The sequence below is a fragment of the Laccaria bicolor genome, genomic scaffold (genome assembly GCF_000143565.1).
Source record: "Laccaria bicolor S238N-H82 LACBIscaffold_7 genomic scaffold, whole genome shotgun sequence".
NCBI classification, from domain to species: Eukaryota; Fungi; Basidiomycota; class Agaricomycetes; order Agaricales; family Hydnangiaceae; genus Laccaria; species Laccaria bicolor.
The window spans coordinates 1-111,796 of record NW_001889878.1 but is presented as its reverse complement, the minus strand read 5'-3'; the positions used below and the strand labels follow the sequence as shown (position 1 = coordinate 111,796).

Genomic DNA, 111,796 nt, shown 5'->3' with positions numbered 1-111,796 from the left:
CCCCCCCCTGTAACATAGAATGTAGTAAAATTAATTTATGTAGTTATTAAATATACTTCAATTTTCTTCTTTTTTGAAATCTAAGTGTCTTCAAGCTTAAGGTCTGGCAGTCCAGTCCAGTCCAGTTTTGTGTTGGGAAAGTCCAGTGGAGTCCAGTTTGTCCAGTCCAGTCCAGTCCAGTCCAGTTTTGTGTTGGGAGTCCAGTAGAGTCCAGTTTTGTGAATATTGTTATAATGGTCCAGTATGTAGTGGAGTCCAGTGGAGTCCAGTGGAGTCCATGTAGATTATGTGGGAGATGGTAAAGTATTGCACACTGTGTGCCGTGGCATGTTTGTTGGTACCTTCGCCTAAAGGAAGTTGGGGACAGCAAAATTGCTATCTGTATGCAATGTATCGCTGAACTCTGTCAAGGCAACACTTGAAATTACAGCAGACAAAGCTTTTCTAAATGCTGTTAAAGTGGGGTACGCAGATGGTGCTTGGTGTAAAACCTTACCATCAGCAGCATCCAGCATATCAGGTTTCGTTCTGCGCGATAATCTCTGGTATATCGGCGACAGACTGATCATTCCCCGAGCAGGAAATCTTTGAGAAACATTGTTTGCACTTGCTCATGAGGTTTTAGGGCATTTTGGTTTTCACAAAACCTACAGCTCACTGAGGAATGTGTACTACTGGCCCAATATGTGTCACAACCTCGAACAAGGTTACATGGCATCATGCCCTGAATGCCAGTGCAACAAATCATCAACAGCTAAACTGTATGGTCCACTGCACCCTCTCCCTATACCAGACCAACGGTGTGACTCTGTGATGATTAGTGTTTGAAAGTCCGGTCTGGTTCAGTCTTTTGATGCCCAGGGGCTTTAACTGTAACCGTAACCGGTCTACCCTTTTCCCAGAAGTCAAAAAGACCAGACTGGACCACAAAAGACTGTGGTCTTTTTGCAGTCTGCACCAGTTTTAACTGGTCTATGACCGGTCTTTAGGCTAATATTTTAAAATTATGAATCAGTAAATTTATTAACATGTCTACTGGCTTTAAAACGAGCCCAAGAACATTAAATTCAGTTAGGAATTGGTGTTTCTATAAAATAAATCTGGTACATCTACTATTTCCAAGAATATTTTACAATTTAATTCATATCTCTCTCGATTCTTTACCAAATTTTATGTTCTTGGGTGCGTTTTAAAGGGTATTTAAGGGGATACAAAAGACCGGTCCAAACCGGTCAAGACCGGTTCACGTTAACCGGTTTTTTTGCGGTCTTAACATCTCAAAAATAAAAGACCATAACTGCAGGTCTGGTCTTTTGCGGTCTTGGTCCGGTCTGGTTACGGTTTTTTTCCAGTCACGAGACTGGACTTCTAAACACTAGTGGTGATTGATTTTATTCACCCATTACCAGAAGACAATGGGAAAAACTGTATCGTCACATTCACTGATCACCTAGGGAGTGACATTCAGCTCATTCCCACTTGAACGGACATTACCACAGAAGCTTTGGCCTACATCTTCTTCGATAAGTGGTACTGCAAAAATGGCCTACCCACTGACATTGTTTCCGACAGGGACAAATTGTTCACATCTAGGTTTTGGAAAGCGCTACACAAGCTGACCAGCGTGAAGCTGAAACTGACAGCACAAGTGAAAGGACGAACAAGATGATCAATCAGGCATTGTGGTACCACGTCGAGCAAAACCAATTGGGATGGGCTCATGCTCTACCTAGAGTTAGATTCGACATGATGAATACAATTAACAAGTCAACAGGTTTCACACCTTTCCAACTCTGTTTCGGTCGAAGTCTGTGGGTTATTCCACTGTTGGTACCCACTAAATCATCAGCAACAGTTGCCGATATCGACATGTGGCATTGTCATTCGTCAACTGGAAACCGACATTTTCAAGGCACAGGATAACCTCCTGAAAGCTAAGATTTCACAATCAGTTCAAGCAAATAAACATCGTGTGCTGAAATTTCCATTCACCATAGGTTCTTGGGTCCGTCTCTCCACTCTCCACTGACTTCTTGAGTAGAAAGCCAAGCCAAGTCTTTTTTTCTTTTCTTGTCTGGCCTTGTTGTATAGCTGCATTAGAAAAAATATCCTCACTAATTCCAATATGATGAAAGAATGAAAATATTGCCAGGATAAGAATTGCATTCTCAGCTGCTCTAGCTCTGTCAAAATCAGAAGACTGAGCCCTCTGTTCTATTTCCTTGTACAATAATTCCCAAGTTCCATAGACAGTTCAATTATATTTAGATGCTCCTTTGAATTCTGGATGGGATAACAATGTTTTTCTCTGTTCAGAATATATTCCTAGATAGTCATTGATACTGATGGCCCCTGAACGAATAATGGCGCCAGCTTGATCAATAGCAAGAGGTACACAGAAAAGTTCTTTTACAATCTCAGAAGCTTTCTCATGGAGATCATCAGTCTGGGCTATATCCAAGCAGCTGGCCTTCAACAGTAGCAAGATAGCATCACTTTCTTCCATTTCCTTAACTTCTAGACAATTGGCTGGTGAAGTCAGACATTGCATGGCAGAGTTGCAACTAGTTATAAAGATATTTCCACCTAGTCCAGGTGGAAAATAATGTTCCAGCTCCTCTGGAGTCAATATATCAGCATTGTCAAAGACCATCAGATAATTATCTCTAAGAGCACCAATCCACAAGAGAGCAGATTCAAGAGAGCCATCCAGTGCAGAAGACTGAGCTCCAGGAAGGTTGCAAATCCCCTTTAGCCCCTGAGTGATGGTTGACATAGAGGATGCATCAATCCAGGAAACATGGAAAAAGCTGGAGAAGTCAAATTTCATTCAGTGCAAATTCAGTGACCAGGCTCAACAATTGTTAGGTCTCACTGATCAGACATTTCTTCAATGAACCGTAAGCAGATTTGAGTCTTTCCAATACCCCCCATCCCATGCAGGAGAAAATACTTTCTTGTCCAAAGTCTGTCACTGGGACTGGTGAAATGTTCCTTGAGTTTGGCAATAATGTCAGTGCAGCCTGTGAATCGAGTGCTCAAGTTCAGTTTAAGAGGAATTACTGCATCAGACGTTGTTGCATTGATAAGGTTGTAGTTTATCTGCAGAAGACCCATGGCAGTGAGTATGAAATGCATAGAAAGGCACCACAAGGCTTTAACACACACAGTATTAGCTGAAGTGTCGTATGTCTCCCCCCGTCTCACATGTGATGTGCTGGCAATCACTGGCACTCCAACTTAGGGCAATGTGCCATTGCCCTAAGTTGGCTTGAGAACGTGCTACTGCGCATTCTCGAGCACCTAACCTACCCTGGTCCCTAACTACTTAACCACCTAACCTGACTTAGGGCAATGGCACATTGCCCTAAGTCGGCTCAAGAGTGCGCTACCGCGCGTTCTCGAGCATGTAACCTACCCTAACTACCTAACCACCTAACCATCCAATAACCATCTAACCACATAACCATCTAACCTGACTGAGAACGTGCTACCGCGCGGGGAGAAAAATATCCCCAACCCTAACCACTAACCTAACCACCTAACCTAACCAAGAACGCACTACCGCGCAGGGAGAAAAATATCCCCATCCCTAACAGCTAACCTAACCTCCTAACCTAATGAACGCGCTACTGTGCAGAGAGAAAAATATTCTGTAAAGTAATTGTTTCATATGTAGAAAAAAAAATGGAGGAAGTAGAATCGAACGGCGAACACTTTGGTAAGCATGAGGAAACCTGCATAAAGAACCACTACACCAAACTGGCATATATTTATATCATTCCTCATGCACTATATCCTCCCCCAAATGATCAACTTTCCTTATAAGGAAAGTGAGACGGGGGGAGAGCTGTGACAGTTTATTAGCTGTGTTGAAGGTACTGCCGCTCACTGCAACGTTCTGAGCACCTTGAAAAATGGTCGGTCCACTCATGTTGAAGCACAAGAGATGGTAGAAATGTGGAAGGAGGAAGAAAGAGATAAATGGGTGACAGCAGGAGACAAGCAGGAGACCCCTCACGCAGCAAGGCTGTGAATGATTGACACTTTGGCATATTTCCCAACTTGCCAAGTACATTTTGCCGGAAATCCGTTCCCTCGGCTGGCACTTCGACAACCACACTGTCCACCAGCAGGAGTGTCCCTACACATGCAAATTCGAGCTCAAACCATCCTGCCAGTATGTCTCATTTCTTTCACAATCAAATTGCCCTCATGACCACCTTACGGCGTGCAGTTGCTTTCATCAATTCCTCCACCAACCCCCAGAACCTGGCTGCCCATTCCGAAATCTCCTTGCCTAGCTTCTGGCGAGACTTCAACTTCCAAATGGACCAGCTACTTTGCAGCTGTTTGAACCACAAATAACCCCAAAGCTCAACCAACCGCCATCAGAACAGAGAAATACTCACAAGGAAAGTTCAACCCTTGAGTTGCGGATCTCGCACCAATGATGGATCCTGCCAGGTTTGTTTTGTCTTACCTTCTCCATACACTGCATCTAATGAAGCTATGCACCTAGACTGGCCACCCAACCTGTCAACTTGTACATCAGGCCTTCCTGGATGCTACGTCACACAGGCTGCAATGGTCTGTTCTCCCCTCCCAAAATATCACACATTCATTCAACTTATGCTTTTTAACAGGGCTGGGGTGTTCGCACCATCACCCTTGTTGACTCCTGCCTCCTGTGTCTCATTCTGCAGCCCTGTCTGACAAACTTTCTCTGAATTGGAGGATTGCGTAGACGAAGGCGAACTCAACCGAATGCGCAGCTGCTACAATGACGAAGATATACCCTGGAATCATACATCTTTTCCACTCACCAATAAGGTCATATATTCAGAACCTCAATGTCTCAAAACCACCTCACAGCACACAACCACCTTCATCTACCCCTCTGCCTATTGCCCCAAATTCCGGCCGGCCACTCCTCAACCTCCTTGCATACCCTTGCTCCATATCAAGTCTTTCTCCACGTTCTCTGCTGGCATGATTTGGAACTCCCAATTTCCGAATAGAAGAGCTGTTTCAAGCATCGTAAACAATCAACCAAGCTTCACTGTCGGATGGGTTAAGAATCTTCGAGAAAAAATCGGCCCCCGGGTTGCGGATCTTAAACCTTTGATGGATCCCATCATGTATGTTCTCAGTCCTTTTTCTATCTTTGTGTGAGACATCTACTGAATGCGCCCACTTCAGATTGGTAGGTCAGTTGTTGACCGGAACCTCAAGCTCCCAACCTTGACCTCAAGAAGGTCTCTGCCACACAAAGTGCCTTCTCCTCAGTGCTGGCATGCTAATGCTACATCGTCCCAGTCTCAATGGTCTGTTTTTCTCCTCACCTTCTCACATTACTAACCTCCTTTTACAGGGCTGGGGCATCCACCCCATAATGATGAACCCCTCTTTGAATTGGAAGATTAATTGGATGGAGGGGAACATAAAGCTGAATGGGCATCTACCAACAAAGATATGTATACCTCGGAATTGTGCATCATTTCTCTATCTTCTTCAATTATTATCTTACAGCTCAAATAGTTATTACATATAGAACGAAACACAAGACACTCTCCACAGTCAAGGGGAGGTTGATGGTTGTCTACATACAGTCCTTGAGGTTACAAAGGGGGAGGTCAGTCCATCATCCTTCTTACTCCTTTACCTGAACCAACCACATGAACACCGGGTAGTCTTGCACTACACATGGTGCCTGTGTATCTTCTATGCCTAAAGATGCACAGCCTGCCCATTTTGGGGCAACAACACCATAGCTCCCTCCAATGTATGTACCCATTCCAACTCAACTCCCACTCAAGCTAATATAGCTTCAATTCCTGACAGGCTGAACCATTGATGATATGTGTACCATCACCTAAACAGGCTTCACACCCATCTCAGCCACCATTGGGGTTGAGCAGCTCGCTTCCATCTTCAAGCATCCTCAAGTACGTACACTTTCCCCTCCTCTTTCCTTCACTCCTTCCATTCCATAACCCTAACATATGTTATCTTTCACCTGTAGAATCCATGCACCTGCCCCACCTCCACATTCCCAATCCCACGCTGAACTCAGCGCGAGCATTCTCGGTCTCGTACCACACCAACTCTGTGGCTTCCTTGCCCAGTTTCGCAATTCACTGCCTACCGGGCCTGCGAATGATAAATGCACCGGGTGCAGTGAAATTGCACTTCTGACTTCTCACCCTTTTCATCTCGACACGCATGACCCCCCCCTCGCCCAGTAGCTGATCCAAGCATACGGTAAAGAGGCCCTGACATCCTCCTCGGGGCATTGAAAGACCAGAAACACTTGAAACACCGTCGGGGCTGGATAAGCTGTTTGAGGAGGGCAAGGCAATGCAGAGGCTTCGTTAGAAAGAGGAGGGAGGGTAAGGATGATTTTTGATATGAACAAGACAGTTGACGAGACACGTGTGGATGCAAAGAGCCTGAATGGAAAGTAACAGCAGTTTGTTGTATTTCCATAACAGCAGAATCAAAATATTCGTGAACTGCTAAGACGTGGGGTTTTACTGTCAACTGCAGGTCTGCAACTGACCAAATGCGCTCAGCCATTGCGCACCAAACTGTCAATCATTCACAGCCTTCCAGTGTTGGTGCCTCCTGGCATCACCTTGTTATTCTCTTTCTTCTTCCTTCCACACTCACACCATTCTCGCCCTTCAACATGAGTGGAACAACCCTTTTCGAGGGTGCTAAGAATGTAGGAGTGACTCGCGGCACAGTCACAGCAGCTAAAACTGTGTGTTGGGGGCACCATTTTTGGTATTTGAAGCTGAATCATCTGGAGATAAACTACAACATTATGATGTCCGATGCAGTGATCCATCTCAAGCCGAACTCAAGCACTTGATCCACCAGAAAGTCTGTGGTTCGGCAAGTACAGCAATATTGTATGGTGGTTTGTACGTTGGGTACTTCCGCCACACAGGAGAGCATGAATTCCTACCATTCATCCCAACGCGATCACGGGTCCTGTCCCAGCTCACCACTCGTTGCTGTTTCCCCCTGCAACCCAACCCTGGACCACAACGAGAACAAGTGCAAAGAATGTGGTCACCCTGTGCACATTCCTTTTGCTGGTCCTTGCAGCAAATTCTCTGGACACTTTTATCTTCTGGTATATGCTCTATACGATGCAGAAGTGTTGCGTTCTAACGGATATTAGTGTGTTCGCAGGGATCAACACCATAGTAATAACAAATGGTGGCATTTCTTTGACAGGCTGCCCACCGACTACCCTCTCAACGATTTTCTTTGCCAACTCATCAAGAGGACACCTTCAACATTCCCACCTTGCCACCACCCACTTCCCCCAATCTTGCACCATTGATTTTAGCTTGATTTTAGCCCTAGTGTACTACATAAATGATCAAGGGGGCCCCGGGATGTCGACCCGTGACCCAAGGTAGGTGGGGGGGGGGACCTCTGGCAGGCCTTAAAAAAATTTAGTATATAAGCCTCAAAAATCTATATTTGGGGCCCTGTAGCAACGCTAGATGCATCAGCGGCACCTCCAATGCAGCCAAACAATTAATAACTTACAATGGAAGTCAGTGTGTAGGGGAAATGAAAAATCTGTTGTCCCTCCCACTTTTCTTGCTCAGCTCGGACTTGCATGGCAAAAATAAATGTGAAAAAGCTGGATTTGTACACCTGAAAAGGGAGCAGTGATTCATTTTAAGGTTCATGTGTTCACGGCCCACCAGCCAGAAATTTCTTCAAAGGAGTGGTGGGAAAAACATACCCTTTTTGGACGAAAACATACCTTATTTAGAAGGAGCGATGGGGGGACGTCACGGACAGCTTACAAAAAAAAAAATCTGTGTTGTTTCTGAAATCCCTGGGCCCCCTTGTAAATGATGGGGGATGTGACAGGGCCCTATATGCTTGGAAATAATTAGTTATTCCTCCGAATTTAAGATCTCTTAGATTCGTTGGAGATGGCCTGAGTGACGCGAGGGAAAGGGTATGAACGCGAAAGCACCCTTGCAACACCCTCGTGGATCGATGAATGTCCTACAAACTTCCGAAGCCCTTGTCAAACATGGCCAAACAACCGCCTCAAGGAGCAAACCCACCTTTACCCAAACTAATCACACCAAGACTAGATAGTTATCTACTCTCACCTCAAACGAGGGACAATCGGGCAGTGAAGCAAAGTGTTGGACAGATTCCCTGACAAATTTATCACTTTTGCACCTTGTATGTAATTAGGTCAGATAAATGCGACAATTTTTATTTTGACAGTATATTTGCCAATTGTTCAAGGGGGTTGACACAATAAAAACAATTAATATGCTTATTGTTTAAATTTGTCCACAACTCTGTTCCCTAGGCGAAGCTTTTGTTAAAAATTAAAGTTTTGCCTCATGCCGAAGAGACAAACTGAATTGTTCCTGAAATCCATTCCATTGACAAATTTTAATTCTTAACAGCCTTTTGTCCTCTGGATGTACCTTACAACACATTTTTAAAATAGTAACAACAATTTTTTTACATTTGGACGTCGCCTTCGCACAATAGGCAAACACACTATCAAAATAAAAAAATTCCCATAGGTCTGTTTTAATTACATAACAGGTGCAAAAATGATTAATTTGTCCTAGAATCTGTCAAAAACTTCGCTTAACTGCCCGATCATCCTTTGTTTAAGGTGTCTGCCCTAGGTTTCGATACCTTCCTCATCATGCGGCATAGCACCTGCATATCTTTTACAGCTAAAGGTGCACAGCCAGCCCGTTTAGGACGGTAACAATGCCATAGCTCCCTCCAACGTAGTTACCGATGACATGTGTACCGTTACCTCACCAGGCTTCGCATCCATCGCAGCTGCCATGGCCGTTGAGCAGCTCACGTCCGTCTTGCAGCATCCTCAAGGGTGCGCACACTTTCTACTCCTCTTTCCTTGCCTCCTTCATTTCCATAACCCTAGTTTTCATCTCTAGAGTCATATCTCCCATTCTATGCCGAACAAAATGGGGTTTTGTACCACACCTACTTTGCGGTTTCCTCGCCCAGTTCCGCCATTCACCGCTTACGGGGCCTGGGTGTGATAGATATACTGGGCGCACCAAAATTGTACGCCGTTCTTGTATACCTTTGCACCCCAACGCACATCCTTGCGATTCAAGCTTAAGACATGCTTCTGAAGCCATCCAACAATCAGAAATATTTCGAAACGCTGGTGGGGCTGGATAACCTGTTTGAGGAGGGTGAGGCCATGCTGGAGAATGTTGATTGGGAAGGGGGGAGAGGGCAAGGATGATTTTTGATATGGACAAGAAAGTTGCGGGACTCGTGTGGATGCAAGGAGCCTAACAGGAAAGTAACAGCATTTTGTTGTATTTCCATGACATCAGAAGCAACTACAATACGCGCCAAATTGTCAATCATTCACAGCTTTCCAGCGTTGGCACCTCCTGGCGTCACCTCTTTATTCTCTTTCTTCCCCCTTCCACATTCATACCATTCTCGCCCTTCAACATGAGCGGACCAACCCTTTTGGAGCATGCTCAGAACGTAGGAGTGAGCGGCACAATCACAGCAGCTAACATCGTGCGTGAAAAGCCTGGGGGTGCCTTTCCTCAGATGTATTTTTGAGCTGACTGCCGTGAATCGCCTGCAGATAATTCACAATCATGGCAACATCACAATTTCCGATGCATTGATCCCTCTCAAGCTGAACTCAAGCACTCGATTCAGCAGAAAGTCTGTGGTACGGCTATCCCGTACGTCGGTTTCCACGTCGGGTAATTCTCTGTAATTCTGCCACAGCAGAGCGTAAATTCTTACGCTCTTATGCATTCAGCCCAACCCAATCACAGGTCCTGTCCCGGCTCGCGCTTCCCAACGGCAACTCTGGACCACAACGGGAACAAGTGTGAAGAATGTGGTCTTCCTGTGGAGCTTTGTCTTGCCGGGCCTCGCAGCAAAATCTCTGGACAGCTTTATTTTTTGGTATGTGCTCTGCACAATGCAGAAGTGTTTCGTTCTAATGGATATTAGTGTGTTCGCAAGGATCAACACCATAGCGGTGACAAATGGTGGCAAATCTTTCAAGTACCCTCTCAATAAGTCAGGTTATTCCTCTGAATTCAAGATCCCTTAAATAAATTTGTGCACATAAGTATCGGCTTTTTATTACCAGGCGACGAACCCCTTTTGCCCTTTGTGTGGCACCAAACTCAGCCTTTTTTTCCGATTTTTCTTGGATTTTCCTGTGAATTGGATAGATGTCCAGCGTAAATTATTCACTGCTCTCGAACTGTACTATCATCTATGAACTCAATCTTTTAGCAAAATGTGAAAAAGGATATGGGTATGCCAACTTGAAGATCTCAGTATCATACCAACTCATAAATTGCATTGTAGATATGTACGTAAAAGAAAGGCAGGCACTTGTAGGGTGTGTCGCAAATCAATGACGGGGCAAAGCGAGAAGAAGCAGAGAAGGAAGGAGTGTTATACTACACGGATCGGTTGGTCAGTTAGTGCAAGGAGGGGAGGGATAGTCGGTTATCCGTTTTATTATCAACGCCCCTGGACGTCCTAAACCCTTCCCTCACGTGACAGGAACTTTGCACGAACACCAAGACCACTACGATGACCGTGTCACCCTTCACCAGCACACATGTCCCTACTCGCACAGCTTCGCGCTCAAAGCACCCCGTCTCCCTTCTTCCTCGTTCGCAAGGATGCGAGTACAACATCAATCGCATATACTAGAATCCAACGGAACGCTCTTCATGTTATACAACCCCAGTACACCTCATTTCTTCTCACGGTGAACTTCCTAACTCACTACCACCAACAGAACACCGTCGCTCTCATCGACCCCTCTGCCGACCCTCAGAACCCAAGCGGGCCAATCCGCAACCACCTCGCATCCTTCCATGCACTTTACCCTGCCAAGACCTCTATCCACGTTCTCGCTAGCGTGACTCCGAACCAACCTGCGAATGGACGAGCCGCTTTGGAGTGTCCAAGGTTGATCCATCGCCGTCGGATGGGAGAAATGCTTACAGGAGGAGCTTGGTCGCGTTGCGAATCTAGCGCATATGGTGGATCCTACCAGGCATGAATTTGTTTAGCTTAGTCTCTTTATACACTGAATCTGACGAATGTGCCAATCGCAGTTTGGCCGCCCAAGCTGTAGAAACTTCAAGCTCATGCGAAGGAGATTCCGAAGATTTCAGCGACGACATACCTCCTCCTTGGCGGGCGTGCTTGGATGCTACATCGTCGACTCCGCCACGCCGCATTCTTCAACTCCCTCCGACAACCCCTCTTTGAGTTTGAGCACTGCCTAGCATATAGCAAACCCAAAGCCGAAGACGCAGCTGCTGGATTGAAAAAGATATACCCCCACAATTGTACGTTGTTTCCTCGCCTTCTCTCAACATCCCGTCATAAAAACACGATGATCTATTCAGAACCTTAGTTTGGCAACTCTTTCGCATCAACTTTCCCACTTACGACCACGGCACAGCACATCATCGACCTCTCCACCAATCCCCCAATCAATCCCGGCTGGCCTCTCCCCAACCTTCACGCATGCCCTTGTTTCCTGCATTCCAATCCAGGCCGTCGTCCACGTTCTGCTGGTGCGATTTCGAACTTTCAATTGCCGAATGGAAGAACCGCTTTGGAGTCGTTCAAGTTAAAGATGACATCGTAGAAGGTCGACCAAGCGCCGTCGGGATGGGATCAGAACCTACGATGAAAGCTCGATTGCTGTGTTGCGGATTTTGCGCCTTTGATAGATCTTGCCCCGTACGTTCTCACTCCTTTTTCTTTCTTCAGAATGCATCTAATGGATGCACCCATCTCAGGTTGGCCGTTGACCTCAACCTCAACCTCATGCGTTGGAGAGTCTACACCCAACCTCGGCCTTAAGAGGGTCTCCACCATACAAAGTGCCTTCTAGCATGCTGAGATGCTGAACCTTGATGGTCCGTCTTTCACCTCAAAATTTGTTACTACTTACCTTTTTTTACAGGGCTTTCCACTCCACCACGACAACCCCTCTTTAAATCTGAAGATTTTTTGGATGGAGGGACACATGGAGCTGAACGCACAACTGCGAATGTGTGCGTCATTTCTTCCTTCTTCCATGATCATTCTATATTGTTGTTACGTATAGAACGCAACACAAGACACACTCAGACCGACAACAAGCCATGCTATTATCCCACCCACCGCCGCATGTCTCACAAGCGCCAAAGCCGCCGCAGACGCTGAACGACTCTGTGACGACGACAACGCCGTGTTTCTGCTCATGGATTCGAGAGAGAGTTGATGGATGCCCACAGTCCTCAGAGCTGCAAAGGGAAAGGTTAGTTCATCGCCCTTCCTACTTCATTCCATAGACTAAGCAGACCAACTCAAGATCGTCCAGAACTCTGCACTAGGTTGAACACTTTTTTCGTTATGCTGCACGGCGTCCGTATATCTTCCATGCCTGAAGATTAGCCAATCTATGATCTTATCCCCGCAACGACATCGTAGCTCCCTCCAACGTACGTCCCCATTCCGACTCATATATTCTACTACACAGCTAATACGCCCTAAATCCCTGACGGATCGAACACTCCACCAGATGTACCCGACCAAGCCTCGCACCTACTGCAGCAATCACGGCTGTCGAGCTGCTCGCGTCCGTCTTGCAGCACCTCCAATGGTACGTGCACCTGCCCTTTCCCACTGCCTTCACATCTTTCTTATATTACATGATCTGATCAACATAATCCCCATCTAGAATCCACGCACCTGCCCGACCTCTAAATCAAGAATGTGCCCAACTCGCAATCTTATGCCGAGCACGACGGGAGCGTTCTCGGTCTCGCATCGAATCAAGTCAGCCGCTTCCTTGCCCAGTTCCGCAGTCCACCTCTTGCAGGGGCTGCGAATGATAAGTGCACCAGGTGTGAGACGGTACTTCTTTCTTCTCCCATCTCGGCATACGTAGTAACTCACGCCTCTCTCTTGATGTGATCCAATAACAGAGAGAGGACTTCGACATGCTCCTCAAGGCTTTCTGACTGGAAGTACTCGGAAACGTCGACGGGGTTGGATGAGTTGATTGAGGAATGTGAGGCCGTGCTGGTGAGGGTTGATTGGGAAGAGGGGGCAAGGGCGATGACGTGCAGGAGAAAGTGCTTAACGAGACGTGTGGATGTAATGATGAAAGGAATGTATGCATGCTCATTTTCTTGTTTCTAGGAAAGCGGAATATGCGTGAACCAGGGTAAGGCAACCGGTTACGTCATTTGCGATATGCTCTGCACAGGTGACCAGACACGCTCGGCAAGTCGCGCCAAACTGTCAATCATACACAGCCTCCATACGTTGGGGGTCTCCTGTCGTCACCTTCTTATCTCTTTCCCATTGCTACCATCTCTCGTGCTTCAACATGAGACGACCAACCATATTTCAGAGCGCACGCAATGTTGTTGTGAGCGGCGGCACCTTCAATGCAGCTAACACCGTATGTGAAAGCCTCGTGATACCTTTTTTACGCATTTACATAATACTGCCGTGGGCCTTATACAGATATATTACAACGTTGTACCTGCAACGACGTCTGACGCAGTGATCCCTCTGAAGCCGAACTCAAGCACTCGATTCACAGGCCGCGCTGACATTATCGCCAAACTCAGGGAACATTTTACCACTCCCACTGACGGACTCTGGAAAAGAAAGTATTTTCTCCTGCATGGGATGGGGGGTATCGGAAAGACTCAAATCTGCCTACGGTTCATTGAAGAAATGTCTGATCAGTAAGTGCCCCAACATATTTTGACCCTCATTGTTGAATGAATCCAGCTTTTCTCATGTTTTTTGGATTGATGCATCGTCAACTTCAACCACCACTCAGGGGCTAAAGGGGATTTGCAACCTTCCTGAAGCTCAGTCTTCTGCACTGGATGGCTCACTTGAATCTGCTCTCTTGTGGATTGGTGCTCTTAGAGATAATTATCTGATGGTCTTTGACAATGCTGATATATTGACTCCAGAGGAGCTGGAGCAGTATTTTCCATCTGGGCTAGGTGGAAATATTTTCATAACTAGTCGCAATTCTGCCATGCAATGTCTGACTTCACCAGCCAATTGTCTTGAGGTTAAAGAAATGGCAGAAAGTGATGCTATCTTGCTACTTTTGAAGGCCAGCTGCTTGGATACACCCCAGACTGATGATCTCAATGAGAAAGCTTCTGAGATTGTAAAAGAACTCTTCTGTGTCCCTCTGGCTATTGACCAGGCTGGTGCCATGATTCATTCAGGGGCCATCAACATTACAGATTATCTGGGGATATATTCTCAACAACGCAGGACATTGTTATCTCATCCAGAATTCAAAGGGGCATCTAAATATAATCGAAGTGTCTATGGATCATGGGAATTGCTCTACAAGGAAATACAACAGAGAACTCAGTCTGATAATCTCCATACAGCTAGAGCAGCTAAAAATGCAATTCTTATCCTGGCAACATTTTCATTCTTCCATCATGATGGTATCAGTGAAGATATTTTCTTGAATGCAGCTATACAAAAAGACCATAATAAAAGATGGCTTGGCTTTCTACTCCAAAAGTTTACCTTACCACTTGCAAGTTCAAAACTGGATGACAGACTGCTCCCTCTCACTAGTGCTGGTGCCTGGAATAAATTTATATTTAAGGAAGGGATTCAATTACTACTCTCTTTTTGTTTCATCAGATTAGGTTCACAGAATGGCGAGTATGCTGTGCACCCACTAATCCATGCATGGTATAGGGACAGAATGACTTCAAAAGAAAGGGAAGAATTCTGTTCAATGGCATATGTCATGTTGGCTTGCTCTCTACATAAGAACTTTGACCAACAACCATATTCATTCAGAAGAGGATTGGTGACACATGTTAAGGCAAATATTCAGCATTCTAGAATATGAAAGGAAGAGGTGGTGAACAATTACTTTGATGATGCTTGTGAAAAGTTTGTCTGGATTTTAAAAGAACAAGGCTATCTTAAAGAAGCGGAAATTCTAGCAATCAAGGTTGTGGATGTCAGGAGAAAGACACTTGGAAAAAATCGACCAAGGACCATGAGGGCTGTAGAGCACCTCTCCACAATATATAGAGATCTGGGAAAGTATGCAGAGGCTGCAAAACTGCAGAAACAATGTTTGGATACAAGAATCAGACTGCTTGGAGAGGATCACCCACACACAATTATAGCAATGGCTGGTTTAGGTCATACATATGAGAGCATGGGAAGATATACAGATGCAGAGGAGCTGAGACCAAAGTCTTGGATGCAAGCATAAAAATTCTTGGAAAAGATCACCCCCATACAACTATTGCAATGGGAAACCTTGCTGTAACATACAGGGATCTGGGAAAGTATATGGAGGCAGAAAAGCTGCAGAAACAATGTCTGGATACAAGAATCAGACTGCTTGGAGAGGAACACCCACACACAATTACAGCAATGGCTGGTTTAGGTCATACATATGAGAATATGGGAAGATATAAAGAGGCAGAGGAGCTGGAGACCAAAGTCTTGAATGCACGCATAAAAATTCTTGGAAAAGATCACCCCCATACAACTACTGCAATGGGAAACCTTGCTGTAACATACAGGGATCTTGGAAAGTATATGGAGGCAGAAAAGCTGCTGAAACAGTGTCTGGATGCAAGAATCACAGTACTTGGAGAGGAACACCCACAAACACTCTTAACAATGGAAGACCTGGCCCTTTCATATAAACATCTAAAAAGATATGAAGAAGCAGAGCAGCGGGAGATCCAGGTTTTGAATGTAAGGGCTAAAATATTTGGAGAGACACACAAGTTTACAATTCAAGCCATGAAGCATCTTGCAGTGACATATAGGTATCTGGGAAAGGATGCAGATGCAGAAGTGCTAGAGATGTGGGTTCAAGCAGTTGAGACAGGTATGTAAGATTTGCATTCTCTTTACCCCACATTTTTATTTAACTGCACAGAGGTAGTTTGATTTCTTTCAATTTCGTGCCCATATTTGATACTCCAATAACTACTGATTTGAAGTACAAAGTCTCGAACATTTGGTACATCTTTTTGATATCCTTACATGCAGACTACAGTTTTTTTTCTCTGATTTTTCTGTGAATGAGGTAGAACTTTTGTACCATGTAAATCAGTCAATGTTGACTAGCTCTTGAATTTCCCATATGCACCATGCACTCAATTTTCTAGCAAAATGTCAAACTGTAAGTCTCCACCAAACTACCAAGATCTCAGAATGAGTAACAGTTTCATACCAACTCATAAATTGCATTGTAGATATGTACGTAAAGGAAGGACAGGCACTTGTAGTGTGAGTATGTATGTAGGTAAATAGATAGTATACGATAATATAGCAGTGTAGGTGTCGCGTGTCGGAGGTATAGAGGTGGTGAGGTGGTATCGCAAATCAATGACGGGGCAAAGCGAGAGAAGCAGAGAAGGAAGGAGTGTTATACTACACGGATCGGTTGGTCAGTTAGTGCAAGGGGGGGAGGGGGGATAGTCGGTTATGTGCAAAAAGGGAAGGAACAAATCGAGACGGGGCAATGCGGCGGGGCAGGTGGAAATCGGACAAGTGCAGCGCGAATGAGATCTGCACAAGAAAAGGAGAGAGAACAGCAAGAGGGCAAGCACGACGACCAGAGGAACTCCCAACATCAAAAGGGGAGCCCTTTTGTCCAGCTGGTCGGTCATCATGAGTCATCTCTCCCCGGCCTTTCTCAGCTCCTTGTCCAGGGTAGTAGCGCCTCGGCTTCGTGGCTTGACCGGATCACCCCCTCCAAATACATCATCACCATTCCCTCCCTTAGCCTTCGCCTTCCCCTTTGCTGCGGTTCTCCTCTTGTGCGCCTCCGGAAACAGGAGCTTTGGCGGGCAACTTGGGTCAGGGGAAAAGGCCGGGTGCTCGACGGGGAGCTTAGACCCTCGAGGGGGCGAGATGGGTCGGTTCGTAATCGGGTTGTACAACGGGTTGTGGAACTCCCTACGCATACCTCGACTACACACGTATCATTATTGTCAGCCGTCAATCCGTAAAAAGATAGTAAAAAACTGACAAAACGTAAGCGACAGTCGGTTTCTCTTGATACGGCGTTTTTGGGCTCTGGTTTGGGCTCTCTTCGCTGTCCGACTCCGGGACGGCATCAAGCGGTGAGGCGAGGAACGGGTTCTGCGGAGAGTCTCGGAGCACGCTCGTCGTTCGCCTCTGCGACTTTCGTTTCGGAGTGACAGGGGGCGAAGCGGTCGACGGAGCACGGGCGAATCGTGGGGAGGTCCTAAGTGGCGTAGTAGGTGGGTTGTTGGTAGGTGACACCACCATGGGCTTGCGATGCGACGGGGGTGGTGAAACGGGCTGCAGCTGCTGGGCTTGAGCTTGACGACGGCGATAGATCAACGGCGCCTGCGTAGACGGATCAACCGCCTTCGAGTTGGACGATCCAAACGCCCTCTTGCTCCTCGTCGTCAACCCACCCGTACCCAACCAAAACGCATCCTCCCCCTCCTGGGTGGCTTCCCCCGTTCGTCGTTTCTTGTGAACCGAAACAGCCAACTCCTCCTCGTCACTCAACAGTACTACCTGGTCATCGCTGTCGCTATCGCACGACCCCCTCGATCTGCCCCTCCCGCGCTTGCTGTGGGTGCGAGGGGGCGTGGGGAGTGACGCTGTCGATGCGGAACGTTTCAGGACACGTCGAATGGGTGGCAACGTTGCGTCGGGTGGCATTTCTGGGTGTTCGTTGTGGTTAGAAAATTGTTTTTTTGGGTTGTGGTGGTTGTAGAAAGAAGGGTGGCGCGATAAAAAGAGGGCAAAAATGTGAACGTCCAAGCAACACGAGGAACAATGGGGGCGGGTTATAATAGCTGCAAATAACCACACACACAGCCACTCACTCCATGTCCACCAACTGCAAAGTTCGCTGAGTGAGTTCTTTACCCCATGCTCGTGGTTGTAGCTAACACGCGCGACTAGTAGATGCGGCAAACATGGGAATAAAGGCCGTGCCATCCAATGACAGTTCTTTATGGGACTAGCAGTTTGCCGGTTTTTTTTTTCTTTTCGAAAAGACAGTTATGTGTTATGGACGTCATATCCACGGAAAAAAGCATCTCGTCAATTTCTCCAACGACTCTGTGGCCGCTGGACGAAAGTTAGGTTATTTATCCTTCTGACGCATTTGAGCACGCGACGGATTTTAGTATTTTCAACAATACCTGACATGCGGGCCCATTCTTCGCAATCGCATACCCAGACTTGAAGTCCATTGGCAATGCCCACATTCCACCTACTCTGTAAGCACCTCGTCGTAAAATCGAACATCTTGTGCAAGCTGCACTCCACTACCTCAAAATCTCCTCCCAGTATTGGGATCATCTTGCCGTGTCAGCGAGCTACTTCAACAGCACCGTTCACCCCTCACTCTGCAATCATTCTCAAGAATTGCGAAACCTTCGTGGATGAGGTTCTGAAATCCCTCGAGGACGTGTCTGTTACGTCCGTTCTTTCAAGCCATTCACGTAATACGATTACACACTGAAGCATTTTACAGATGCTTGTCCCCCCTTCCTGTCGATATAACTAGCTGGCGCCAGCCTTAAGATCAAACTCTTTCCGCCAGTCCTTTGTCGGAGTCAGGACACAGGCTATTGATCTACAAACACCTCCCTTTAGAGAAAGAAACATCAAAACGTTCAGCAAATGACACACGATACAAAATCCTTGACAACACATCCAAGGCGACGGGCACCAGTCGCCCGGCGAAAGGCATGCCTTCCCAGGGGGTTTGAGTGCTGCACTGCGGCCAGCGTCATTGGCACTGGGCGAGGCACCTGCCTTGGCAAGGAGGGCTCGATCGGCCCAGACGAAGGCGGCAGAAACTGAGGACTCTGTGAGGGATGGCGCGGCGAATGCCAGACTGGCCACTACAAGGAAAAAAACAAGTGAAGAGGTGAGCTTGTGCATCTTATGCCTTTGTGTTGCTGCAGCAGTTGATAATAGAGAGGGACAGTGATGACCTTTATACGCCAAGGAAGGACTCTTGAAACCCCTAGTGAATTCGAGAAGCACGGAGGGAGCGTAATTGAGCGTGGGGTGGCTCGAGCATTGCCCAGATAGATGTGTGGTTGATTCACTTTTGACGTCCGTTTCAAGTCCGTTCCCGTTATAGCGCCTTCACCTCGTTATGATTATTGACTTTTTAACTCATAGGAGAGGGTCTCTCGCTATCACGGCTCATATGGGCATATACTCGTCACTTCGTCCTTCCAATATCCCGGATCTGTTGGGTCCCTCAACAAATCTGGTACCGGATGCATAACGCTCCCTCCCGTCACAGTCCCTCAAATCAAATCGTAATATCGCATCTGCGTCCTATCGGTCACTCGCAAGCCAACCCATTCCAATAAGGTGGTTCATTCCGAATTACGGTCATAGGCGGCAATGCATCCGCGCTTCATTCAACTTCATTCTTCCTTGTGGCCCTCTTTCGGTTATCCACGCATTATGACTACACATCAAAGTTCAACAGATTCTTCTCTCTGCTTACTCGCGTGTCAACCCCTTCTTTTGGCGCTTTCAACCGCAATAATGGCCATCGAGCTACAAGCCCCTCCATTAAGATAAAGAAACATCAAAACATTCAGCAAATTACACACGCAACAAACTCCTTGACAACAAACCCAACCCGGCTGGCAAAAGCATTCGTTGGGAGGGAATTTTGGTTCTAAACTGTAGCCAGCGTCATTGGCACTGGGCGAGGCACCTGCCTTGGCAAGGAGGGCTCGATCGGCCCAGACGAAGGCGGCAGAAACTGAGGACTCTGTGAGGGGTGGCGCAGCGAATGCCAGACTGGCCACTGCGAGGAAAAGACCGAGTACTAGTGAAGAGGTGAACTTGTGCATCTTGTGCCTTTGTGTTGTTGACCCACTGTCGACGGCAGAGGGAGAGCAGTTGATAAGAGAGAGGGACGGTGATGAACTTTATACGCCAAGGAAGGAAGGACTCTTGGAACCCCTAGTGAATTCGAGAAGCACGGAGGGAATGTAAATGAGTCTGGGAAGGCTTGGGCATTGCCCAGATGGATGTGTGGTTGGTTCACTTTGGACGTCCGTTTGAAGTCCGTTCCCGTTATAGTGCCTTCACCTCGTTGATGATTTACTGATTCCCTAACTCACAGGAGATGTCTCCCTCTATCACGGCTCATATGGGCATGTACTGGTCACCTCGTCCCTCGTAATATCCGTCTCTTCGATCCCTGGGTGCATAACGCTCCCTTTCTCCCCCTCCGTCAAAGTCACTCTCAAATCGTAATATCGCATCTGGACAACGCTGCACCCTATTCTTCACCCCGGTCATTCGCAAGCTAATCCATTCCAATCAAGTGGTTCATTCCGAATTACGGTCATAGGCGGCACGCTTCACTCAAATTCATTCTTCCTTGTGGCCCTTTTTCGGTTATCCACGCATCACGATTAGTACACATCAAAGCATTCAACAGATTCTTCTTTCTGCTCACTCGCGTTTCAACTCATTCTGTCAGCGCTTTCAGCCGCATAAATGGCCATTCTACAGCCCTTTTCGAGAACATGTATCCCTTTTCCATCCGTCCTTTCAAGCCATACCATTGCACACTGAAACATTTTACAGATGCTTATCCCCCCTTCCTCTTTGTATAGCTAGCTGGCGCCAGCCTTAAGATCAAACTCGTTCTGCCAGTCCTTTGTCGGAGTCTGGACACAGAGTACCGACCTACAAACACCTCCATTAAGAGAAAGAAACATCAAAACATTCAGCAAATGACACACATAACAAACTCCTTGACAACAAATCCAACCCGGCTGGCACGAGTTCAAGTCCGACGAAAAGCATTTCTTCGGAGGGAATTTGGGTGGTGAACTGTGGCCAGCGTCATTGGCACCGGGTGAGGCACCTGCCTTGATAAGGGCTCCATTGGCCCGGACGAGGGCGGCAGGAACTGAGGACTCTGCGGGGGATGGTGCGGCGAATGCCAGACTGGCCACTGCGAGGAAAAGACCGAGTGAGGAAGTGAACTTGTGCATCTTGTGCCTTTGTGTTGTTGACCCACTATCGACGGCAGAGGTAGAGCAGTTGATAATAGAGAGGGACGGTGATGACCTTTGAACGCCAAGGAAGGACTCTTGGAGCCCCTCGTGAATTCAAGAAGCACGGAGGGAATGTAATTGAGTTTGGGGAGGCTTGGGCATTGCCCAGATGTGTGGTTGATTCACTTTCGACGTCTGTTTGTAGTCCGTTCCCGTTATAGTGCCTTCACCTCGTTGATGATTTACTGATTCCCTAACTCACAGGATATGTCTCCCGCTATCACGGCCCATATGGGCATGTAGTCGTCACCTCATCTCTTCAATACCGGGATTGCCTGGGTCCCTCAACAGATCTGGTATCGGGTGCATAATGTTCCCTTCCTCCCCCTCCCGTCAAAGTTCCTCTCAAATCGTAATATGGCATTTGCGCTTTATCCTACGCCCCGATCACTCGCAAGCCAGCCCATTCCAATCAAGTGGTTCATAGCGAATCACGGTCAGAGGTGGCGACGCATCCGCGCTTCGTTCCAGCTCATCCCTCCTTGTGGCCCTTTTTTCGGTTATCCAGGTATTACGATTATACATCAAAGCATTCGACAGATTCTTCTCTCTGCTTACTCGCGTGTCAACCCCTTCTGTTACCGCTTTCAACCGCATAAATGGCCATTCTACAAATGCCCTTACTTAGCGGAAGGAAACAACAAAGCCCTCATTCATGGTCAAGAAAAATGACGCACCAGACACTCCGGTCCGTCACAACAAACATGACCCCAAGGAAAGCATGCATTTGGAGAGTGGGGTTCGAACTTCTCGGCATTAATCAGGGCTTCCTTGAAGAAATTGGCCGCAGCGGGGACGATGGCACTGGAAGCTGAGGATGATGGCGCTGCGATTGCGAGTCTGACCATTGTAAGGACGAGGGCGAGTGAAGAGGTCAACTTGTACATTTTACGGTTGATCTTGTCGACCAAGTATCGACAAATCAAGAAGAGCAGGTTGGCAGTTGGTGGTAGGTAGGCGAAGTTCTGAAATGATAAATCGCACCTCCTTTTTATTGACGCCGCCTTTTACAGCCTATGATTATCCTTTCGTTGCTCACGTCGGCCAGTTTCCATCAACCCCTTTATGCCAATGCTTTCAAAGAGCCCATTCCGTTCCAAACGCTTTGACTTGAAGGAAGAAACGTCAAAGCGTCCTGGCAGCCATACGAACTCCATCACAACAAAAATGATTCAGACCGCACGATAGGCTGTCTAGCGGAAGCATGCCTTTGAAGGCTTGGATTCGACTGCTGAATGGTAACCCACATCATTAGCATTGGGCGAGGCAGCCGCATTAATAGGGGCTTCATTGGCCAGGACGGCTCTGCATGGGGCTGGCGCGGCAACTGCCAGACTGACCGCCGCGAGGAAAAGACCGAGTGAAGAATTCAAGGAGAGCAGTTGATGGCTAGAGAGCAACGGCAATGATTTTTGTACCCCAAGGAGCTACTTTTGGAGTCCCTGGGGAGTTCGAGAAGCACGGAGGGAAAGTAATTGGGCGCGGGGAGGCCTCAGCATTGCCCAGATGTACGGCTGATTCACTTTTGACGTCGGTTTCGACTTAAGTCCGTTCCCGTTCTAGCATCTTCATCTCTCTCCTCCTAGTTTACTGACTTTCTGATCCACAGAAAAAAGTCTCCTACGCCAAGACGGTACGACGATTATGGCTACATGTACTCGAGGCTGGCATCCGTTGCCAAATTCGTGTATCTCGGACCCACCTGCGCCAGGTCAAAATCCAAACTTGGGCACCCAATAGCTCGGCCTTTCTCCACTTCCAAAAATCCAGACCCGTACCGCACAAATCGAACCCATCTGCGAACTCCCTTCAGCCAAGGAAGAACAACGGCAAAGTATTCTATAAATATGACACACCGTACAAACTCCTTCACAACAAATATGTCCGGGCCACACAATCTGTTTTCAACGCACGCCTCCGAAGAGTCGGGTTCAATTGTACCGTCGTTGACATTGGTCGAGACGGCCACCCCGATAAGGGCTACAAGTTTATTGGGAATGTCGGTTTCGGAGACTCGGACGACGGGCTAGAAATTGTGCCAGGCTCCACTGATGCAATGGACAGCGTTGCGACAGCTGCAAGGAACTTGAAGAGAGCGAGCGAAGAGGTTAGCTTGCGCATTCTATGTATCAGTGACAAAGAGAGACCCCAGTTGATGACAGCCTAAGTACATGACACCAACGGCGATGGCTTGTATATGTATCGGACTTGGAGAAGCGCCGATATCCCCCAAAGAATCATCTACTTGGACGTAATTGAATGTGGGGTGTGGAGATGCCGAAATGCGTACCGTACGTTCCCGCCATTATAGTGCCTTCATCTCTTTTTGGTTCACTGATTTCTCTCATTCAATCACAGATGAAGGTCTCTTCTATGCCGCCCCCAGATAAGACTGCATCAACGCCATGTCTTTATCTTTTTGATTGTCCAAAGGAAATCTTTCAGGTGTCCAACACGGACTCAAATCTACCCTCGATTTCTGAGCTACACACACATTCCAATCGACTCGCCTACTATTTGACAGCACGGTCAGAGCCTGCGGTTTACTCACACCACTGAACCCTTGCTCGTTACACTGGCCGTCGCTTCCGGGATGATGGAGACGCTGTTTTAGAGGGTTCTCTTCGAGGCCAATTTCCTCCAAGTCCCAGCTGCAACTTCATCGTATGCTGAAGTCATGGTGCCAAAGTTCAACTCCTTTTCCAGAAACGACACTTTCGTCCAGCGGTCTCTCGAACGCTTCTTCTTGATTCGACATTTATAAACTCGCCAACCCATGGCCAGGCTCGGAATCTCGTAAGACTCCTTTTTTTTGTCGTACTCAGGTGTGCTCAGCATGCGCCTATCGCTACGCGCCGCCAATCCAGATCCGTTCGACACCATTCGCATATATCTCATTCCCCTTCTATCCATGACTGACCGTTTCCTGAGGAGTCAGGACGAACCCATACTACGTCTCTGTTAAGGATTTTATCGGATATCCTGCCCAGCCGCACGCCTTAGCGTGCCAGGAAGCGCAGTCATAATGTGTATTTTTTTAAATGTCTGCCAGCTTGATTCTTCGGTAATGTAATACCCTGACGCCTACTGAATTCATCTTGCTTGACGAACGTTTGAAATATATGATCATGGAAGAAGATGACCCGGCGTAAGTGACATGTCTTATGTGAAAACTCCTTTCGCATAATCTATGGCGCTTATATCAAATATAATACCGCCATTTACTTAGACTGCGGAGACATTGCACCTTAGGCCTTGACCACCATGACCACCACCACCAACCTTCCTGCCCACCCGCCCAAAGTACACGAGCAGGCAAAGATAATCTCAAAACAACCACTACGAGCCGCCGAGATGGAGGCTGTCAAACAAGATGGTGAAGGGGCGCAAAGATTACGTGGGGGGTGTATCCCTTGTCCCGTTCGTATTCTCCTTTCCAAGTTGAATTACCATTTTTTGATGCTGGTTGTGTATAGTGCTGCTGCCTTCCACTGTGCTGTATTTAAGAGTTCGTTTCAGTAATGTAATACGTGAAATTTATGACGGTGGAAGAAGATCATGATAACCCCTTTACGGTGAAAACTCGCCTCGTGGAGTCAGTTATGACGCCGAAGTGATACCACACAGCCACGCACATTGCACCATGACCATGACCACCAGCACTACCAGCCTTCCTGCATACCCGCCCAAAGTGCATGAGCAGGCAAAGATCATTTCAAAGCAACCATTGCGAGCTGCAGAGATGGAGGTTTCAACGCCGCGCGTCAAACAAGATGGTGGTGAAGGGGCGTTAAGATTGCGTGGGGGGTGTATCCCTTGTCCTGTTCGTATTCTCCTTTCAGATTCAGTACCATTTCTCAATGCTGGTTGATGTATAGGATGGAGGATGCTGCTACATTATACCGATTCCATGCTGCTGTTAAGATTGTATTGTTTGTACATACACGTGTTCTCTCTTCCTTCATCCATGAAATGGACAAGTTTGCTACTCTCGAACCTGTGAAACTCTACGGTCCTGTTAGTAGTCATAATAACAAGCCACTCTCACTACCACCTCCCCTCGTCGGCCGTCTCCCATCAGACTTGCATCTTGTCATATTGGGGTACCTCCCCATCCCAGACTTTCCAAACTACTCCCGATGCTCGCACTCCACCGCCGCCCTCGCTCAATCCGAGGTCATATGGCAAGAACGCTACAACGCCCTAGGCATCGAAACATACGCACTCCACACAGTCCTTGACCACCTGGAACGACAACTCTCCGAACGAAACGCCCAATCCCGCGCAGCTGCGCCCCCTACCATCGTCGTAGCAGACAATGACGACTTTGGCGATTTCGCAAAAGCGGATCTATTGGCACCTGGCCATCCGCCAGAGGAAATGGGGGACTTTATAGGCGCCTTTCCCTCCTCCTCATACAAACCCCCACCAAAAGAGACGCCTAGGACAAGATACATCCGCGCACACAACCTCCTCAAACCCGTCCTCCAAATCCTCTCCTCATCCCCGCCCCACCTCCTCCTCTCCTCCCTAACATCCCTCCTCATCCCCTCACCCCCTCTTTCGCTCCAAGCGAAACTCCTTCGCCTCCTCTCCTCCTTCCTCTCTCCCACAATCCAACCCGTCCGCTCCTCCGCCCTCTTACAAGTCCCACTAAGAAACGCCATCGACCGATTCGACGCGTCCCTCCTAACAGCCTTTGACAGCGCCGACTCTTCCAACGACGAAAAGTCAATGAAAGAAGCAGCCTACGCATCCTGGTCCCTCTCCTCCTCCTCCTCCAACTGGGAAATGGGTAAAATGTGGGCCGAAAAGCGAGAAATATTCTACGCCCACTCACTCCCCTCCTCATCCTCTCAAAACTTCCTCCCCGACAACACACTAGATTTCGAAGCAATGGACGAATTCATGTCACTCATCTTAGATTCTATCGCCGAACATGGTTCTCGCGCTGTTAGAGTGTTTCCACCCTCTTCAGGTGTCCTCATCGCGTTCGCGGAAAAGTTAGCGGGGGAGGTGGTCAGTGAATACGTCACTTCCCTCCTTACACGCGCACGGAACCTCGGGACGGGGGTGTATCTTAGGTGTGTGGCTGCTGCGTTTAAAGAGTCGTGGAAGATGGTCGACGCTATTATGCTTGCCGCCGAGGAAAACAAGCCAGATTCGGAAGTGGTTGTGGTGACGAGGACTAGAGCGGAGGATGTGGTGTATCAGATGTTTGAAGAGAATATGGACGAGTATTTGGATGAGGAGGTTGAGGCGCTCAAGAGTGCTTTCGACGGGGCTTGTAAAGAGTGGAATCGAGGTGTACGTTCCTTTCTTCTCTCCACCTTACACTACTTCATGCTATATAGATATCATCACCCACACCCACACCTACCACCCCCTCATCCACGCCATTCACATCCTCACAAAATCCAGCCCTAATAAAACGCAACGTCCTTGCATCATTCACCAACCTCCTCCTCCTACCCGTAACTATCGTGCCGCGCGCCGTAGGCGGCGTGGGTCAGGGCATCGCGATGTTGAATCCTCAGCGGTGGGGATCAGGCGGCGCCGCACCGGCTGGAAACGTCACGAATGGAGGTGGAGGGGGGTACAGTAAAACATTGTTCAACGTCGACGAGGCTGAGGAAGAAGAAGAAGAACACGTGCATGATGCTCCCAACCCCTTATCCCCCTCAATAACATCACCCACGCCCCTCGTCTCCGCCTCGCAGCCCAGCCCAACACTAACAAGCACAGCGAACCTAGACCTCCTCCTCTCCCTCGACCTAGCCCTAAACCTCATCCACCTATCCCGCTCCTCCCTCAAACGCGTCGAGTCTTTTTCGGGGTATCCAGGGCATTACGGGGGGCGTGTGAGGGATACGATCGAGGAGGTTTTCATTGCGCTTTTGGGGGTGTTGGGGGAGGGTCATGTTGTTAGGGGGTTTGATGAGTACGTTCCTTTCCTCTTCGTTTTGTGTATTTGGGAATTTTGAGTTGACCAAGGGCGGTAAATAAAGCGCGACGCAACGCATGAAATCGTACAAACCATCTGAACACTCTGAAACGGCAAACGTAGCGCCACTCGTGCAGTTTTTTGAGCTTGTGCATATTGGGGATACGATTCAGTCGATGGTGCAGGTTTATTTTGAGAAGGAGTTGGTAAGCCTCTCTTCCTTCCCTTCCTTCTCCATCCCTTCGTCCATTCTCCGTCCCTCCCTTCTCCTTCCTCCCTCTCTCCCTCTGGCTTCCTCCCTCTTTGAAGCTTACTCACCACCTACTTCGCAGGCACCCCACATCGACAAAACGGACTTCCTGAACGCCGTCGTACGCGAAAAGAAGCGCTTCGAGAATTCTTTGGACGATTCGGTGGCGGCTGGGTTGAATGCTGGTACGGAGGTGTTGATGAATCAGGTTGGTTGGTTGGTTGGATTGGCTTTACTTTTTTCTTCACTCCCTTTTGCTCTCTTTTCTCTATCGCTTTTCTTCCTGCGTTCATCTCCTCCCCTAGTCCTCTTCTTCATCTTCCGTCCTTCTTCCCTTCTGTCTTCCGTTTCTTCCCCTGTTCCTTCTTTACCTGTCCCCATTTCGGTTTTCGATCCGCATCCCTTTCTCTTCCGTCTTCCTTCTTCCTCGTCCTGCTCTCTTCCTGTTCATCACCTCCTTCTTCCCTCCTCTCCTTCCTTTCTTCTCTATTATCCTGCTTATTCTTTCCGCCCCCTTACCTAGCCTTTCTTTTGCTACCTTCCTTTTCCTCCGTCCCTTCGTTCCTTCTTTACTTGCTTCTTGGTCCCTCTTTCGTTCTTTCCTCGCTTATCATTCCTACTCCGTTTCCTTCTTCCCTCCACCCCTTTTTATACTTCCTCCTCGTCCTCCTTTCTACATTCTCCTTCCTCCCTTCTCACTTTCTCTTTCTTCTTCTTCCCTCCTCTCTCCTCCCTTTTTCTATCCTCCTTCCTCCCCTCCCGCCTTTCCCCCCTGCTCCTCCTTTTCCGCCCCCTTGCCCTGTCCCCCTTTTCTCCTTCCCCTCTACCTTCCTTCTGTCGCCTTCCCTCCTTCCCTGCTTCCTCCCCCCCATCCTCCTTACTCTTCCCGCCCTCTTCCTCTCCCCCCCCTTCCTTTGTTCCGTCTCCTCCTCCCTCTGTTCTTCCTTCTTCCTTAGCACCCATTCCTTAACCCTTTCCCCCTCCTTCGCACCTTCCTTTCCTCTCTCCTCTTTGACAAGTATCACGGCTGACTCTCGCATACAGGTCGACCACGTTATAGTCACACTAACTAAACCACGGGAATACTACCCCCCTGAAGATGGGATGCTGGAGCTCGGTCCCACTCGCGGGTGTCAAGAAGCCATAAAGTGTCTCGAAACGCACTGTAAGCTGCTCAAAGGGAGCACAAGTAAAGAGGTCTTGGAGGTTTTCTACCAGGAAGTTGGAATACGGCTTATCGCGTTTGTTTTTCTTCTTTCCATTACGGTGCTTTCAACATTGTTAAGATCGGGTGGATATTTAGGATCTTGCAAAAGCACATCAAGAGACAAATTATATCCCTCAACGGGGGATTCCAAGTCATAGCCGACCTGAACGCCTACAACGCCTTTATCTCTTCGCTCAAGGTCCGTCCCATCTCTTCTGACCTATCCCTGCAAATTCTAACCCAACGATGTAGGTCCCAGCAATCACAGCCGACTTCTCGCACCTCAAAATGCTAGGCCACGTCTTCGTAGTAGAAGACGCCAAAGACCTAGCCCAGATCGTGAGGGACGTTACTCGATACGGAGGGGCATATCGCCCAGAGGTCAGCTTCATCCCTCCTTTCCTTCTGCATATCCAGTTGATATGGGATATATATAGGACGTGTACGAATTCATTCAGAGACGCTCGGATTGGAAGAAGATTGAAAAAATCGTAGACAAGACGATGTACAATCTTAGTTTCAAAGAGGACTGCATTATTGCGTGATCTAAGTTGTCTTTGTCTTTGTCTTTCAAGATTTTGAAAGAGCGACGCTGGGCCTGTTTCGTTTCTGTCGCTGAAGCCCTCCGTGCAGGATTTGTTTGATGATACGTCCCATCCTTACGCGGCAATTCATCGTGCTGACGTTCTCAATCGTGGCAGCTTTGGTGGTTATGTTGGAATGCTTTCCTGTATTGGCGTTTGTGAAAGTTGAGGAATTGACCTTTTTGTGTGGAAGACCCGAACAATTAGTCAACTTACGTTTAGGATACTCCAGATCAACGTTTTCGGGGCTCTGAGGGACCGATAAAGCGTCTCTCGGGAGTTCGTTGCTGACGATTAAGCAGGCAATGATTGATGCTCGGTTCTTTGGTGGCACACAGCATAATGATGCAACATTCTCAGAATACAACGTGCGTTTTTCGCGGGCTCTTCATTTGGTAAACAGAATCACGATTGTCACTCTCAGACGAAGACGTACAAATCAGTATCGACACAAGAAACAGTTCTACAAATCAACAGAATATGTCCAAGTCTATAGCCATAGAAACGAATCAAAACTAAAGGGGGGTTATGCTGTCGTGCGTGCATGGATGTGGGCTTTCCTTTCCGCGCATTCACTGATTTTCTACGATGAGCGGGCTTCCCGACGGTCGAGGTTGTCACCTTACCTTGAGATTGCGAACCTGTCAAAGACCATCAACAATTTCCATACCAGGTTTGATATCCTTCAGCGGGTGGGCGATCAATTCGTTGAAATCAATTAAAAGTGATGAAATTTACCTTGGCCTCACGCACCCAGACGGCGCCCCCAAGACCTGTTCCATCAGCATACTCGGTGTCGGGATCGACTTCCTTGAGAGGCTTTTACGCAACATGTCAGTAATTCGTCCATCCTCTTTCGTTACGCAAACAAACTGACCTTGATTCCTCGAGCCCAGACGGCGCTAGCATACTTATCACCGAGTTTGACGTCTTTAACGGGCTTCAATGCAAATCTCAGTAATTCGACCATCCTCTTTCGATGCACAAAGAAACTGACCTGGAGTCCGCGTAACAAGATGCCTTTATCAACTTTGATAGGCTTCAACGCAATGCGCATGCATGAATATCTTCTTCAGTTTTTTTCCAGATGCACAAATAAACTCACCGTCAGAAGTTCGCGGGCGAAGACGGCGCGTTCAACTTTCAAGTCTGTATCGACTTTGACGTCTTTTCCAAGCTTGCACGCAACATATGAATATTTTGTTCAGTCTCTTTCAGATGAACGAACAAATTCACCTTGAGCGCGCGGGCCGAAACGGGGCCTTCAACTTTGAAGTCTGTATCAATTTTCCCAAACTTCAACGCAAAAAATGAATATCTTGTTCGGTTTTTTTTAGATATACCAACAAACTCACCTTGAGCGCGCGGGCCGAAACGGGGCCTTCAACTTTGAAGTCTGTATCAATTTTGACGTCCTTCCCAAACTTCAACGCAAGAGATGAATATTTTGTTCAGTTTTTGTCAGATTTACCAACAAACACACCTGGAGTCCTCAGACCAAGACGGCGCCGTCTTTAAGGTCTACGCCGAGCTCTTTCCCAAGTTTGACCTGACACGGTGGTGAGAATCTTTTTGTTGTCAAAAAATATAATGACCGACTTCGATCGCGGCAGGGGCAGCGGCCTTGACGGGGGCACCATTGACAAAGGAGATTGAAGCGAGGAAAGCAGTTGAGAAGATGAGGGTGAACTTCATATTGAGGCTTGGGTTATGGAGTGAGTGTCTTTTTTTCGAGGTCTTATATGTGTGTGCAAAGGTTCTCACATTCCCCATTATGTCTTAAATCGACTCACAGAATAGTTTGCGGTAACAGAATATGGCACGCCCAAGATGAAAGTATTTCTCATTGCAACGATTTACCGACCGACCGAGACGACCAAAATGCCCCGGGTCATCCGCATCCGAGTCGCCAAGCTTGCTGCGCCATCGGTCGAATAATTTCATCCCGAGGTCTCCGAGCTTCCGACAACAAAACTTGCCCACTACATTGATACCCAGATGCCATTCTTACATAGGAAAGTTGCGCAATTTTCGGGCTTCTCTGGGCCCTCGGAATCCTTCCTCTCACTGGCAACAATTTCAAGGATGTATATACGATCAGCGTTGATGGCTTTGAGACCAAACAAGTTGCAAATATTGGACAAGCGCTCGATCTGAGCAAGTCTCCTCCAGCTACTTACTTACTAGGATTCAAGCTTGCTACACTTTTCGTCCGCAGCCCCCGATAGTTCCGCTTTACCCGATCTTCTTCCTCAACGTCCTGCTTCCAACTCCGTCCAAACTCCGTCTGTATGACGACCTTGGAGTCTGTCAAATAAAACATACGTAAACCAGAAGTAAGAAAGTGCGTCAGAGTGAGCCTTTTCGATTCCTGGGTGCCTAGTATATCACTAACCTGGAGCCGCAAGGGTACACTCGACATTAGTTTTGTGTTGACTCGTTGTAACGGTTGCGACAGTTGCGTCATAGGTTGTTTTCTTTCCGGAATTCGGAATTTAATCCCAACGTTACAATTGATCTCATCTAGACCGAATTGCCCATGAATTGGATGCGGGGTGAGTGGGCTCTTCGGCAAGTCATTTACGGTTCGTTTAGTTGCCTAATCTCTGTCATGCCAAAGGTGTCCCATTTTGTGTCGACTTCCTTCCGCAATCTGTAAACTGAACACTCCTACGTTTGTGGTAGTCTATAATCCTCAAAATCATCATTCAGGTGTGGCACTGACGTATCTGGAAACGTCTGGTAATAGACTGACTCATACAAGCCGATAGTTGGATACAGCACACACAAATTTTCGTCAAGTTGTGGGGCCTTCATCGAATTCACGAGTGGATTGATTCTTTGGGAAACGTAGAAGACGTTCATCCCGAAGGTCATTCATGAGATTTTTCTCTAGCAACATATGTCTCCCAACCGCGCCTTTTCGGAGCCTGAAGTGCGCTTTTCTTCTTCGTTAAAGTGCATATTCACCCCTAGTTGATCATAATAACTAGATGCGATTTCTTCGCCGGGAGCCGGTGCTGATATATCTGGCGGTCACTAGAACACGACGGCAAGCCTCTGAAGCCGATATTTCTTCTACCCAACGGCCGCAAGCACCGCTCGCTTACTCTAACTTGACGCACTCACTTCACGCAACGCTAAGGAGTCACACTGATTTTTTTTAGAAGAATCGTCATGGGCGGCTCAGACCGCACGCAAAAATATCATACAGGCCGGTTCTCAACTGCGACACCAGTGAAGAGTCACCACAACAACGAACAAGCATGCACAGCAACCAAGTTGTCTTCGATTCCATAGAGGTGGCGATGTTCAGCAAAGGGCCTCTCGTAAAAGCTGTCGCTCTCCGGAATTAATAGCTTCCCTGGATAGAATGGTTTCTTTTGAGGGGACACACTGCAGTCCCGTTGACGAATTTAATGTGCAATTCGCCCGCATTTACTGGAACAGAACTGAAATTAAAAAGATTAGGCGGGAGTCTTTAGGGTGCGCCCCCTGGAGCAGAAATCTATGAAACAGCCACTGGCTGATCCACGAGGAGGATTAGAAGTGCCATGCTCACCAAAATCATCTGCTCTCGCTGAACTTCATGCATTATGATTGAACGCAACGGACAAAAATATTTTCTGATGAAATTGATAGTGTACAATTTCCCTAAACCTCAGGAGGTAGCTAGCGTCCTTCTGACATGGCAAAATATTATTTCATCTAGAGGCAGCCACCATCTACAATTTCCCAAGTTCCAAAAACACCGTCCACACGCTGTTGTGCACATAATTAGGCTCGACGAAGCACAGTAAGTAGGGGAAGCACAACGCACTTTAGCGCAGGACATGGCACCGTTGAAATGCAACCCATTAAAATCGGCTGGTGTGGAAGAGCACATGACCTTCCATCCGTCCGCGTAGTCGAGATTGATCAGGTGTGCGTCAAAGCGCTATCACAAGAAAACATGTAAGCCGCGAGGGGACGAAAGCAGAGATGAGTTTCACATACCCGGAGACCAGATCCTGGGGCTGTACATCCCTATGAAAAGAATTATTAAATAGAGGTAGGGTGAAGGTAGTAGTCATTCACTGACTTTATTTGTAACTCCTTCCCAGAAAGGTTGACACGCGCCTTCGTCAAAGTCGACTATCCAATGACCATATACCCCACGATCCGCTCCCTGCGAATTAATTATTTAGTAGCAATGAAAGGGGGTGTCAGCAGAACACACCTTATCCTCGCAATACGTCGGTTTCATCTTCCGACCACGAATCTCGTTCTCCAAAGCCCAACACGTCTCCATAGGATCAAGCCACCCACGATCTGGCAGGGGACCCATCTTCGCCCAATACTTCCTCGCTCCGTACCCCTCGCAATGCTTCGAGCTCTCCAACGCCAGCCAATGAACCTGAGAGGCGGGGTAATGGATAATGGCGCTGACGAGTCCACCGATGAAAAATATGAATCCACCGATGAGTAGGATGAATGTAAGGATAAGGACGATTCTATGGATAATGAGGGTTGTGCGTAAGCCACCTCTTGAGGGCCTTGAATCTTTCAAGGTTGGTTGTGAGATGATGATGGTTCAGTCGTGATGCGAAGTAATAACGATACCATTTCTATTGTCTGAATTGTCTGAACAATCCGAAGCCGAGATTAAGGGGTCGCTCTCCGGGCCATCTTCAAGGCTGCTCGGATAAGAAGGTAATGAACTAGATGGTGATAAGTTTTGCATCTTTGTATGAGAAGTGGCAAGGGCATACTCGGTCGAGGAGGACGCCCTCCACTTTTCTTCGGAATCTGCCATAGACATGGTGGAAGAGAGGATGGTATTGCGATTGGGGTGTCTATCGTCCGAGTGCAGTGCAGTCTGAGTCGCTCAGCAATCCCACGCTTCAAGTTCTCCTTTCAGCGAGATCACACAGGAGTGTTCACAGCCATCATGGCACTGGTGATCTATCGCGTTCCTTTGAAGTTATCGAAAGCTATTCAAGCTCTAAAAAATCTACCCAAATCCAGCCATCGACTTCTTCTCCAGTACCTCGAAACGAAGATCGGTGTCCCGCTCGCGTTGGTCCGCGTCGACCGAGACGAGGAGGACGGCGAAGCCGCCTGCGATTACTATTTCTGTAGCTTCGCTGACTACAGCTGCAGACCATATGACATTGAGGAACTCTTAGCTGTCCCTGCTTACGACCAGTAGGGAAAGCACAGGGTGAATGAACAGGCGTTGCCTAGTGTAAGTACGCCATTGAACCATAAAGCAAACTAATCAGTATCATAGAAGTCGTCGCTTCCGGAATTGATTGCTTCATTGGCTTGAATTGTTTCCTTTGAAGGGACACACTGAATAGAAATGTACGATGATTATGATAATTATCTGTCTGATTCATCATAAAAGGGCTCTGAAGCACCTATCGACGCCTCATGATCTGAATGGATGGGTCCCAGCGCCAAAGACCTCATATTCATGATCAGCCTACACCCCTGAGATTGAAAAAACAAGATTCAGTGTAAGGCTTCGGACTAGACAGAGGAGCTATGCATACCGCGATTGACAGTAATGCGATGTACCACCTAGGGGGAGCAGAACGCGTTGGGATCGTTTCCTGTTCCGTTAGGATAGGGATGGCTTACCCAAAAGCTATATTCCAAAATGATGGTCCAAAACTCCACACGGCTTCGTAGCCTACCACCGTAGACAACACAACTTCCCGATTCCCAATCGATCGATCAGCCGGGGAACAGGCACGAGGAGCGGATATATGTACACACCGAAGAGAAGGAAGAAGACAAAAAGACTATCTTTCATCATCAAAGATGACAATGGTGTCCTTGCCCAGCGGGTATGCTTGGTAGATAATTGCTTTGAGAGCGTCATTCCCAGCACCACGACTTGGAACATGCCGGCTCCAACCCTAAGTAGAAGCAGGTCAACCAATGGGGGGAAACAACGAACGAAAAAACGTACGCAAACCATGTGAGGCCACTGTCAGGAGGAGCGCTGGCGAGCATCGTACATTTCGCACGAGTGCTGTACATCTTCCCAGTGGCAATGTTTCCAGCTATCTCCAATCCGGTAGAGATGCCAAATATCGAAAGTAGGAAGTATTTGACCCTTCGACTTTGGTTATACAACGCAAACACTCAATATCACACCCCATCGTTAGCCAAATTTCCATAGATCCAAAAAGGGAAGACGTACACCTCATCAACTGGATACCCTCCACGCACAGTATCGCCTGTTGACTGATAAAAATCTCAAGTAGGAATGCATTCGCGCAGCCCTGTGGGGAGAAGTACCCCACCGAGAGTAATTGCACAGTGACCAAGTTTGTTCTGCTCCACACACAGGTTACAGATGCATCCTTGACAGGGAAACCGGGGTACGTACATTTGCGCTACGAGTTGACCATATCTCGCCCAGATATAGAGGACCTTCATCGGTGACATCTTACTCCTATATTCCAGGACGGTCCGTCAATACTTTGGCGTTCCATTTCGTCGAACTGACTCGACTCACTTCCACACATACTCAACTTCATCGATAACGTGAATCACCAGCTCCCACACCTGCATCGCGAGTGCGGCGACTAACCATGCATCGGACCGAACGAATTCAACAGCCAGCAAAAGAAAGGAAGGAAGAGTTGAACTGACATGACACGAAGCTCGTTGCTTGCACCATCCATGTATGGTCCAAGTCCATAGGGCTAGCCGTGACCTCCATTGAGAGATCGGCTCTCCGTGTTGGCAGCTGGGAAGACCTTCGCTATTGGCCCTAGTTTACGGCCGTGATTCTTGACGACGAGCAGAGACGAACAGCAGCAAGGAAAGTGTGAATTGGAAGAAACAGGACAGGTTACAGTGGGAATGTATTTTAAGCAACGTCGTTGTCGGCGCAGTCATGAGCAATTGGATGTCATAAGGCCATGTAAGTAGGGAAGTTGCAGGTGCGGAGAAATTGCAAATGTAAACAAAAGCCCCATCGAACTGAAAATCATTATACAAAATCGGTGGGCAGCGGGACATATCCTCCTCAGCCTCTTCAACGGTGCCTCCAAGGTAACTACATGCTCATCAACCGCACCCATTGATGCTGTCGTCCTCTGGCGTATCTTCTACAGAAGCTCAACCCGTCGTTCATCGTTCATACCCACAACCTTGCTATCAGGGGGCCTTCCTGCGACGGAAATATCGTCTCTCTTCGTTGGCGGCCGAAAACAACGAGGAAGGGGTTGAGAATGCAGAAGAAAATGGTTGGCTACAGAACGAAACAACTATGCTTTCCTCCCGTTGTCTGGCCCCTTCTCTTTCCCATCGTTTTTCGTTCCCATCATCGGGTCGCCCTTCGCCACACAAACAAGATCAGCTCCTCGACGGGTTACACGCATCGACCTCGGCAGTACGAACACGTTCGCTTAGGGACGCACCGATGACCGCCGTATTCAATCCAGGCCAAGTCAGTAAATCGATGTCATCATCTAGCATAAAGACGCTATGTACATACTCACTTGTAGGCACCCCTTGCGGAGTTCCGTAACGCACCAAATTCAAATGCATTTCCCCAGAATCGTTTCCATTCTGTATACAACGGTGACTCTGGCTGTGGTGGCCAACGCCGACATTAATCGAACCTTGGGAACGGGTGTGTGGGGTCGATGCTATGATCAACGGGTTCACGTTGACAGGTTTCGTTGATCAAGTGTTCCTCGAGTAATGACTGCATCGATTGAGGACGGACTTTGTAGGCGTATTTGGGGGGAAACTAATTTGCTCTGAATTGCACTTAAATTCTCTTCAAGAAGCTGGCCTCAGCCAGGAGAAGTGACCTAGAGCGCTGAACAATTCGCTATGCGCCTCCATGTAGTTACATGCCTATCGATGAAGTCACTCCGAAAGACGGTACTTGATCAATACGTATATACTTCAGAAACTACACTAAACTGAAGAAACGGACGGTAGGCCGACCTCTGATATCACTCTCTTCGCCAGCCACTCTCTCGTTGCAACATCGACGATGGTAGTTGGGACTTTAATTTGTCCCATAGGGTGGCCCGTCAGCTCAAGCCTCCACTCACGATATGCCCTAAATGTACGCGGTGCAACAATTCGAATGGTAGGCATACCAATCCTTCCGATGTCGGTGGAGGACTTGTAACCCGGATTTGTGAAAAGAACCTCTTGTACTTTGCGGGGAGCAGAGTCAGGATCGGGCCCTGGAAACCAAAGGCAAAGGTGAATGAGAAGTGCGAAAGGGTGCCAGTATAGAATACACACCTAGCTCTCCCTCGAGTTCTACAAAATAGCCGTAACTCCGCGGAAATTGTCGGTCATCCAGCTCTGCAACGAACTCCAAGACGCGACCGAGCGTGTGGTGGGTTGAGTGAATAGCGTTTTTGATCAACTCTTCTGACATCATCTCCTCAAAGATGCGGAATCCGACACTATGGGTTGGATCAGGAGAAGTGGCGTGAAGATGCAATAACAATATACCCTCGCCGTCCGATGAAGCGGATAACAGGTTGTCCGTCACTTGGATCAAATCCGCCAATTTCGACAACGTCCCTCATCTGGTATCGCCAGAGGCCGTTTCTCGTGGTTGCCACAATCTCGTACCGTTTCCCGGTTTGTAGCTCCCACTACGAGAAAGACGAAATGGAGTAAGTTTTTGGTTAGTCTGTAAAAGGAGATGGCATACTGCTTGATGAAGTGCTTGTGGTTCAGTGACGTCGAGATACTCGAAATGCGAATCACGAGAAACACGATAAAGGTTGTGATCGTTTGTTGGATCGTATCCATGTCCGATGACACATTCGGTTGAAGCGTAAAATGTGCTTTCAATTTCAACGTTGGGCCCAATATGATGTCGAATCTGCACGTAAATATGAGCTCAGGATGCAATAGACTTGGATTAAGTCATACCTTGGGAACAAAGGCGGCATAACTTCCACTGCTGATTGCTCTGATGGTTTTCAGTGACGGCCAGATCCGCTTCAACCATCCCTCTGTCCCTTTTTGTATTGACCGGAGCTCTGCCGCGCGGTGCGGATTTGGCTTGATTTGAGCCTATCCAATGTGTGTCAATATCAAGTCGAGGGTAAAAAGGAAAATGGGTTTCAAACCTCTAAAAATGGTCTGCAATAGTCGAGATCGTAGACATCGGGGATTGTTCCTTTCTCGACGCTATCGATGACAATGTCCCAATGTTCTTCGAGAGTCAACACAGCATCGTAAAAGGCCGATATATAGGTCGCACGCATGGAGACAAGCGACGGATCCGTAACAGCGAAGAACATAGTCATTAAGAGGTTTCCCAGGAAATTTGGGATGTACCAAACTGCGAAAGGGACGGAGGAAAGAGGGGCTGTGGAGGAGGCACCTCTTCAGCGATTAGCAACAGATGAGTCGAAAAAAAACTTACGGGTCTCTGTTATGGCTTTGTCATCATCTTTCACTGCAACACCCATGCGCCTCCTCATGATTCCGCTTCCAGCGATGGTAACAAACGCTTCCTTCTGCAATTCTCCCTGCTCGTCAACGATTTTCACGGTCGGGCCACAGAATCGAAAAGTGCTGATTGCACAGAATCTAACACCTTCAGAAGGGCGGTGAAAGTTCTCGGGATACCATGGGAACAATTTGAAAGTCGATTCCGACGTCCCAGACGTTCGAGCAATGAAATCAGGGAAACCGGGGGAGAGCAAATCGCGGACGGCGGAGGAAGGGCAAGGTGACTTGTCAAAAAAGCGGGAGACGAACGGCTGATACGCGTCGTAGAGAGAAAGGGGAACGGTCTCGTAAAATCTCTGTACCAAGTCTTGAGCGTGAATGGCTCCGCACGGACCAGCATCAACATTTGCGACCGCTTTCGGCATTGGAGTAGGAGGGACGCTGAGACGATCCCGGAATGATGATAGTAGAGCGGCTTCTCGGAAGAAAATAGTCCCATTGTTGGTTTGTATGATTTCGGTAAGCACGCTTTCTAAACTCTTCTGCAGGTTGAGCCTCAGTTCGGGTGATAGCGATTGGAGGGGCGGTGGAGGGGCCATAGCTGTTGCCAATAACTTGATCGAGGACAGAAAAGTCGAGGTAACGGTGCGCGCGCTCACGAAAATGAGCGTATGGATGGAGTAGGATAGCAATCACCTGGCTCCTTTTATAAATGATGATATCCAAGTGATTGACGTCCGGAAGAATGGCAGAACGTTCCGGAACCTCAGAGTGGTCTAGTAGCCTGCCAGGACCCCCGACATTGTGCCGAAATGGCTGATACCTTCTGCCTTCTTTTTGAAACCACGGTACCCGGAGTTGCAGCCCAATTGCAGCCTGCTCTATAAAAGTGAAACTGCGAATGGAAAGAAAGACGATCCAAAGCCCCGAGAATTTAGAAAGCATTCCCTGAGCACAGCCCGCGGGAAGCGCTGACCCGAACAGGGGCAGATGCGATCTGAGAAAACCGTGCAAAGGGATACAAAGGCAGAAAGAGGGAGGGGAGGAAGACGGGAAGGGGAAAAAGCGGAAAAATAGCCGGCATCACTGTGCACTCTACAACAGCAGCTACCGCTTCGGTGCAACCGCGATCTCCTTATATGCGCAAGTTCTGTTGGAAGCATCCGCAAACTCCATATCGGTGATGCGTAGTTCAGAGGCCAGAGGATCATTTCTTCGCTTGAAAGCGCCTCTTTGAGCCGCACAGCAATCATGTCAATTGTCACGGCCTTGACGGCTTTCTGGAGGGTGTTCGGAGGAGCCATGAATGGATGGGAGGATTCTGGGTCAAGGAGGGCTGCGAGAGCGTGTTGTCCGTTCGGGGGAAAAGTGAACATGTTCATCCAGCAGTGCATCGCTAGGGAGATGACCACGTCGTTCTCCCTGAGCCTAATAACGAAGCATTTAGTCTCAGACGACTCGGCGAAAGACGAAGACGAAAGACTCACATATCATTCAGACCATGCACATTCCCAAACGCAAGCGCCTGCGTGACGAAACAACGACGAAACTCAGCAGTCCCACCAGGCAGCAAAAGCCTACGCAAATCCCTCCACACAACCTCAAAAATCGGTATCACTGTCTCCCTCAACTCCTCCCGCTCTTCAAGTTCGCCGTCCTCCATAACCTCAAGAGCCCCAATGACACGGATGTGCAACGTACCCCGCACCAGTATATTCCTCGAGGTGCATCTCGTTGCCTTGCACGATCCTAACGCGTGTGTTGGGTTGAATGGCTCAAGCGCGTTGCTCATGTCACCGGGTTCGCTGGCGAGTGTGACGGCCTTCCGAGAGTCGCCTTCACATGCCGACAAACCGCGCTACTTGCGGCTCTATGTAGATCTGGGGTCCCGCTTGACTAATTGGTCGTGCTCGCTGTGAGCCTTATGACAGTCGCGGATGCAATCTCAGTAGTTTATTGTAACAAGGTTCGAAATGAAAGGGGTGGCACTGGGGTAGAAGGCAAGTAGGGAGGTCTGTACGCTTTTATAGGGTGTCGCGATGATGGAAGAGGACAACGCAGAAAAGACTGTGGTGTGAATAAATCGGACTTGATCGAAGGGATTATTTTTCAATGGCTTCCTTCACATCTTCAAACATCTGCTGAATCATACATATCTTTTCTTTCGGTAAATAGATTTCCTGCTTTTCAGCGTTTTGGCTTGTCACAAGTAAAAAAGTGGACAAGTAAACTATGATCTTGCTGATGCTGGGTACATTTTGGATTCGCTCACCATGTATGGCAAATGTATGGAGTAATGATATGCCTAGTCATTTGCGAGGATTGTTTGTATATGCCTATTGGTCAAAAAAAGATTACTAGAGTAACGAAATAACACAGATGTCTACAGAACAGCTACAGAACACATAAATTATATTCAACTAGAAGTCTTTGGAAAAGTTGTGGATAATGATAGTAATAAATCGAAGCTGCCAGTGATAGTTTAAAAAAACGCGGGTGTGTGATTGCGGAACGGCAGCCGAAAAACTTAACAGCCAGGCCAGTGCAAGATATCAAAAAATTCTCGTCATCGCTAAAGTGCTGTGCGCCATAGCGACATGATTGAGAGGAACCACAGTCAACCTAGTAAAGAAAGTCTTGGTCATTTCAAAAATTCTCAGAGACGCGTCGGAGTCAGCTTCGGTACCTTCGCATTATCAACATGAGTCGGAGCAGTCTCACGTAGACAAGCACCGCAACGAGTTGAACTATTCGGAAGCACATTGCGCAGGTCGACGAAATTACTTGGCTTTAATTTGGGGAGATGGAAAGGTAATCGCAACTTCAACATATTCTTGCCTTATAAGCCTAAGCGGCATTACTTTCCCTGGGCTTGCACAGCTCGGTAGTAAATGGAGTGATACGTCTTCACCGCCCAAACGTTGTTAAAAGTATGAGGAATGAATTACGACTCACGTTTTACAACCCGGATCTTCATGGTGTACCTTGGGTGTACCTCCGTAAAATCCGGCAGAACTTTCGAAAGAAAAGAAAATATCAATGGCAGAACGTGGATCCCGGATATAGGGTTGGGGGGGGCATCCGCCGGTTGGAAAATGCTCTAAATAACAGAACGGCCTCCAATTACGTTCTCGATAAAATGTGTTCCGAGAAATAGACTCCAATAGGCTACAAAACAACGCCCTTGAAGCTCCGAGCCGCTATAGATATAGAAAAAATCGCTCTAGTTCCCCGCGAAGTGTGGATTTTCACACTACAATTTTTAATAGAGAATGACGGCAGGACCCATAAATTTTCCACCACCTCATAGTAAGTACTTAACAGAGGGACTTGTTGAGCCCCTTGGAGACTCGTTTGAGTATATGAAAGCACCGGGTCGCTTCTTTTGTCATGCCAGTGTTACGTAGTCTCTCGTAGACAGACTTCGATATTATGTGAAGTCGTACCTTGGTTCACGATAGTATGAAAGTGTTACGCACACAACCTACGCTGAGTCCGAGTCCTCGTTCTGTCAACAAGGTGGCGGCCTCCATAACAGTGGGTCCGAGGGTGCGCGACATGGATAGTATTGAAATTACGAAACAAAGAAGAGAAAAATGGAAGATACTACATCATGATGAATGATCAATGGGAAATTTAGGATGCACGGAGAAAGGAGGCCTAACAATGTTGTGAATGTGTACATGACGGTGAAGTTGAGTCTGAGTCGTGACTTTGACAGCTGAGCGCCTCCCACTACTAGTACTAGCTAGGCGCTTCCTTCCAAAAAAAATGCGACAGTGGGAGAAATTGTCGACGCCGCCCCGTGGCCGGGTACGCCACCAGCGGAATGGCAGTTACCCTCCCATCTATGTCCATAATGATCGCTAAATTATGTACCACGCGTACAGAGAGTAACATAGTCAACTTGTAGTAAACAGAAAATCTGAGGCGTAAAATTATTTAGATGTCCTGGGCATGGTCATAAATGTTGAACAATAAAAAGGATATAAATTAGACCATGCTGCGAGGAAATATATCAGTAATCATACACGAAACGCAGAAGTCCGATGGCGAATGAACTGGCCAAAAATTGAGGGGTGAGTTAACGACGGCAATGGATGCAGTTGAGAGGCGATAGAAAAGACACAACCGTCTGGGCAGGTCTCAACCTGGGCGGCGGATGAATTACCAGAAAAAGGAAGAAGAAAGGCACTTACCACTGTTTGCACGAAGTGGAGCAAGTTTTGCAACCCACCGGGTGCTCCTTGCTATAGCGGCAACGAGTGGAGCGACAATCCACCTAGAATGAAAGGAGTAATCACCATTACAGTCACCCGAACATCGAGAGAAACCATACCAGACTTTCCGCGTTGGGGGTGTCATGACCGCAAGCATATCGAGTGCATTGGACCTTTCGGAAGCACATGGCAGCAGCGAGCGAGGAAACGTTCAGCGCGAATCACTTGATTCTGTTATAAACAGATTGTCTGCAAAAAATGGAATGTCAATCCTCAACATGTTCTCGGCTTTTAAATGGCAAAGAGATCATCCAGACCTGTATGGACCGAAAGACATTGAATACGACTGCTTCCCAGACGGGTATGGCTTACACGGCTCGGTATATCGGCCTAGCGTGTTCTCGTCGCCCAAACACGAGGTTAAATTGTGATCTTTTGAGGGATCCATCGGTTTCAGGGTAAAGAAGATCAAACCGTCATCCTAATTGATATGACATCGGGACGACGTCCATACGCATTACAGATTTCTATAATGGGAAGACGTCGCGAAACTTGACAGTCAGCTTGGTGCGTCGACAGCTTAGAAAATGAAAAACGACACAAGCAATGTCAGTCGATACGATGGGTGAGAACTCACAATAATTACATATGTAGAATGTTTGTGGTATCATGCGCCATGTGAACAGACGGAATTGGCGCGAAACTAGAACATGTCATTGAGAAGTTTGGTAAGGGCGCACTTACATAGTGCGTCACCATTTGGGTTTTCCTGCCCAAAAGATTAAGTACCTCCAAAGTACCTCCCCAAAACAGAATTATATGCTAGCTGGGATCAAGCTGGGATCGAGGCTCCAGCTGGCTCAAAACTGGTAGCCGAACTCGCTAGAAGCCTACGGTGAGCCCGAATAGAGCTACCGTCGCGTGAACTTTCAAGGGTCCTTTTTCTGTTTAATGAATGACAGAAAATGCCAATTCCTTGGAAAGGGTTTGGGTCAACACAAGAAATCCAATGAAAATGCCTCATCCCCACAACCGTGAAACAAGAATAAATTGTTTCCTTATCTTGAATTTGACTACATCAGCATCAGGCTTGTGTCGACCTTCCGTGCCAAAATTCGTGTCCTAACCATTCTCCCTCAAATTTGACAGGCCGTATGCTTCTTCCAGCGGCATTAGGAGTTTTTGAGGGTTGAAGAAGCCAGATATCGGTGACGCCTTGTGCATGTAGATAATCAAGGAGGCGATGGTAATTGAGTCCAACAAACCGCGGTCCGTGACTATCATCTGATAGCGCGAAACGCCCTCCGCAATTCAAAATAAGCTAAGGTGCTACTCAGTCTACGCTTTTACGAGAGCCGTTTGACTTGCCTGTACGATATCTTTGCCCGGGTAGGCAGTCTCCCACCCCTTCCTAAAGGCTGCGGCGTTCGTCTCAAAGAGAGCTCCGTATCCGATTGCATATTCCACATTGCGAGTTATCTTCTCCCAGACAGAAGGATACTCTAGAAATCGCAAATCGGGTGTGTAGAGTCGGCAAAGATCAAAGTGGCCAACTATCTCCGGCTTGAATCGTTGAAGCAATTGATACTGCGCATCGAAGTACGTTGATAAGAAAACTTCCTGGGCATTTGTCTCACCATCTCCGAAGTTATGCAGCGCTCGTTCATAGGTAATTTGGTCGAAATCGATGGGGATACCGTCGACATGATGAACGGACCCAACGACATATTCCACGCGGTCCCCAAACTTCTGAAGAAGTGAATCCAGGCCATCGAGATCTTGACCAGTAATGTATTCAGTCTCGAGCCCCACCAAAATGGTAATTTGTGAAGCGTAGTGAGTCTTCAAACGGTGGGCTTCAACTAAGAATTTCTCAAATTGTTTCGCAAGACTATCCGTTGTCTCTCCTGCCTTGTTGATTGAGAAGATTCAAACATGAATTGGGCGTTTCGGCGAGAGATAACGAGAAGTATACCTCTTCTGGATATAGATCGACCAAACGATATCGGGGAACGTGCTCCGTCAAACCATAGAGTTGGAACTGCTGACGGATAGCTTCCAGCACGACCTCTTCCAAAGAACCAGAAGCATGCTTGCAAAATTGGCCAGAATGAGAGTGATGGCTATGAGGCATCGAGGGTCGAGACCTGTGTTTTATGTCGGTTCCCAGCTGGGCGTTGTGCAACTCGCTTCAGGTTCGGATCAAATTTCGGTTCAAGCAACCCTCGCTTTATTACGTAAGTCGTTCCCAAAAGAACCCTATGTTTCTATTCTTTTGACGCCCAGCCCTACAGTTTCTTCGCAACGCATTCCAGAAGAATAGATATGCAAGGGTGCTTATACAAAGTGTTAAATCAAGAGTTCACACTCCTAATACAGATTTTTAGGTATCTAGTAGGTCGTTCGCTTTTGGGGCAGGATACGGATACACGAATCGGTTGGACTGCAGACTCGTTGTTTGGCCTCTGGAGAGGAAATATCAAACGCGCCGAAGGCGGCCTGGGTGTCCTCGATTTTGTTGAATGAATAAATGCCTTGAAGCTGTCATTCCGACAGCGCCAATCAGAACCGCGGCCTACAGAAGCCCAAGGATTAGATTCAATACTGATATTGAAGGAACACATACCCCGCAAAATATGATAGATCTATACCAGGTGTAGTTTGTCCCAGACTCGCCTCGTAACAACCCTCCTTCAAGTGGAGTCCCTACAAGCAGAGATATCCCAACAATAGAGAAAGCGATTCCCATTCGCGTCCTGGGAGGCAATGCGCATCAGATGATATGAGCTAGTGATTCAACTGTCGCGTTAACACACCCGTGTTCGCCAGCGTGTAAACTTAGCTGGGCTAACAGAGAAGGGATTAAAGAAACATCTGCGAAAATTTATTATAGTCAACAAGAATAAGGATGCGCGTGTTGTTGGTGCGCTACTTGCATGATCCTGACCAAAATCCGTAGAGGACCCCAAAAACGGCCATCCCTGTGAAATTTGTGATTGCAAACATACTGAATGCCAATGCAGACGAGATGAAGAGGCAAGGCAGAAGAATGTTATACGTTCCACATCTATCGGCAAAGAAATTTGGGAAGATGCGGCCAAGTACACTTCCAGCATTCAACAGGGTTATCTAGGATACAAGAAATGATTGGACACGATAAGGTCAAGTTGCAAAACTCACCGAATAAAATGCAAGGCCACTAGAAATCCCCTGATCAATGGAAAACAGTTGGAGATAAAAATCTAACACCCAACTGGAAGTGAGTCGTGATACTGTAATGGTACAATGCAGCTTACACGGGAAGAACAATCCAAGATTGATGGAGAACGCGCTATACCAATCGATGTTGCGAGTTATCCAATGCATAACAAGATCTCAAGATCTCACGTACGACGCAACGGAAAGCAGATATGCCGAGTCTTGCAAGATAGTTTTCAATTTCATCCAGCAGATGTTCACTTCTTTTCGCTCGTCAGAGTATTTCGTTTTCATGATCGCGTTCGCCGTAATTAGAAGAGCTGCAACCATGCCTCCGGTGACACGGACCGCGTTAGCGAAGCCGAGGCGACCCATCAATGTATTAAGGATGATTGGCCAAGCAACGCCGCCGAAAGATGCTCCCTTGAATTGCATAATGATCGGCGTACTTAATCACATTTGAAGAGGAAAGTACTAACAGAAACGGCAATACCAGTCGCTAATGCCCTACGGCGTTGATAATGTTGACCGATTATTGTCAGAGAAGGGAGAAATAGAAGCGATTGACCAAGCCCCATACCAAAGGCTTGCGTCAGAAAGACCTTTTAGAACATTGAGAATTATTCAATGTAAAATCAGAGAACTAATAAACCTGGTAGTATTTCTGTCGATGAGAGAGAGACAGCATGAGCATTGACACTACTTGCAGTAGCGTACCCAGCGTCATCATCGAGCGGCTAAATATACATACATCAGTGATTAGAAGAGCAGATGAGATGATTGCGAGCGTACAAATATCCCGCATCGAAAGCGATCCCAACGAGAAGCCCCGGACCATACTGCATAAAAAGTTGAAAACTTCCAATCCAGCTTCCCGGACGTAAAAGGCCAGATGAGTTGAAAACCCATAGGACGTTGACTAGGTACCCTCACCTTATATCGGACGCGCTGTACTCACTCAAAAAGGTTCTCGTGTAATAGTCCTGGAAGACCCCAAAAGCTGAAATATAGCTAGCAGGATAACATCAGTACTGTCCAGATTGTGATAGATAGAAACCGTACCCGTATGTGCAAAATTGTATCAACCATCTGACGCACTATATATTCAACAGAGGTGCACGAAAGGCGGAGTCCACTCACGTTCCAATGACCGTTTTCCAGGCGTCTCTCCCTCCCTCCAATGAAGGTTTAGTTTCAACACCTTCCGTACCCGACTCTGTAGATGCGTCCGGCCGTTTTTCCGCATCGAATTTAGAGGGAGAGAGCGAAGAGCCACGCGCATTCGAAGACCGACTTGCGACTTCGGACATGCCGATGTCGGGTGGTTGGGTGATAGTTGATGGATGAGATGTTGAGCGTAGAGGAAGACGATAATGGGGGTCTAGCGGTTCATCCCAAGACTTATATATACCGACGCGAGAAGGGAGGATATCCGACGAAGAAGTGCGGAAGGTGCACCCTCAAGATCGTGACATTAATTACCTCTTGGTGTTAGCTTAAATTAAGAACACGAATCAATCGGCGGGATTCGATCGGGTTGATACGGCCCAATTGGTGCGAAATGTAGGTATGTTCGCCCCTTGAGTCTGAACTGTGATGAGGCAATTTTGAGATGTTCGCCGGTTTGTACCTCTGGTATGTTTGTGCTGGCGAGTCACAAATTTCTTACCTCTTGTTCAAAAGTAAGTATTTTTGACCAGAGAAATCTAAACCTTGAACCCACATTCAGAAGCAAGAAGGCTAAAAGACATGTTCTTGGACCCGTCGCCACATTCCACCACCAAAAAGCCTGCGCCAATGGCTAATGTAATTTCAGTTCCCCTTAGAACCACGGTGTAGTATGATCGGTACGTTCGAGATAAACATGATACAGGGAGGCCGAAGGGGTCGCAAGCGATGGATACCTTACACCCGAAGTCGCATCGCGGTGTTGGGAAACGATGCAGTTTCAATATGAAGTCCACATTGGATGTGGTCTGGAATCAGGACACGTTCCCCTCTCCCGTCCTGGATCTGCTTGGGATTGGGTTGGAATACACGTTTCGTCCTTTTGATAGATGCCTGTACTGCCTGCTCCTTGGTAAATCTAGACGAAAAAGGACAGAAAGCCTTGATATGGCCAGGATTCTGGAAGCGTCTTTTGTACAAGGGGCAAACCAGATTAAGAATAGCGTTCCTAGGCTAATTGACTCGAATCCGCAACGGAACGAGAAGAAAGTTGGTGGTGAGGTGGACAGCCTGTACGTAATAATTACCCACAAGGTGGAAACCTTTGATTATGGCCCAAAAGAATATCGTTGCTTCAGCCACCTCTCTCTGCATGCCTTGCGGATTTTGTAGCCATGATGCTGACGCATGTAGCATCAGTTTAGGATAGCAGGAATAGCAGGCCTCTAGGTTAAGCTTCATCGAAACTTCTTGAAGTACCGAAAATGGACATGAATAAAGAATTTGAAAACTTGGTTCATGTCCATGTCTGTAGCATTGCTGTGGTGAGACGCGTACACATAAAACCCTAAATGAATTTCTCCGAAACGTCTTGGAGACGACGAGGGAAAGATACCACGGACAAACCTTGAGGAATTCGACCTGCAACTCGCTGCATGTGCTCCGAGGTAAACACCGAATTCTGACCTGGACTCACTACGTGCCGGATGTCACAATTTGGGACGCACTGCTAGCTTTTTGTATCCGCCCAGCTTAAAGCCTGTTAGACTCAGGTTATCGCCTCGGCTAAAACCAAAACTAACCGAAAAGTAGAAATATCGAGCTCGCCACATTTCCTGATCAAAAACGCCAGAGTTGGCGCAGAAAAATAGTGCAAGAAGGTGTGGACTCAGATGATTGGACCGCCAGGTGTGCGCAACGTCCATATCGTTGGAGAGGCTTTACGTCTACAGACGCACTCGTGCCGGGAGAAGGCTCCCCCAGAGATAAATGGCAGTCCTGAATGTAGAACACCGGTACATCAGACCCGCCTGAGTACAGCTATAGTAATCACAGTTGAGACAAACCTTTCAAAACGGAAATGAGAGAAGACAGCACTATAGCGTTAGAGAAAGGCGAATTTCGCGACTTCGTGGACAAAAGACGATACGGAGACTTCTGCAACCTATTGTTGTCTGCGATGGATTCGGAAGGGAAAATTTGATGTCGAAGGCATCAGGCAAAGGAGGTGCACTTTGCCAAAGAGAGGGACCATCTGAGTGATCATCGCATATGCTTCAAGCGTATATCTTGTGAAGAAAACGTGAGCCGGCGGCTAGATATCCGAATTAAATGAGCTTGCCCCAGGTTTTCAGGTTTTGCGAAGGTGAAGTGTCAGATGATGGAATGTATATTCTTGTGTGCTTCCCTATAAATGCGTAACCGTAAGACATTGCCGCCGAAGTCGTCGATGAGCTCGTTGCTGGAAGTGGAAGCCCTTATAAAGTGGACCATGGTGCCAAACATCCAAAAACGTCGGCTCTTCTTACAAGCGGCGGCATGCACACACAACATAGCTGGCGACAGTATCGTGGTGAGGAGGGAGCTGGAGACGAGGTCATCATTTGACTGGGCCTTGCGAGTGGCTAGGGCGTACCAAAAAATTAATGCAATACTGATACTAAGGGTATGTGCAGACGCGTCAAGCCCGTCGGTCGAAGGGCACTTGAACAAGGGAAAATGAGGTCTTCGGATTCTTCACACCGGAAAGTTCCTCCCCGCGACCAGCATCACAGTGACAATCCCTCAGTTACCTCCGCCTCCATCCGTGCAGTCCGCGGTCCTCCATTCAAGACTTTGCCCTCGAAGCGATTAACATCGCTCAAGAGCGCACTGCGGTATCTTGCAGAGCTATCTTTGGGATGCAAGATAATTGTGAAATAGACATCATCTTTCCGTAGCAGGTGAGATGGAGGCGAAGGCACGACGCGGCCAAAGGTGTGGCAAAACACTTAATTCAAGTGCACTGTTGAGACTGTCCGTGACTAAGTAAAGGCACCGGGATCGTCTCCATGAGACAGTCTAATCATTAGATTAGAATCTATCTTAACAAAGCCCACGACTAAGCAAATCAACTCACCGAGAGAGAGAAAAAAGTAGCCATTGCCTGCCATGGTGGCTTGATTAGTAGGCGCCTTCTAAGGCTCGCTCCCATTGCCGACGATTGGCCAACGAGGTTGATATTGGTCAGAGGATTAACATGTCACAACTTGCGCTCGGCTCGTGGTTGTATGGTCGCATTGTAACGTTTGGACATATTGCCACGAAGCATCCGTGGCGGAGGAGGTGTTGAGTGGCTTGTCAACGTCGAGAGCAAATGCTAAATGACCTACATATTTGGTTCGGAAGATTTCGGCAAACAAAGGCTGTTTTCATCACTCACACTCAACTCGCAACTACTTAGTAAGCTCAACCAAAGGCCAACGGGAGTCCAAGATGCAGACTTTACCGTAGCGTCCGCCTTGATATCAAGTCAAGAAAAGGATAAAGGAGTTGGATTAAATGTCGGTTTTATTGTCGTGGGCAAGTCGTGGGTAATTTTTTTTTAATTGGCGAGCCCACTGCAAAATTCTTATGTACTTACTCCGGCTTCCAAGAGAAGTTCCTACGTTGGTGGCTCCATTCAAATTAAACACACCGACGGGTAGGTTACAGCCGTTTGCATAATTCCGTGAACACCGAAAATTCTTTTTCTGGGCGTGACCAAGGCGTGACGTGACTAGTCACCTGACTAAGCACAGCTTTCCCTTGCTCTTTTCAGAAGTTCAGACGGTCCTGCGCCTCGTTCTTTCGCGTCTCGACCGGCGGAAATGTATAAAAAATATCCCTCCTCAATTATGGAAGGCATACTGGTCCTTTTGTCAAAGGATTAGTTATATTTTGCCATGTTCTCAGCCTTTGTGCATGACTTTTCAAACAAGCCTGATAAAAAAGTGGGCCAGGTCTTTATTTAACCCCTCTCCAATGCACTAAGCCACCATAAGTATGTAGCACCAGATCTTCAGGTAGCGAAGGTGTCATGAATGTAACTCTTCACTTCATTTTGAGCCGTTGGCACAGTTATCAGAACGCGGGAAAATGTCTTTTTTGGCCAGGTAAGTCACGTCACGCCCAAAAAAAGAATTTTCGGCGTTCACGGAATTATGCAAACGGCTGTAGTGCAAGATATTTATTTGATAATGCGCCTTACTTTCGTCCTTCAGAAGTTTTAGCGTCAAATCGGAGTGATAATGAAAAGCTTGGTACAAAGTGCGATGCGATAATGTTGTCTGGGAGCTTGGGGAAGAGGCCGAGTGACCCCGAGTCCCCGCTCCCGAGTCGGAGAGTCTATCCCTCTTCCGTCTCAATCCCTGATCTACCAACACTGCATCCGCGTAGTGGCCCTGGGGAGCAGTGCTTCCGGCAAAACCCTCGGCTCCTGATACCTGTAGGTGCGTCACTCTACGTCACTTGCTCATACATACTTACGACAAAACGCGAACCTTCATACCGATTTTCTCGGGTCGCCATTGGTATTCAGTACTCAGTGCTGAGACGCGGGCCCGCAAAGAGTCGCACGCACTTTCCGCGATATGTTGCGGAGTGCTTTGTGCCTTGTTGGTGCTTAGCACTGCAATAAATCGACCATGGAAAAAGAATCGGCGGAGGTGACTCAGGAACTGAGCTTTGTGGGTTTCGTTTCTAATGAGAGGAGTAAATTTTACAAGTCGCTCTAACGCCATCTATGCCGTATAGTTCGTCGATATCACAGCACAGAGGAAAGGTCTAGACACCTTCTAGTTTAGAAATTTGTAGCCAATGATGGGGGCCTCCCGTAGAGTCGTACGGTCAGCAACTTTCAGAACCCTGGGGGTTACTTATTTCATACTTCATTGCAGAGTAAGTAAGTAATCCGGTTTTTGCCAGCGGATGGCCTCTCTGACTGATACTTCCGTGTGCTTGAAACTTTGAAACCCCGGGCCCCGAATTCGAAACGATGGTGAAAGATTGAAGCGGGCGTCGGTGACGCCGGCATCTTTGAGTCGATGCGCACAGCGGCACAGCCGGATCAACATTCAAAGAAACTCAGTAAACGTTATTTGTTATGTAGTGATTTGCGCTCAGAGTCAGGAGCAATGCAAATAATTGCAACGAGTTCAAAAAACGCAAACTGGTGAAGTAACGTCCAAAGCAAAGCCAATGGAGGGACCAAGCAGGTTAGGATTCGGAATACTCATACGAAATATTGTTCCAAGCGTAGAATATCAACGTGTGTGAATTTCCAAAAATTTACCTTGTTTTTTAAAAAAAATGAATTGACCTAAATCTAGGGCGTCCCTGAAGTTTTGACAAGAATACATATGTGTCACGATTCACGGCAAATCGCGCGATAAGCGTGACGCCGATCCTTTCCCTCTTGAACCGCAGGGCGTAAGTATCATCGAAAATACATATCAGTCCTCAGATGGATGTGCTTTGAATATAAACTGTACCCGACGATCCTTTGCTTCCTCCGCATCTCCCCATCCTTGGATCTATGTCGTCAATCCAAATGGTACAAGAACCCCACTTCTGGCTGATTTGGGTGACGAAGGGGGCTTGCAGTAAGTTGTTGTGAGCCCCTCATGATGACTTCTGCCACTACTGACACAATTCTCTCCTCTTCAAGTTGGTGCGCTAGCTACCCAAATCATGGAATTCTTCCATTGCTTTGCCGACGAGGTCGAATACATATGGCAGTTCGTAAACCCCCTTTCTCCGCAACACCATAGTCCATTCATCCATTCATCCAGCGGTCGGATATCTTTCGTCACCTACCTATACGCATGGTCGCGCTACTTCCCCCTCATCGCGCAGATGTAAGAAACCCCTCATCACGATTTCCCTCCTCCAACTCCTCCTGACCGCCACCACCACTCCAGCGTCAACCTCGTTTTCATGGAAATAGCACAATCTCCTTCCGCCCACGACCACACCTGCCTTATGGGTTTCATAACCAAAGCAGTTACCGCCCAAATTGCAACAACCTGCGTCGAGCTGATACTCCTAGTCCGCGGTAAGCCAAGCCCATTATATGTAATTACTCATCTGAAACCCAGTTCTTAGTGCACGCGCTCTACAACCGTAGCCGGAAATCTGGGATTCTATTAGGGCTGGTATTTATCACTGGCTTCGCGCTAGAGGTAACGAGCGATATTAGAGTCATCAAGTCCGTCATTGACAGTCCAAACAACATCTGCATGCCACCGCCTTACGAACGACTTGCCCTTGCCCTTTTCGCGTACGTTGGGCTCACTTTCAAACTCCTTCGCTCAAAGACTCATTTAAATTTAATTAAGGGCCGGCGTCGGTTTGGTGCAAAGCACCCTCCTCTTCATGACCGTCAGTAAAGTCATTCTCGGCCGAAAATTGGGATGGGGGAGAACGCCGCTCGTATCGCTCATGTTGCGTGATGGTGTCATCGTCTTCGCTCTCCTCATTGGTGAGCACTATGACCGTTATCCATTTTCACGTGTCTTATCGTCCTCCCAAGTTGTGGTAACACTCATAATCACCTTTGAGATTGCCCAGAACATGGAAGTCTTGAAATGGAACGCTATCTTTTCGTACGTCTTCCTTCCTCCATCCCAAGGCAAAAAAGAAAAAGCAAACTAACAACCACCTGATTTAGGTGGTACGTCTCCCTCCTCTCAATCGTGGTACGCCATCTACTTCCTTGGCCCTTCCAAACTCAGTGACATTTAACTGTATAGGGCTGTCGTGTGATAATGAATATGCGTCGACTCGGGCCACAACACCAACGGTCCTCCGACGTGTCAGAGCTACAGCAGTTCACGTCGGTGTTCTACTCCGACTCGGACCAGCTCGCTTACTTGACATCATTATCACACTGATTAAGTAGACCCGGAGAGGGAGGAGACTTTATCAAAACGACAACTTGAACAACATCACAGCAGTACGACACCCCTAGACTCTCACTATAAACCTCAAGTACCTCGCACACCCACGCAGATAGAAGCTCCGCGCATTCCCAATACCGTTGGTGTCGCCAGACTCCGACCTTCTGAAGATACCAGGCATAACTTATTCATACACGACTTTCACGTATATACTGTAGTACCAGGAAGAAAACCATGTATATCACTTTCACGAAACGACAAAGCAATTTACATAGTCCTTAGAATAAATAGTAGGTAGGTATGTCTGTAAATACCAATCCTTCCATCCAACCCAACTCAACGGATGCTCAAAATCCCCTCCTTGGTCGAATTCAACCTCCCACCACCAACATCATCCACACCCGCCTTCTTCTTCTTCTTCCCGCTCGTCTCAGTCGGCACGTCCCACACCCTCCAAAACTTCAAATTCTCATCCCCAGCGCCCGTGCAAACGACGTCGCCCGCAGGACTCAAACAGCTGAAAAGCACCCTCGACTCATGGGCGTCCCGAATCTCCGCGACGCGCTCCATGCTAGGGTAGGCGTGCAGCATGATCGAGTTGGTGGGGTACCCGTGGGTGGTGAGGAGTTCCTTGCGATGTGGGGACCATTGGACGGAGGTGATTTGGGATGGGGTGCGGAGGGTGTGTAGACGTGCGCCGGTGGTGCTGTTCCATACGTTGATCGTAGCGTCGTTAGTACCTCCACCCGAGGCAAGCAGTGAGAGTTGCCAAGGACACCATCCAATTGCCTACATTGTTCAAGGTCAGCCTTCGTTCCAAACATCTTGTGGTCAACCCCACCTTAACAGCAGCTGTATGGTTCCTCTTCGTCCACTTTGCACTCCCCCTCGCACCCTCACCCACATCACCCAACCGCCCATCCCAAATATTAACAACATTATCATTCCCACCACTAGCCAAAAGCTCGCCATCACTCCTCCACTTCAACCCACACACCTCCCCCGTGTGTCCAAGCAGCTCCATAACCTTATGCCTTGGCATCCTCACATCGTGATGCCAAATACTCCCATCTCCACACCCAGAGCTCAAAATATGCTCATGCCACGAAAGCGTAGCAATCTGCCCCTGATGCCCACTCATCGTGCGCAGCTTCTGCCCAGACTCCACATCCCAAAGCTCAACCTCCCCATTCCCATTCCCAACCCCCAAAAACGCGCCGTCGTTGGAAAAGTCGACGCTGGATACGTACGAGCCCTCGGGTGCCTCGCCCAGCTGGACGACGGAGCCGGTGTCTGCTTTCCAGATGTAGGTGGATGCTTCAAGGGCGACGGCCACTGCGTTCTGACACGACCAACTGAGAAGGTTGAGATAAAAGTCATCCACCATACCCGGAGCATCGAGCACCCTCTCCGGCTGTGTAGGAATCTTCCTCGTCTTGTTCGTCGTAGCTCCAGTAGAGGTAGCGATCGCACCAGGCCTTTGAGCGTAAAGCGGCCTCGCAAACTCGCGTTGCTGGGCTAGGGTGGTATCAGAGGAAGACGCGGAGGGGGGTTGTTCGTGATAGCCCAGAATGCGGCGGTTCAAGGGTACTCCGGTGGCTGCGGCCAATCGGGCGGTGTGCCCTGGGGAAGCGGATTGGGGATTGAGTGAGAGCTGTTCGAGGGTGGCGGAGACGGCGGCGATGTCGGTTGACTCGCGTTGGGTTATAAAGCGATCTCTTTGATCGAGACCTGCACGATTCTGCAACGAGAGGGGTCAGCTTTAGAAGGGGTGTAAGAGCCCTTTGGGTGACTTACCACTGCAGGGGTAGACTTGGATCGCTTGATCTCTGGTTTTGGGGGTGGGACGTAGTCGTTCGTCACAACGTCCAGCCGACTTTCCACACCCCCCTTTCTTATCACACCCCCGCCCGCCTGGCTTCTAAACGAATCAGAAACGGGGATGCCACCCGATGTCCTCTTGACCGGTGACGTTGGGCGTGACCGCGAGGAAGGAGGGGCAATGAAAGGGTTCGTCACTTTGAACGGCGTCGTGGTGGACGACTTTGAGCTCGACTTTGCTCGAGAACGTTTGGGAGGAGAAGAAGCGAGTGAGACGCCATTCATGGCTGCTGTCAATGACGGCGTCAAAGGTGTCTTTGCCTCTGAGCGAGAACGATGACGAGAGGGTGTTTTGGGGCTATTGAACATGGTCGACAGCGACGAGGGTATAATAGCAATGTAGCAGAGTAAAAAAGAGTCAAGAGCAGTCAGAAGAACGACACGCCAAAACAACGCGGCATTTTTCAACTGCCACCCTGGTCAGGTGATCGTGCAGGCCCGTCATGTGAACAGACGCGTCCACAACATTTGGCGGCAAAACGACGTAATCTCTGCTTCCACTAATCTTATTCAAGGGCCCGCCTTGGGGTACACAAACACGAAGGAAGGGACTCGAAGCCGAGCTCGTATTGTAAGACCAGGTGTGCCCTCCACGCCTTTGTAACCCTACTTTCACGAGGAGATCGTATTCGTGCAACCTCAGTCCAGGCCAGAGTCTCAACAACGCAGCCATAATCAGTGGCTGGTTCGCAAAGCCTACTCTAATGCATGGCCGCAGGTCCTCGTCAAGTGCTATCATCCCGTGAAGTCAAAACCACGTTTCCGTCGTTGATATCGCGTCAAGACCTTCCCTCTTCATCAGCGCTTGACTATACGCTAGAATATATAAAAATTAAAGAGGAAAGCATTACGAGGATGACGGGTATCAATACTTACTCACCACATGCCATATCACACCAGCCCACGAGTACACCTCGGAGGTATGTTACTATTTGAGTTTGGAGCTTCGCCTACGTCACTTCCGCAACGATCTGGACTTGAAGTGCAGAGAGCCGGTCCTAGCAAGCTTGTCGAGACGAGTTCCGGTTCGAGGGTATCCTCGAGGACAGAATATCCTGCGTACTGCAGCCGCTGTGCGAGTAGTACACGATGTAGCCTATCGGATCCACTGGCAGTTGCTACTAAGGCATGTCCGAGCCCTGGACGAGTAACTAGGCGCAAGTGCACTCCGAGAACGATGTCCAGCGAGGATGACACTCCTGTTTTATCGTTGAAAAGATGCCCCGAGTTCCTGGCTTGCGACGGAATATTGAACTTCGTGTGTGCTGGCGCGAGCACCCATTTGAGGTCGTATGCAAGCCGTTGAAAATGACGTGGCGTAAGGAGCTTTACTGGGAAGGAGCATAGGCACTTTCCTCAATCATGACGTGCCGAAACATCGTCGTTATTCTCGCTGACGGATGTGCTGCATCCTAGCAGAAGAAAATATTACCATCCTGTCAAATGCATGTAGCCCAAGCTGTATTGATGATCTGACCATATCTATGAAGGAGATGGCGTAAGATATGAGTGAACGCTAGGTCAACATGTGACTGCACAACTTCAAGAGCTTTCGCAAAAACGAGGACCACGCTCCACGAAAACTCAACGAAAACTAGCCAATATTTTGGAGGTGTTATGGCAAAGCAACTCCTTCACCTTCCGCCACTTCACTCTCTCGGAGTCTCTCCTCGTTGCAGGTGGGAAGATGAAAGGACTCCTTTGGAAAACGGTTTCCGAAAATCGTCTTCACAGGAATGTGAGGCATCTTTTCACAGTCCTAAAAGAACTCGACAACTTTAGCAGCGGGGAAACTGTAGGGCCACTGGGAGTCAGGTTATCTGGACTCTGTCACAGTTGTGGAAGGGTCACTCCAAAGAGACTAGTGATGTGCCAGGCTCGGCCCAAAGCCGTAAGCCAGCCAGGGCCAGCCTTCCCAAAGCCGGGCCTTCTTGGGCCGTCGTCAAAGCCCAGGAAAGCCCAAGGCTCAGGCTCATAATACATGAAGCCTTGAGCCGTGGCCTGAGCCATGGCCTCAAAGGTTGGCAGGACCTTGCTTTGGAGAGGTAAAATTGATGTGATTAAGTTGTTGAGAATTGTTGAGAAGAGTGGCCCCTAGCATTTCAGGGTGTTTGGTGGCAAGATTGTCAAGATACATCATCGGTCATCATGCTGAAACGTCTCTGGGTCACATGCGAGGTGAACTGTAGGGTGCATAATCAGGAGTGCAAAAGAAAGTTGGTGATAGAGGGGACATATCGTCTTATCGCTGAGGCCTGAGGTTTATGATGGGGAATGACTCAGATTCTACTGTGATCTTTATGCTAAAAAGTTGTAAGTGTGATATGGTTGTGATATGGTTGTGCTAATTATTTAGTCTTACAGCATTGGGGTTGATAACATTGATTTTCTTGACTCATACTCCAACGAACTAGTCATATCCATGTTCAAAAGGTGAGTAAGTTTCCAAGACACATAAAAAGCGACATCGTTTCAAGAGTAGCTGATTGTTTGTTCATGTTTTTCAACTTTAGCCCATGAGCCGTGGCCTGAGCCTGAGCCAGGCCTGAGCCAGCCTAAAGCCTTGCAAAAAGCTCAGGCTTGAAATTGGACAAGCCTGAGCCGTGCAAAGCCGGGCCATAGCCGTGGCTTTCAGGCCAAGCCGGGCCTGCACATCACTAAAAGAGACATCTGAGAACACCCCTCTGAATCATCATTTAGAGTGTGGATGATGGATGTGTAAGACCGTGACAGAGTTTGCCTCGCCTGACTGAAACACTGTGCTGTGTTCACACCAGATGGGCAGATGACGGGGTCATCGCCTGAAAGGATTTCATCAATTTTACCCGATAACGTGGCTCTTTGGGCAGAGGGCTACATTTGTTTTGCTGATTTGGTCCACCCGCTGTTTTAATAAATTGATTGATCAATGTAAAGTATGTTGATATGCGGGAGCGAACCCCAGAGAGCTATTCTCTCACCCTGTATCAAGCATTTCAGAAATCCAATGAGAGGCGAGTCTACAATCTCATACCAGTCATTTTCTGTGTAATCAGTGACTCAGAGAAAGAAGGCTGTTGAACAAGATCAGATTCATGTTCATAGACCAAGTTAGTGAGAGTGAGGTGTACAATCCACAAATGCTTTCTAAGCTGAAGTAGCACATAGTGCCACTACCTGTGCCTTCCCAATTACTACCAGTCTCTGATATTTAACAGTAAAAAAGAGGACAAAATACTGATTCAGCGGACGTACCAAGGTCTGCAATTCTCCCTGTGATCGGTTGTTGGAAGTTCATGAAAATGAAAGAAAGGTATGTTCAGGAGGCATAGGTATCACCACTCGACAGAACGGAAATCCAAAGGCTGTGTCGTCCAAGTGTCATCACTGCCATGCCATATACTTGGTTGTGGTGGAGCTTGATGGAGCAGGCCGGAAACAGCAGCGAGGCTGTGATGTATGGAAGGTCTTGGGAAACTCATGCAAGAAGCATCTTGATCTTCACCACAACGACAAAACCTCTATGTCTTTGAGAAAGATATTCCAGCCATCTGCAAGCTCCAAGGGCAGCCAGCAGCCCCCCACTCCACCAAACGATCCCAACAAATCCTCGAAACAGAAATCTGTGCTCAGTGTTGCTATGTTTGCCCTTTCTGCTAGTGTTTAAAGGTTCAGTCCATAGGACCACAAAAAACTGGTGGACCGAACTGAACTGGACCATGGTCCAGTCTTTTTTTCGGTTGCAGTTGCCCCAATTTGGGGTTGGTCTGGTTGCTGGTTGCCTTATTTCGAAAATATATTAAAACCGTTCAAAGACCGGTTTTGATCGGTTGCAACCGGTTAAACGGTTACGTGCGCTACATACCCTTGTAACCACGTTTATTACCTTTTATTGGGTTTTTGTTTCATCAAAAACGGTTAAGAATTGAGAAAGATATAACCAAATCCATATTTTACCCAAGTCTCTACGAGATGTAATTCGGTTTCAGTCATAGCTATGTCAAATCTTCATTAAATCTCTTCAAAATTGGTAGAATGACGGGTATTTACATGCTTTACTATTTTATATAACCCGTTTATTTTTCAGAGTAATAATAGTCGAGATACAAATGGTTTATATTGGTATAATAAATTATACGCAAAAAAAACCGGTCTGGATCGGTCTGAACTGGCTCCATAGACTGCAAAAGACCGGTCCTAGGTGGTTCGGTTCGGTTCCCTCAATATCTGGGTTGGTCCTAGACTGGTTGCGGTCCACGGTTGCGCATTTTGGGGGCAAAAAACCGGACTGAACTGAACTTGCGAACACTACTTTCCGCTGCGAAGGAATCATCAGATGCCTTTCCTCCCCTCAAAAGCATCATAGGTGGTCTAACTTTTCTGCTGAACAACCATTGGGTGGGTCATTGAAACTTCCACGTAAACTTTTCAAAGCTAACAAGTTCGTCAGCAATGGTTGACAAACCGAGAAGATGTCGATAAACTGATGCATCAGCTGAAGTCTTTACACAGCAAGTTTTTGAAAGATAGTAATATAGACAGTGATATCAGAGGCACACTGAGCTTTCTAGGTAAGAGCCATAATCTTCAAATGAACCAATTATCACTCATTTTTATGTGCCATGGTCTGCAACCACAGAAAGCTGGAAAATGTCTGTAAACACCTGAAGGAAATTCAAGCTGAGGATGGGTTACTCAAGTATGTGACTGCTGGGGATGAGGCTGCCCTGCTTTCAGGGATTGTAGAGGAGGTTCGTGATGCCATCATTGAATATCAGGTGAGTTTTTCTCGGTTCAAGTTAGCACTCAAAATTTATGTTGCCTTGCAGTCAGATATCTATAACCAGAACATCAGAAATATTGTGAGCTTTCCATAGACCTGAGATATTCATATCACAGGCTCATTTCTTTGACAGGCATTGGGTTCTTACCATTTTTTGTTGTCATATCATGGTGACACTGATTTTTGTCACAATCCCAGATGAAATTCATGAAATTCAAGTTCTCTATTGTGCCCAAAATGCCAGCTATGAAGCTGATCCAGGCAAGACTTGTCTTCATGGGACTAGAACCCAAGTTCTCCTACAGCTTGAGAAGTGGTCTTAAGATCCTCAAGATCAGCAAGTCTACTGGCTCAATGGCCATGCTGGTAGTGGAAAGACTACCATTGCACATACTTTCTGTCAGCAAGCTTTTGCTGATAAACAACTTGGTGCCAGCTTCTTCTGTTCTCGTGATTTTGTTGATCAAAGTGATTTACTTTGCATCTTTCCTACTCTGTCATATCAGCTGGCTACACAGGTTCCTGCTTTTCGTGCTCATGTTGTAAAGACTCTCAGGTCTAGATCTCACAGCACTCTTGAGTCTTTATCTAGTCAACTGAAGGAGCTTCTGATTGAACCTTTAAAGGCTTCTAGGTTGGCTACTGCGATTGCTATTGATGCTTTTGATGAATGTAAGGATGATGAACCTGCATCAGCTATTCTCTCTTTGCTGGGTAGATACATCCATGAGATACCTCTGGTGAAATTTATGATCACAGGCAGACCTGAAGCACCCATTAGGAAAGGATTTAGGCTGCCTCTCATGAAACCTGTAACAACTGTATTTGTTCTTCATGATGTGGAACAATCTCAGGTGGACCAGGACATTACTTTATACTTCAGAACCAGGCTTCCTGAGCTTGTGAAAAACTGGAGTGATCTAGAACTGCCATTTCCCTGGCCTTCAGATGATGAGATCAAAATTCTTACTGAAAAAGCTGCAGGTCTATTCATTTTGCAGCAACAGCTGTCTCTTTGATCACATCCATTGGGCATGAACCAATCAAACAGCTGGCATTAGTAACATCTTCTCCAACATCATATATCCATGAGGGACAATGGGGTATTGATGAGCTATATTCAAAGATACTGGAAGGGGGATATGGAGCAATAAGCACAGACCCATCATACTTCTTGCATTTAAGACAAGTTTGGGGCTGTATTATGACAGCTTACAATCCTCTCACTAAAGAAGCTTTGGTTGACCTCCTTGGGAGAGATTTCAATGATATTTCTGCATCTCTGAGGCTGTTACATTCTGTTCTTCTGGTTCCAGATTCACATTCAGCCTTCATCAGGATTTATCACAAATCATTTCCTGATTATATTACAGATTCATCTAGATGCATGAATACCAAGTTTTATCTTGATATAGAAGTTCACCATGCTGATATGGCAATTCACTGTCTGGAGATGATGAAAAGAAATTTAAAGAGAAACATCTGTGACCTTCCTCCATATACTATGAATAAAGACATTGCCTTTGAAGTAAAGGGAGCCTCTGTTAGCTATGCCTTGGAATATGCCTGTCACTTCTGGGTCAAGCATCTTTGCTATACTAAGAAATCCAATGATCTACTGCTTGATTCTACAAAAGAGTTTTTGAGAGATTATCAAATATTCTGGTTTGAAGTAATGAGCCTTGTAGGTGATTTGGGAAGAGTTGTCTACAGTCTGAAAGAATTGCAAACATGGCTTCACCATGTAAGTTACAATAATAACACTACTGTCTTCTATTCTAATTCTTTGTTTCAGGCTGGAGCTAATGAGTTGGTGGCATGGATAGTTGATGCACAGAATTTTGTTCTGAAATACTTTGATGCTATTCAAGAATCTGCACTGCATCTTTACTACTCTGCATTGCCTTTCTGCCCCACTAAGAGTTTGCTTAAGCAACATCACCACAATTTGCTCACAGAAGAAGTACATGTGAAATTAGGTCTAGATGAGGACTGGGAAACTACCTTCAGGACTATTAAAACAAAGTCATCAAAACTTTCCTCAGTTATTTTTTCTCAAGATGGAAGTCTTATTGCAACATCTGGTGACCACTCAATACAAATTTTCCATGCAGCAACTGGTGCCTGTTTGGCTACAATGATCCTTTCTGGCTTGAGCCCTAAAGCAATTGCATTTTCAGGTGACAATATCTATTTACTCTCATCTTGGGGTGATAAAGGAGTCAGACTCTGGGATGTTCAGACTGGTGACCTTGTTAGGAACTGTGTGGGCTGGCATCAGAGTCATGTGATTGATGTTGCCTTTTCTGTGAAGAGCAACAGATTTTCATCACTTGATGACCATGGTCAAATATGTGTTCGATCTACAGCATCAGGCATACTAGAGTGTACCCTTAAATCTGAAAAGGGCACTATCTATTGTTTGTGGTCACCTGAAGACAATATTCTTATAACATATGCACCAACAAATATCCACTGCTTCAACATCCTTAGTCAACTCAGTGTACAATCCTTTCAAGGGCATCAAAACACACCATCAATTCTTACCATAAACCATGCAGGCCCCCTAGTTGTCTGGATACAAAAAGATGTGGTGGTGGTCCATAACCTTCTTACACATAAGAAAGTCAATATGCTTAAATGCAATGAAACATCACAGTCAATTCAAGGAGCAGGAAAAAACCCTCAGAAATTTGGGAAGCCAGCTCCCAAATGTATTGTTTTGTCACCAGATGGACAAGTTTTGAGTCTTAGGAAATCTGAGCAGCTACAAGTCTATGATCTTAAGTCTGGATCCCCAAAGCCAGAAGCTGTATTCAAAAGGTTTGACAAAGATAGTGATGTTATCTTTGCACCTGATGGAGCATATTTTACTCTTGCTTCAGCCCAAGATGGCACAGTAAGCTTTTGTCACTGGAATGCAAATTCTCTTGAAAAATCTCAAGCAGCTGTCACATATGTTTGTACCTCATGAGATGGTAAAATCATTACATCTGGGCAACAAGATGGAAATGTAAATATATGGTCACTAAAATCTGGCTATGAGTTCTTTACAAAAGAAGTTCCTTTTGGAAGGTCTGTTGAGGCATTGGCTCTGTCACCAGATAAAGAATATATTGCTATTCATTTTGCAAAGTCCAATGCTCAGAACATATCTATTCAAGTGTGGAATGTTGTGAATAAGTCAGAGGAGAATCAGTAACTTGATATACATCAGACAAAATACTTTGATTCCACCTTGTGTGCTCTGAAATTTCTAGACAACAACAATCTGATGCATATGGTTGTTTCAGAAAGAAGAAGATTGGATCTTCACTTTTGGACTTTGAAATCTGGTAAATTTGAAACATACAAAATAACATGGATTGAGCTGCGTGATTCAATTGAAAGGCCCTGGATTATTGAAGCAGACAATAAAGCTGTAGTCTTGCACCATTCAGGAAATTTTGAAGAAAGCTATAGGTTCAGATTTGAGTTGAACAGCAGGGAGAACACATTCAATACTCCAATGCAAAATAGATATCACCTAGTGGTTGAAGATAATTGGATTTTGGATAGTAAAGGCAGAAGAATTATCTGGCTTCCACATAATGTTGTCTTATCTGATGGAAACTGGGATGAGAAAGGAAATTGGGGAAGTCATTATGGAAGGGGTGCTGATATATTAGTTTTGGGAGGAAAGAATGGGAAAACTTTTGTGCTTGATTTTAGTGAAGTCAAGGATAGGGATATCATTCCAACCTCATTTGCAGGGGATTTTGCTTAGAAGAGGCTTGAGTTCAAGTTTCAGGACAAGAAGACAGGTTAGAGTATCTACAGTCATCCACCAGCCTGTGTTACACCACCACTGAATGTTACACTTTTGCTCCCTGAATAACTTTTGCAATATTCAACATACTCCCTTAAAACAAATTTTATCTGGAGCTCCTATATATGGTCTCTCCTCACATCAAGTTTTGTGTGTGCAGGATGAGCATCAAATATGTAGTGATTTGTTCAAAATGGGGTACTTAGCAGAAAACCTCCCACCACTAAATGTTACACTGGTATTTTCAGAATTACTCAACAGAAACAAACCTGAGAGCTCCGAAATTTGGAGGACACAAAGAATGTACATCACCAAGATTGAATCTACAATTTTTAAGTGAAAATGTATCCCCATCATGTTTTAAGTGAACTTTCACTTTTTGATGTAACACTAGCTGGTGGATGACTGTAATATTACTCCTTTGAATCTTGATACACTTCACAGAATCCAAGGGTTCCTTAGTATATAGTTGAGCATATACACCACTGTGATATTTGTATACAAGTAAATTGATTTTGAAAAGAAAGAAAAAAAGAAGAGAAAATCCAGGTTGAATATCCTCTTGGGACCTACATCCTCCTGAAACATGTGAGTTGCCTGATTCATTTTCCTTACACTATCGTTAGTATACAGCTGTGCACGTATATGGACATTTTCCCCTTGTCGGAAAAAACTATTTGGCCTTATAGTAGTTTCTTGTTGATTACCTGCCTTACTTGCCTTATAAGGCTAAAATTTGGCTATTGTAAGGCCCCTATAAGGCAAGTAAGGCAGTTAATCAACAAGAAACTATTATAAGGCCAAATAGTTTTTTCCGACACTGTGCGGAATATCCCCTAAGAGTCATGTGATACAAATGAGGATAAACACATGGTGAGTGTTGATTTTTTTCACGACCCGACTCTTCTTGCATCTGAGGCGACATTCCAACCAAACGAGCAACATCGTGCATGACCCTATCGACGCCGACCAGACCAAGACAAATAAAACGCCATGACTCGGACACCACCCCAACCTGACACTGCCACTGACATTGCACACGACACCTTTCCCACTCCCACTGCCGCCGCCCCTCGTCGTCGTCGTCGGTCCCGTGCTGCGCGCTCTCCCTCCCTCACGAGCAGCAAGCGCTCTCCGTCGCCTATCGTCTCGTTCTCGCCTTCCGCGGAGAACGCCAAGGGCGTCAAGAACATCACGCGAAAAGTCATCAAGACGCTTGAGGGGCTCGGACATCTTGACGTGGTGGATATGGTTACTTATGAGGAGGGTGATGAGGAGGAGAGAAGGGTTGATAGGGAGGTTGAGGAGGTGTTGTATGAGCTCGAGAGGGAGGAGATTAGGAGTGCTGGTGCTAAACCTGAGACTAACGGCTATTCACACCACTTGACGACGGTGAATGGGAATGGGAATGGTGCTCTGAATGGGGGCTCGGTGGATAAGACGAAGAAAGTGGATTTGGAGATACCGAGGAAGGTGTTGCATGCGTCCATTGGTACGTCGGGTTTGTCGGCTTCTGCGGTCTTGGTCGTCTGCCCTTGTCTCCACGATTTTTCTGAACGATTCGCTGACCGTCCTACCAGGGTTCTTTACGCTCTACCTATACATTTCAGAGGGCGACGCGCGAAAGATTACTCTGGCCCTCTGGACAGCCCTAGCCATCATCGTGCCGGCCGACTTGCTACGTTTCCGTTCACAACGTTTCGAACGGACGTATGAACGTTTCTTAGGATTCCTCATGCGCGAAAGCGAAAAGGTAATCTCAAACTCCTTCCTCCGTCGTCACATTGCAAGCTAACTCTTTACAGAACTCAGTTAACGGCGTGGTGTGGTACATCCTCGGAGTCAACTTCGTCCTCTCCCTATACCCACAAGATGTCGCAACCGTAGCCATCCTCATGTACGTAATCTCCCCCCACTTCCTCACCCACCCCACCCAAATCTAACCTCCCTCATTCTAGTCTCTCATGGGCCGACACAGCCGCGTCCACATTCGGCCGCCTCTACGGCTCCAGCACACGCAAGCTTCCAGCACGCCTCCCCCTCCTCCGCCTCCCCTTCGCTCCGCGCAAGTCGCTCGCAGGGTTCACCGCAGCTTCTATCACAGGCGCCGTGATCGCCGTCGGCTTCTGGAGCCTCGTCGCACCTTTCCGGAATGGAGGGCGGGACGTGACCTGGGCGCTGGAAGGTGGTGTCCGCGCCGCGGGACAACATCTTGGTGGTGGTGGATGGGCCGGACTGGCTCTTATTGGGTTGGTGGCGGGTGTTGTTAGTGGTGTTGCGGAGGCTTTGGGTATGTTTTCTCAAACCAAGTTTGATGGTGGCTGATGTTGTGGTTTTTACTGCAGATTTGGGGTCGTTGGATGATAATCTGACGTTGCCCATCATCTCAGGAGGGTGTATCCTCGGCTTTTTGAAGCTGCTTGGGATGGTTGCATCTTGGTTCTCATGATCCCGTAACATTCCTGAACCAAAACATATTGCCGCCCATCTTTTGTCACTTGACTCCTCCAACTTACCTTTCGAACAACCCACACTAATGATTACCCGATACTTACGAATGAATGACGACTATTTCTCATCCAATCCAACCCAATCCAACCAACATATCATCTTGCCTTTGACCAAATAGAATTTACGTACATACTTACTCACAGGATTCTCCTCACTACCAATTGATACTTACTCACAGGATTCTCCTCACTACCAATTGCTTCATTCTTTCTTCACTTTCATGATTCTACGCCATGCGTTCCTCCTTCCTTCGACTTTCATCGCGTTAGGCAGTGTCTGTAGAAGAAATTATATCCCTTACTCTACGAATCCTTCAAGCAGCAGCGTGAACAAGCGCTCTGACCTCATGCGTGTATTCCAAGAAATGCTTACATAACCAACACATCTCCACTCCTCACTTTCCCTGGCCCTTGCCATCCCTCTCAACTCCCTTCATTCTTCTCCTCCTTTCTGCCCCAGCAACATAAGGGGCTCTCCCTCTCCCCACGATACCCATGACAGGCTTCTCAGCCGTCCCACTCGCCCACGAAGACGGCGATGACAACGCACACCAACAATTCAAGGGCGTTTCAAGAATCCTAGGACCGCGATGGGCGCACCTTCCGACGTTGACCATTGGGTTATTGGGTGTACAGATTTTTTGGAGCATTGAGATGTCTTATGGTGTGTGCCTTCTTCTTCGTGCTCATAGCGCCGTGTGGTACTATCTAACGCTCGTTTTCTTGGGTAGCTTCGCCGTATTTGCTTTCTTTAGGACTGACCAAGTCTAAATTGGCTACTGTGTTTATTGCTGGGCCGTTGTCGGGTTTGATAATGCAGCCGTTGATAGGTACGTTCACCCATAGAATACCCTTGTCTGAATAACTTTGTTGACGGACTTTTAGGTGTGCTGGCGGACAACTCAACATCACGGTTCGGTCGTCGGAGGCCATACATGTTACTCGGCTCTCTAGTCTGCGCGTTTGCAATGCTTTTACTTGGGTTTACGAGGCCCGTCGCGTCGGTGTTCACGGGTTGGGATAATGATTCTGTGCGTGTGACCGGCTCACTGCCTCTACTCCTCCTCTAAATTTACGAGTTTGCAGAATGACATGTTAACGATATGGCTCGCCGTACTGTCTATATTCCTAATAGACTTCTCCATAAATGCAGGTCAGTTCCCGCCCAAATCACTTACTGCCCCAATACCCAACGTTTCCCCTAGTCCAGGCAGTCGACCGTGCTCTCCTAGTAGACACTCTCCCATCTTCAGCCCAAGCTTCAGGGAACGCTTGGGCAGCCCGCATGCTTGGGGTCGGAAGCGTCGTTGGGTTTTTCGTGGGCAACATCAACCTCCCCAGAATACTCCCTTTCCTTGGGAAATCCCAACTCCAGGTCCTTTCTGTGGTTGTGTCCCTCCTTCTCGTTGGCGGCCACCTCGTTACGGCGGGCCTTGTTAAGGAACGGGTTCTGCTGCAAAATGACATTGATGGGTGCGTTGCTGGTGGTGGATGAGCGGGCAGTTTCTGATTGAACCTCATGTCTCCTACAGCCAACGACGCCATGGAAAAAGTTTCCTGCAAGAACTAAAAGACATATGGACGAATATGCTCACTCTCCCCCGCGTCATCCGTCAAATCGTGCGTTCACCTCCCTCTCTCCACCCATTCAACTCACTCACCTACTGACATTCCAGTGTATCATCCAATTCTTGTAAGCCCGCTCTCTCCACCAACTTCCCCCACTCACAGGCAGGGGCCCAAACAGCGCATGGATAGCCTGGTTCCCAGTCCTCTTCTACTCAACCATCTACATCGGCGACCTCTACAAACGATCCACGCCCGCAGTTGGCACGCCAGACGCACAAGCAGCCCTGGAAGCCGAAGCCACCCGCCTCGGCTCCCGAGCACTCTTCTACTCGTCTCTTCTATCACTCCTTGCCAACTTTGCCTTACCCCCTTTCGTAACGGAAGCCAGGCGGTGTGTAACGTCGCCAACGACGGGCCGGGGAGCAGAAGAAGGCTGGTGGGAGAGGATGTGTCGCGTTCCTAGGGGTCTTCAGGTCCACCTTGCGAGTTTGTGGGCTGTGAGCCATTTAGTGTTCGCTGGGTGTATGCTGGGCACTTTGTAAGTCATTTTTTGCAACACTCTTGGTTCAGAAGCTCATCGGTCATGTTAAAGTTTCACCCACAGCGTAACTGGGGCCACTATCCTCATCACCATCACCGGGTTCTCATGGGCCATCACACAATGGGCCCCATTCTCTCTCGTACGTCCTCATCCTCCATCGCTATCACTGCTAAAGAAAACCGTTAATAGCTGGCAGAAGCCATCCTAACCGAACCAGCTCCATCCCACGTAAACGACGCAATTTCGATTCGACTCGCGGATGCACGTACACCCATACGTGAAGTTGACTCGGAGAGGGAAGTGTTTCTCCCCGGCGACGCATCTGACAGCGAAGACGAGGAGGACGAGGAAGAGGCGCGGAAGAAGGAAGAAAGGAGGCGCGTGTTGGGTAACCCCATTGCCCAGAGGAGTGGGGTCAACATCACCGGGCGGAAGGATCGAGTGTCGGAGGAGGAAGAGGAGGAAGGCTTCGAGATCGTGGCGAGTCCACGCCACTCCGGCGTCCATAGCGTGCGATTGACGTTACAGGACGATGACCAGGTTGACAGGAGTCATGAGAACGAAGGAGGGTTGAGTTCGAAGGCTGGCATCATCTTGGTTCGTTTCACCGCTTCTTTTCTCCTCCACGTCCGTGTGCATCTTACTTACCAAGCATCACTCTCAATCTTTCAGGGAATACACAATGTATTCATCGTGATACCGCAGTTCCTCGTCACCGGTCTGTCCGCCATCGTCTTTGCCATATTCGATCCGCAAAAGACTGTCTTGCCCGGCCACCACCCAACACCAAGTATCGGCGGTGTCATAAACGGGACGACGACAGCCTCTGGTGTGGATTCCTTCGAGGCACTGAAAAATGCTTCTGCGGCTGTTGGTGATGTCCTCGTCCGAGCTTTGAACGAGGACGCAGGGGAACGAGGGGGCCAGTCGAATTCTGTAGTATATATTTTTAGGTGGGTGGTTTGCTTTTATCATCGGTGTCATTGAAAGGCGTCCTTACTTAATCTTTTTTGTAGATTTGGTGGGTTTGCAGCTGCTTTTGCTTTTGTACTGTGTTGGAGGCTTGCTAGGGAGCTTAGACATAGATAGATGGAACACTGGATAAAAATGTTTGTCATTGAGATATTGGACTGTATGTATCATGACTACAAATATCGCGATGATTCCGACTTGTGGAAGTCCATATATCCGGATATATTCATCCCAATGTTTGTGTCCTGACCGAGTCTGGAAGGGCCTAATAACCAATGAACCACCAGGAATACACGGTTCCACTCCCATAGCAGCGTCTTATTTTGAGCGAGCGAGCAAGATAGCACGATTTTTGTCTATGATAGGGAACCGCCACGGAAACGTTGATGGAATGTACCAGGTTTCTGGTTGAACTTCCCCGCCACCATGTTCACGCAAACTATGTCAGCAATAATGGTCGTGCTAGTATTGCATTCTATCACTCCAGCTATGCTGTAATTAGAGCACACCATTACTATATTATAGTAAGGTCAGAGGTTCATGACAATGAAAGACCGAGCGAGACCTACAGAGTATGGGATCAGCTTCAATATCAAACTCCGCGTACTGTTTTGCAGGTCGAACCATTGGGAGGAATGATCAGAACGCAAGCTTCTAGTCCTCCGCTGTCTGGAAGCCGTCTCACAGGTAGATCAGGTAGATCAGGGGCGGGTAGGTTCACTGGACTGGCCTGACGACGAAAGAGGCCGAAAGGCATACCGCTTGATTGTAGTATGTACAGTATACTCTTCAAATTTTCTTCAAACCCTCTGAAACTGGCGTTCGGTATGACAAGGGGCGTCGAAGCCTTGAAGTAGGGGTAGATGTGAATTGTGAGCGGTCCCAATGAGGAGCAATGGGTATGAGACCAAAAGGAGAGAAATGGAGAATTGCTCAGTGTTTACGGGATTGAGGTGATGAGCACCGAGGAGCGTCAAAGATTAGAACTCGAAATTTGAAATTGATGACTCTGAGTTCCCCTATTCAACCTAAGACAAAGCCTGCGACAGACGTTATATACGCACCTGCCTCTTTGCGCATCAAGCTTCAAGGAAGGAGGAAGAATAAACAACACACCAACTTATGTAAATGGCTGCACAAAGAAATGTTTTGCGGATTTACATTGGTATCCTCTCCGTTCTAGTACAGGGGAATCGTGATAATGACTGCGGTGTTCGTTAGCGCCTCCCTGACGCCCTGAAATGGTTGTTGAGCTGATCTAAGTACTTCATCGCGCTATTCCCGCTTCCGGACGCCGAGTAGACCTCCACAACCATCCTCAATAGGACGATGAACGACGGAGCATCGGTCAAGCCTTCTTTTTCAATCTCTGCTATCAGCTTGAGGGAGGCTACGAGTACGTTCGGGCGTGAATGATCCTTCATCCAAACGTGATGGTCAGCTCGTAATTTCGCGATGCGTTTTGCGAGCTCCGAGCGCAACAAATCCGTTTCCTTGGTTGCTCCGACACACCCGGGACATACGCAGACAACGCCGTAGGGTGCTAGCTCTTCAGCACGCTCGCTCTTGGTTCGGAGGATGTCGCAGTACGCGTAGAACAGCTCTTCTCCTTGTTTAATATCGCGAATAGCTCGGAGCTGAAAGGAAAGGGAAGCCATGTCAAAATGATGCGTAGTATTAGGCGAGCAGCTAAGGATACCCTCAGCTCATGAATTGCTCGACGGACTTATAATTCATGTATCTCACCTGTGATTGACCCTCGACATCACATTCAGAACAGCAGTATAAGCCCTGGTGCTGTCGTCCTCGTGACCATCATTCAAGCCTGGTACTTCGTATCCATTGGTGCGAACGATCCCCAGAATGGGCCCACTCCCGTCCTCAGTATGACTGTTCGCCAACGCCATGAATGCCTTCCGGTTTTCATCGGTCATCCTGTTCAATGCGATGCCAAGCTGCTCCTCCCACTGTTGCATATAAACCTGGATCATCTCCGCCTGGGTAAGACCCTTTGAGCCAGACTCGTCCCTCATTTCAAAACCGCGCTGAGCGATCAGGAGAGGCCTCTCGGCGACGATGAGGTCTCCCGTGCGGACGGGACGTGCGGCGAACATCCCAAGTCCACCAAACGGCGAAGGCTTCACGCGATGGTATACCTTTCCACCTGCAGTTTTCTCTACGGGGCGCGGAAATCCCGGGGTGCTGAGGATTTGCCGCTTGATATGCCCAGCCAAGATACACTCCGTCCAATTGTCGGGTTCATCATCCAGTGTATCGCCCAAATTCACGGGTGGGAGAGTAGTGTATACGATCACGTAGTCGCTGTAATCTACGGTGTCTCCGGAGATTTCGCGACCGATAATCTTCCTAGAAACAACGCCCTCAGTCGGCCGCGCTTTTACAATGTTAGGTTGCACAAAGTCAATGACAGAGGCTACATTACCTGTCTCAACCTTCCCATAAGGTAACTTGATACTAGGTCGTTCAACTGAGTTCCAGGTGTTCAAAATGGTGAGGTGAAAAACACTGTTGAAGAATCCGACTAACCGAAAGAACCATCTCCCTTGGGTGGCACACCTCCAGGTGGAGTTGATGCGACTGGCGGGAGAGCGATACCCTCTGTCTTCTTCGCCTTTGCAGTTTTCAGAAATCCGCGCTTCATCAAGATGAGAGTGTGGAAGTTGGAAAGTGGATGAGATAGACGCGTAAAGCGATTGATTACAACCTTGCCATGTGCACCGACTCGGGGTAGCCACCAAATTAGGCACTATGAGTGCCACTCACCGCTTTTGCATAGGCGTCCTCGATTACCTTTGACGAACAAGGTACACAAAGGACGACAGTCTTCAAAGCTTCAGCATGAGGATCGAAAATAGAACAAAGATATTATCGATTACTAAGCTAAGCGAGCAATGCCGCGTAGACCGTAGACAGACGCAATCAGGTGCACCATAACATCCTACAATTTCAAAGTGGTCAACTGGGAAGACTTTCAAGAAAACCTGATCGCTCACTTACTCGAGAGTCGAAATTCTGGGTCAAGTGCATGATGTTGTGAATGACACAGGCTAACCTGACAAGGCTTGAACCTTGTATTCAAAGGTCATAAGCTCCCTCAGACCAACGATTCTTCCACCCTTTGGGACATGGTTGATCATAACCCAGGTCAAGAACGAACTTTAAGAGTGCCGGCGGACCTTACTCGTATTCCCAAACGGCGGACTCGGATATAGTTGAGGGGACAATTTTAACACACCTATGTACGTCCGAGTCTTTTCTCCCCCTTTCCGTCCCCCCATGCTAAATGTTCAAATCCAGCGTGGCAATATACGATGTCCTTCAAAAACCATCCAACCTACACAAAGTCCGCCCCTTCGTTCTTCTCCAGCTTGGTCCCCGACTCCAATACGTCATCCCCAACCTCAGCCACACCGCCCGCTTACCCAATCTCGACTCTGCCTACTTCGATATGGTCGAAGAAACAGAAAGCCTATTTCCTATGAGCCCGAACAATTACCCACTCTTCGTTTTTGGGGGGCCGGAGAGGCGCCCGGGCCCTCCACCACCGCAGACGTCACCCCCACCAGTTCGTTGTCCAAGAAAGCGACGACCACCCCAACGTCATCCGATTTTACTACCAAGAAGCCCACCCCAACATTGCCTTGGAGCTCAGTCCCGCCTCGCTGGCAAACATGATCGAGTCCCCAGACCGAGACCAGTTCAGCGAAATCGCTATTTCGTTTGACTCCAAAAAGGCTATGAATCAGATAAGTAGCGAGTGCACCGAAACACCTGCATGCGGTGCATAGGGATATTAAGCCGCAGAATATACTAGCGCCGACAAATAAATAGGGCACAACGGAGAACAACAATTACCGAACGCTCATTAGATCTTGGACTGCATAAAAAGCTGGACGTCGACTTGAATTAAGCAATGAACCACCAGGAAAACACGATCACCCTCCATTATCTCCGTCTTCCATGATATCAAAGCTTTGAAATCATCATCGGACTGCATGGTGCTATGGTGTTGAACCTCAACCTTCGAGCGAGTAATCAAGTGAGCACGACGCTGGTGAATGAGAGGGTATTGCCATGTATGGCTCGATGGCAGGTTGATGGCAGGTACCAGGTTTCTGGTTTAACTTGTTCTCCAACATATTTCATTGGCACACAAACTATGTCGGCAATGATGATCGCGCTGGAATTGCATTCCGCCACTTGAACCACCCCCAAAATTCTGTACTGACGCAGAACCATTTCTGTAACTATGGTGAGCTTGGTGATGTCGATCGAAGCCCAGTGGGACAATCAAATTACATACGGACCGTTGAATCACTTTCAACGTCAAACTCCCCGTACTTGAATATCCCCGTTTCGCGCACCGAGCCATCGGGGGGGATGACCAAAACCGAAGCCTTGACTAGCCCGTCATCTGGAAGCCGTCTCACAGGTGGGTCGGGGGTGGGTACGATCACTTTAGAACGGCGTTGGAAGAAAGACATAGTGTTTGCAAAGTGTGTGGTGCTTGAATTTTTCTCCGACTTGATGTGGGTTGAGGTGATGAACGTCGCGGTTTTAAGGTTGTCAGTGTGAAACCTTGCGCCGAGGAGCCCAGATTAGGGGAACGGAATTATAACTTTGACTCCCTATTCAACCGACTTACATTGAGCAAGCCTATGACCTTAAAAATGTTATATGCACAAAGCGCATATAAGGAAGAGACCTCTCGCTGATAAGTTGAGGCCAGTGACCGCACAAAGATGCGGATTAAAATTGCAATTCCTCGTACTTAACTCCATTCTTCAGTCTTGGATAATTATACAGGGCTTCACATGAGACAATTTGGCTACTTGGAATAGAACTGCAGTGTTACTTAGCTTCGCCCATCGAACCGTTGAGATGCGAATGCCCCGTTTATGCCCTGCAATGGTTGTTGAACTGATCTAAGTACTTCATCGCGCTGTTCATGTTATCGGACTCCACGTAGACATTCGCAACCATCCCCAATAGGGAGGTGAACGACGGAGCACCGCTCAGACCTTCTTTTTCAATCTCTGCTATCAGCTTGAGGGAGGCTGCAAGTACGTTCGGGCGTGATTGATCCTTCATCCAAACGTGGTGGTCAGCTTGTATTTTTTCGACGCGTTTTGCGAGCTCCGAGCGTAACAAATCCGTTTCCTTGGTTGCTCCGACACATGCAGGGCATGCGCAGACAATGCCGTAGGGTGCTAGTTCCTCAGCACGCTCGATCTTAGTTCGGAAGATGTCACAGTAGGAATAGAACAGCTCTTCTCCTTGTCTGATATCGCGAATCGCTCGGAGCTCGAAGGAAAGGGAAGCCATTTCAAAGCGATGACAAGTATTGGGCGAGCAGCTGAAGAAATCTCAGCTCAAGAGGTCGTATAATTCAAGTATCTCACCTGTGATTGATCCTCGACATCACATTCATAACCGCAGTATAGGCCCTGGTGTTGTCGCCCTCGTGACCATCGTACAAGCCTGGTACTCTGTATCCATTGGTGCGAACGATCCCCTGAATAGGCCCACTCCTGTCTTCAGTATGACTATTCGCCAGCGCCATGAATACCTTCCGGTTTTCATCAGTCATCCTCTTCACTGCGACGTCAAGGCGTTCCTCCCACTCTTGCATTGTAACCTGGATCCTCTCCGCCTGTGTAAGACCCTTCGACTCGACCCTCATTTCAAAACCGCGTGGTGAGATCAGGAGAGGCCTCTCGGCGACGATGAGATCTCCAGTGCGGATGGGACGCGTGGCGAACACCCCAAGTCCACCAAACGGTGAAGCCCTAACACGATGGTTTACCTTTCCGCCTGCAGTTTTCTCTACGGAGCGAGGAAATCCCGGGGTGCTGAGGATTCGACGCTTGACGGGACCAGCCAAGATACACTCTGTCCAATTGTTAGGCTCATCATCCAGTGTAGCGTCCAAATTCATGGGTGGGAGAGTAGTGAAAACGATCATGTTTTCGCTGTAATCGACGGTACCTCCGGAGAACTCGCGAACGGAAAGCTTCTTGGGAGCAAAGGCCCCAGTTGGCTGCGCTGTTACAATGTTAGGTTGCACAAAGTCAATAATAGAGGCTACTTACGGGTCTCAACCTTCCCATAAGGTAACTTGATTTGTCGTGGAGCTAAGTTCCAAGTGTTTAACATGGTGAGGGTTCCAAGTGTTTAACATGGTGAGGTGAGAACCCGTGTTGACGAATCCGACTAACCAAAAGAACCATCTCCCTTGGGTGGCACACCTAAACTGGGTGGCGCCGATGCGACTGGCGGGAGCGCGACACCCTCCGTCTTCTTGGCCTTTGCAGTTTTCAGAAATCCGCGCTTCATCAGGATGAGAGATCGGAAGTTGGAAAGTGAATGAGATGGATTGGATGGGCGTAAAGCGATTGATTACATAGTTTAGATCTTGTCGCCTCCTTAAAGATGCCAATCCTTGTGGTCATGTGCACTGATAACACTGGGCATTGTGAATGCCACTGTCAAGTTAGGCTCCAGCACGAGGGCCGAATATCCAGATCTTGAACAAAGGTGTCGTGGTCTTTCGTGGTTCCTTTGGGATTAGCTAAGCAGGTGATGTTGACATAATAACACGTCTACAGATGCAAACAGATACACATAACTTCAATGCTGCAGTAAGTAATCAGAACAGTGTGCGCTCGTGCTTTAATTTTTTAAAATAAGGGCTTATTGCAAGTTTTTGTAGCACATTTTTGTGAAAGTGATTGCAAGAGAGGGAACTTGGCATTGTAGGGTATATACAAAATCCAGGGAATATGTACGTTGGAGAAGTCTACATTGACAAACGAGTGTAATTGTTGATACAAGATATATAATATATGTATATTCAAGTCCAAACAAATCGCTCAAGTTCAAGAGCGATTCCTCCCGCCACTAGCCAACGACTTCCACATCCTCTTGATCGTCCCTCCTCTAGATAAGGGCTCAGGCTTGAGGGCAGATTGCGGCTCATTTCGAACCGCCAACTCCTCCATGTCAAGGAAATTCGTCTTATCAGGAGCGCTAAAATCCGCAGCCTGCGATCGGACATGTGGGCTATCAATCTCCTTTTCAAAGGATGGATAAGGATTTGTATGTGTAGACTTGAAGCGGAGGCTTCTAACACGCGCCAAAGAGTTCTTCCGCATGCGGGAGAATGAGAACTTTCGTCGTCCTTGGTAGTCTGATGTGTGCGATGAAAAGTCCGTCGTGCTTGCAGAGCTGGGCTCCGAAAGATCCGTCGTACTCGTGGGGCTGGGTGTCGGTGGGCCACTGTCAGTGACTGACTCGTTGCTAGACGACAGAGTTAGGCTTGGCGTGCTGCTCGTCAAATGAACGACAGAGTTTGAAGGAGTTGATCCCGCGCTTTTGCTAAGTCTGCTTGGTATTGTGGATCGAGGTTTCAGGGTAATGGAGGATGGGGAAGAACGTAAGTGTGAGGTTGAGGGCTTGTCGACACGATGCGCTTTCGCGGAAACTGGGAGGACCACACCCGACGAAGCGAGACCTAATCTAGTAAAGCGAGGCGTAACGTCGTAAGCGGATGCAATGTACCACGAATTGTCCGTAGGTGAGCGAGGAGGTGATTGCGGTACACAGTCCGGAAAATGAGGTGGCCCGCTAGGGATAGCGGTTGGATCTATGTAAAACGAGTGAGGTCGACGTGAGGAGACGTTAGAGGTCATGCGGCCACGGGCGCTATCGTCAGTAGCGGATGCTGGAAATTCCTGCGGGCGAGAAAAATCATAGGCGTCTGCAGGAGAGTGAGCGCTCCGCGGGCGCTTTAACTTGTGTCTCTCCGGACGACGCAACGTATCCAACGGCGACAAGCTTGATTTTGGTGAAGCCTCCCAGGCTATCGAAAGGCGACGGTCAGGAAGAGGCATGACGCCCTCGGAAGACTTCGGTCTTGGGACCAATGTTTTCGCGGGAAGTTGGGGTAATGCGATCATCTCTGGTTTGGAGAGCCTGAGGGTGTCTGAATCATTATCATGGTCGGCGTCATTGATGATGAAAAGGGGCGAGACTGATGGGCCAGCTAAAGGTGATGAACGCATTGGCTTCCTTCCAGGTGTTAAGCTAAGACGGCGAGCTGCGAGAGAACCATCGGAGGACAGCGTGATGGAAGGAATTTGCAAGGGATTTGTGAGCGAGTTACGTTCGCCAGCCTTGTTCGCTGTCAAGTCTACAATGGGAAGGATCTGAACCGCGAACCATTGAGCCAATCATCGTTAGTAGGATGTAGCTTTGAAGACGTACTACTGGACGAGAATCTTGAAGACCCTGCACATCGGAGGACGATAGCGTCGCTTGCACCATCTTTCGTCAAGGTGGGAGGGGGGAATGTTGGGAAGGAGAGGTAGGCGCGCAAAAACTCTTGAGCAACAAAGACCGTGCCTCTTTAATCAGATCCATTCAGTAGTGTGATCGGGAGACCAAATTGGTGCCGAAAAATGCCAGAAACCAAAGGCCAAAACTGACCCCTGCAGGTTAGGTAACTCTGCAGCGGAGATCACACGGCACCCTGACAGATTCCATATCAACACTCCGTCGACCATAACAATTTTCGATAAGCAGTTCATCGTGAAGAAAGCCTCAACGCGGCGTCCAGCAGGAGTCAGTGCGGCATGGCAACTATTAAGAATGCGTCATACTTGAGAAGTCAAGGACCTCAGATGATCTCGGAGGATGCGGTTCGAGATGAGCGGGAAAACAAATCTCACCCTGAAGTTAAAATAACTTGACAGTGACAGCACGATGATGTTGAAGATCAGTCACATAGAAACTCGTACGAATTCGTGTATAAGAAGACCTTTGTCCAACGGCCATGAATCCTTGAGGCTTGCCTGGAGGCTGACTTACCACGGTTGAGCTGAAGCACAATATTCGGTGGATGCTCGGGTCGAGGATCAACAGAAGAAGAAAATGCGCCAAGGAATTTCCAAATGTGTCAGCACCGCCTATCTCGCCGCTTATAAATATTGACAAGCCGGATTATTGAAGGAGAAAACTTGTCGTGTGACGGACAGAGACGTGATGCAGAAGACTTCGAAGAGCAGACGATTGAAATAGAAACTGGAATTGCTGGTCATAAGATGTTAGAACAGTCGGGCTATCTATTTCCAAGGCAGCTGAACTGGAAGCGGCAGGCGGCTTGTTCCCTTTCGACTGTTTGCAGCGAACCATCCCTGATTCTCTGGGCAAATAATTAATAAAACAAGTCTTGGTTGCCGTTGGAGGGTTTTGTCGAAAATCGCGCGGGTGATAACGACTGCCAGGCACCCAGCGGCTCAGAGACATTGAGCAGTGACCGCTTGAGCACTGATTTCCGTATCGGTTCGGCATATACTGGTCGTTTTCTTGCATGGTAATTTTAGACAGGACGTAGAGAAATAAGAATAGACATTGGCATCTGTCAGTGAGATGCCTTCTTCCCTAAGGGTGGAGATTGGATTATCAGCGGCTTCCATACTTAGATAGCAGAGGGAAGAAGTTACCACTCTGCTGGAGGGAACGATCTACGTACCGTCGACAAACATATTCCGCGTGGCAGAGGGTAACGTCGCGGTAAGTCCGTCAAGCTCTCGTGTAAGCTTAACCTGACATCCCAACCGACTGGTATCCGTGAGGCCGAACGCCATGTCGAGCATGTCATTCTCGTCGTCTTCCGGTTCGGGTAGGAGATCATAGTACTCTGGTGGTAGGATGACATGGCAGGTGGAGCAAGCCACTGAGCCTTCGCAGGCTCCTGAGGGTGGAAATGAAAGGACAAGGTTTTCCAATGATGATACAAAGATAAGGCGTAGGTTGTTAAATGGGGACCACGGTGGAAAATGAGTCACGATTTGGTTCTGAGATCGATAGGTAATAACCACGCGCCTTCAAGATCTATATCGTACTCATGGGCTATGGCCAGGACATCATCACCTTCGTTGGCCTCCACCGTTTTCAGTAAATTCCCCTTAGAGTCCTTAAAATGGACCTTGATTCTGCGAACGTCCCCTACGCAATTAGAATGATGACAGCGAAAATGGAAGCAAGAAACGCACCCAGTGCCAGGTGCTGGTCTATTTATTCCGGAGTGTTGTGAAACTGCAGAATCTCAATGAGTTCAGCACAATACAATCGATAATCTTACAAACCTGCCGACGTATGGAGACTACGCGTCCTCCTGCCTCTTCCGTTCCCCTTGGCGCTAATGAATGGTGATGTCCGTTGCGGTAGTCTTCCTAAGGATCGCCGCAGCAAGGTAAAGCTTGGAGTCATCGGTAGGTGAGACAACCGTGAAGACAAGCCCGCGACCGTTGATATGATGACAGCAAAGGACAAGGCTCCCCCGAGAAAAAATTATATCACATGACGTAATCTTGGTAAGCTCATCTCACCTCATTGCACCTCCATCATGATGAACGCACAGCGAGCTAGCAAATCATTGTCTTATAGACACGAAAAATGACACATACTGCTTGAGTGATCAACGAGCAGGGTATCTCTGACTTGATGACTACATACTCAAACGCTGACGATATTTTTTCAGCACTGGGCAGCGCCGCTCTTTAGGGTGGTGCTGCCGACGGATCTATGGAAGGCCCTATTCGGTGCATGACGCAGCTACTGATATAGCTGCCATATATGCATCTGCTCTTGCAGAGGCCATTCACCTTGAGCTGTATCCGCTCCAGCGGCCAAAATCTGGTGATCCTGTCTTCACAAGTTCGTCAACAAAGAGGGTCGTCCGAGTCACATCCTCCTGCGGCTATCGTAAGTGCGGCCTCCTCTATCAGTTGGTGTCACTGACGATACATAGTCTTAGCTTTCAACTTGAGAGCTTTGTGGGGCTATCGTGTTGGAATGAGGAATCGAACACGACTTGATGGAACATCGATTGAGGATTCGTCGATGACGTTATTATGCCTCTAAACTTCTTTCAGGCGATTTCAACATTGTCAATTCCGTCACCCAATGGTCTGGCTTTATCACGGTCTTGTGTCCGTCTATTGCCTTCATTCTCATTGAAATAACTAGCGTTGATAGACTATCGATGGGGAAAACGCAAATATCATCATATTCAACTGCCAAAAACAACGACCTTCAGCTTATTTCATATTGCTGAGGCGCTTACCATGATGCAGAAGCCAACCTATCTCTAGCACGTCAGCGGACCCCGTGGCACAGAAGGAAAAGCCTATCCTCGAAATAAACTCTTTCCCCAGACTTGTGCTCAATGGCCTGGATAATGCTATCCTACGATGCATCAAGACATTGTCCCCTTGACCGCTCCTCTAAGACCTACTTTTCAAAGGATTGCCTGTCACTTACAAACAACATGGCTTCAAAGCGTCGATGTGTGTAAGCGGCCACATGGTTAGCCGCACCTAATCTAGCTGAAGTTCTCTTACGTCTGACAGGTTGTCTTATGATGCGTTTGCCAACGTGGTCGTGCGATCCTTGGCTCCTTCGATTTCGAGGTATAAAATTTGACCTCTATATCCTCGCGTCACATTCTACCTCTTCATGAACATGCAGCTGGTCCTCTTAATCGTTTTTCTGCTCAGCTGGGGACTTCTGGGTGTAACTAAGCCGACACTACGTTCTTCCTACATTCTTCACGAAAAAAGATCCCACACGCCTTCGGGATGGGATGTACTTCGCCGACGCGACGCTTCTTCCGTCCTCCCGCTGCGGTTCGGGCTCAAACAATCGAGCATAAACAAGTTGGAAGACATGTTATATGATATCTCTCATCCTGATTCGTCTAACTATGGGAATCATTGGGCGCCAGCTCAAGTCACCCAGACGTTCGCTCCAAGTCAAGAAACAGTTGAAATCGTGCGCGGCTGGTTGGAGGGTGCAGGATTTGGTTTCGACAGGGTGAAGCTCGCGCCGTCGCGGAATTGGCTCGAGGTGAACACCACAGTGGAAGAAGCCGAGCACCTGTTGAAAACCGAGTACCACGTTTATGGACATAAAAGCGGCAAAATACATACGGGTGCGTATACGTCGTCGTGGGCTCGGTTACATATTCTGACTTATAATACTTGCCGATCTCAGCGTGCAGCGAATACCATCTACCCATTTACGTTTCGCCACATGTGGACCTAGTAAATCCATCCATCCACTTTGACGCCATTCTCGGCAAGCGAGGGTCCGGGGCCACACCAGCAAAAACCGTTGGCTTACCAGGCGTGGGCATTTTTCCCAAAACAACGGGGAATATTTCTTCTATTTTATCTCGATTGGAGAATTGCGATGTAATGATCACTCCAATCTGCCTTAGGGCGTTATACGGCCTCAATTATGCCCCTCTCTCAACCAAAAAGAACACATTTGGCATTGGTGGGTAACATAATCATTCGTTTCGCAGTTCACTCACTCACCACTTGCTTAGTTGAGTACACCCCTCAAGCCTATCTCCAATCCGACCTAGATCTGTTCTTCGCAAATTTCTCGTCTTCTCTCGTCGGAAAATCCCCAGAATTCGTTTCAATTGATGGAGGTCAGTCCGAGTAATTTTGTTGCTTCTCGAAGGTGTTGATTTTTGTAGGCGTGATACAAACGATGCAAACAGGCTTCAATTTCAATGGGGAATCAAACCTTGACCTTCAATATGCTATGAACCTGGTTAACCCTGTAGGTTCGAAGCAAGAAGTGGTCCTATATCAAGTAGGAGATCTTCCACAAGGTCAGGAGATCATTAACTTCACTCTTCTCGACCCCTCAGAAGGCTTTTAGGCGCCTCTTTCAACAACTTTCTTGATGCTCTCGATGGTTCGTACTGTACATTCGAGGGTGGCGACGACCCCAGTCAGGATGAAATATTTCCCGATAATCTACCAAATGGGTACAATGGTAGGCCCAATCTTACAATTTGTGGTGGAGAAGCCATTACGATTACTTCTCAGGGGCAGCCAATTGTGGTACCACGAAACCCGCGAACGTTATATCCACCTCATATGGATATAACGAGGCTGATCTCTCCCCATCTTATACTCTCCGACAGTGCGCTGAGTAAGTTCATTCATTAAACGTTTGAGCCGTCATTAGAGAATAAACGATTCAACAGATATGCAAAACTTGGGTTGATGGGAGTCACCGTCCTCTTCTCTTCAGGTGATAATGGAGTCGCTGGTACGTCCCCATTTCTTGGTCATATTTATCTACTCATCGGAGTTTGTGTAGGAAATGGGGCTCTTTGTCTAAACGTTGACGGTAGCTGTCCATCTGCAACGTTGCAAAGTAACACTCAAACATCCTTAGGTTCCCAAACGGAAGACGGCATGATATTCAACCCGGGTACATTTCATTTTTCATCAGTCGCAAAATATCTGAGTGCTTCCTTTCAAAGGATTTCCATCAACGTGTCCATTCGTAACCTCCGTCGGAGCAACACAGATCAATCTAGGCAATAAATATACTGATCCCGAAGTTGCGTGTGAGCAAGTTATTTTCAGCGGCGGAGGGTTCAGTAATTATTTCGGAATACCGGACTACCAAAAGAAGGCGGTTGGGAAATATCTTCAAGACCACAAACCGAGCCACTTTGCAGATATCTGGAATTCGACTGGTGTTGTACGTCTTTCCGTTCGTTAATATCATGTTGTTTGACTCTCCCTCGATCGGATCAGAGCCGAGGGTACCCAGATATTTCAGCTAACGGGTCAGTGGATCGTTCTTTGCCCAAGATTCAAATCTGACCATGATAAAAATTATGCCAGAGCGAATTACGTAGTCGCGGTTCGTATGCCTATCATCTCACTTCGAACGATCCCTTATACCTGAGAAACTCAACAAGGTTGATGGACGGTTCGCCCGTGTGTTTGGAACATCTGCTTCAACTCCCGTTGTTGGTTCAATCCTCGCGATGGTGAATGATGCACGCTTGACAATTGGAAAAAAGCCAATCGGTTTCATCAACCCGGCTGTGAGTTGTGTATCTGGGCATATGCATAATCAAGTCTGACTTCAGTCACAGATATACTCTGACGCTTTTTCTTCTGCTTTTCATGACATCACGTCTGGAAACAACCAAGGGTGTAACACGCCTGGCTTTAGCGCTGTTCCCGGATGGGATCCTGTCACAGGTCTTGGTACCCCGTCCTTTGCGAAGCTTTTGGAAAAGTGGCTTACACTTCCTTGATCTGCCACCGTTTGGCAGGCCCCTTTTGGTATATGATTTTAATGAGATGTAGAACTGAACATCATTTGTTTTGGAGTATCTGGATTCGAAATTTCAAGGCGATTAACCTAACCTCACCTAACCTCTCACCTAAAAAGAGATGGGAAAGACGTTCGAACGAGGATTAAGTTCAAAAATGAAGTGCTAATATTGACCTTGGAAGGATATACTTATAAAGAATTTACAAACAATCTTGACCGTAATGAAAGATACGACCCTGCCCGATCTTGGAGTGAAACTTCATGAGAGCGTTTCCTTTAGATTGCATTACCAAGAAACTCTGGAAAAGACTCCAGCATCTACAATTCGAAAACGCTCGTTGGGCAATTCTTGCGCGTTTCCACTCATTCAATTCACTTCTCTTGAGACTATTGAAATACTCGTTCAGTCATGCCAGCGCATTGTCTTTTATTCACGCACGGTCGAGGTAAAAACGAAAAAAACCCAGACACAAAAGGAAGGGGTCCAAGATATCCGCAAGGAACGAGCGTAGATTCTATTACTACTGTACGATTACGACCAACTCTTCAAGCCGTTTAGGGCGTGACCTATTTCGATCAACTCTTCGTCACTTCAACATCTGATGTGAGGCGTGACGAAGAGTACAATCTCTTCATCTGTACTTCAGAAAATCAAGAATACTTAGGCTGTTCTTGCAGTCAAATCTTCAATGGTGGGATAGGTCTCCTTAGAAATTAGTTTAAGGATGCCTAGTGCTGTTTACACAGCTAGGAGCGCCGCAGGCTCGAAAAAATTGGTATTTTAGACGCAAGAGAAAACAACTTCAAAACCTACAGTGATGCGTGATGTCACGCTCACTTCCCTTCATTCAAACCCCTCTGTGATGCGTGACGCGAAGAGGTCGTAATCGTACAGTACGCTTCACTCAATCATTTTTTCAGCATATTTACAGGGAGAACTCTATACGTGGTTTTGGTGCATCGTTCAAATAAGCTCTACGGGATGTGTGGACCTTTTCTGTCACACTGGCGCTTTTGCCACTGTGCCAGATCGACCTTCGTTCGGTCAGATCGGGTATTTCCTTCACGACGTGAGCCGCCCCCTAGTGTTTACTAAAATCATTCCTCCATGTGTGTAGAACAGCGCCCATCATAGTCATGACTTCTTCGCCACTGACCATTTTATAAGATCGCCAGCGCTCAACCAGCGCTTACTGGATAAACGCAAACATCTGACAACTTATTAGCAGGCAACATTCCGAAAGTCAAGGAAGTTGGATTGTATTCAATCATGATTACGGTCCAACAGTAAGTTGTCTCGGTGTATGTTGTCTGCTCAATAGCATAAATCGTTTAACAGCTTGCAATATACCCACTCCGGCAATCTTTACACACTGCAAAAAGATCAAAGTGATATTATCTGGTACAAAATTCGTGGAACTTGGCGTCACTTTGTTTCTGCACAAACACAACTCGGGGGAAGATCTTCAAGCTTGTCATCTGGTGGCAGTTCGCGCACCGCACTTTGTAATCAATCATCCACGCTCCACTGATGAACTCCTCATAAGTATTCACTAATGAGGTAGGTTTCGACCGATCCACCGTGTTAACAAACGAGGTAGGTCTGAGGTCAACAATGCTTGAATCACATCAGGCTATCGTTTCATCGAATCCTGTAGCACGCCTAGCATATGCCTATCTAAAAAAAGGCAACGTGGCCTACTAGCTTGTTTGCACGCTGGAGCCACGGTTCAATCTGCAGCAAGGTCGGATTAAGCAGGTAGAAAATCCCATGACAGCAAGAAGTCGGGTCGATCAGAACGCGATGCCATAAATCTCTCGTTCAGAAATTACATTTCCATTCTACACGGCCTCACCTGATTTCACAATGATGCAAAGGTCCAACGTCGTAGAGCGTCGTCGCCTTGCAACCATTCATCATTTGCCTTGATGATCGTAACACCAGGTATGTACATGGATCCACCCAAACTCTATTCAAGTCTGAATATGCCTCCATTTCCCCCTTTTTTTCTAGCAATTTCGTCGATTGAATTTGAAGGGAAAGATCCTGTAAGTTTTTATCCTTGCCAATTTGAACGTAAGTAGCTGCTTTTGAAGGCCTCAAAGTTGACTCCCTGATTAGATCCGATATTTTCGGGTATTTCTATATTCTTTAGATCCTTACATGGACGATGCCAAGAAACAGGACTCTGGAATATGGCGGAGAACCCAGTGGCTAAACCCCTCAGTTGACTCTTTAGTATCATCAGAAATTATTGATGTGACGTCTGTTTGGGCCGAGAAGAGCGAAAAGACGCCGAGATCAGGTTGTGGCAAAATTCGTGCATCACGTATCCCGCCCGCATCACCCAACATCCAACAATGCATTTGCGACTGAATGAAACCTGCCGCTCTACAATAAAACCCAGATCCCTCGTCCTCGAAAGTACAAACCAAAGGATTGCAAAAGATAAGACGATCAATCGTAGGTTATTTGAACTTCTCAAGCTTCGAGAACTAAGCCTCATGCCGGATGGCAACAGGGCGCCATCTTGCGGAGCGATCCGCAGAAAATCCGCCTTTTTTTCCTACGGCGACTCTAAAAGAACGCGCGGGAGGCTTGTAATCGTTTTCTATGTACATGATGGGAACACGAACCTTCCCTCCCCACTACCATACTGATCCAAGTTAAGGAATTGGGGGGTACAAGTAAACCCTATATCCGGCAGACGGTGTGTACAAAAGTTGGGGCCAAGGTTTCTTTCTCGTTGCACTCCTTTTCCTCTTCTTTCTCAACGCCATGTCCTCTAGGTCCCAAAACGCGTCCGCTTCAAGCATCTCGACCCATACGACAGCAGCAGCATCCCACGTTTCTCTCCCACATTCCCCCATTCTTGAGTCCCTATCCACGAAGGTTTGGGTCGACCCTGCGTCGTTACCGAACTATGGAGATGTTTCGTCTATTGGCGGTAATGCCCCGCAGTATGTCAAGCGTTTGAATCACAATACCTACATGTCGTATGGGGTGGGAGATGAAGATCGTTTTGGCTACGAGGTCGGTTCATCAGTCAAATTCGTCGAGGTCAACGTCAACCGGAAGCTGGAGAGGCAGGGGCGACTCGAGGCTACCACCGTCGCGGAGATCAAGGTCACCAAGCGTGCGTATGCCTTGTTCGCAACCATTCAATTTCCGTGTTTTAAATTCACGCAGACATGTTGAATGGGGCCGGTATGCTGCATGGTGGATGCGTTGCGTATCTAATCGACAAGTGAGTTTCTTAAGTTTCCTTCTGGCCTCGTATGACGATGATTTTTTTAAGTTGCTGTAGCACCCCACTTGTCGTCCTCGGCCTTCTTCAAAACGTAAACGGCGTTGGCGTTACGCAAGCGATGAACCTCCTGTTTCATTCACCCGCACCCCGGTAGGCCGATATTTGATTTCTTGGACCGTTGTGTTGATATAGGATAGCGGGACTATCCTTCGCATTATCAGTACTTCGATCTCATTAGGCGGACGAGTGATGTCTTCGAGGTGTGAGGTAAGTATAAAAACTTCCCTTTGATGATCCTAGTTTACATCTCACGCAGATTTTGGACAAAGATTCGGGGCGAATCGTCGCTTCTGCCTTTGTAAATAAAATGCAACCTACATCTATGTCGAAATTGTAATTATTCAAATAGTACCCTTAAAGTCTATGTGTCTCGCTGTACATATTTATTCCTTTACGTGCAGTTATGATTGGCACACTTCGACAGTGTGCTCCACATATATCCGCCGCAGGTTCACTACTTGATGCGACATGTAACAACTTGAGAAATCGTTTACTGCGGCGCATCACAATCAAATCGAAGCTGCTCAACATGTGTGTTAGCAACCCAGGTAAGACCTGCAATATAAGTAGCATTGATGCACCCCAAATACTTACGATGTTTCCTTTTTACAAGCCAGGACATCAGCTTCGGAATGATTTAGTGGACAAGCTCACGGATAGGAGCATTTGAACGGCAATGATTACGACGTCACGGTGGAAACAGGGTGGCTTCGAAGTTCACAGTACCGCCGACTGCAGGTGAATATTTACTCCATTGAACTACATAGGTCATAACCTAGCGAAGCAAATCAATACAATAGAGCCGTAGGATGGCAGTCCGAAAGTCACCCACGCAGAAAAATTTCCTACTTTGGCCGGGGAACCACCGTAACATCTGCGTGGCTGAATTTTCTTACTCCTGTCCTCTCAATTCTAAGCCTAGACTTGCAATTAGGGTCTGGACAAGCAATTTCTGCATCGGTGGACATCCAATCGTTTGGATGAGTCACTCGTTGCTTCGCTGCTAGTAAAGGTAGAACTGCGCCTAGTTTTTCGTTCAGGAATGAAGTGAGAGACGAGTAGTTTACGATGTACTCAGCGAATATATCGAAAAGCCCTGATTGGGAGGTAGATAGAGCGTCTCCCCTTGAAGTGTGAAATGATCTCCCTCTTTAGCTCCGCACATTATGCGTTCGTTGGGTGGACAGATCACTTCCACTCTCAGATCGTATAGCTCGAAGGAATCGTCCTTGACCGATGTAGTGTTGAGTGACATGACTATCAGTGGTAGCTGTAATTTCTGGTGCGACAAGCCAAAGACAAGCCATCACAAACAAAGATTTTATCTGCATCCCGATTTAGTTCTTTCTCCTCGACCGTGACGACAACGATGAACATCGCGAGCACTCTCACTCCTGTGCAGGCAGCAACTTATCTGCGTACTCTACCCGCTATTCGGGAACGGTGTTCACGTGTCTTCGATCTTGCGACGCAGAAGAAATTACAATATTTCGAGTATCACCCGGAGAAGGAGGCGGACGTTGCCAGTTTTTGTATAAATATTATCAAGGTGGGCTTTACTTCTAATTGTAGTGACGCAAATAGTTGAACGTTGCTAGCGAGACTATGGGACAAACTTTGCGAGCGTGAGTTCATTTGCAAACCACTAGTCGGTGTTCACCTCGCCGACGGGGCCATGAAGATTCCGCCTCACGGCCGATGGAGACATCTTGACGCAAGCGTAGACCGTATCGATCCGATGATCTCCAAATGGTCCGACGTAGATGAAAAGGAGATAGCCAAGAGAACCATCGACCTCTTCGTTGTTTCCGTTCTCCTCGATGCTGGTGCCGGTAGTGCATGGAAATACCGCGAAGAATCATCTGGGCAGACTTTCACTCGCTCCGAAGGGCTGGGAGTAGCCAGTATGCATATGTTCCAGTCTGGTCTCTTTTCGAGCGACTCCGAGCAACCATACCGTGTCGATGGTGCGGATCTGTCATCTTCCAGAAACTTGACATTCATCTCGCGTTAGCTGAGGGCCTGTCGAAAATTACTGCGGAAAAGACTGCAACGGCGATGCAAGTGAGCGACTCCAACCCAATGGTTGGAATTGAAGGCCGTGCTTCTCTTCTCTTCAACCTTAGCGAAGCCCTCAAAGAATGTCCTCAGTTCTTTGGCTCTGATGGACGACCTGGAAACATCATTGGTATGAGCCGACGTAATACATCCTTCAGCCGCTCACCAGTAGTTCCTTTCAGACTTCCTCGAATCTCAATCGGTCGTAGACCTGGACGGCGTCCGTGCGGCTCCTATCTCCGCTCTATGGTTCGCTCTCATTGAAGGACTCAACCCCATCTGGCCGTCACGCCTCTCGTTCGGCGGCGTTTCACTTGGGGACGTCTGGCCTTGTCCCGCGCTGGATATTAACAATACCACCCACGACGACAGCAACAACCTCGTCCCATTCCACAAGCTCACAATGTGGCTTACATACAGCCTTGTTGAAGTTCTCGAAAAGAAGCTTAAATGGCGGTTAGATGGAATCGAAGATATGACTGGGTTGCCCGAGTATCGAAACGGGGGCCTTCTCGTTGATCTCGGGGTGCTCAGTTTGAAGGAGGGAGCCCTTCCTATTGACACAAACTCAGGCTTACCACGCGTGGCTCCGTCTCATCCCGCCATCGTAGAATGGAGGGCGATGACCGTCATCGAACTGTGCGCCGTCTCAACAACTTCCGATTTTGCTGCTTCTAATTCTTATAAACATAAGGGATCGTATTGCTGATGCCATTAGGAAACAACTCGGTTTGAGAACTGATCAACTCACTTTAGCGCAAGTACTGGAAAGTGCGACATGGAAGGGCGGCCGCGAAATTGCCAAGGCGAAGCGACCAGAGACTTGTGGTCCCCCGATTGAAATTGAGAGTGATGGTACTGTTTTCTAAGGTCAGGACTCGAAATATACAATAACACAGACCGGATGTAAGAGTACGGGCAAGGTAGTTGCCGAAAGAATAAACAAATGTTCAAGGACTAAGAGCAAACTAAGAGCTCCAAAAATATGAGCTACTTATGTTGGAAATGGTGCCGCCGCAAAGCGCCGTTCTGAGCAGAAGATCTGAACAAGTCTGGCGAGAAAGGCGTTTGTTGCTGCAATTACCAAAGAAAAACAGGCAGATATTGTTCGTTGAGGATAGGGCACTTTGGATTTTTTGTATCGTGATCATGTTCAAGTTCATGGTTAAATATCTTATCTTATCTACCACGTGTCAAGCTTTCACAATCAGAGGGCTTCCTTTTCTCCTGCCACCACCCCTTTTCCTGCATTTCATGCCCTCGCGCTCAACCCCTCCTCCAAAAGGCGTAGTATTTCCTCAAAATGACAGTGCCACATACAGAGATCTTCTCTTGTTTGAGGAGAGGCTCAAAACGACTGCGGCAAGCCTCCAGCGCCGTAAATCGCGGTACCAAAGTACGTTCACTCCCTGCCGTTCGTTTTCGATTCTAACGCCTTGATTTCAGTATTCCTACTTCAATTACTCATCGTCATAGCATTTCTTCTCTGGGAAGTTCTGTTACCACCAGAGAATTCGCTCCTCGTTGTTCCATGCAAGATGGTTTTGCAGCGGGTGCTGCCTAGCGTCTATACCACGGAGAAAGACGTGGTCTTCCCTCCGTATTTTGCGAGTGGTCTTCTATTTGTGAGTGTCACGACACTCGTTTTGTTCTTCGCCAGTGGGATGTACTCGGAGAAGATTGGCTATGCAAACAAGTACGTTGATGTAATTCTGATTTTCGTTGGCCACACTGCTCATGGTCGTGTTCAAGATATGTACCACACGCGAACCGCGCCTTGCGTTCATTTAACATGTACCTCAACGTCCGTAGACCACCCCTCCGATCAAAGTTCTACTGGAACCCCATAACGTTCTTCTTCCCCCGCCCAGCGGAGGTGTCCCCCAATGCATCCAGATCCAACTCACGCTCGACCTCCCCTGAGGCCCGCGCGCGATCAGCCTCCACCTCGCGGCCGATACCCACGATACCACCAGCAGCTAACCCGCGGGGCGAGCTGATATTCTCATCAAAAGTGGACAAAAGTTTCAGGGAGGGTTATGAACGTCACAGGGCGACATTTGAGCGGAAACGGGAAGAGAAGGAGAGGGCAGAGATGAGGAAGACGTGGTTAGGTCGGATGGCATTTTGGGATCGGGAGGGGAGCCCGACGACGCCACCTGCTAGTGTCACGCCGACCGTGCCTTCGAGGACCGCGTCAGTGAGCTCGTCGAAGGGTAAGGGTGGAGGAAATTCAAGAAGTGGGACGCCTCCGACGACATCTGCGGGCGGGATTGTGATGAAGCCGAGAGACAGAAGTCGATCACCAAGGTCTGGTGATAAAAGGGATGGGACTCCACCAAGGAGGGAGAAGGGCAGTAGGAGGGACAAAGATTCGGGTAGCGAGGCGGATATGAGAACCGTGGCGCTGGAAAGAAGCTTTGGGCAGGATCAAGTAAACAGAGGTAGCAGACTTCCGGTTGAATGAATTTACTGGGCGATCACCTACTCAAACTTTTCTCAGGCTCACTGCTCAGCGCTCAGAGTAAGTCACTACCGAACTCATGACTAACACCACTTCCTTCATATGAGGAAGCTCCATTGAGGTGCCCCAAGCACGTTGTGGGTATAACGTTACAAGACATTGAAAATGCGTGTGTAGTAGTTAGTCGTGAATATGAAGTGTCCGTTGGTATGTCCATCGTGATAAATACAAACATCATCAGAAAACGCTCAATTACTGTGAATATTTGCTTTGATCATGATATGGAGTTGAGTAGGCCGACTCCTCATCTCTCACTTTCACCGGAATGTATTGAGGGGCAGCCCTTGACACAGACTTTGATGACTCTCTTCGAACGCAGTTCAAAATGGCGAAGACGAGGAGCGCAAGTCCAATGATAACGTTGGCACTAAGGAGGAGGACGGCGATGAGTCCATATTTCGCAATTGTTTCGCCCGACACCGACAGCACAGACGCATCGAGATTGGAAGCCGATTTAGTTGAGTTGGCCGATGAACCCGCAGCTGATAGATAGCGCACATCGGTTAGCATGATGCTCTTCCATCGCACTGGCCGGGTTGCTTACCTGCAACAGCGCCACCATTAATTAGCTTGATAAGGGTTGAGGGGGCGATCTCCGGTGGCATGCCAGCCATTGTCTTGCCACGAATAGTTGCGACTTGGCTGGCAGCTTTCACTGGGTCCGTCTTGGCAAAGAGCTTCATGTATGGTTCGTCAGTGCTGCCATCCGTGCCAGTGTCGCCAAAATCAAAGCTGAAAGTGAAGAGCGATCAGCAAAGCGGTCGGGATCAGACCTAACGAGACGTACACGGTGTAGACGTTGCGCAGGAAAGCATCACCCAAGGATACCTCATAAGCATCGCCGGCCCAGTTGTCCGCGGCCATGAAAGACGATGCGCAGGCGACGTATTGCTTACCATCGATCTCCAGCGGTTGGGTGATCGTTGACAAGTCCAGAGGATGGATGGGGTACTCCTTGCCACTACGAACAAATTGCATGAGCTCATGATCAAAGCCAAGGATAAGTGAAAGTCGACATTACCCAAAGAAGAGCGAAACTGATTGGGTAGTGTTGCAAGGAAGGATATAAAGGTGAGTGCTGCCCTCGTCATAAGCCACTGCGCCCGGGATTTGAGAGTAGATTGCATCGAAGAGGTATGTTGGCAGAATCGCAGCCGGGTCGCCGGTGTCGAGGAGAGCTTGGGAGGTTCCCGAAAGCACACCCTGGATCTTCGATTTGAGAGCAATAGCAGCTCCATTAACGTGAACACTCTCAAGCAAGGTAGTCCACCTATCGCCGTTCTTGGGGAACTGGGTGAGTTTCGGAGAGTTGGCAATGGCAACGTATTTCGGTGCGTATTCGCCGATCGAGAACGCCCCACCGGCCGTCTCCTCCAAGTCATCCGTCCGTGCGAGATCGATGGCGATAAAGTTGGGCTGAGAGGCGTTTTGACTGAAGATGTTCTTGAGAACGGAACGTCCCCACGTTGCGTCAGTTCCATAGATCGATTTGATGTGGGCGTTGATGGGAGAAGCGGAGACAAAGTCAAAGCTCAAACCGAGCAGACCCGATACCCCAATATCCGTGATTCCTGACACAGATCCCTGGGTTCAAAGATAAACAGGATACATCATTCAAAACAAGCATCGAACTCACTTTGGTGGCACGAAGGAACGCTGGGGTGGTATCATTAGCTTGACTGGCTATCGTCCCAGGTCGGAGATGGAGAGCGTACCTTGTTGTGGTACATCGTACGTTCCCAGTTTAAATGGTGCAACGCCGATCGTCCCGCTGACACCATATGAGCCATCGCCATAAAGAAGCTCCAGCGGTATGCCAGAGTCATTGAAGCTGCCGATGTCAACCGTCGGGGCAACCCTGAAAACGATTGATTGGGAAGGGAGAACGGGGTAAAAGGAGAGGTGGGTCATACCAGAGATCTGTGCTCCCTGTGTCTAACGCGACAAGAACCTCTACAGAGAGTTGATGAGGATCCAGCTCAATATATCACCAGGGTGAAACCCACGTTTGCCATTTAACACAATGTTCGTCGTGTACTAATCAAATTTCAGAGAAGAGTACAAAGGAGATTAAGGCCACTTACTCTCGTGTTTTGAATATTCGTAACATTTGAAGTTGAACTTGACGTCGCATCTTTCCCTCCCAACGTTTTCAGCAGGTCAAACCGATTATCGGTGGACTGCGATCCCACCATAATTGAACGTCGTTGAAACTCGAGCTCCAAGCCATAGGCAGACGTCGTTGCAGAGGTGAGGGCGACCAGCAGTGAAGCGACTGAACTCTTCATGGTCAAGGCAAGGACTGTCGTCTCCAAGGTAAGTGGTTGTCGTAAGCGGAGGAGAGAGGGGCGGAAGGAGAAAAAATGGAGATTGATGAGGAAAAAGAAAAACGCAGGTGATGGATGCCTCGACGGTACGGGTCTTATTATATGCGGAAAGGCCGGATCCGCCGCAGAGGTATGCCCTTTGTCTGCCCGCACAGCAACTTTTTGACTCCAGATCTGTACACATGTCAGGGTCATAGAGTTTTCTACGCAAATCTTGAAGCATCACGTCCCCTCAACGACTTTTTCCCCAGCGCTCCTACTACGTAGCGAGTCAGTCAGAATTGCTGAATATCTGAGAGATGGAACAGATAAGCTCACCCACGGTCCATCTCATGCACAGAAAATGCGACTCGTGCGAGGCTTCATCGTTCAAAACCTTCCATTGAAAGGGCTGTGCCGTCGACGACCAGGTCCAGCACCGAGTGTGTACCTTTGTGTTTTCATTTTGATGCCTGCAAGTGATTGTCCTGCCAAGACCACGGCCGTAGGCCTACGATAGCTCTATTAGCCTGTTCTGCGTCGTTTTTCAAGAAGTATCTGAATCAGCAAAAAGAATGTTTGGTCTTCACAAAGGTCGAAGTGAATGAGGTGCGCTTTGCTGACTTTTACGGCGTCAACCACTTGGAAAAAAAGGCAGGTATTTGGTTGTATTGATCTTCGGCGTCATCTTGGCAAAGCTTGGCAAACTCAGTTCTTTATTTTGCTTTTGTCTCTTTTCGTCCGCCTCCGGTGCTGGAGTATAACTGTATAAGTACCACCACCTCGATTCACAGTTCCGTGCTCCTCGGGTGAAATTAAAACAAGAAATGCGATCATAAGCTTTCTCTTGTGAGCCCACTCAACTTGTATTAATAAACTCCAAGGATGACCTTTCGATGGCAGCAGAAGACTTTGAACAAAAAAGAAACAGTTCTTAATTGCGCCGTCGACGAAATATCGCATTCACAAGCAGACAAATTCGGATTTCAATGAAAAATCATACATATTGTCCAGATAAACGTGATCGCCTGGTTGAAAGGCCACGACTACGTATTACCCAAAAGCAACATCGACGTCAAGAAAAAAATTGTCAAACGTATCAAAGCTCATTCCAAGAATGAAAGAGCCGGAACTTTCAATCTATTTGGGAAACTTAGGCTTCAGTTCTTCAGTTCTTATTTATTTGGGTCAGACTTACTTTCAGCATGAATGGCGAATGTCTCGGATCGACCAACATCACCCTTGGCATCTTCCACTTGAAAGAAGGAGGCCGACGTTCCTTGGAAGAGGGTAAGACGATAAACTGTATTTATAGGACTCGGAACTTCATCGTATGACTGACCTTCATGCAGAAGACTACCCGTAACTGCGGCGATCCAGTCCCAGGTGTGGCCTGTTATGTCGCGAGAGTAGCCAAGAGTGGTGCCCAGGTTGGCACTGGAGATGACACTGATCAAAGAGGTATTAATACCAACGAGAAACATAAAGAAACAACTAAGTAGTAGTGACGTGCCTCTGAAAAAGAAATCGTTAGCACCAAGGTTAGCACAGTGATGACAACGATAAGCAGGACGCACAAAGGTATAAGGGGCTGGGTTTTGAGTGTGAGTGAATGCTTTTACAATGTTGGACAAGTGCGAGAAACGCTCACATTCTCCACCTTGCCATTCGACTTGAAGAATTTCGCCAAGGAAGACAGTTCCATTGTTGCTAATGAGCGACGAAATGAGAGACAGCGAATGGAGAGAAAAGATGGAAGAAGTTACGGAGAAAAAGTGACTTGGATGATTTCAGCGAGAGCGTTGGAGGCCAAGACTATAGCGAACGTGAGGGGAGCAAGGAAGGACTTCATGGTGGTATGCGGGTAGCAATCGTCACCGACTAGGTTTAAAAGAGTGTAACGACTCTTCCACGGTCATAAATAAGCCCTTCCAGGCTGTACTAGCCAAACCCAAGAACTACGTGGTAGGATTAGAATTCATCACCGGCTCTAATTGCTTCTCAAGACTGCATCACATCGCCGCAGAGGCCTCGGAAGGAAGGGAAGTGAGGGTGTTCCCAGAACACTACTGTATATCACGATAAGTAAATGGTCACCGGTCACCTTTCAGGTGACGAGGAACGAATAGATGGGGTTTGTTCGAGCCTGAGATTGGGGTCGCATTATTACCTTACTTATTTGGGAGTCCCCGCGATACATTTCTGAGGAGGATGTTGTCCGAGATGAAATACTATGCATGCGTTTCTGGACTTCCTAGGGGTCAGTCTAAGGTTGCAGAAAAAAACCGTGGTTGCGTCGCATAGCCTCTATGCCTTGCCAAAAACTTAGTAGGTATGACGGTGGCGGATGAGCTTGAAGGCTGATTCCCCACTGCGCGCCTTAAAATTGCAATTGAAGCCGAGACTGAATAAATGATATGAGATGAGCATCCATCAAGAGGAATCATACGACCTAGTGGTGTAATGGCGGCGCACAGCTGGAGAATATCCGAAATGGATTTGATCAGTCTGGCCAGTGAGTTCCTGTTCGATTCAGGACTAGGTCATCCAGATGACTTGTTCAATTGCAGAACTTTTTACGTACGGACAAATCCTCCACCTGATCTCGACCTTCGCCAGCTATGGGCGACGGCCTAGGGGTGTAACGGCTTGGCACACATCTGGAGAGTCTGTAATCGGGGGGTGTAGTCCTCTGCATCGGGAAGTACGACTTGAGTGAAAGTTACCCTGAATTCTGCTCGGGAAAGGTGATTCATTATATATCGATCGCACAGGAGAAAAAATCATGTACCTCCGAAATCATTCCTGTGTTAAGTACTGTGATACTCAGCGTGGTTGACTGATCAGAGCCCTAGATAGAGATTTGGTGAATTTCCGGAGTATTCTTTTTGAACTTGTGAAGCGACATACCGAATTCATGAATGGTTTTTAAAAAAAAAAGCGGATGGGTGACAGCGATGGTACAACGACAAATGTCGAATAGCTTGATCATGGCTGTGGACTCGCGCCTTGAAGCTTGAAGCGCTGGGTACGTATCGTCCACGTCCCCTCCGATGTAATGGACATGAGACCCTCATATTCTTCTTGCGATTGACTGTCTTAGAGTCATACCATGGCCAGCGCTCACATTCGTCGGGGAGTTCATTCACGTTCCGTAGCTAGCGACGAAATGTCACTGTGCGTGGTGCGGTCATTGGGATTTCCTTGGGTGGGGAGCGATCGAGGGAACATGATGTTCGTTGTCGGCTTGCGTGGAGTAGACGCCTTGTGCTGTACGAGGCCCTGAGTGAGCGATACTGATGCGCAATATGTTTTGTGCGCAGATCAGTGCGCTTGTGTGATGTGGCGTCAATGACGTCGTCGTGATCAGCACCTAAAGTCAAACACAACACGTACTTTCACCTCGGAATGTAAAGAGTTGTATTCTCTTACAAAAAGAACGCGTCGCAATGGAAAAACAACGCGTCCTTGGTGTGGTCGTTCCGTTCTCGCCAAGCAACCGGAACGTTGAAAAAAATAAGCACGTGGTCATGCCAGCAAACATAATCTACCTCGTGTACTCCTCGAGGAGACACCATCTCGTCAGTGTCTGCACAACTGGCTTGATCCTCGTGCTCGCTCCTCGCCTGTTTCCCTATATCGCCTCGTCTTCTTAATGACTTTCACGACTTTCTCCCTTTCTACCCTCTCTCTCAATACCCGTGCTGCGTTCGTGTTCAAACGTTCACTTCTTTATCATTCAATCTCACTCATGTCACACAGAGCGCAGCCGGTCCTAACCACGACTACGACAACCAGCATGTCCTCCTTCGCCGCCATCCCCATATTGGGATACTCCGTCCTCGCACTCGTATTCTCATACATCGTCCAACGCCTCATCCGCATCGTCAATTTTAGGAACTTGCTCTCTCGCTCTTCGTCTTCTTCTTCTGCTTCCTCTTCTTCTTCCTTGGAGACTCTGCCAACTAGCAACGCCCCCTCCGAACCCAAAAAGTCGAGGATACCAGTCCCCTCATGGGATCTGACACCGTTCAAGAAGACCACGGCGAACGCATACCGCAAGGCATCGGCACTCGTGTTGCCTTCCAGGGGTAACAGCGTCGAGCTGTTACCTACACACGTGGCCAGTCCACCACCTACAGCTGCTCTAGTCGATTACGGCGTGTACGCCGAGCAACAAAGTGCGTTCCAAACCCCAGCGACCCCTCTCCCTTTCCCACCAACACCCCCACTCACCTCCTCGTCCTCACCCGGCACATCAACAACTTCCCCAGGCCCACGCACACCCTCCCCAGCACACCACTCCCACTCCCCCTTCTCCTCGATCCCGCTACGCATTCCCCTCCCCACGCCCTTCTCCCTCTTTCCAGGCCCGTACGTCCCCCTCCAACCTCAACCAAAGAGCATCATTTCCCCCAATCGTCCACGAACACCGTCCCCGCCCTTCCTAGCTACCACACCCCCTCCGACGACCGCACATAGACGGTCGAAGAGTCTGGGTGGTGTTACCGTGAGGAAAGTTGCAAATTCCAGACTTGGGCTTGCGTTCCCGCATGCGGAAGCGGAGGTTGAGATGCGGAATTTATACCGCACGTCCAAGGACGCACCCTTGATCGACTTTTCCTCCAGCTCCGAAGGCGAAGAAGATCAGGATGACGAGGACGTTGGTGTCTTCGGTCGTCGGAAGAGGGCTGCAAAGAACTCGCTGGTTCCGGGTGGTCCGCTCGAGTTGGTCTCCATGCCTTTAGTCGATCTATCCGACACAACAACACGTGCAGAGGGAGGGGGGGAGGAAGACGTGTTTGGCTTCAAGACAGGCGTCATGATGTCCCGCAGAAGGAGTATCGGTGGGGACGTCGAGGTCGAGTTGGTCGCGCTAAAGCGGGACGTCGAGCTTCTTCCTCTCCCTCTCCCTCCCAAAACCCTAGCACACCCCTCCAACGACACCCTCATCGACGTTGATTCCTCAATAACGGAAGAAAAGCTCGTAGACGTGGATGTGGACACGTCCTCATCTAGGACTATTTCACCTATGGAACCCGTGGTGTTATCCGTTGGAACCAGTCGGGTGGTGTCGAGGGAGGCGTCGCCTGTCCCAGTGAATGTTGAGCCTCTTGTGCATCTCCCAGTTGCGGTGCGGCCTGTTGCACAGCTGCCCATCGTTGCACCCGTTTCCATTTTGGATTTGAATGAAGCGGTTGTGCCGGTTGAGAGCCAGGAGGAAGGGGGAGAGGAGTTGGTGCATGTCGGTTATGAAGACGCTATTGTCGTTCCTGAAGAAAAAGGGACTGGGGCGGAGGCTGAGGCAGAGGAAGAGGAAGAGAAGGAAGAAGAGACAGAGGAAGAGGCTGAGCCAGAGGAAGAGGAAGAGGAGGAGGAAGAAGAAGAAGGTGTGCTGGTGGATGTATCTCCTCGTCCTGTGGATGTGGAGGTTCCCCTTCCCGAGGTTGTGGAGGTGGATGTGGATGTGGAGGTTTCTGCGGTGGAGGTTGTGGAGGTTTCTGCGGTGGAAGTTGTGGAAGTTTCCGCGGCAGAGGCTGTGGAGGTTTCTGCGGTGGAGGTTGTCGAGGTTTCCGCACCAGAGGTTGTGGACGTGGAGGTTTCTCAGCTTGAGGTTGTGGAGGTTGTGGAGGTCTCTTTCCCGAAAACGACGGACGTCCTCGTAGACGTGCCCTACTTAGTGGACATACACCCCTCTCCCGAACCCACCAAACCAGTCGACCTCCCTCAGGATCAGGCCACTTCCGAACAAAAACCCACAGCAACAGCGTGGCAATGGGATGAAGAAGACGACATGATGCGTGCGTGGAGCTTGGGGCTGGATTTAGTCGATGCTCCGTTGCCTTTGCCTTTGGACGGTACGGACTCTGACGTTACTGTGCCACTCCCGAATGGTGATGAGTCTCTCCTGGACGAGAAACCACCACACGATTTATTAATCCAACAACAAGACCCCGAATCACTTCCTTTCATGACCAACTCCGTGGAAGATTCCCCGCCTTTACCCCTCCTTCCACCACTCACCATTCCGCTCATCACCATCTCCAATGATACCAAGCGCTCACACGAGGAGGAGTACCCCGATCCGGAGTTACTCCCTCTTCCTGATCTCGATTTCATCAGCAGTAGTATCAAGGAAGACAAAGAGAAGCGTTCACCGCCCTCACAAACGCCTACACCCCCCGACTCGCCGCCTTTGTCCCCTGGTGGTCTGGGAGTGGTGAAGTTGACGACGCGAACGGCGCCTAGCTCACCGAGGATTCCAACGTTGGGGTTGAGGCCTGCGTGGTCCCTCCGCGCGGCGGACGCGCCTCCGCTTGGATTGAGCTCTTCTTCTTCGTCGAGTTCGACGCCTGTGGCTAGTCCGAGTTTGAAGAAGGGTGGGGTGGTGTTAACGGAGGAGGTGGTGGAGGAGGTGAAGGTGCAAGAAGAGACCGACACCGAGGCGCTGCCGGGTTCGTTCCCCGATTCCCAAGCTCCATCCTCTTCAAATACGACCACAACCACAACCACGACAGCTACCACCTCCATCAAGACCATCTCATCTTTAATACAAACTCCAGATACCCAACGAATTAGGGTGTCCCGCTCACCACTGGACATCGCACTAGCGATGCAGCTCCGCCCTGGTCTTGGTCTCGGTGCGGACCCGGCGTGGATGGTTCGGTTTTTGATGTCTATGTTTGGGTGGTTTGCGATTTTGGTTTCGGGGCAGGGGGAGTTTTAGGTGTTTGTTTTCGTTGGGATTTTTCGTCGTCATTTGGATTTTTGGTACTTAGCTTTACCGCCACCCACCATCATCATCATCATTATGGAATACAGTATTACCTCACTCACTTATGATACCCTGTCATATCATATACACTTTCGTTGTTTTCATTTGGTTTTTGGTTTTGTGGAAGGATTTGAAGTCTTGAGGTAAGTAAGGGAAGTTGAAGGGACAACCCATTGAGTAAACTTCAATATCACAACGCCCATGAGTGCCGAGCGACGTGTAATTACTTACTCAATACTTACTGTAATTCAATGTATTTAACGAATATAATGTATCTAACGAATATCATTGGAACCAGCACAAGTACTAAAACCTGGCCAACTCAAAAATGGGCCGCAGTCGCCTACGTGGTTATTCAATGCAATCCTACCTACGCGACGCGTTGGGGACGCGTTGTCGCGCTGACGCGCTCACGTGCGTGCACGGTGCTGTGACGGATGTGACATCCTTCTTCTTTCGAAACCATCCACGGGGTCGGGGAGAAATGCACCACTGCTATCACGAACGCTGTCATTGACAAACAAAGAACGTGGATTGTCAGCACTTACATTATGGTAACGAGGTATGGATGTCCTCTACCTTACGGTAATGGTAGCCTACTTAAAATGCAGCCAACTGATCCAACCAGGTTTTCTGATGCGTCCGACTTCAAACAAAACTAGAAACAGTTCGTAATCGCACCCCCAATGAAATAACGCATTCACAAGCACACAAATTGAATCAGAATGACTACACATCAGACACAAATATCATACATATTGTCCAGATAAACGCGATCGTGTGGTTGAAGTTGCATTTAGTACCGGGAAGCAACTCGGTCGCGTCTACGTAATAAAAAAAAATCAAAACATATCAAAGCTCATATCCAGTCTCTCCAAGAATGCCCAACGGATGGGAACTTTCAACCTATAGGACAGCGAACGGTGAGTAAAGCGATTGCGAAGAAGGAAAAGGCGGAGGCTTACTGACCTCTTACTCTTCCTTCTCGTACTTAGCCAACGCCTCAAAGTCCTTCGCTTCGTACAGGTCAGCAATCTTCTGAGCGGCATCTTCGTCATCAGCTGGAACGACGATGGTGTTCTTGACTCCGGAGTGATCATCGTAGGTGAACACAGATGGTGCTGGGCCCTTAGTCTGTCCGTCCTCCAAGAGACATCCCGGGCAGGGTCCTGCTGGTTTCCAGCGCACAGCCCCCACGCGGCGGCCGTCCCTCGACTGCCAGCACTCTCCGCCTCGGAAGACCTCAAACAAGTGTTGGCTCGCGCACGAATTGGTGACGAACCCATCGCCAACTGACCCCGCCTGAAGACCCAGGAAACTTACGGAAAACCCATATCCTCTAGGGATATTGGTGCAGCAGACACCCGGGGCGACGTTACGGAAGATGAAACTGGTCCCTAGGCATCGGCGGGGGGAATCAAAGACTTCAATGTTGAGGGTGCGTTGGGACGAAGCGGGAACGGCGAAGAGGGCGACGGTCAGGAGTGAGAGAAGGGCGGAAAGCTGGAGTTGCATTGTGCTGAGGGCGCGATTGCTGTTGTAGTAGAGCTGGGGGGCGTAGAGAAGTGGGGTTCTCTGGGTATGCCACCAAAAGACCTACCGCCTTTTAAGCTGAACAGGTCCTGGCAGATTTATCGACCCAATTACGTCGCAAGGAAAAATTTGACCAAGGTATTGTCCACGGGGCTGTTGCGGTCGTGATTCCATGACACAGATGTTCAGACGTTCTGGGTGAGCAATTTACTTCTTGGTCGACCCGTGTGTTTACATTAGGCTACAAGTTACATTCCTTTACGTTCTCTCAACTTCCAGACATCTTCCCAACAACGTGCTTTCATCCCGCGTGGAACGAGAGGTATCTTTATAATCTCTTCGCCTCCCAGATGGAGCGAATAATAAATTTGGAGGGGCGATAAATTCAAATTGAATATTCAACCAGCACAACCCGCGATGTCGGCTTCTTCTGCGGTCACCCCTTAAAACGAGAAGCGCCTCAATTTGGGAATTACTGAGGTTCTCATCGAGCTTCGCAGGTGCCAACAATCAATTGTTTAATGCAAGCATCCACAAACCAATCGTTTTCGGTAGATGCACCTTCGCAATAGCCCGTTTTCCTACAAAGGAGGCGCTTCGGTTGGCGTTCGATGGGTCACAATGGTTTTGGACGGTCTGGACTCCAGCTCAATAGAAGCTGCCCGACGCAGCACGTTCGATTAAGATGGGAGTACATGTTACCTCTCCGACGATGGCCTGCCAAGTTCTTGTACAATATATCCAAGTAGAACCTTCCCTGGAAATACTTACACTCAGAGAAGGACTTGAGGTGTGGTTAACTCGATGCCATTCAGAACTTAATTTCGACTTGATTTATAAGTTGGATTCATTGTTGGAATGCATAGCAGAGACTTTCAAGATCTAGAGACTGCTGCCGACGATTTTGCAAATCAAAACGTGCCCCATACTGTCAACGTCTTTCCCCGCATTTTGGAGAGGAACTTCCCGTACTTGGCTGGTTCCTCCCCTACAACGCCTTGGGAAACTAAAAGAGCAACTGACAGCAAATCAATCAGAATCCATCGAAGGGAATCGAGGTGTACTAGGTCCTGACCACCCTTGATATGGAAAATCCATCACGACTGGAAACACCCTCACCGGCAAATCTAAAACTGAAGTATAAGCAGGGTTAACTGCCGTTTAGAGCATCTGGGTATTTTCTGACGCGGAGTTTGCATACTAATCCCGAAAGCCCATCCAATGAAATTCAGGATCGTGACCTCCGGAGAAGCTTGGTATTTAATATTAGGTATACTTTCTGAAGGTGTATGAACGCACGTAAGGACGGCCGTCATTGAAGCCAGCGACTTTCTTCCATTTTTGTGGCGCTAAGTAATACTGGAATGACCGATAGATAGGAAGGGCTTTGAATCAGAAAAAAAAACGTCTATGCCAAAATTATTGTAGGTCCTGCAAGCTTCAAGGGTCGACAAAACGCCTAAGAAGAGTTGAGAAATCTCTTACGAAGTACTTCAGTCTTCCCTGACAATGTCCATTATGTCTATGTATCATGGCAAGCCGTCACAAGTTCCCAACTTCCAGTACAACCTTTGCTGCCAACCATTCCTTAGTCGCAGGGTCTAGCGTGCTAATGGGTACTTTCATTTGTCCCATTGGATTTCCCGTTACCACCATCCGCCATTCACGATACTCTTGGAATGTTCCGCGGGCGACGAGGCGAACAGTAGGCATACCAATCCTGCCAAAATCGGCCCATTTTTTGTAGCCAGGGTCAGTGCAGAAGAAGTCGTGAATCATTCTGGGGGCGTCGTCTGGATGAGAACCTAAAATCGCAAAGGTAATAGGTAACATAGTATGTAATCGATACGATTGGCCGCTCACCTAGTTCTCCGTCGAGTTCGACAAAGAATCCATACCTCCGGGGATTTTTTCTATCGTCTACCTCCGTAACAAACTCCAACACAGAACCCAACGCCTCAGCTACCAGATGGACTGCATTCTTGAATATCGTCTCTGATAAAAATTCACCCGCAATACGAATAGCCACGCTAAGAAAAACCCTTTAGGTCAGCGTTCGAAAAAGCAGGAGTGTGACAAACCCTCGTCGCTCGATGAATCGAATGAGGGGTTGCCCATCAGCTGGATCAAAACCCCCAATTTCTATTATGTCCCCCATCCGATACCGCCAGAGACCATCTTGTGTCGTCACCACGAGTTCATACTGTTTTCCATGTTGAAGGTGCCACTGGTGAAAGATAGTTATACGTCAAACAATAGGCTTACAGGAATGTTGATGATAAATAGCGTACCGCTTGGCGCAATGATTGACTGGATTCCACCTTAGCGCAGTCAAGATACTCAAAATGGTCTGCGTTGCTGATGCGGAATAGGTTATGATCATTGACAGGGTCATATCCACGACCGACGAAACATTCACTTGCGCCGTAATTGTAGCTTTGAATGTCAACCGAAGGGCCGACGTAATGCCGTATCTAAGAAAAAAATGAGGCGAGCAGCGGGAAAGATATGTGCGCATGAGAGCACCTTTGGTGTGAACGTGGAATAAATTCCACTTGCAGCTGTCACAATTACAGTGAGCAAAGGCCATATATCCTTCAGCCACCCAGGAACACTCCTATCCACCATTCGTAATTCCAGCGCGCGATCTGGGTTCGGTTTCACTTGAGCCTAGCAGGTAAGTAGTAAGCCTGGAAATGAATCAAGAGAGGTCGTTCCGCCAAACCTCCAAATAAGGTTTACAATGACCCAGATCAAATACATCGGGAATTGTTCCTTTTTCAATAGCGTCGACCACAACATCCCAATACTGTTCCAGTGTCCGGATGGCGTCGTAAAAGATAGATGCGAAGGTTACGCGAATGAAAACGAGCGATTGGTCCATGATCGCGAAGAATAAGGTCATAAGGAGATTGCCGCCATAGGTCGGAATGTACCAAACCACGAAGGGTGTCGATGAGAAATCAGCTTTGAAAAGTTGTCAGCATGTCCAATAACGTGGCGATCCAGCAATCTTCACATACGTGTCCGAGTCATCATGTTCTCATCATCCCCCAGTTCAATTCGCATACGCCTTCGCATGTTCCCACTCGTGACGGTTGTTACGGGAATCCGCCATCCATTCTCGCCCCCTTCGCTAACGACTTCCAAAACACGCGTGATGCCAACGTTGGCGAAGACGCAATATCTGACGCCATCGGGAACATAAGATGAACTTTGGGTGTTGGGATATCGAGGGAAAAATTTGAATTTTGATCCAGATGTGCCGGACGATTGCGCAATAAATTCCGGGAAGCCTGGAGAAAGCAGATCACGGACAGCGGATACAGGGCATGGCGATTCGTCGAAGAACCGAGAGACGAATGGCCGATATTCATCATACGACGAAAGAGGAATCGCATTGTAAAACGCGTCGAGGAGTTTTTCATCGTGCTCTGCGGAGCCTATTGCTTGACTCTGGGCGTCTTTTGAGTGGGTATGGGCTCGGCGGAACTCTGATAGCAGAGTGGAATCGCGAAAAAAAATTGTTTTGGAGTTTTTCGTTATAAGACGGATCAACAAGGATTCGATACGCTCACGAAGTGAGCATCTGAGCTCTGGTGTCAACGATAGAATTGGCGGTGGGGAAGTCGTCATACCGGTATAGGGCAGGAGTCTCACGGCAATCGAAATAAACCTTTCATATGTTCAGGCAATGTTCAGGTCATCAATTTACTGACGTCTTGAACGATGCGGCGCGTAAGTTCCGGGCCTGTGGCTGCCTACGTTGAACCGGGCTAATCAATTCTCAAAGAAGTAAGTGGCCGGGAATTAAAGCAGACCTCTCACCTTGAGCCGAACTAAGAATGACACCGACATTAGCCGAAAATGCCTGATGTCAAAATTTCCGTTCTCCTCCTATGTATTGCGATCAAGCAATTTCATCCGAAGTTAGGCCTAGCCGGAACCGAGCACTGGGATTAATTCTGGTCAGGAATCCCCCAAAGATCTGCTGAGGACGTGTTCAATGTTGCGAGTAGGTATCTATTTTGGCAAGTGCTTTCGAGCTCTGGGGAGTCATGGGGAGTAAGTAGACTCCGATTCCGAGTCAATGGCACACCTACAGGCTACAATGGTAACAAAGTCAAGTGTTGGAGCAACCACGCAGCAAACTCTCGTTTCCTGCTGCTCCACCGCCACACGTGACACGGCCACCGCCGGTTGCTGATGACAGTGATGTGGGAGTTGGGGAATAAAATTTCTTATTTCGGGTGCAGATAAGGACTTTCAGATGGCATGAGGCAGGGGTCCTGCTAGGGCCAGGCTATAGACCACTCTCCGGTTCCACGTTTTGCCATTCTTCCAGACGTCGATTGGACGTCGATATTACGTCGATATCGACATTTATAAAAGGCACCTGCCAGTGGCAGCTGGTATCCTTATCCGCTGCAGGACCACTCTTACCCCTCAATCGTCGCCCCGTAAAATTGACTTCTCGGTATCTTGGAGCGAGTTCTCTTCAACTGCAATGGCTGCGCCTCCACCTCCCCTACAATTGCTAACACCTGAACTAACGCTCACACTACAGGAGCGCATGGAAAGTGTGCTCATCCAACTCATGCAAATGAACTCTCACACCATCTTCTTCCGGGAAGCACCTCTATTCTCAGCGTTTCGCGATCGTCTTGGCTACAATCTCAGTTCAAACTCAAGAGCAGGCGACCCAAACCCTTTGGAACCTCGTCGAGACTTCGTTCAGTGCTTTCGCGAGACTATTCCTTTAACTTTATACAATGCATATGAGCCCTTTGTCTCCCGTTTCTTCGAAAACTCACCTCGCTCTTCCTCCGTTCGTGATCTACTCTCCCCCGGCTTCCCTGATTTTATCGCTCAGACGTCTGGAACGTCGGGATCAACTGTCAAGTCGTTCCCAAGGTACCCTGTGCCGGAAAACGGCCACTATATCCCTAAGGGCATTCGGTACTGTGGATTCAGTAGTTTGCGCGTCTCTGGCGCCGTGAACATTGTGAATGAGGAGGGAGACTTGCAGAGGGAGCTCCCTGTTACTATAATCGGAAGCGGGATCATGAGGCGGCGTATGGGTGTTGAATTGCAGGATGACGACAAGGTCATGTCCCAGACACGTTCGTTTTTTTTATGAGGCCATCAGCTGCAGGATCGACCACTGAGCCAGGGCATTTGCTTTCACACAGCCCCCTGTTCTTCGGTCCCCTTTGCAGTGTGGTACATTCCGACATTTATGGGAAACCTCTTCATGACCATGTTCTTTGCCGTTCTGGATCCGTCACTTGTTTTCATGCGCGCAAGTTACACATCAATTTTCTACGACGCTGTTTTGATTTTAGAAGAACACTGGGATACTGTTATCGATGCTGTCGAGAACGGAACAATTCCCGACATATACGATCTTGACTACTGCAGGCCATATTTAGAGGTTGGTAAAGTCTTCCCCATCGCCTTCTGATGCTCAACAAGAACTTCAGGCACAAGTCAAGCCAAATCCACACCGGGCAGCAGAGCTCCGAATAATAGAGAAGGGGAAGGAGGGATGGTTGAGGGAAATCTGGCCGTTGCTCAAGGTTGTCAGAGCGTCCAACAGCGGAAGCTACGCCGCCTTTGCCGCTAAGGTTCATTTTTCACCAAGACCGTTACATCTCAAACTCACATTTCCCCCTAGGTTCGACATCACGTCGGGCCTGCTGTCGACATAGAAAGCTACAGCTATGGTGCGACCGAGTGTATGGTTGGGTATGGATACGATTCGGCAAATGATCACAATCTCTATCGCCTCTCTGGTGATTCGTATTTCGAGTTCCTTGATGTCGCTGAAGTCGAGTCAAGGATGTCACTCCGTCAAGCAGCAAGTCCTTGTTTATTACGAAGGGAAAACCAGGTTCATTTTTATTTTCCTTTAGTGGGAGGTCCAGATCGGGCAACGTTATGAACTCGTGGTGACCACAAGACACGGTCTCTGGCGATACCAAATGAGGGACGTTGTCGAGATTGGTGGCTTTCACCCAACTGACGGGCAGCCTCTCATTCGATTTGTTGAACGGCGAGGGTAGGTCGTTTCCGCATCGCATTATTACCCCGATTCACTCATCCTGCAGTGTTGGATTCCGCATTCATGCTGAGTTGGTAACAGATAGACTGCTACAAGATGCCATTTATTCGGTGCACGACACGCTTGGCCGCGTGTTGGAGTTCGTCTCGGAGCTAGATGACCGACAATTTCCTAGAAATTACGGCTATTTTGTAGAACTCGAAGGAGAGCTGGGTGCGTATCATATCCCTGCCTGCTAAGCTTCTCAAAATCATCTCCAATCTCAGGACCCGATCCCGACTCTGCTCCACGCAAAGTGCAAGAGGTCCTCCTCACAAATCCAGGGTACAAGAAATTCACCGACTACGGAAGGATTGGAATGCCCACTATTCGAATTGTCGCACCGCGTACATTTAGAGCTTATCGTGAGTGGAGACTTGAGCTGACGGGACGCCCCATGGGACAAATCAAGGTCCCAACTACCACCGTTGATGTTGCAACGAAAGAGTGGTTGGCGAAGAGAGTGATACTGGAGGTCGGGTTGTCATCTGTACCCTCTTCGACTCAGTAGTTTGAGCTCGTATGCGCACACTGGTCGATTGTCAGTGCATTGATGTTCGCATTGCATCCCTTGGCAAAAATATAGTTCATTATTGGTTTGAGGATTTTTTTCGGATTTGCAACAGGGGGTGGGACCAGGCTTGAGTACGTTGAGTCAATTTGACCAACTTGGCCAAGGCTGGTTGAATGCAGGTATCACGGCAATAGCAAGTTCTCTGGCATCACATCGTCACCATGAGTCCTAGGCTTGGGCCAGGTGGTCATTGGCGAAAGACCCCTTTTCGCGGCATCTAGAGTACCGGGCGAAGGTGGCATCAAGACGTTCACGGCACAAGAAATTCGTTCGCCGTATAGGGGTATGCACTGATCGAGGCCAAGTGGATGCTAGCATGGAATCAAGTTCGCAAACTTCATCGATATCGTCGAAAGACTGCGTTAATCGTGGTTCGCCTGCCAAGGCAGGAGCGTACTAAGTGGAGAGTTGGATGGAGCCCAGCCTGGATCCGAGGCGTAAAGTGAGGTTGGTCATGATAAGTGGGGTCGAACTTCTTGGCTCCGCCGAATCGTGAAGGCCGCTCACACCCACCGATGAGAAGCACGAAATGAATCACAGAATGCAGAGGCCTAAATGTTGCGACAGACAAATGTGCGACACCCGCCATAGTGGTAGTCGACTTTGTGGCGAAGTACGTTCGGAACCCTTTCCCCAAGGTTTGGAAGGTCCCCGATGGATATTGAGCAAGAGCAAGCCTGACTCCACGTCCTCGCTTTGTAGTAGGTGCTCCTTCAAAGATACTTTCGCCAAGAAGAGCAAGGCGGAATAGAGCCGCAGGCGCTCAAACGACCTCCATGCCAAGCAGGAAACGAGGGGCTTGCACCAACAAAACCCAACGCCCATAAAATAGTAAGGGACCAACTCTGCCCTTGAGATCCTGTTTAAGTAGGGACCGACGAAGCTGGGGGTTTGGGAGGCATAGTGTCATAAGAAGGTTACATGAAAGAGATCCCGAGAAGAGTATGTTGTACATGCTGCTTTGGGGGCAACATCTGAGGGCTGCCCGGACTCGGCATCATGCAGGCAGACGCAATTGGTTTGACTAGTACCTGGATGATCGTCGGCCTGTTGTTCTGCGACCAGCGGGCACGGTTTGCAACTTCCCTTCGTTCATGTTATCCAAACACCCCCGCTGTACGGGCAAGACATAGCTCAAATCCCAGACCCATATGGCATATGCGCGGTATTGGTAACAGAGTAACCCATCACGAAGTTCAGCGTATCTACATGGCAATAAGTCATGGTCATTATCATCCTCCAGCTGGGACGAGAAGGATGAAGGGGAAGTGAGGAGAGTACATCCGCTCCAGATTCCATTACGACGAGATGAAAGCCAAGGTGTGTCGCTCGGTCCTCCTTTGAAGCAACGGACAATTGAACCAGGATGACTGTACGACCTAACAAACCGAATGGTCAGGGCAGTAGTGGCATAGTGTCACAGCCGTGTATGGGGAGACAACGCTTCACGTCATGGGGAGGGAAAGGGCATGGAGGGTCCTCGTGGAATTGGTGGTAAGTGCAATGGTGTTTTTTGTGACAAAGCGTTCAAGAAGGGACCGAGGAAATTTCGCTGTGTGGTTTGCGTGGGGGTCCGGCCGCCAATCGATCGTGAAAGGGACTTAGACGGGCTTAAGATCTTGGTTCTGCACAATAGGTGCATCTGTCTGGGCAAAGTCATCGTAAAGATGCTGATGAATGACGAGCAGCCAAAAGCCAACGCAGTTCAACGAACCATCCAAGCCGCTCCTCCGCTTTTTTCGCATTGAAAGTTGTCGATTCCTGGTGCGTGGACAATCCTAAGGATCAGTGGGTGAGCAGGGACTCGGAAGGCGAGGATACGTCGTCAAGGAGACTTACTGGTGGATGCTGGCGGATCAGCATTGCTCATAGTCTGGTCGTGCCCAGTTAGACAAGTGCACGATAAGGCGTCAACTCGCCCGTAGCAAAAATGCATTTGTGCAGTTTGTGCCCCTCCAAAGAAAAATGCCCACTGAAAGGCACTCTTCATCGAAAGCGAGAGAGGGCAATGATCGGTGAAGGTGAAATCGGGAGAAAGCTACACTACCTGATCAAAAGTAATGTCACATCATTTTTTGGACAAAGTTGGTGCTATAACACAAGAACCAAACATTTTAAGAACTAAGCTCTGGTGTATGAAACATAGCTAAGGAGGTGTAGATTGTACATACCAAATTTGGGGGTGAACAAATAAAAACTCAGGATAAGGCAGGGCATTGACTGTGACAACTTCCATAAATGGGATGCAACAAAATGGGAAATTCTGAATGACTGCAACCTACTGAAAGCAATTCACCATTTGAAGAAGAGATATTTTGTACACTGGATCCAGTGTACAAAATATCTCTCTTCAAATGGTGAATTGCTTTCAGTAGGTTGCAGTCATTCAGAATTTCCCATTTTGTTGCATCCCATTTATGGAAGTTGTCACAGTCAATGCCCTGCCTTATCCTGAGTTTTTATTTGTTCACCCCCAAACTTGGTATGTACAATCTACACC

At 48.0% G+C, this 111,796-nt stretch overlaps 41 protein-coding genes across 41 annotated transcripts; 22 read left to right on the top strand and 19 right to left on the bottom strand.

Annotated features, from left to right (window-relative positions):
* Nucleotides 1-4,150: 4,150 nt before the first annotated feature.
* LACBIDRAFT_316914 (uncharacterized protein) lies at nt 4,151-4,357 on the top strand (the record flags this gene model as incomplete). Its single annotated transcript, XM_001878895.1, has 2 exons — nt 4,151-4,180; nt 4,238-4,357. The coding sequence occupies 2 exons, from the start codon at nt 4,151-4,153 to the stop codon at nt 4,355-4,357; spliced, it is 150 nt and encodes a 49-aa protein (XP_001878930.1).
* Nucleotides 4,358-4,992: 635 nt separating this feature from the next.
* Nucleotides 4,993-5,248, top strand: LACBIDRAFT_316913 (uncharacterized protein; the record flags this gene model as incomplete). Its single annotated transcript, XM_001878894.1, has 2 exons — nt 4,993-5,141; nt 5,203-5,248. The coding sequence occupies 2 exons, from the start codon at nt 4,993-4,995 to the stop codon at nt 5,246-5,248; spliced, it is 195 nt and encodes a 64-aa protein (XP_001878929.1).
* Nucleotides 5,249-8,816: 3,568 nt separating this feature from the next.
* LACBIDRAFT_316912 (uncharacterized protein) lies at nt 8,817-9,225 on the top strand (the record flags this gene model as incomplete). The annotated part of the gene is made up of 2 exons (XM_001878893.1): nt 8,817-8,905; nt 8,973-9,225. 2 exons carry the CDS (start codon nt 8,817-8,819, stop codon nt 9,223-9,225), a joined length of 342 nt encoding a protein of 113 aa, XP_001878928.1.
* Nucleotides 9,226-9,825: 600 nt separating this feature from the next.
* LACBIDRAFT_316911 (uncharacterized protein) lies at nt 9,826-10,101 on the top strand (the record flags this gene model as incomplete). The annotated part of the gene is made up of 2 exons (XM_001878892.1): nt 9,826-9,984; nt 10,033-10,101. The coding sequence occupies 2 exons, from the start codon at nt 9,826-9,828 to the stop codon at nt 10,099-10,101; spliced, it is 228 nt and encodes a 75-aa protein (XP_001878927.1).
* Nucleotides 10,102-10,657: 556 nt separating this feature from the next.
* LACBIDRAFT_316910 (uncharacterized protein) lies at nt 10,658-11,870 on the top strand (the record flags this gene model as incomplete). The annotated part of the gene is made up of 4 exons (XM_001878891.1): nt 10,658-11,101; nt 11,183-11,399; nt 11,468-11,799; nt 11,859-11,870. The coding sequence occupies 4 exons, from the start codon at nt 10,658-10,660 to the stop codon at nt 11,868-11,870; spliced, it is 1,005 nt and encodes a 334-aa protein (XP_001878926.1).
* Nucleotides 11,871-11,962: 92 nt separating this feature from the next.
* LACBIDRAFT_316909 (uncharacterized protein) lies at nt 11,963-12,325 on the top strand (the record flags this gene model as incomplete). The annotated part of the gene is made up of 3 exons (XM_001878890.1): nt 11,963-11,978; nt 12,026-12,114; nt 12,170-12,325. 3 exons carry the CDS (start codon nt 11,963-11,965, stop codon nt 12,323-12,325), a joined length of 261 nt encoding a protein of 86 aa, XP_001878925.1.
* A 378-nt stretch (nt 12,326-12,703) lies between these two features.
* On the top strand, nt 12,704-13,020 carry LACBIDRAFT_316908 (uncharacterized protein; the record flags this gene model as incomplete). The annotated part of the gene is made up of 2 exons (XM_001878889.1): nt 12,704-12,706; nt 12,817-13,020. The coding sequence occupies 2 exons, from the start codon at nt 12,704-12,706 to the stop codon at nt 13,018-13,020; spliced, it is 207 nt and encodes a 68-aa protein (XP_001878924.1).
* A 3,365-nt stretch (nt 13,021-16,385) lies between these two features.
* On the bottom strand, nt 16,386-17,781 carry LACBIDRAFT_293531 (uncharacterized protein; the record flags this gene model as incomplete). The annotated part of the gene is made up of 2 exons (XM_001878652.1): nt 16,386-17,055; nt 17,114-17,781. 2 exons carry the CDS (start codon nt 17,779-17,781, stop codon nt 16,758-16,760), a joined length of 966 nt encoding a protein of 321 aa, XP_001878687.1. The 3' UTR covers nt 16,386-16,757.
* Nucleotides 17,782-20,751: 2,970 nt separating this feature from the next.
* Nucleotides 20,752-21,113, bottom strand: LACBIDRAFT_325126 (uncharacterized protein; the record flags this gene model as incomplete). Its single annotated transcript, XM_001878651.1, has 2 exons — nt 20,752-20,802; nt 20,859-21,113. The coding sequence occupies 2 exons, from the start codon at nt 21,111-21,113 to the stop codon at nt 20,752-20,754; spliced, it is 306 nt and encodes a 101-aa protein (XP_001878686.1).
* A 1,468-nt stretch (nt 21,114-22,581) lies between these two features.
* On the top strand, nt 22,582-23,790 carry LACBIDRAFT_325125 (uncharacterized protein; the record flags this gene model as incomplete). The annotated part of the gene is made up of 3 exons (XM_001878888.1): nt 22,582-22,647; nt 22,786-23,283; nt 23,701-23,790. 3 exons carry the CDS (start codon nt 22,582-22,584, stop codon nt 23,788-23,790), a joined length of 654 nt encoding a protein of 217 aa, XP_001878923.1.
* Nucleotides 23,791-24,440: 650 nt separating this feature from the next.
* On the top strand, nt 24,441-24,698 carry LACBIDRAFT_316904 (uncharacterized protein; the record flags this gene model as incomplete). The annotated part of the gene is made up of 1 exon (XM_001878887.1): nt 24,441-24,698. The coding sequence occupies one exon, from the start codon at nt 24,441-24,443 to the stop codon at nt 24,696-24,698; it is 258 nt and encodes an 85-aa protein (XP_001878922.1).
* A 113-nt stretch (nt 24,699-24,811) lies between these two features.
* LACBIDRAFT_316903 (uncharacterized protein) lies at nt 24,812-25,168 on the top strand. The gene is made up of 2 exons (XM_001878886.1): nt 24,812-24,999; nt 25,055-25,168. Exons 1-2 carry the CDS (start codon nt 24,820-24,822, stop codon nt 25,097-25,099), a joined length of 225 nt encoding a protein of 74 aa, XP_001878921.1. The 5' UTR covers nt 24,812-24,819; the 3' UTR covers nt 25,100-25,168.
* A 388-nt stretch (nt 25,169-25,556) lies between these two features.
* Nucleotides 25,557-29,122, top strand: LACBIDRAFT_248167 (uncharacterized protein; the record flags this gene model as incomplete). Its single annotated transcript, XM_001878885.1, has 8 exons — nt 25,557-26,483; nt 26,531-27,117; nt 27,185-27,326; nt 27,453-27,578; nt 28,415-28,611; nt 28,674-28,776; nt 28,830-28,958; nt 29,015-29,122. The coding sequence occupies 8 exons, from the start codon at nt 25,557-25,559 to the stop codon at nt 29,120-29,122; spliced, it is 2,319 nt and encodes a 772-aa protein (XP_001878920.1).
* Nucleotides 29,123-29,624: 502 nt separating this feature from the next.
* LACBIDRAFT_325123 (uncharacterized protein) lies at nt 29,625-31,583 on the bottom strand (the record flags this gene model as incomplete). Its single annotated transcript, XM_001878650.1, has 11 exons — nt 29,625-29,651; nt 29,788-29,802; nt 29,915-29,980; nt 30,039-30,158; nt 30,267-30,338; nt 30,517-30,585; nt 30,761-30,863; nt 31,026-31,143; nt 31,173-31,333; nt 31,401-31,468; nt 31,557-31,583. The coding sequence occupies 11 exons, from the start codon at nt 31,581-31,583 to the stop codon at nt 29,625-29,627; spliced, it is 846 nt and encodes a 281-aa protein (XP_001878685.1).
* A 1,286-nt stretch (nt 31,584-32,869) lies between these two features.
* LACBIDRAFT_316900 (uncharacterized protein) lies at nt 32,870-33,962 on the bottom strand (the record flags this gene model as incomplete). Its single annotated transcript, XM_001878649.1, has 7 exons — nt 32,870-32,923; nt 32,982-33,098; nt 33,158-33,187; nt 33,243-33,329; nt 33,381-33,703; nt 33,764-33,861; nt 33,913-33,962. 7 exons carry the CDS (start codon nt 33,960-33,962, stop codon nt 32,870-32,872), a joined length of 759 nt encoding a protein of 252 aa, XP_001878684.1.
* A 164-nt stretch (nt 33,963-34,126) lies between these two features.
* LACBIDRAFT_293529 (uncharacterized protein) lies at nt 34,127-35,879 on the bottom strand (the record flags this gene model as incomplete). Its single annotated transcript, XM_001878648.1, has 9 exons — nt 34,127-34,388; nt 34,434-34,636; nt 34,699-34,726; nt 34,787-34,859; nt 34,925-35,067; nt 35,121-35,295; nt 35,355-35,488; nt 35,673-35,742; nt 35,810-35,879. 8 exons carry the CDS (start codon nt 35,877-35,879, stop codon nt 34,526-34,528), a joined length of 804 nt encoding a protein of 267 aa, XP_001878683.1. The 3' UTR covers nt 34,127-34,388; nt 34,434-34,525.
* A 3,604-nt stretch (nt 35,880-39,483) lies between these two features.
* LACBIDRAFT_316897 (uncharacterized protein) lies at nt 39,484-40,265 on the bottom strand (the record flags this gene model as incomplete). The annotated part of the gene is made up of 2 exons (XM_001878647.1): nt 39,484-40,030; nt 40,090-40,265. The coding sequence occupies 2 exons, from the start codon at nt 40,263-40,265 to the stop codon at nt 39,484-39,486; spliced, it is 723 nt and encodes a 240-aa protein (XP_001878682.1).
* Nucleotides 40,266-42,453: 2,188 nt separating this feature from the next.
* On the bottom strand, nt 42,454-43,012 carry LACBIDRAFT_316896 (uncharacterized protein). Its single transcript, XM_001878646.1, has 3 exons — nt 42,942-43,012; nt 42,802-42,884; nt 42,454-42,753 (listed from the first exon to the last, which is right to left on the bottom strand). Exons 1-3 carry the CDS (start codon nt 43,008-43,010, stop codon nt 42,687-42,689), a joined length of 219 nt encoding a protein of 72 aa, XP_001878681.1. The 5' UTR covers nt 43,011-43,012; the 3' UTR covers nt 42,454-42,686.
* Nucleotides 43,013-43,906: 894 nt separating this feature from the next.
* Nucleotides 43,907-44,956, bottom strand: LACBIDRAFT_248175 (uncharacterized protein; the record flags this gene model as incomplete). The annotated part of the gene is made up of 3 exons (XM_001878645.1): nt 43,907-44,143; nt 44,197-44,733; nt 44,798-44,956. The coding sequence occupies 3 exons, from the start codon at nt 44,954-44,956 to the stop codon at nt 43,907-43,909; spliced, it is 933 nt and encodes a 310-aa protein (XP_001878680.1).
* A 546-nt stretch (nt 44,957-45,502) lies between these two features.
* LACBIDRAFT_152320 (uncharacterized protein) lies at nt 45,503-47,210 on the bottom strand (the record flags this gene model as incomplete). The annotated part of the gene is made up of 11 exons (XM_001878644.1): nt 45,503-45,578; nt 45,637-45,696; nt 45,755-45,951; nt 46,003-46,075; nt 46,214-46,443; nt 46,500-46,622; nt 46,673-46,757; nt 46,813-46,890; nt 46,954-47,031; nt 47,083-47,109; nt 47,161-47,210. Coding segments are annotated over 11 exons (1,077 nt in total), but the record flags the coding sequence as incomplete, so codon positions are not given.
* Nucleotides 47,211-47,632: 422 nt separating this feature from the next.
* On the top strand, nt 47,633-48,397 carry LACBIDRAFT_325118 (uncharacterized protein; the record flags this gene model as incomplete). Its single annotated transcript, XM_001878884.1, has 4 exons — nt 47,633-47,702; nt 47,847-47,867; nt 47,894-48,260; nt 48,361-48,397. The coding sequence occupies 4 exons, from the start codon at nt 47,633-47,635 to the stop codon at nt 48,395-48,397; spliced, it is 495 nt and encodes a 164-aa protein (XP_001878919.1).
* Nucleotides 48,398-52,537: 4,140 nt separating this feature from the next.
* Nucleotides 52,538-53,879, top strand: LACBIDRAFT_325117 (uncharacterized protein; the record flags this gene model as incomplete). Its single annotated transcript, XM_001878883.1, has 7 exons — nt 52,538-52,589; nt 52,655-52,844; nt 52,908-53,041; nt 53,092-53,266; nt 53,325-53,591; nt 53,657-53,684; nt 53,739-53,879. The coding sequence occupies 7 exons, from the start codon at nt 52,538-52,540 to the stop codon at nt 53,877-53,879; spliced, it is 987 nt and encodes a 328-aa protein (XP_001878918.1).
* Nucleotides 53,880-56,984: 3,105 nt separating this feature from the next.
* On the top strand, nt 56,985-58,350 carry LACBIDRAFT_325115 (uncharacterized protein; the record flags this gene model as incomplete). The annotated part of the gene is made up of 6 exons (XM_001878882.1): nt 56,985-57,084; nt 57,287-57,504; nt 57,603-57,811; nt 58,050-58,079; nt 58,181-58,203; nt 58,280-58,350. The coding sequence occupies 6 exons, from the start codon at nt 56,985-56,987 to the stop codon at nt 58,348-58,350; spliced, it is 651 nt and encodes a 216-aa protein (XP_001878917.1).
* A 1,527-nt stretch (nt 58,351-59,877) lies between these two features.
* Nucleotides 59,878-60,078, bottom strand: LACBIDRAFT_316891 (uncharacterized protein; the record flags this gene model as incomplete). The annotated part of the gene is made up of 1 exon (XM_001878643.1): nt 59,878-60,078. One exon carries the CDS (start codon nt 60,076-60,078, stop codon nt 59,878-59,880), a length of 201 nt encoding a protein of 66 aa, XP_001878678.1.
* Nucleotides 60,079-65,329: 5,251 nt separating this feature from the next.
* On the top strand, nt 65,330-66,785 carry LACBIDRAFT_316889 (uncharacterized protein; the record flags this gene model as incomplete). The annotated part of the gene is made up of 5 exons (XM_001878881.1): nt 65,330-65,828; nt 65,917-66,089; nt 66,142-66,233; nt 66,295-66,626; nt 66,682-66,785. The coding sequence occupies 5 exons, from the start codon at nt 65,330-65,332 to the stop codon at nt 66,783-66,785; spliced, it is 1,200 nt and encodes a 399-aa protein (XP_001878916.1).
* A 556-nt stretch (nt 66,786-67,341) lies between these two features.
* On the top strand, nt 67,342-70,045 carry LACBIDRAFT_316888 (uncharacterized protein; the record flags this gene model as incomplete). The annotated part of the gene is made up of 12 exons (XM_001878880.1): nt 67,342-67,510; nt 67,578-67,676; nt 67,732-67,877; nt 67,933-67,999; nt 68,052-68,319; nt 68,379-68,466; nt 68,523-68,539; nt 68,594-68,953; nt 69,008-69,095; nt 69,146-69,553; nt 69,629-69,909; nt 69,973-70,045. 12 exons carry the CDS (start codon nt 67,342-67,344, stop codon nt 70,043-70,045), a joined length of 2,064 nt encoding a protein of 687 aa, XP_001878915.1.
* A 1,100-nt stretch (nt 70,046-71,145) lies between these two features.
* On the bottom strand, nt 71,146-72,590 carry LACBIDRAFT_316887 (uncharacterized protein; the record flags this gene model as incomplete). The annotated part of the gene is made up of 3 exons (XM_001878642.1): nt 71,146-71,617; nt 71,675-72,416; nt 72,476-72,590. 3 exons carry the CDS (start codon nt 72,588-72,590, stop codon nt 71,146-71,148), a joined length of 1,329 nt encoding a protein of 442 aa, XP_001878677.1.
* A 2,255-nt stretch (nt 72,591-74,845) lies between these two features.
* LACBIDRAFT_316886 (uncharacterized protein) lies at nt 74,846-76,105 on the bottom strand (the record flags this gene model as incomplete). The annotated part of the gene is made up of 3 exons (XM_001878641.1): nt 74,846-75,305; nt 75,352-75,994; nt 76,042-76,105. The coding sequence occupies 3 exons, from the start codon at nt 76,103-76,105 to the stop codon at nt 74,846-74,848; spliced, it is 1,167 nt and encodes a 388-aa protein (XP_001878676.1).
* Nucleotides 76,106-76,827: 722 nt separating this feature from the next.
* LACBIDRAFT_316885 (uncharacterized protein) lies at nt 76,828-78,274 on the bottom strand (the record flags this gene model as incomplete). Its single annotated transcript, XM_001878640.1, has 2 exons — nt 76,828-78,156; nt 78,215-78,274. 2 exons carry the CDS (start codon nt 78,272-78,274, stop codon nt 76,828-76,830), a joined length of 1,389 nt encoding a protein of 462 aa, XP_001878675.1.
* Nucleotides 78,275-79,370: 1,096 nt separating this feature from the next.
* LbFd1 (ferredoxin) lies at nt 79,371-80,221 on the bottom strand (the record flags this gene model as incomplete). The annotated part of the gene is made up of 5 exons (XM_001878639.1): nt 79,371-79,390; nt 79,482-79,703; nt 79,835-79,944; nt 80,005-80,047; nt 80,098-80,221. 5 exons carry the CDS (start codon nt 80,219-80,221, stop codon nt 79,371-79,373), a joined length of 519 nt encoding a protein of 172 aa, XP_001878674.1.
* Nucleotides 80,222-81,475: 1,254 nt separating this feature from the next.
* On the top strand, nt 81,476-84,092 carry LACBIDRAFT_248220 (uncharacterized protein; the record flags this gene model as incomplete). The annotated part of the gene is given in 15 exon segments (XM_001878879.1): nt 81,476-81,944; nt 82,007-82,291; nt 82,344-82,451; nt 82,500-82,585; nt 82,598-82,637; nt 82,688-82,804; nt 82,858-82,963; nt 83,019-83,083; nt 83,135-83,170; nt 83,213-83,248; nt 83,301-83,524; nt 83,581-83,612; nt 83,671-83,689; nt 83,748-83,876; nt 83,928-84,092. 15 exon segments carry the CDS (start codon nt 81,476-81,478, stop codon nt 84,090-84,092), a joined length of 1,917 nt encoding a protein of 638 aa, XP_001878914.1.
* A 2,799-nt stretch (nt 84,093-86,891) lies between these two features.
* On the top strand, nt 86,892-87,760 carry LACBIDRAFT_316882 (uncharacterized protein; the record flags this gene model as incomplete). The annotated part of the gene is made up of 5 exons (XM_001878878.1): nt 86,892-87,249; nt 87,303-87,360; nt 87,421-87,513; nt 87,561-87,630; nt 87,680-87,760. The coding sequence occupies 5 exons, from the start codon at nt 86,892-86,894 to the stop codon at nt 87,758-87,760; spliced, it is 660 nt and encodes a 219-aa protein (XP_001878913.1).
* Nucleotides 87,761-88,159: 399 nt separating this feature from the next.
* LACBIDRAFT_316881 (uncharacterized protein) lies at nt 88,160-88,688 on the bottom strand. The gene is made up of 3 exons (XM_001878638.1): nt 88,498-88,688; nt 88,256-88,447; nt 88,160-88,198 (listed from the first exon to the last, which is right to left on the bottom strand). The coding sequence occupies exons 1-2, from the start codon at nt 88,676-88,678 to the stop codon at nt 88,269-88,271; spliced, it is 360 nt and encodes a 119-aa protein (XP_001878673.1). The 5' UTR covers nt 88,679-88,688; the 3' UTR covers nt 88,160-88,198; nt 88,256-88,268.
* A 104-nt stretch (nt 88,689-88,792) lies between these two features.
* Nucleotides 88,793-90,350, top strand: LACBIDRAFT_248207 (uncharacterized protein; the record flags this gene model as incomplete). Its single annotated transcript, XM_001878877.1, has 6 exons — nt 88,793-88,972; nt 89,022-89,048; nt 89,105-89,383; nt 89,443-89,611; nt 89,664-90,120; nt 90,176-90,350. The coding sequence occupies 6 exons, from the start codon at nt 88,793-88,795 to the stop codon at nt 90,348-90,350; spliced, it is 1,287 nt and encodes a 428-aa protein (XP_001878912.1).
* A 385-nt stretch (nt 90,351-90,735) lies between these two features.
* On the top strand, nt 90,736-91,948 carry LACBIDRAFT_316879 (uncharacterized protein; the record flags this gene model as incomplete). The annotated part of the gene is made up of 3 exons (XM_001878876.1): nt 90,736-90,877; nt 90,928-91,177; nt 91,234-91,948. The coding sequence occupies 3 exons, from the start codon at nt 90,736-90,738 to the stop codon at nt 91,946-91,948; spliced, it is 1,107 nt and encodes a 368-aa protein (XP_001878911.1).
* Nucleotides 91,949-92,197: 249 nt separating this feature from the next.
* LACBIDRAFT_316878 (uncharacterized protein) lies at nt 92,198-94,527 on the bottom strand (the record flags this gene model as incomplete). The annotated part of the gene is made up of 9 exons (XM_001878637.1): nt 92,198-92,487; nt 92,550-92,737; nt 92,793-92,966; nt 93,027-93,589; nt 93,642-93,661; nt 93,721-93,863; nt 93,919-93,958; nt 94,012-94,042; nt 94,090-94,527. 9 exons carry the CDS (start codon nt 94,525-94,527, stop codon nt 92,198-92,200), a joined length of 1,887 nt encoding a protein of 628 aa, XP_001878672.1.
* Nucleotides 94,528-95,274: 747 nt separating this feature from the next.
* LACBIDRAFT_293525 (uncharacterized protein) lies at nt 95,275-96,171 on the bottom strand (the record flags this gene model as incomplete). Its single annotated transcript, XM_001878636.1, has 5 exons — nt 95,963-96,171; nt 95,889-95,902; nt 95,654-95,760; nt 95,510-95,590; nt 95,275-95,357 (listed from the first exon to the last, which is right to left on the bottom strand). Exons 1-5 carry the CDS (start codon nt 96,014-96,016, stop codon nt 95,275-95,277), a joined length of 339 nt encoding a protein of 112 aa, XP_001878671.1. The 5' UTR covers nt 96,017-96,171.
* A 1,795-nt stretch (nt 96,172-97,966) lies between these two features.
* Nucleotides 97,967-101,038, top strand: LACBIDRAFT_325103 (uncharacterized protein; the record flags this gene model as incomplete). The annotated part of the gene is made up of 1 exon (XM_001878875.1): nt 97,967-101,038. One exon carries the CDS (start codon nt 97,967-97,969, stop codon nt 101,036-101,038), a length of 3,072 nt encoding a protein of 1,023 aa, XP_001878910.1.
* A 734-nt stretch (nt 101,039-101,772) lies between these two features.
* On the bottom strand, nt 101,773-102,601 carry LACBIDRAFT_293524 (uncharacterized protein; the record flags this gene model as incomplete). Its single annotated transcript, XM_001878635.1, has 3 exons — nt 101,773-101,992; nt 102,056-102,388; nt 102,410-102,601. The coding sequence occupies 2 exons, from the start codon at nt 102,599-102,601 to the stop codon at nt 102,059-102,061; spliced, it is 522 nt and encodes a 173-aa protein (XP_001878670.1). The 3' UTR covers nt 101,773-101,992; nt 102,056-102,058.
* Nucleotides 102,602-107,858: 5,257 nt separating this feature from the next.
* LACBIDRAFT_316873 (uncharacterized protein) lies at nt 107,859-109,233 on the top strand (the record flags this gene model as incomplete). Its single annotated transcript, XM_001878874.1, has 6 exons — nt 107,859-108,053; nt 108,103-108,246; nt 108,297-108,479; nt 108,535-108,680; nt 108,730-108,896; nt 108,950-109,233. 6 exons carry the CDS (start codon nt 107,859-107,861, stop codon nt 109,231-109,233), a joined length of 1,119 nt encoding a protein of 372 aa, XP_001878909.1.
* Nucleotides 109,234-110,897: 1,664 nt separating this feature from the next.
* Nucleotides 110,898-111,747, bottom strand: LACBIDRAFT_325099 (uncharacterized protein; the record flags this gene model as incomplete). Its single annotated transcript, XM_001878634.1, has 4 exons — nt 110,898-110,966; nt 111,011-111,057; nt 111,136-111,334; nt 111,579-111,747. Coding segments are annotated over 4 exons (483 nt in total), but the record flags the coding sequence as incomplete, so codon positions are not given.
* Nucleotides 111,748-111,796: the final 49 nt, after the last annotated feature.

Coding starts and splice junctions, on each gene's coding strand:
- LACBIDRAFT_316903 (XM_001878886.1), top strand. CDS start 24,820: ATGACCATGACCACCAGCACTACCAGCCTTCCTGCATACCCGCCCAAA. Junction 25,000..25,054: donor GGGGGTGTATCCCTTGTCCT/GTTCGTATTCTC, acceptor GTTGATGTATAG/GATGGAGGATGCTGCTACAT.
- LACBIDRAFT_316896 (XM_001878646.1), bottom strand. CDS start 43,010: ATGTGCTTCCGAAAGGTCCAATGCACTCGATATGCTTGCGGTCATGAC. Junction 42,885..42,941: donor CCCCCAACGCGGAAAGTCTG/GTATGGTTTCTC, acceptor CTTTCATTCTAG/GTGGATTGTCGCTCCACTCG. Junction 42,754..42,801: donor TCCACTTCGTGCAAACAGTG/GTAAGTGCCTTT, acceptor TCCGCCGCCCAG/GTTGAGACCTGCCCAGACGG.
- LACBIDRAFT_316881 (XM_001878638.1), bottom strand. CDS start 88,678: ATGTCACTCAACACTACATCGGTCAAGGACGATTCCTTCGAGCTATAC. Junction 88,448..88,497: donor CTTTTCGATATATTCGCTGA/GTACATCGTAAA, acceptor ACGAAAAACTAG/GCGCAGTTCTACCTTTACTA.